A 113,086-nucleotide genomic window follows, 5' to 3' on the forward strand; every position below is an offset into this window, starting at 1 on the left:
CATAAAACTAGTCAGATTTGTCTTTGCTTGAACGTTGGATAATATTTGCATTATACAAAAAAGTACCATAATGGTAACAACAAGTATAAATTAAGAACGTAAAGCTACTGAACCAGCCGGATTTGTCTCTGTGCTTGCGTTGAAAAATGTTTGCAACAAGCAAAAGAGAATCATTATGTTGACAGCAAGTATGGATTAAGTACGAAAAACTTCTGAATCAGCCAGATTTGTCTTAGTACTCACTTTGGGCAATGTTTGTATCAAGCAAAGAACTATAACGATAACAGCAGGTATGGATAGAGTGCGAAAATCTTCTGAGCAAGCCAGAGTCTCGGTGCTCGATTTGGACAATGTTTGCATTATACAAAGGAGGACCGTCATGTTGATAGCAAAGATTCACCTCCATATTCGATAATTTTTCCAAAATCTCTACTTTTCATCTCTCTTAAAAATAAAAACCTGAGGTTTTCCTTTTGTAAAAACTCCTCAAACCATAATTGGCGATGTATTTTGAAATTTACGCATCATTTTTTTATATCCTGAATCGATACTGTGAATAATTTCTCATTTTGAGGGTTATGAGGTTGTTGTAAAGAAAATAATTTCTCATTTTGAGGGTTATGAGGCTGTTGTAAAGCAAATAATTTCTCATTTTGAGGGTTATGAGGTTGTTGTAAAGCAAATAATTTCTCATTTTGAGGGTTATGAGGTTGTTGTAAAGCAAATAATTTCTCATTTTGAGGGTTATGAGGTTGTTGTAAAGCAAATAATTTCTCATTTTGAGGGTTATGAGGTTGTTGTAAAGCAAATAATTTCGCATTAGCGAAGAAAAGCTCTTCTTGGTATTTACTAGTAATAATATTGTATTTACTATCTCTCCTCTGGTTTTTTATTTCAAGAGTTCTATGCTTGTTCCTTTTTCAAAGCTTTACTTATGAAGTATTAGTTCATGATTTAAATTGGTACACTCTAGTATTTTTGTTATATGGCTACTTTAGGATGCAAATAGGGTCCATGGTAGCTTAGTGATTACAGAATCGGATCCCTGTCCGGAGTTCAATCCTCCACTCCGCTTAGAATCACCGAGTACATATGATATACGTGCTCGTAAAATCTGAAGAAAAATTAGTACCGTGGTTGATCGCTGGATAGTATCATGGGTACAGGAATCTGGTGAAAATTTCTTTCCCCTTCATATCTATGCCTAAATTGAGTAAGTGGACTCACGAATGAATGACGGTAGCTGAGCTACTTTCATACTTTCACCCTTGTGGTGCTCTCTTGTCAAACGAAATCTGACCCTTCCTGACTTGATTCGCAAAAGGTTAATAACTTGCGAGCTTGGTTTGTCCAAGTGTCATTAGAAACGACAACAACGACATGATGCAAATAGTGTATGCGAACTTATTGGATCCTCTGTATAAAAGTGTATAAATAGTCATTTAGGTGGGTAAATAAATACTGAAATCTGCGTCGCAAACATGGAATGGATAATGTTTGAAATGTAAATGAAATGAAACAAATGGAAAAGAAATTTATTTATTTTTCAAATGATACACAAATCACTGTAAAGAACGTGAAAAAAATGAAGTAAAAATGTTCTCTTTTTCGCCACAAATACTGTCATTACAATACAAAGCTGGTGAACAATAAAGGTTAATAATCATTCAACAAAGCTACAATGATTCTAAAAGCTAAAATTATGTACAGTATTTTATAAATGATGAATTAAATTATCAATTAAGTCTGTTCAACGGAGATTCAATATTAGTAATGAAGTGTCATTTAATGTATTATTTGTATTTCATATAATGACACTCTATTATTAAGAAAAGGCAGTGATTAAATACAAGCTTAATTTTTAAAAATTTAACTATTGTTAACTCATATTTTGTAACCCCGTCATACAGGGGTTCGAGAATGCCCTACTAATTTGAATTCAATTGAATTAAATTTCAACTCAATTGAGTCAAAATTTAAATTAATTTCAACTCAAATAAATCACAATTTAATTTAATTTCAATTAAATTCAATTGTAGTTTGATTTACACTTCATATTAATACAAATGAACCAGAGTTCAGTTTTTAGAGAGTTAGTTTTAGAGTTCAACAATTCAATTCAATAGCAAAACAAATAAATGGCAAAACAATTTTTTACGCAACTAAAAGAAGAGAAGTTGCATAACTTGATTAAAAAAACTCTTATTCAACCTTATATTTCTGAGCATAATTATATCTAAATTGCAATTTCATTAAATTTTTAATAAATCGTAAATTTATTTTATATTACAGTTTTTTATGCATGATGATTTTCAAGTAGTATGATTAAGTAAATTATTTCAGTGAAAGCTTATAAAAAATACAACAACCAAACTATTTTTCAATATTTGATAGACGTATTCAAAGATCACATTATTTGTATATGAAATACATTGTCATTTTACAACCAATAAAAATAATAAGAGTCAAAATTTTTTTTATTTACTTTTAATGAACGAAGAAGCAAAAAAATAGAAGTACTATTTACAAGTTCAAAAAAAAACTTTAATAATGAAATTCAATAAATAAAATATTTTAAAACAGAATAATTCCATATTCTGTATTAATTCATGCCATGTCCTGAAAAATAATCACTTTGAAAATATACTCTTTCTTAATAGTAAAAAAATGGATACACACATTTTATTTTAATGTATATGATTGATAATGATTATTACAAAAGCTATTTTTTTATGGAAGTATTCTATGAAACACGTAAGGCGTCATTTATTTTATGAAAGAAACTAAAATTTTAACAATTAAATCCGCAGCGTTCGAGAATTGTACAAATTAGTACTTCGTTCACTTCACAAAAATAAATTCCATCATTTTTTATGATTTTTAAAGCAATAGCGTTCTAATCAAAACACAGAGGTTTTGAGGCACTCATTTCAACGGATTTTTATTTTCAATCAATTCAAAAGATGCTTCCATTTTCAAACTCAAAATAAGCACAAAATTGTTCTGAGTTGTTCCCAAACTCGCATTGTACTGTAATCTTTTAAACTTAATTTTGGTTTTCATGAAATTCATAGTTTTGTCTAAATTTGGCTTTCTTCACCCCCTTTGTGGTGGGTTTTGTCGCCTCCAACACTTCCTCTGCCACCAATTGAGAATTTCCTGGTATCAACCATTTCTAGTTCGTCTTTTGCAGCAAGTTCAGCATCCATTTGGTCAAGTTCTTTTTTGGAAAGATGATAAACTATACCAGCACCGAAGGCGTCACCTAGTACGTTTACTGATGTTCGGATACGGTCACTAAAAAGAGAAAAAAAAAGTTATGTAATTGTTGGAAAGTGATAGTCACTGTTATTAAAAATAGTGTTACTAGTAATTAATTAAAGTGGTGGAAATTGTAAACAGTTACTCATAATAAAAGTTACAAAAACAGCTGTTGTCTGATAAAATTTCTGTTGTGCTTTATACCATTCACCTTGTGCTTTATACCATTGCTGTAGTCTGACTTGCGCTTTAAATTTTCTTAAAGGAACAATTGTTGACAAAAAAGTGATAAATAAATCAAAAATCACTCTAAATGTCAAGGTCTAACAATTATCAAGTCAAGAAATACAAGCGTTGTAAAAAATAATCATACGTAAAAAGGAAATGTCATTAACTGTTAACATTTTAATGAAATTATCCATTAATGTCATTAACTGTTAACATTTAATGAATTATACCATTCACCTTGTGCTTTATACCATTGCTGTAGTCTGACTTGCGCTTTAAATTTTCTTAAAGGAACAATTGTTGACAAAAAAAGTGATAAATAAATCAAAAATCACTCTAAATGTCAAGGTCTAACAATTATCAAGTCAAGAAATACAAGCGTTGTAAAAAATAATCATACGTAAAAAGGAAATGTCATTAACTGTTAACATTTTAATGAAATTCATTGAAAATCGGTATCATGTATTGTAAGTTCAATGGCACCGCGTCTGCTAGCATGAAAAACTTTGTTTTGAAAAAGTGAAATTAACGCTGGGAAAATAAGTCTGGTCAAAACTACCAGAAAAAAATAAAATTTTCCTTGAGGCTAGCTCTATGGGAACACCAAACAGCTAAAAAAATTCTCATACGCTTTCGTAATGATTTTAATAAAATTAACGTTAAAATATAGTTTTATAATCTATGATAAGATGAGATGAAATTTGATAATTTCATCATGATACGTTAGAACATAAAAACCATTCGTTCCGCTAAATTTACTCCAAAGTTTTTTTTTTTTTTTTGTACTAAATGTGTGGTTATAAGAACAAATTTGTAAACAAAACTTTCTAGTTTACTGTTACCATATGAATATAAAATTACCAAATGAATGGCTTAAATACCATGTATTTTGGTTTTATTAACTAGAATTATATTTTTTTTAACCAGAAATTTTATACAGTGCGGAACGACAATGCCGTTGCCGGATCGTTCAAGCAATTGTTTTTTCACTTGTCCGACATCGTTTGTCCGAGAAGTAGAAATTCTTGTTCATTCAATGTTTTGAGCTTGAGTGAGCAGTTGCTTGTGTCCTGCTGTGATTTTTTTCTGAAAACTTTAAATATGCCGGATGATAATCGTCGTCTCAAACTTCTTACTTTATTTTAGAAGAAAAAGGTTGAGCTTTAGTGAGCAGTTGCTTGTGTTCTGCTGTGATTTTTTTCTGTAAACTTTAAATATGCCGGATGATAGTCGTCGTCTCAAACTTCTTACTTTATTTTAGAAGGATAGCAGTGTAGAAACGTTTTTGGGTGCACGAAATGGTACTTACGTATTAACGCCACTGGTAGCTACAGAATTGGCGGTTTTTAAGTGCCGCCAATCTACACCTAACATTTTTGCGACAAATCATGAAATAAAACACTTTATTTAAAATCAAAGTAGTCAAACGAATTTCGGTGGAAAATGGGCCAATATAGAGTTTAACATATATTCAAAACAGTCTCTTTTCTTTCACCTGATGCTGTCGCCATATGAACTCTGATAAATAAGATTCCAAATGATGTCTCGCTGTTCCCCTTATGTCTTTTATTTCTCCATTTAGCACTGCCCCTTATTCCCTCAACTGTTTGTGTATTATGAACTCCTGTATCAGGAGTAATAAAATGTATACAAATACCTACTTGCTAAGGTATTTGTATTTATGATAAACCTTAGCAAGTAGGAATCCTTCTATTCTCTTTGTTTGATAACCTTTCCAATTGTCAGAATAAATTGTGCTACCACTAAGCCCCACTTGCTGATCACACTGTCTTAAATTACATTTCCAAAACGTACGTTTACCAAAATAAAGTTACATGTCATGGGAATTGATACATCTTCGTTTTTTTTTTTTTTTTTTTTTTGGAAAAATATTTCGCTACTGAAAAAATGAAATTGCATCTTGTTCTGTTTTTGGCAAATCCCAAAGATGCATTTTCTTAGCACTAAAAAATGGCGTCAAAAATCAGCAAACAAGGCAACAAGGAATCCAAAAGATAACTGCGTGCGAAAACGGCGTTGCTGTGTGCGAACAAGAGGATTGCTCTTTATTGGCGCATTAGCACAACTGCAACAATGTAAGTACCCACGAAATAAATGAGGCAAGATATGTTGAAGAAGAATTTTATGTGCTTTTCCATAAGCTACAAAAAGTACCAAATAAATTTTTTAATTACGTCCGAATGAGAGAAACCAAGAACAAGAATGATGTTAATGAGGAATAATTTTTATATGGCTTTTGAGTCGGCGTCTGCTCGCTAATTTATGTCTGTAATCACTTAACATTACTTAAATTCTTTAAATGCTTTAAAGTATTAACGTTTTTTTAATCGAATTAAAATATTTGTTTCGTTTAGAATAATCTTCTCAGATGATTTTTTAAATGAGTTTAATCAAATTTATCTTATGAAGCCGCTCTATCATGTTTCAAAAAAATTTTTCAGTTGATTCAGGGAACAGACTTTTTATTATTCAACAAAGCAGAAACCGGTAGTTTGAATTCTGTTTGAAATACATAAGGGTCCTAATTTGCCTTCTTATCAAACCATTACTATTATAAAAAAATATTATCTCTTCATTAAAAAATATAATGAATTTATAAAAAGTTTCAATAAAACTTTTATCATTGTTCAAGTCTTTCAACCTCATAATAATGTAAAAAATGCTACATCATAAAATTAAAAATTTATAACCAGACATGAGAATAAATTATATAAAACTTGTATTTTCAAATTTTACATTTGACATGATCAAATAAACGATTTAAATTGGCCCTCATTGTAGTGCATTGCGGGAGATTATTAATCGGATCCGTTTTGCTGTTATCGTGTCAAGTAATGAAAAAGAGCCCTCATTGTAGTGCATTGCGGGAGATTATTAATCGGATCCGTTTTGCCGTTATCGTGCCGAGTAATGAAAAAGAGCCCTCATTGTAGTGCATTGCGGGAGATTATTAATCGGCTCCGTTTTGCTGTTATCGTGTCAAGTAATGAAAAAGAGCCCTCATTGTAGTGCATTGCGGGAGATTATTAATCGGATCCGTTTTGCCGTTCTCGTGTGGAGTAATGAAAAAGAGCCCTCATTGTAGTGCATTGCGGGAGATTATTAATCGGATCCGTTTTGCCGTTATCGTGCCGAGTAATGAAAAAGAGCCCTCATTGTAGTGCATTGCGGGAGATTATTAATCGGATCCGTTTTGCCGTTATCGTGCCGAGTAATGAAAAAGAGCCCTCATTGTAGTGCATTGCGGAAGATTATTAATCGGATTCGTTTTGCCGTTATCGTGCCGAATAATGAAAAAGAGCCCTCATTGTAGTGCATTGCGGGAGATTATTAATCGGATCCGTTTTGCGGTTATCGTGTCAAGTAATGTAAAAGAGCCCTCATTTGTAGTGCATTGCGGCAGATTATTAATCGGATCCGTTTTACCGTTATCGTGCCGAGTAGTGAAAAAGAGCCCTCATTGTAGTGCATTGCGGGAGATTATTAATCGGATCCGTTTTGCCGTTATCGTGCCGAGTAGTGAAAAAGAGCCCTCATTGTAGTGCATTGCGGGAGATTATTAATCGGATCCGTTTTGCGGTTATCGTGTCAAGTAATGAAAAAGAGCCCTCATTGTAGTGCATTGCGGGAGATTATTAATCGGATCCGTTTTGCGGTTATCGTGTCAAGTAATGAAAAAGAGCCCTCATTGTAGTGCATTGCGGGAGATTATTAATCGGATCCGTTTTGCCGTTATCGTGTCAAGTAATGAAAAAGAGCCCTTATTGTAGCGCATTACGGGAGATTATTAACTAGAATGAAGGCTGAACGATCGAAAATAAAAAGATGAAATAAGCCAACAGTTTTGTTTGGTGGTCAAGAAATAAGCCTCATATCAGGAAGATCCCGAATTCGAATCTCGCTTTGGGCATATGTGTAATTTACCTCTCTATTCTATCTGCTCTTCTTGTGTTTGTGGCGTGACATTGATCCACCTATATGGTATCCATGAAAGAGTGATTATTTGAAACGTTAGTACTTTACGCACCACGACGGGTTTTTCTTTGGAAGAAAAAAATAGAATGTCGAAAAATTTCTTAAATTTTAACGCAATTCGTTTCCTCGAAGAAGTGAGGATAGTTATTTAGTCACTTAGACAAAATTTGTCCTCGGAGCATAAACCAGGAAAAAATATTTTGGTCAAAAACGATGGATAAGGATGGATAAAACAATAAAAAACATGATAATCGAAACAGTAAAATGCCTACTTACAGGAGCCAATCGACGGCAACGATCATTGAGATATCTTGTGTGGGTAGTCCTACAGCTGTTAGTACGAGTAACATAGTGACCAAACCAGCACTAGGTACACTAGCTGCACCAATACTTGCAGCAGTTGCAGTTAAACTAAAAATAAAAATTTTTTTGATCAATTCAAATGGCAACTGCAGCATTCTTAAATTAACAGCCACAAATCAAAAATGTTTTTATATAAATAATGGAAAATGTTTTTTTTTTTAAATAATAATATTTCTTTAAGTGTCCAAGGATAGTCTTTTTTGTCATTTTTTAATTTTATATGATGACTTTACATGATGATGATAAAATAACTAGTTTCTGATAAAGAAATTTTCTCTTGATTATGTTAGCCACCATAAAAAGATAGAAAGATTTTTTGGTTCGATTTCAGAGGATGTAAAATGAAGCCTGAAATTTAAAATATATTGCAAAATGTAGCAGAGTTGCACATGATAGTGATAGAAGAATCTCACAGAACCAAGCACAAGACGCACATACTGACTACCAAGTATTTCATCTAACATGTAAAATGAATGGCGCTTTCATACGCTAAGGACCGACGGGAAGCCGAAATGGATTGTGTTATTTGAATAAAATTGTGAAAACGTTGAATAGAACAACGTGAAAACCACGATTTTGCATAATACTTGGTGAAAATCGACATGGTAAATTATTTCTATTAGTGAAAAGTTAATGCTTCCTGAGAAAAGTGAATGACCGACTTTATAGAAAAATTATACCCTAGATAGAGTATTTCTCTTTTTAAAAAAAAACCTGCATATTTTTATTCATTTTCAAATAATAATTAATTAGTAAAATGTCCTGCTGACACTGTCTGATATACAATTACTTGTAATTAATGTTATTTATTTATCAGTATTCAATAATTCCTTACAATAATTTCATGTAATATTTAAGTTTTAAGCCTCAATTTATTTTGTAACCTTGGGAAAGTAATCTTTCTCTGCATTTATGTTCTTCCTTTAAAAGAAGATTCCTCCTTTTGTTACTTCGCTGAAAGCAAGATGTATGTCCAGTCAGCAAACCCCTTTGTTGGATCGAGAAGGAGTGACCCCAATGTCCGTTTTCCCACGTTTCGGCTTGCATCAAATGCAAAGCGCCCCTTTTGATCTTATGATGGCGCCAAGAATGTTCCAGAACATTCCACAAAATTCTTTACCAGGTGTGTCACCACTTTTGACAACCCTGTTTCATGTTTGGCACGGAGCTTAACAATTAACTTCGCCAGTTGGCCAATATTTGCAGCTCTGTGATATGCCCCTCTGATCCTTCTCCGTCCAACCAATGCGATATTCGTAAAAGTTTAATTTTTTTGGCGAGAGTTTTCTCCCCTATCTTCATAACGAAGAAATAGTAAGTAGTTGTTTTTTTTTCATAAATAGTGTTTGTTTGGTTTTTCGGTTTAGGCCGATTTTTTTTTTGTGTTGGCATGTTTGCCAAGCATTCTTGATTTTTCACAATGTTAAGTAGTCAATAAATATGTTTTTCCGCATCCCTAACTATGAGTCTGGTGAGTAATTTTACAGTATAAGTTGTTTTCTCTTCCTTTTTTTTCAGCATGTTCCATTGTCGCTCTTACCTGAAATTTTGCACCCACTTCCAATTTTCGCCACTATCATCTTTTTCGGCCTTTACGTAATTAGTTTCTAAATTTTATTTAATCTTAAGTTGACTTAATGTTAGTCACCCACATTTTCCCCTTTTTGATTTAGCCACACCACATAATATCTATCTATATATATATATATATATGTTTGTATATATATATGTTTGTATATATATATATATATATATATATATATATATATATATATATATATATATATATATATATATATATATATATATATATATATAGATATATATATATATATATGTTTGTATATTTATATATATATATATATATATATATATATATATATATATATATATATATATATAATTATATATATATATATATATATATATATATATATATATATATATATATATATATATATATAATTATATATATATATATATATATATATATATATATATATATATATATATATATATATATATATATATATATATACAAACAACAGTTTTAAAAAAAAGGATGAAATTTTATTAAAAAAAACCGGAAAAAAGAGATATAATCTTTTCATCAGCCCACACAATTATATCCACAAAAAAGAGTGCTTTCTGATATTGTATCAATATAGCCAAATAAATTATATTAATACAATAAAAAAAGCAAAATATATAAATACAATAGTGTGAGGAGCACTCAAAAAATTTTTTACAAAAATTACAACAAATAAAATAGAACACAATATGTAAAAATAACACGTAAAAACAGAAAAAAAAATAAAAGAAAAGAAAAAACAGTATAAAACATAGAGCGAAGTAGCGAGTAGCGAAATCAGATGTATATATATATATATATATATATATATATAAAACAAATTTTTAAAAATTTACAGTGCAAAAGAAAATTAATATTTTAGAAAATGGAATATTAAGTGCTTTTTAGAAAACCCCAATTAAAAAAGAACCTTTAAGGGCACTTAAAAAACGAAATTTTAAACTGAGAAAGCAAAATTTTCTCACCTTACAGCAATAACTTCACCTGGTGAGAGGACAATACCGTTCATTTGGGCAATGAAAAGTGCTGCTACTGCCTCATAAAGAGCCGTCCCATCCATGTTGACAGTAGCTCCTACAGGTAAAACGAATCTCGTTACCCTGCAATCTATATGGTTATTCTCCTCCAGGCATTTAAAAGTAATAGGAAGGGTAGCTGCACTGTAACAGAATATACACAAAAGATTATTTCATCACACATTAAAAATCATTTGGGGAAAGTAATAAAGTATACAGTCAAGTAAAATATTTAACTCGCTAAATGAATAATGTGATTCAGAGTAAAAGAAGCACCTTTAAGGGCTTTTAAATAACGTAAAAATATAATAAGCACATTTAAGCACTTTTTGAAAACGCTACACACTCTGGGATCATAATAGAGAAACGACGCTAGCACCACGTGGGATAACATTTTCGGCCTTGGTTTCTTATGCAGTTATTCTCTTGATGATGTACTAAAACTCAACATTTGCGTACCTCCTTGTTATGCATAACCTTTTTGAACTAGTACATTTCAACAAAAAATGTCATTTAAAAAAATTCGGTAACTTAGGGAGTAAAAGTAATTTCAGATTTTAAGTCCCCACACTAGAATTCGGCAAGATCAAGTATTTGTATGAATGCAACAAAAAAAATTTTCCCCAGTGTTATCAATTTCAAGATATCAATATAAATTATCAAATATATTTTATAATCAATATAGCAAGTTTCTAAGAGATATTTCATGTAATATTTCTGTGAAGGTTATGGAAACCAGGGGTCTGTCCAGACATTTTGTGAAAGGTCCGGTTTTCGTGAAATTGAGAAAAAATTACTCACATTCTTTCAACCAGGGTCCGCTTTTATGAATTAGTGCAAATAGGGTCCGGTTATAGTAAAAAACTTTTCAAGGAGTTTTTAAATTGTAAATAGATACAAGATTATGCTCGGCACTGTAAAATTATAATAAAAAAATTAAATTTTCAAAAATAAACAGCAATTGCTGCTTCTAAATTAAGAGATGCAACATACAAATATTTGGTATTTAGTCTATACTGCTGAACGCAGAATATTCATTTCGGACGAATAATGGAAGAATCGCATGCCGAAGACAAAACTTAATTCGTTTACATCCATCTTTCTTGTTTTCTGCCCTGGGAATGGTTTATTCGATTAACAAAACAATAATGAAGATAAACAAATTTGTGAAGAGTCCAATTAAAAGAAAAATCATTTCGTGAAGGGTCCGTTTTTATGAAAAGATATTTTGTGAAGGGTCCGTTAACGGACCTAAATTTCTTCTAGACAGACCCCTGAGAATATAATATATAAATAATACCATTTTTAAAAACCTTACCCATGAACTTTATACAAAACAGTTCAAATGCATACGAATTTCTAAATTTCAGATATAAAGATCCTTTCTGAATTCGACGTACAGAGAATACCACCATCTTTTCTCAATTTAATAAAATAATAAAATATTGTAAGTATTTCTGTGGTCGTATTTCTTTTACATTCTAATATACACATCTCATAAAATTTGTAAAGATAAGATTTTTAAAAAAATGTACAGAATGAGATCAAACTTTACCTGGAAGCAGTGCCAAGAGCAGTGACCCATGCCTGAAGCATACCCCGAAAGAAAGTAAGGGGATTTTTGCGAGTGATGAAAAAATATAGGCCAGGCAGCGTTATGATACCATGTATGAGAAGCCCTATGATGACAGTCAACATATAGAGACCCAGCTGCTGAGCAGTCAGAGCAAGATCAGCAATGGACATGATTTTTCCTACAATCAGAGACATGATACCGAATGGAGAGTACCTAAAATAATAAACTTTATGATGCATTTCCTTTCAAATTAAAGGTATAGAGATATGAAAAATTTCCTTATAAACTTAAATTATTTCTATTAGAGAAATGTTTCCTAAGAAAAGTGAATGGCCGATTTTATAGAAAAAGTATACTCTAGATCAGAGGTCGCCAAAGTGGTCTATATAGAACCCCAGGGGTCTATTTCACAAAAGCGGGGGTCGATCTGAGCCAGGGGGTCGATCCGAATCGGAAGGGTCGATTGGGTGTCGAAGAAAAAACCGTTCATAATACGCAAATCACACATACCTAATTGAGTATGTAAAATTTGTGAATTTTTTTATAATTGACTTAATATCAGTTTCTTTCTAGAACATAAATTAATAAACGTATATTTATTTATTCGGGTGAAACAAGTATTTACGTATCAGCGCGCAGTGGCACGAACTCTGCACTTCTGGTTTATAAGTCATATGCATATGTGTGCTTGTCCAAATGTCACGTGTGACGAGCATTGATGTTACAAACGCAAATATCATACGCAGTATCAGCTATCTTTGCAAACTATGAACAGTGTTGAATAGTTGCAGTGTCATTATTAAGACTTTCATAGTTTTGGCTAATTAGTTATTGTTTTGATAAAACCATTCGTTTAGTTTGATAGCAATTTTAATTATCAATACATGTAAAAAAAGAAGGTAAGCATTAATAATATGACTTAGTACAGACAGCTACAAAACTATAGCAACTTTAAAACTTTACGAAATAGCTCAGCCATTTATGCTAGCATTTCCAAGTTCCTATATGTTTGAAGCCGGTTTCAGTAACATAAATTCAATCTTAACTAAGCACAGAAATAAATTAAATGTGGAGTTTCAAGGGGATTTAAGATTAAAATTGACCAATTTTGAACCCAATATAGCGAACCTTGCAAAAAAACACCAGGCACACCCATCTCATTGAATTAGAAGCAATAAATCAGTAGTTACATTACTTATTATTTCTACTTATTTATAATTACTTATTATTTAATAAATATTAAGGTATATAAATTTCAACATTAATATATTTTTCATAAAACTATTGATACACAATGTACTATTACTTCAATAAATGTTTAAAATCATAAAATAAATGTACAAACATAGTATCTAATGGAGTTTAATTTTAATTAACAGAAAATTACTCTTATGGGGGTCGATGGAGATTTCGAAAAATTATAAAGGGGTCGATGATCAAAAAAGTTTGACAACCCCTGCTCCAGATAGAGTATTTCTTTTCCTTTTTGTTTAAATATGGATCTTTTCATTCATTTTAAAATAATTATTCATAAATAAAATGTCCTGCTGACATTGTCCGATATACAATGTCCAGTTAACTTATGCATGGATGAGTATATGAACAATCACACTGGAATCCGGTCCCTAATATCCCGGGATCGATGTTAGTTTTTCTCCTTCTTACACAATATATATATATATATATATATATATATATATATATATATATATATATATATATATATATATATATATATATATATATATATATATATATATATATATATATATATATATATATATACATATACGTATATACATATACATATATACATATACATATATATACATATATACATATACATATATATACATATATACAGATGATTATCAAAATAATGGAAACACTTGTGAATAAAAGGGACATTTAGGAATTCTCTTCATAAGCATTAAAATATAATCTTAGCGACCAGTTTCTTTTTAATATAAAAAGTACATATATTAGGTGGTATGAGAGAGCTTTAGCAGAGTTGTCTACGTTTTGATTTTTTGTCTGAAGCGTAAAATGTCAGACCTCACAGATTTTCAGAGAGGCCAAATTGTAGGAGCCCGACTAGTTGGAGCAACAGTGACCAAAACATCCCAGCTTCTAAACGTTTCTAGAGGTACGGTGTCTAAAGTCATGACAGCATACACGCAGCGCGGAAAGACAAGCTCAACAAAGCAAAATAGTGGACGGAAGGAGAAGCTGAGGGAAAGAGACCGACGGGTATTGAAGCGGATTGTAATGTCTAAAAAGAAAACAACTGCAGCCAAAGTGACCGCAGCGCTCAATCAGCATCTGGATTCTCCAGTGTCAACAATTACAGTTAGAAGATACCTTCATAAAGAGAAGATTTACGGCAGAACAGCAATTCCCAAGCCACTTTTCACAGATGCTAATGCCAAACGTCGTGTAGAGTGGTGCCACAACCACAAAACCTGGTCGATTAATAAGTGGAAGACTATTATATGGTCAGACGAATCATCTTTCGCACTTTTCCCCCACAACAGGACGGGTACACGTCTGGAGAACACCTGCACAAGCGTATGATCCTGGTTGCCTCCGTCCAACTGTCAAGCATGGAGGTGGATCGGTCTTGGTATGGGCAGCCGTGTCATGGTTTTCTGCTGGTCCAATCGCAATCCTGAAAGGAAGGATCACTGGGGAGAAATATAGAGAAGTTTTAGCTGACCAGGTCCATCCTATGATGCAAATTTTGTTTCCTGCAGGAGATGGAGTTTTCCAGGATGATCATGCCCCTATTCATGCAGCCAGAGTTGTCCAATCATGGTTTGACGAACATGAAGATGAAGTGGAACATCTACCTTGGCCTGCACAGTTCCCAGACCTCAATATAATCGAACCGTTGTGGTCTATTTTAGAGCTTTCAATCCGGAAGCGATATCCTCCACAGGCATCTCTCACAGAACTTTCACAATATCTCCATGAAAAATGGCACAATATTCCTCTAAACACTATTCAGAATTTGTATGATTCGATTCCTAGGCGAATCCAAGCTGTTTTACGCGCCAAAAGCGGTCCTACGCCATATTAATAAAGGATTCCTTCAAAATCTAGGGTGTTTCCATTATTTTGATAACCACCTGTATATATACATATATATATATACATCGTGGCCACTTCGCGAAATGGCCACCCAAAGTAGAATATTCACTGATTGATTCAATTATTTCGCACTTTGGCCGAGAGGTATGGCCAATTCGCGAAGTGGCCGGTCGGGCTTTGGCTGTAACATATATATATATATATATATATATATATATATATATATATATATATATATATATATATATATATATATATATATATATATATATATATATATATATATATATATATATATATATATAAACAAATAAAAAACACATTTTTTAAAATTTACTTTGCTAATCAGAATTAATATTTTACAAAAGGAATACCCTAAAACGCTTAATAATTTATAAAAATGTTATATTACTAAGAAAAAAATTACATTTCTGAATATGAAAAACAATAACACTAGAAAAAAATATCAAATTTTAATAAAAATATCGGAAAAATATAATAAAATTAAAAATTAATAATGATTTAGATGCTGTTACGTAAATAGTTTGAATGGCATGTAGAAACTATGAAATAATTTTTGAAAAACCAGAAATATTTTTGATAAATGAGATTTCACCAACTGTGTGGACGTTTGTAAAATAAATTAATTCCATAAGTAAATTGAAAAGTCTGTAAATACACAGTAAAGCCTATAAATGCATCATAATTAAATCTTTAAGGAAAAATAATCAGGATAAAAAGCAGTGTGCATTTACCACATGATAAGGTAGACGATGCGCATGACGATGTCGTTCAGAACTACGAAGAAATGAACCATGATTCGACCATCGGGTCCCATGTTACCAGCATAGATACCAAAAGCAATACAGAACACAATCAGGCCTGTAAAAGTTTCAATCGATATTTTTAATATGTTATTCGAACACTCATCGCTATATAAAAGTAATTAACATAATTAATTTGGTTAGTGAAAGCGTGGCATTCTACAAAGCGACATTCTAAAATAATATTAATTACCAAGAACATTTGTTCCATCTTTGTAAGTCAATGATCTCTTGGTAATGTATGTTGTCTCATTGAGAATACTACCAATGGAAACGGAATCATTTAGATCCGCTACTTTCACAAATTTCGGTTTTACCTTCGAATAACTCGTCTCCACTTGTTGGAAACAGGCTTGGAGTAAATTTTCGGGAAACATGTTTCTGAAATATGAAGAAAAGAAATATCAGACATAAATCTGTTAAGTTAGTCGTCTTACATTCTCAGCATCGTTAAGGAGTTAGACTCAAGTCGCTTATATTTTTCAATGTTTAACGTCATACATAAATCTATTATATTAAGTCATTTATATTTTTAAGCTTTTAAACGGTCTAGAAAATAGATTTTCAGCCTTTTTAACGCTACCGGCCCCTTAAGAAGCAAAAAAAAAAAAAAAAAAATTCAACGCCCCCCTTTACGAAAACCCAGTTATTTAGAGCATGGGGATGGAGTGGGCATGCTGAATTTATAAGAGGCTACATTTTTCAGCAATTTGGTCAAATTTGTTTGGTTTTTTAAAAAAAATAATTTATACGTTAACTCGATACTTTTCTCTTGGCAGGTAATCGCAGTCTATTTGTCATAATCAAAATAAATACGGAAATTAAAATAATACAACAAAGAAACCTATGCTTAAAAAGAGTAATTTGCTCTTTATTAGATAATTAAAAAACTCATAAAATATTTTTTTTTGCACTAAAAAGTAGTATCAACGAAACAATCAAGTAATAATATCAGTGGGATGATTGTGCTTGATGGTTGAGCCAGTATCTTAATGTTCGGTTCAATATTTTTAGTGAGCTGAAGACGCAAGCCCCCTCATTGCACGATTTCGAAACGATTTCTCTTTTTTCGTGATTAGGTCCATAACAGCATTGAAGCCATGTTCGACAAGGTAGAAGAAAGAGAAGGTAATCAAACATTTTATGACGATAGTCCACCGTCCAGGGTAGAGGCGACTGATGTTACCTTGAAGCCAAAATCCTGTGAAACGATCACAATTTCAAAGTTTCATTAGTCGAAAGTTCGACCAATTACTCCTGAATCTAAACCTCTGCTGTTTCAATATTCACAAAAAGGTTCATAAACCATTGAGGGACTTCCAGAGGTAAGACATCTTTAAAATGGTCAGAAAAGTCCATGTCCATAGAGTCAAGGTGTTGACAATATTCTAGTTTATCATTAGAGGGAATTTTGCCATTCTTTTTAAGATACCATAAGACTGGAAATTGGCTGAACTCATTCCTACCAAAATTCTGCTTCCACAAAAAGAGTTTTTTTAAGAAAGTTAGAAATAGCTGATTTTGTAGGGATCAAATTGAGCTCGTTGCCTTGAAGTTGTAAATTAACGCCATTAAATTTTGCAAATAAGTCCGACAACGTACATTTTAAATTCTAGCAATCTGTTTCTCTTCGAGGAACTCAAATACAGAGACGAAAAGATTCCAAAACCTGTTGATACAGGCGCCTTTAAAAAGCCAGCAAATCTTGGTGCGGAGTAGCAAGCTATATTATTCAGCGTTTTTCCAATACAGCTACCTGAATAATCAATCGTTGAGAGCATTACTGCGAATTTTATTCACAGCAGATGTGACATATTGCAATGACTGATGCAAACGGTAACTGATATTTTCCCCAACTAAATGCTGTCTGTGAATCACGCAGTGAACAGCTAAAATATCTGGTACCTCCTTCTTCAAAAGGGTGATAAACCCGCGATGTCGACCCACTTTTGCGGGATCTCCATCAGCGGCAACAAACATAATATTCACAAGAGGAATGTTATTCTCTTTAAAATAATCTTTGACAGTATTAAAAATAGATTCACCTTTGGTAAAGACAATCAAGAGTAAACCATCTCCTCAATAATGTTTCCTTCCTTCACAAACCCATCATACGCCAACAGTAAAGCCTACATTACTTGGCAAGGTTGATTCATCAACATGAAGGGATAATTCGTAGGATATCAAAATTTGCAGAAGGAAACTCCAAAGTCATCAGTCATCTCATCAAATCGTCTCAAAAACTGTATCGTTGCTTAATGGAATATTTTTGATTAAATTGGATGCGGCTGAACTTCTAAAACTTCCTTGACAGCCGGCAATATCAACTCTTTGCCGATGGTATGAGTTTTCCCAGATTTAGCAATTTATTTTGATAATATAAGAGGCATCGTCGCAATTTGGTGATGAGGTTCCTAGAAAGTTTGAGACCGTAGGCGCCTTCAGAAACTTGTCTTTGATGTTCGTGAAAAATGATAAATCTTTATTTTTTTTGTCCGGATGAATTCTTTGCAAATACTCCTGATAACGGGAAGGTTCCATTGTCTCATTAGACTTTGTTGCAAAATATACGCATGGATAGTTAAGAGTTCGACAGCGATTAAAAAAATTCAAACTTCAAGTACGTGACACTGTATTGACGACGATTCTTTTTGTTAACTGACATTGTGGGTGGCAGCAAAATACAAACGATGAAAGAAAATCAGCTATTTCTTCAAATTAATAAATAATTTACGATAGAGAACTAATTCTCCCACCTTCCTGGCCAAATAAACAATGAAATCGAATCGAAACTGGGGTAAATATTATAATATTTTCGTTTAGTATTTTTCTTGCTTCCTTATAAGGAAGCAAACGAAAACCATCATAAACCGGGTTCGAATCCCAGTCGATGCGAATTCCGCATTGACTGGGATGTTCTCGTGGTCTTCCTCTCCATGTAACGCAAATGCTGGTTAGCTCCATCAAAAAGTCCTCCACGAAGGCAAATTTTCCCAATACTCGATCTAGGAGTTCCCTTGTCTTCTGGATTGAGTTCAAAATTGCAAGGCTGCGGAGTTGAACAGTAGTAGCCGTAAACCCATAAAATTGGGTCGGCTGTTCAACGACGGTTATAAAACATTCATAATAAAAGCACATGCCTTTCAATTACCGCCAAATGCCTTGAAAAGTCAGAGGCAAAAACTACTGATTCATGTGCTGTGCTGGTTCAGATCGGAGAATCGGTGCAGCATAAGTTCGTTTTTTGCTGTATAAATGGTGCCCTTATTGCCCAAAACAAGTTCACCACCCCTGAGCTTAATCTCACCACCCCCGTTGAGAAAAAATGGTCTAGAATATCGTAAGTTAGTATAACGGACTCAAGTGGCATATATTTGTCAATGAGAATTATTTATAACCAAAAATACATAAATCAAAACTGGCTAGAGGAATCAAATTCGAAAAATGTGTTTTCTTATGTCCGTTTCATGCGAAGTCGCCACACATTTTTAAATATTTATAATGAAAAATGTTATTAATTGGTTTGAATGTTATTAATATAAAGCAAAAATTTAACTATTAAAAAAATGCTTGGTGTATTATTCAACAAATATGTTTGTTTTTCTTTAAATATGAAGAAAAGTGGCACGTAACTTAGCGCCAAGTGGGGCTATGTGTACCAAGTTATGAGCCAAGTTGCACCTAACCTCAGGTGGCACATAAACTTAATTAATTGTAAAAAATATATATTTATCAAATATCTATCTAACTTTGAAATATCTTAGTAACAAATAGTGAATACGGTGTTCATATTTACAAAACACACGTATAAAGTATAATTTGTTCCATTCCCTGTATATTAGATTGTACGCCCTAATAATCTCACATAAGACGTAGAATCTGCAACAACCTAATTTAATATCGTCAATTAAATTATTGAAGATGACGTTATCTCGTCAACAACGGATATGTACCGTATGAGATCGAGGAATGCGTCCAGGGTGGAGACTTTTTTCTCTTCAGTTCCAGTGCCAACATTCTCCTTGATGGAAGGATCTCCTGGATGGATGATTAACACCAAAACAATGCCCACGACAGCAGCCATGATGGTCGTAGAGAAGTAGTAAACTAATGCCCTCGCACCCATTTTACCACTAGCTTTGGGATCCAGTTGGGCTAGACCTGAAAACAGCCAAAAAATTCATTAAATACTATTTATAAGATGGTAAATTCTATTTATAAGATGGCAAATTCTATAATATTTTAACTTAAAAACGGCCCCTTCACAAAATGATTTTTCTTTTTATCGGGCCTTTCACAAATTTGTTTATCTTTATTACTGTTTTGTTAATCGAATAAACCCTTCTCAGGGCAGAAAATAAGAAAGATGGATGTACACGAATTAAGTTTTGTCTTCGGCAGACGATTCTTCCACTATTCGTCGGAAATGAATATTCGGCGTTCAGCAGTATAGGCTAAATAGCAAATATTTTAATGTTGCATCTCTAAGTTAGAAGCAGCAATTGCTGTTTATTTTTGAAAATTTAATTTTTTTTATTATAATTTTTTAAAGTGCCGAGCATAATCTTGTATCTATATACAATTTAAAAACTCCTTGAAAAAGTTTTTTGCAATAACCGGACCCTATTTGCACAAATTCATAAAAGCGGACCCTGGTTGAAAAAATGTGAGTAATTTTTTCACAATTTCACGAAAACCGGACCTTTCACAAAATGTCTGGACAGACCCCTGCTATTAATCCTCATTTATAATTTATCAAACTTTGCTTAACAACAAGTGATTATGAGTTGAAACAAATGATAATCGCTCTTGTTTATAAATAATGAAATTGTAATTATAAGCAAGCTAATATAATCTATAGCAAATGATTGGCGATCTCATCTTTTTTTTTAAAAATATTTAAATGATTGTTTAAATTGTATTTAAAAGCAATTCAATGTAACCCAGTGCAATTAAGAATCATCCTGATTTATTTAGCTTCGTTTATCATTTATCATATTGTAGGAAAGAGTATGGTACTTCGGACAAGTGTCAATATTTTCGTCACCTAGAGAAGGAATTTTGCAGTGAGTAAATGCAGTTGATTCTTGTACAATCTGCTCAATTGTTGACCACTTGAGTTTATGCAGACATGTGGTTTTTAGTTGCTGGGTAATTTTTTCAATCAATATGATTTCAATTTACATTTGAGAACAATGAAAACAAAATTATGGTAAGAAGTTCATTCTCTTTCAGATTTTACTTTCATTCGAAAATAATGAAAACAAAATTATAAAAAGGTCATTCTCTTTCAGGTAATTCTCTTACATTTGAGAACAATGAAAACAAAATTAGGGTATTAAGTTCATTCTCTTTCAGATTTTACTTGCATTCGAAAATAATGAAAACAAATTAAGGTAAAAAGTTCTTTCTTTTTCAGGTAATTCTCTTACGTTTGAGAAAAATGAAAACAATGTTAAGGTAAGAAGAACACAAAAATCAAAAATCAACTGATTATCGTCAACGTTTATGATTAAGCATACGGTATTATAAGCGTATGAATAATATCAACCGCAAATGATTATTATCTTCTTTTATAATTAATTATTTTTCATAAGCGAGTGAAAATGACTAGATTCTTCGATAATGATAAATTTCAGGAGCAAAAATTTTTGTGATTGCTATGTTAGATGTCAGAAGAGCAATATTAAAAATAAAGTTGTAAGGATATAAATGAGTCATTTCTTAGAGGTTATGTGATGTCAGCTCCGAATAAATCCATTATTTCATTTATTTAATTACTTGAAGCAATCTTTTAATTGATAGACACGGAAAGGAAAAATAATGTGCCTGACTAATTTATCATTTATCAAAAAAAAAAAAAAAAAAAAAAAAAAACGAGTTGGGATGTTTTATTTTTTCTAATTTGATAAGGAGAATAACCCTTCAAAGAAAATCTACTAGCAAATGCGTCAAGAAATCCTATTAATCAATTAATTTTCAACTTGTTGGTAAGTTAACGTTGTTAAATATAATCATGATGCAGACATAACTCATTCTGTGAATTTAGCGCGAATGTTTAATATTGATAAAACCCAGAGATAAGTAAGCAAACGTTTATTATATTTAAACCTTAAAAATGGAACATTGACCTAGCAGCTTGAGGTAATTATAAATTCCCCCTACTCCATTTGAAATTTCGCAAGCAATAATAAAAACAATAAAGTAAGTTATGGGGGAATTTTTTTTTTCGTGTTGCATGAGCTTTTTTTTAACGGAATTCATTTTCACGTTGCTGATTTCAAATCTGCAATAGGCTCCTCTCAACCAGATTTAGCTTTTTCATGAAATAATGAAATGCTTATACTAGAGTAAACCAACCAGTGAAGAAACACTACCCAGTGAAGGAACATTTCAGATATATTGACTAAAAATAAGAATTTTAAAGTTTTTCTTTAGATTGATTGGTAACAATAGCTTACTGCCAAACAATAGGAATTCAACTAGCAATGTTTTGAATTACCGGGTCGAATAGACTACTCTGGAAAAATTTTTAAATTTGTTATTATCTCTGCAACACCTTGTTTCTTTGACAAAATTATAAGGTGAGTGTTTGTATTGATATGTTTGAAGTGGAATTAATTGCATGTAATAGTTTTATTTTTCTCACTGTGAAAAAGAGAATTCAAAATATGGTTATGGAAGTTACGTTTTATTTTTTTAAGCATCATAGCGTAATAAAGTACTGAGATAAGGGGGTGTTTATTCACTGGATCACCAAACGATGAAAAACCAGTGAAGGAACAAGTGTTCCTATACTGATTTTTTTTCTAAGTCAATGACAATAAAAGATAAACTTTAAGTTTCTTGTACCTTTAGTGATGTTCAGCATCAAAAGTATGTTAAAAATACGGAAAACAACTTCTAACCATTGAGAGAATAGGCATGTTCCTTTACAAGGCATAGATTTCCCAGTGAATGAACAGTATGTGTTAATATGTTGACACTTTAATTTTCAATTCATGATTACAAAAAAAAAGTTAACATTTTCCAAGCATTTATATGTTATAATTTCAAGAATAGGCTTGTTTTTAAATATTTGTATGGCTTATAAATTCATAACGAGCATTAAAAAATAACCAAAATTAAGTGTTCATTTACTGGGTGTTCATTCACTGGTAAGAACTGTTCCTTCACTTGGTCTTCTTACTACTTGTTATTTGAACCTCCAAAACTTTAAAAAAATATTATGTAAGTTCTCTACTATTTTTTTACATTTAGTAACAAATATGTTGACGCTGTCATTTAACTAAAATTACGAATTTTGAAATTAATATGATTTTTTAAGAAGCAAGAGAAGCGTAAGTGTTCCTTCACTGGTTAGTTTACCCTACCTTTTTTGTCGAAATGTATAAGTTTAAAAACATCATATATAACAGGGTATCACATAAATGTTGCGAGAAACTTCTAAAGGAGTTAAGGCACATCATAAAAATTGAAATTGCATAGAAAACAACGCCTGGAAATGTCATCAGACACCACTAGGGGCGCTTTCCTATTACTAAACTATTTAGTCGTGCGCCCCTGAACGAATTATAATAGAGAAACGATACGCTAGCCACGTAGAAGGACATTTTCGGCCATGGTTTCCTGTGCAGTTTTACTCTTGATGATGTACCAAAACTCAACTCTAGAGGTTTATAGCAACATTTGCGTGACGCCTTGTTATGTATAACGTTTTTAAACTAGTACATTTCGACAAAAAATTGACTAAAAATGTAATTTAAAAAAATTCGGTAGCTTCGGGAGCAAAAGTAATTTCAAATCCTCACACAAGAATTAGGCAAGATCAAGTATTTGTATGAATGCAACAAAAAAAAAGTTCCCCAGTGTTATCAATTTCAAGATATCAATATAAATTATCAAATACATTTTATAATCAATATAGCAAGTTTCTAAGAGATATTTTATGTAATATTTCTATGAAGGTTATGGAAACTATTGCATAAACTATGTTCTTTATGCAACGTATGCTATATAAAATACCATTATGCTCTTTATGTAAATGGCAAATATTAAAAAAAATATTTTAAAATATTTTTGAAACGATATCATTAATTTAGACAATGCACTTTGAAGGGATCCTCCACTTTAATTGTTTCTAAAATCATTTTTTCTTCCTTTTTTTAAGGTTTTTTAAAAAACAATGTAAAATAATGTGTCATAAAGAATAGTCGAATTTCTAATTTTCAAAGCAGTTATAACATCTTAAGATCCAACATGACATATAGCATTTTTTATAAAACTTTCAACTTAATAAGCGTTTTTCCTTAAAACTACTCTTTCTCATATTTTCTTATCAATAAAGTCAAAAATGCTAATCCTATTTTTATTTTGCTTTTATGAGATGGTATGCAGTCACAATCTTTGCAGTATGAGGTAAGATTTTCGAATGTGTTTGGTTAATAATTTGTTACGTTTTAAAAAATAAATTTTGATGTAAAAATTAATTTATACCGAAATTTATAAAAAAATATAAATATCTAGTTTTAAAGAAAAATTCGTTTTTTTTCCATAAGACAAGGAGTGACTACTTGAAATCTCATAAAATCACGCTGAAAATCGCATAAAGTGGATATGAAACTAAGTTGAGATTCTTATTTTAGGAAAATTAAGGCTTGAAGGCCCATAAGAATAGTTGGAACTATTATTTTCTGTATACTATTTCACACAATATAAGTTTGCAGTAAATACGATACAGAAAAATGAGATCTTTAAAAGAATCTATACTTTCAGAAATAAAACTCTCACTTTTGACATGTTGTTTTTCTTTTGGAAAAATAAATAAATTACGGAATACCTCATTTTTTTTTTTTTACTTTTGACGAAATTCATTCCTCGAAGAAGTGACGATATTTATTTCGTCATTTTGACAGAATGTTCGCTCGAAGCATATAACAGAAAACTGTTTCATCAAAAAGGAAGAAAGTTTCGTGAAATTTGAATATTCCTTTTTTTACAGTGCATAATTTTGTAAACTAATTGAAAGTAACTGAAAAAGCAAAATAAAATATTTTAATAATATATAAATTTCTCAAAGAAGAGGTGAGTAAATAAATAAGTATTGTAATTAAAATTGGATATCAAATTAAGAATTTCTTCACAAGTATGTTTTTGTGGGTTGAAACTCTATAACTTACAGCAAACATGATTTAGTTAAATATGTCTGTTTTTTCTCTTCAAAAACTTTTTAATAAATAAAAATTAAATGAGACGCATGATCAAAATCAACGAAAACACCACGATACAATACGAGTATAGTTATTACACCGTAGCACATTTTTAACTAGAACTGCAATTAGTCATTCACATTGAAATGTTACCTGATATCATAGATGAGATGATAAGCGGCAGAATTAGCATCTTCAACATCCTCATGAGTATTTCACCGGGGAATGAAACTAACGCTATAGCATCATCGCTATAGTTACCCATTCGCGCTAAGAAACCTAATAGAATACCCAAGAGTACCCCTACGATGGTTAACATCAGAAGAAGATTTATCTTCATCCATTTCATCGTCTGAAAAAATAACAAATACAAAAATATTTAAATGGTATTTCATCGGTTTTTTAAATACGAATACATTACTGTAAGAAAAGAAAAAGTTAATCTTGCCGCATATAGATATTTAATTAAAAATTATATACATATTTGATATAATACTCTCACAAACCTTTTAAATTAAAAAAACATGAGAAAGAAAAATTTCTTTTAACTGAAAAACAATCTGGAGCTTTTATTACCGTACCATCAATGAAAAGTGGCATGCATCGGTGCAAGTGAGTAACTAAAAATGAGCAAATCAAAAAGTAAATGAATTTGGAGAAACAACGAAGTGTCAAAAAGTTAATCAAATTTGAGAAATATCGAAATGTCAAAAAGTAAATAAAATTTCAAAAATTACGGAGAGTCAAAAAATAAATAAAATTTGAGATATAACGGAGTGTCAAAAAGTAAATAAAATTTGAAAAACAATGGAGCGTCAAAAAGTAAATGAAATTTGAAAAATAACGGAGTGTCAAAAATAAATGAAATTTGAGAAATAACGAAGAGTCAAAATGTAAATGAATTTTGAAAAATAACGAAGCGTCAAAAAGTAAATGAAATTTGAAAAGTAACGGAGTGTCAAAAAGTAAATAAAATTTGAGAAATAACGGAGTGTCAAAAAGTAAATAAAATTTGAGAAATAACGGAGTGTTAAAAAGTAAATGAAATTTGAAAAATAACGGAGTGTCAAAAAGTAAATAAAATTTGAGAAATAACGGAGTGTCAAAAAGTAAATGAATTTTGAAAAATAACGAAGTGTCAAAAAGCAAATTATATTCGGAAAATAAAAGAAGAATAAAAATATTAACTAAATTTAAGAAATAAATATAACGTCAAAAGTAAGTGAAATTTGAGGAATAAATAAAATGTCAAAAGATAACGAAATTTGAGTAAAGTGTAATTTAAAAAATATAAACGAAAGAATAAATTACTTGTATGCATGTATGAACTTATTAATTTGACCGTATAACTCAAAAGTCAGAAGGTTCGGTCTTTTTTTTTTTTTTTTTCTTTCTTATTTATTAATTAACTACTCTAAATTATTCATTCTTTTAAGGTAAGAAAATACATAAAATATACCTTTAAAGTAAGAAATTAATATATAAATAATATATAATAAGGTAAGAAAATATAAGGTAAGAAATATTTAGAATAGTAAATTTCTATTTTGGAGCTTTTTACTTTTGATTTAGGTTGGTTTTAAAGTAAAACGTAGGAAGACGGCTCACACTGCAAAAAATTTCAAATCAGATTGCAGATCCATTTTTACACTAAATTTCTACGGTGCATAAAATCTGATTTATTGTAATTTTTATTGAGATAGTTAGTGATATATTGAGATAATTAAGAATAGATTTTACGAATGCTGAACTCCAGTAATTCTTAGCTTAATCTGATCCGTAATTTTTTACAGTGAAGTTTCAATAATTTAGCTCTAATACTTATTCCTTTCAATAATTGTTTTAAAACGTTTCAAATATAATAAACCCTTTAATAAGTCATAAGTATTGATAAGTAAATTTAAGAGCAAAAAACAAACTCAATAAGAAAAAAACTTATACATACCTTCTTTTATGCTAATAAAAAGACAGGGAATAAATATATTTATCAATTTGACAAGATTTCTCCTTTATAATTAATTTTAGTAATAATCTATTTTAGTTTTAGCATTTTTTCATGGTTAAATTTTTCAACGCTGCACTTTCAGCATTTCCTTAACGAAAAGAGCTTGCAAAATATCGACACAGCATTTTTAGGAACTAAAAATATATAATTTGGAGAAAAAAAGCAGTACAGCAATTAAAGAAGTTAGGGGGTGCGATTGTTCTTGCTTCCCAGTGGCGCCATCTATGGCCAAGAACTCATGATGCAATATGCTTTCGCCATTTACTGCACTTACAATATTTTAACAACGAATGACTGTAAAACAACTTATAAAAGATTCTTCTGTTTCTAAAAGCATGTTGAGATGCTTTTTCAACACATTTAGTATATATTGAATCAGTAATAAGGTAATATTAAATGCTAAAAAAAATTATAGAACATAAATTGTATAACTCACTGCTCTCCAACATCCTGCTGGTTCTTCTCCTAGTATTGTAGCAGCAGTGCTAATCATTGGTACTTTGGCATTGGCATCGGTTTTGGCGTCTGCTGGCATTTTGATGGCACTTTGTAACTACTCCCCTACCTATGAAGAGAAAAATGTTTTAATAAAAGCAATAAAAGTAAATTTTTTAATGCTAGAATGATGGCGCGAACAAAATCTATAAATCGTGATGATGCATTTACACTAATTTAGCAGAAAATAATGAAAATAGACTAGCAAAAAAGTTTGATGTTTTTTAAAGATATGAAAACGGACCTCTCTTTATCTTTACTGTTATTATAAATCAGAGTTGGCAGCTTAACAAAATGGAAGAAATTAAATATGAATGATACTATTTTCTAGCAAAAAATATTATCTGAATGTTTTAAATTCAAATAAACTAAATTCAATACCATTAAACTAAATGTTTTTCGCATCTACTTTTTTTTAAAAATTAAATTAACAATTTTCGTATAATTAATTTTTGATCTTAGAATCTATTTATCATGTTATTTAGGAGCCAGTTTAAGCATTTATACTCAACAGCATTTGACTGTATAGCATAGTTTTTATAATTGTGAATTGAATGTGTGTTTAACAGTAGTGTATATGTTGAGTAGGTGATTTTTAATTAAAAAGTATTAATTAATAAAATTTGAGTCAGTTTAATTTTTAACAAATTCATTGAATTTTCTTTTCTTTCCAATTATCCACTTATTTAAAAATGATACCTTAAATATCAATAATATTTACTATTATTTAAAATAAAATTGCAATTAGAAAGTTTTTATTTTTTTTTTATTTATTTATTTAATTTTTTTTTTTTGGAAAAGAGTACCTTTATATTTCTTCCACGTAGGTTGGAAGAAACACACTTAAATCGGCGTTCTTTTCTCATGTTTTTTTTTTCCGCCGTTTTTTCCATTGTGAAAAAACTCGCCATTCATGTTATACACCGAAGAGCCATTACATTATGACCACCCTCCATCTATAACAATGGGCTCGCCCAGGTCTTCATGGTTTCTCTCCCAGGAACAATGTTTTAATGGGGCACATTAGGACCCATAATCCTCATAGAAAAATCCCTGACGTCTGTAAGCTACTTGAACATAGTGCAGGCCAGGTTCACCCATTTATGACAACAGTTTTTCCTGCGGGGGATGGTGTTTACTAACAGGATAATGCACCATGTCATAAGGGTCGAATTATCGAAGAACATTCCAGCGGATGCTAGCAGTTTTGAGGGCTAAAGGTGGTCCTACGTGTTATTAGCAGGGTGGTCATAATGTAATGGCTCTTCGGTGTATATACAAAAATTTAAATAAACTTAAATTTGTTCCCATTGAAATTCCATGGAGTATAAAATTAATTTTACAACTTGTTTCGAAAACATTTAATTTAGCTCAAATTTTAATTTAGTTACATTAATTTTAACTTAAATACTCGTGCTATGTTTTAAATGTATTTTATGCCAATATTTTTCATTATTCATCATTGGCTTTTCTGGTTATGGCAAAAATTTTTGCAATTTATTAGTGCTTTTTCTTTGCATTGATATGTTGTTTCTAAAGTTTTTATAATTTGTTTAATAAACATGAACAGCTTGAAATTATCTAATAGTTTTTCATTTCCATAAAACTACTGCCTTTATACTAACACTTTGCGCCTTTTTTATATTTAGCTCAATCTTCCCTAACAGTTAAAATTAAGCCCAACAAACTCACCACCGATATAAAAATAGCATGTTATTTCCTGAACAGCTTTCTTTCATTGACAACAGAGACTTCTGGTTTTTAAAATTATAGTTCTCATTATATTTCAAAATTATAGTTCTCATTGCATTTCAAAATTATAGTTCGCATTACATTTCAAAATCATAGTTCTCATTATATTTCAAAATTATAGTTCTCATTACATTTCAAAATTATAGTTCTCATTACATTTCAAAATTATAGTTCTCATTACATTTCTAAATTATAGTTCTCATTACATTTCAAAATTATAGTTCTCATTACATTTCAAAATTATAGTTCTCATTACCTTTCAAAATTATAGTTCTCATTACATTTCAAAATTATAGTTTTCATTACATTTCAAAATTATAGTTCTCATTACATTTCAAAATTATAGTTCTCATTTCATTTCAAAATTATAGTTCTCTTTGCATTTCAAAATTATAGTTCTCATTGCATTTCAAAATTATAGTTCTCATTTAGTAAAGAAATATAAAACTGAATAGCAAATTTAACTGAATAAATCCTTCTTATGTCATGCTCTAATGCGTCATGATAAAATAACTAAATTTAGTTAATTTTATCAAAATCATTATACTAAAGCGCATCGGTAAAAATTACCGAGCTTTTTGGTGTTCCCCTAGAGCCAGAAACATTTTAAATGTTACCATATTCCGGTAGTTTTGACCATTCTTTCTTTCTCAAAGTAGAATTATAATTCTTGGATATTTATAGTCATTAACTTTTAATGAACATACGTATAAAAGTATAACTTTTCAATCAAACTAATCGTTATACAACTACCTGATTTCAGACGTTCCCTGAATTCAGCACACTCAGATGTTTACATTTACGCACTTTCAGTGAACATATGTGAAAATGTAAGATTTTCCATTATTACTAATAAACAGATTTTAGACTTTCCTCAAATTCAGTACGCTCAGATATTTATACTTACACGCATCTAGTGAACGTATGAGTAAATGCACAATTTTTCCTTAAAACCAATTGCTAAAAAATGATTTTAGACGTTCCATGAAATCAGCACGCTTTGATGTTTACACTTACTCACTTTGGGTAAACATATGAGTAAATGCACAATTTTCTATTAAAAATATAATTACCAATAAACATATTTTAGACGGTCCTTGAATTCAACAGTCTCAGATATTTAGACTTACTCACTTTCAGTGAAAATATGAGTAAATGCATAATTTTTCATTAAAACCAATTGCTATTAAACTGATTTTAGACGCTCCATGAATTCAGCACACTTCGATGCTTACACGTACTCACTTTCAGTCAGCTTATGAATAAATGCATAATTTTTCATTAAAACTAATTACCAATAAACTGACTTTAGACGTTCCATGAGCTCACCATATCAGACATTTGTGCATTCTTATAGAACATATGCATAAATGTATGACTTTACAATCAAACTAATTTTAACTGAACTGGATGATTTTAGATATTCCATGAATTCCGATGTTTACGCTAATGCATTCTGATAACTCTTTATTAAAGTTCTATCGTGAAAGGTTATCAGAATCCGGAAATCTGGTTCTTTATTTAGCACTGAAGAAAACAAGCCGGAAATACAACATTTCTCTTCAGTTAGAAAAAGAAAGATACTTTCTCCAAAAAGAAAAGCGATCCAAGGTCATCAATGTCAATGCCAGCTTGATTTACTGAGTATTATTAGCGAATAGATTTAATAAATAAATTCGCGCCTGCAGCCATTTAAATACGAAGTGGAAATTTTCACACAAGATCTAAATTAAGTGACAAATTCTCGATGTGAATTCCGTCTAATTAGAGAGAGGAGTGATCAGCATAATTCATTCTTCATTTACAAAGGCAATAATCACACAGAGAACAAATTTTCTGTTACAATACAATTTGTTTATGCAACTACCTAAACAATTTGTTTATGCAACTACCTAAACAATTTGTTGATGCAACTACCTAAACAATTTGTTTATGCAACTACCTAAACAATTCGTTGATGCAACTAGCTAAACAATTTGTTTATGCAACTACCTAAACAATTTGTTTATACAACTACCTAAACAATTTGTTTATGCAACTACCTAAACAATTTGTTTATGCAACTACTTAAACAATTCGTTGATGCAACTACCTAACAATTTGTTTCTGCAACTACCTAAACAATTTGTTTATGCGACTACCTAAACAATTTGTTTATGCATCTACCTAAACCTACTGAATTCGGGTGAGAGGATTTCAAATCTAAAATTAGTTTTTCTCCTAATGCTACAGATTTTTATTTATTTTTTGAAAATGACAATATTAGTCTATTTCTTCTCAAAATGTAGAAGGTAAACGCTGTATATAACATGGGGCTGCATAAATACTGCGACAAGCTTCTAGGAGTGTTAGAGCATGTTATTAGCATTAAAATTAATCCATAGTAACCCATAACGTTGTAAGCGTTCCCTTTTCTGTCCTGTTCAGATCTAGAAGCACACGAAGAAACAGTTAATGATAGGGAAAAGCCTAGCGGTGTATGACGCCATTTCCGGGCATGATTACCTATGCAATTTTAATTCTGTTGATGTGCTTTAACTTCAATAAAAATTCGTTGCAGTGCAGTTATAAGTAAAACATAAAATTTGTAAGAGTTATGCTTCCCTCTGTTAGATATATGACGTTATTAGGTTGTACCGTTCGACAAAAACAGACTAAAAGTATCATTAAAAAATTATTAAAAATAAGTAAATAAATAAAAAAAACATAGCTTGGATTGAGAAACCGATTTCAGATTTGAAGTACAGATAAATTTTTTTTTAAAAATATACAAATAACCTTGCGCAAGGTATTTCTTTTTAGTGTATTTAAAAAAAAATTCTTAAAAAATCATGTTTATTTAATTTTAGAAAAATTGGAAGAATTGTCCAAGTTTTTTCCATTTGTTAATTATTGGCCAAAAAACAATCACTTTTACAGAGATTTTTAAAAACAAGAAACTTCATTAATGAATATTTTATTTCCTCTGAATATTTTTTCTGTGGAAAAGTCGTTAAAATCATTCGAAATAAGGCCCTTAATAAAAGAGCATTTTCTAGAAATAAAGAGAAATTCATTGAATTTGCATACCCACAGAATTATCTAAAAACAATTCTATTGTAACTATTCAACCTTTACCTCTCTTCTTTTGTAGTCTGAACAATAAGCCAAAAGAACTTTTTTTTACAAAAAAATTACTTGTTTTTTCCCCTTTTATTCACACTTTCTTGATTAATTAATTTTAAAAAAAGGGGGGTACTCTGTTAAAAAGAGAATATAAAAAATTAAATTACACACACATATATGTATATATAAATATAAGACTGAGCGAAGTAAGAAATCCTTTTATTTAAATTTTGTTCGAAACTAGAGAAGTTTAGAACATCTTCATTGATTGAAGTGTCTAGAAAGAAAAAAAAAAGAACAAATGAAAAACGTGATCATTATGCACCCATCTAGCACACGAGGCAGATTTCGATACGATCTCAAATTTCACGAATTCTCAAGGATGCGAATGGATATTATCGCCAATTCTAGAAAATGATTATAAATAAACAGCCTACATACTTGATAAAAAAATAGCCAAAATTTAATAAATTAGGTGATAATTCAAATGGTAATTAAGTTTAATTAAAGATAAAGTTACATTTAACAACTGGCAGAATAAATTCAATAATATTTATTTTTAATTTATGAGTTGGGATCAGGGTCGAATTACTTTTAGTATTTAGCATTTAAAAACTAATTATTTACCTTTTAAAAGTTTTATATTCTCCAATTGTCTTTCAAACTAAACACTTAAATATTTTGCTTTGATTTATATATTTCTCAGAAAGGAATTCAATAGTTATTTTTATACAGTAGTTTATAACCTTTCAATTTCCTCCGACAAAAAACAGATTTTGATGTTTTCAGTCAAACCTTTTCATTAGTTTTATTCTAGACTTAGGCAGTTTTTTCTCTCTTTTTGTTTGCTTTTTCGTCGCAAAAATATAAATTGGTAACCCCCCAATGTGTGTGCTTCTTAGACTTCAGTTTTGAGAAGGTTTCTAAGTGTGCCAAGGGCAGAGATTATGAGACAATCCAATAAAAATTTTAATTAACGTTTGTCTTTTGCACTTAATTAAACGTTCAATGTTGTATTAACGTATAACCAAATAATGTAAAATTAAATAATTCTTTTTATGACAATTTAACAACGTATCATAATGTAGCGTACGTTTAAGCGAGGTAATTCAAATAATAAAGAGTGTTTAGTAACACGTTATGGCTTCCCTTTACATTAACGTTGTTTTCGCAAAACAGCGCATGCGCGAAAATATCCCTACAAATTACAGCATCACTAAGAGGTAGAAACTGTAGTTATCGTTAAAGTTAGTATTAGACATACTCTATGCAAATTTCAATAGCTTTTATTATCAACTATTATTTCCCACCGGCAGCAACAAGTGGATGGAAAGAAAAAGAAGAAGAAAAAATCATGCGTCACTTGCGGGGGTGTGTAGGAAAAATAATATGCTCGATGAGTGAGGGGGTTGGGATGGAGAGAGATTAAAATCAAGGACATCTGAAAAGATGAGTGGTCTCATCCGAAAGGATGTATTATGATGGAAACGAACTATTTACTCATTTCATACTTGATAGAAAAAATTACATTCTTGAGATTTTCATAAAAGCGAAACCGAATCAGCGTTATTCATTCTTGCTGGGGCAATGAATCAGCTTTTTCTCGTTCAAGAAACTGGTTTGTTTATTAGGAAGAAGACTTGGGAAAGGTAATTTTCATTGACTACTGATCGGTTGGCATGATGAGAAAGTAGAGGAATGGTAAACGAATATATTCGTTCAAGATAGAAGATGGTTTTTGAGGGTTCCGTTGAGACCAATAAAAGGATCACTAGTTCCATCATGTTAACTAACGGAAAATTATACGAAGGTTTTTTTCTTTATTGAGTAACGATTAATATTTTTCAAATATTTTAGGTCAGTGGTTCCCAAATGGTGTTCCGTGGAACACTATGGTTCCTTGAAAGGGTGTTACTATAGAGTTTCCTAAAACAGGGTCCGTTTATTAAGTAAGGATTATAATAATTTTTTAATATTTTATGTCAGCGGTTCCCCAATGGTATTTCTTGGAACCCTAGAGTTCCTTGAGAGGTTATTTTTAAGGGGTCCCTTGATTGAGTAAGTATTAATAATTTTTATACTATTTTAAGCCAGGGGTTCCCAAATGACGTTCCGCGGAACCCTAGATTTCCTAGAAAAGGGTCATAGGGGTTCCGACTGTAAGGACAGTTTCTCAAACTAACCATTTTTTAAAAATTTAATTGCATTTGTGATCAACCAGTAATCCATAATTTAGTTAATATTTCAGTTATTTGTATGAAATTACTTAAGTTAGATGCCAATAAAGAAATAAATAGCAAATTGTAAAATAAAAAATATATAATCTACCAAGAATACCTATCCTATTTATAAAATAAATTCCATTAGCCTTCCTCATGAACTAAAAAGTGAACTAACAGAATAGTAAATATATTTTTATAATAATTGTTTCAACATTAATAAACAATTCTTCGAAAAGGACGATTTAGCTATTTTTAGTCATTTTAAGCGCTTTAATTCAGATGCCGCTTCAGACGTACGAAATCAAATATCCAAGATAAAACTGAATTTTAAATCTTTAATTGATTAAACAACGATCAAAATTATTCCTTATATTATAATTTTATATTAATATATTAGCTTTATATAATAACCCTATATTAATATTTTTAAAATAATTAGATATCTTTTTTCATGTAGATTTGCTAAGATAAATAAGAAATACGGATATTAAACAAAACCTTTATACAACCTGTACCAACATCGCATGCTGAATCTTAACATTGGTCAGTATAAATGAGAAACAAAGGTATTTTTCACTTCCTCAAAAACATCTACGAAAAAGATTTCTCGTAAAAAATAAGTGTAAATATTAAATGTTCTGACTACACTGTTAGAAATGTCTCAGAAAAAATAGTTAAAAAACAATTTATTTATTGGTTATTTTTACAATGTTCACACATAACAGTCAAATAACCATAAATAAGATGGTAATCAAACTGTTAACTGTGCGAAAAACCGTTTATTAACTGCTTTCACTTAATATGGTTAAACAACCAGAATTATTTTCACCAACTAAGACCACCTTACGATTCCATTTAGTTTCTTGCAACTGCGTGTATATTATAGCCGAGAGGGCTAATCTGTCAGTTTCATGATCGACAGATCAGGGGTTCGAGCCCCAGGGTTGACACCATAATAGTTCATCCATTCCCTACACTGCAGGAAGAGTTTCCAGTGTTCTGCACTCTCTAATTTGTGTTCTTCACTATTCAATGTTTTCCACTTTTCAATTACCTAACTGAAAGCTATGTCAAATTAAATTTTGGGGTTTTTGAAACCATGCTAGTTTGTAAATAGTTCATAAAAACCGTATAGTTTTGTATTCATCGTGTTAAAACCATACTATTTGAAACCATGCTAGTTTGTAAATAGTTCATAAAAACTGTGTAGTTTTGTATTCATCGTGTTAAAACCATACTATTTGAAACCATGCTAGTTTGTAAATAGTTCATAAAAACTGTGTAGTTTTGTGTTCATCGTGTTAAAACCATACTAATTGAAACCATGCTAGTTTGTAAATAGTTCATAAAAACCGTATAGTTTTGTATTCATCGTGTTAAAACCATACTAATTGAAACCATGCTAGTTTGTAAATAGTTCATAAAAACCGTATAGTTTTGTATTCATCGTGTTAAAACCATACTAATTAAAACCATGCTAGTTTGTAAATAGTTCATAAAAACCATATAGTTTTATATTCATCGTGTTAAAACCATACTAATTGAAACCATGCTAGTTTGTAAATAGTTCATAAAAACTGTGTAGTTTTGTATTCATCGTGTTAAAACCATACTAATTGTAAACGGTTTCAAAACCGTAAAGGTAAAAGAATTCTATGTCGTTAAGTTTACGATTAATCGGATGCACAGATGCTGCCGGATATTTTACTATCATTTTCAAATGAAAATTCTAACAATGTACTTTTCCGATAACAATCAATCCTAAGTAACTCATATACATACATAAAATATAAATGCATTGCAGCGCGAAAAAATAATAGGAATTGTTTCGTAGATGACGCATTTTTTTTAACTACAAAATCAAACGCCCTAGCTTGTTAACACGTTTTTCTTTATACATATTTAAATAATTGGCCATTTATAGTTCCTCCCACTACACGCTTTTCAACAGACAAAAACCTACAAAACAAGAAATTGACTTCCGCTTTTGAGGGGAAAATATGCAACATTGCACATGAAATTGAACGAAGCGTTTAAATTTTATACATCGCAGCATCCGCATCACTTAGCTTGAAAGATATGCATCATAAAAGATCTGGTTATAAAATGTGAAGAAAAACAGACGTAGAAAAACAATGGAATATGATAAATATAGAGTAAATATAAAGTAATATAATATTAAAAAGGAAATAATTTATAATTGGAATTTTTTATTCTCCACGCTACAGTATTGGAAATTTTGGAGCTCGCTGAACAAAAATGTCTTATAAATTTACAGCATTATATGGTACCATATTGAAACTTATTATCTTACAAATCAAACCATATTAAATTCAGTTACACAATTCAAGATTTCAACAAGAATGGAAGCAGTTTAGTTTACATCGGATTATTCCTTATTATTGAAGCAAATCTGCGTGATATTACTGTTCAAGGTGGTATGCAATCTGCATGACATAAGGGTTTAAAGTTAAAGCAAATCTGCATGACATTATGATTTAAGGTTGAAACAACTTTGCAGGATATTATGGTTTAAGGTTGAAGCAAATCCGCATAAAATTATGGTTTAAGGTTGAAGCAAATCTGCAAAATATCATGGTTTAAGTTACCTGCATTATTTTACTTCAATCTTGATCCGATTTTTTATAGAAAATAATCTGAGTTATTTTCAACTCCTAATTCTCGAAAAAAAACCAGTCAAACATGAAATCATAATCTGGGTAACAAACTGAAAATTTTATTCAAATTTGCTTCAATCTAAAACGGTGTGAAAGCAATGCTTCAGCATAACTTGAACCACATTTATATTTTTGAGATGCGTTGAACCATATTATCAGGCTTTATAAATCTGATTATGCTCTGAGGAAAACAATATAGTCAAAACTACCAGCAATCATGTATTTTTACGTGATAATTTACCGTGTTGACTGGCTGTTTGGGAACACCAAAAATCACGGTAATTTTTTCCAAAGCGCTTTGGTAGTAATTTTGGTAAAATTTACATTAAAATATGGTTTTATAATATATGATAAAATTTGATAAATGTGATAAATTTGCAAATTTTATCATGATATCTTAGAACATGGCATAAATATCATTTAATCGATAAAATTCGCTTTTCTGTTTTGCATTTTTTTCTAAATGTGTGGTAATAAAAACTATAATATTGAAATATCTACCATCTGAAATATTATTTAATAAATGCTTCATATATGCTTTTCAATGTTTCATATATTCTAGTTTTTTTAACCAGAATAAGGGTTTCTTCCCCCAGAAATATCATTACCATGCAGAACGGTAATTTTATCAGAATTTTTTTTTTTTATCTTTTTCTATTTTTTTCCTTTAAAATATTTCAATTTTCAAATTATTTAACGACAATGTGTGGTGAATAAATCAATAAAATGAAAAATAACTTCTTTTTAAGATCATGTACTTTTCATTTGCACATTATTTTTAGCTTTATTGCTTCAACAATATTCTAAGCAATGCCAACAAAATTGTAGTTTCTACGTTCCACCAAATAAACCTAAGACAAACGCATATGTCTCATGTAAAGATTGAAAAAAAAAACAAAGAAAAAAAAAGAAGAATTTACGTTCACGTATAACTGTTTTTTCGAGTCAACTCAAGCTATTCATCTAGTAGTCGCGAACGCAACATCATCACTGCATAAAAATAGGAAACATCGTTTTTCAACGCTTGTTGTTTTAAAAAGCAGGAAATCCACATAATGCGGGCACTAATCCAGAAAGGGGCCTTCTGGGGTTCTTTCACATACCCCATCCCTAGTTGGTAAAAAAAAAATTCACTGAAGGGAGAAGAAAACTTTCGGATCGATGAGCTGTCTGATATTCTACATTAAAAGTCCTGGACTCTTATATTTGTCAACCATGAGTCAGGCTGATAGTATGAATCATCACGACAGTTGACAAGTGAGACTAGGCTGGATATAATCGAATTAAACTGATATTTAAAAGAACTATACTTTTAAAAATTTATTGTTTTGTTAATTGCTACTATAATTTGTATTCATTTGGTGTAGCTGTTTCTGAAAATCTGAAAATTTATTTAAAATTGGTATTTATGAGAAAACGAAGCGATTTTAATTGGATAAGTATAGCCTATAAATATCCATTAGTTTAACACATTTAAAACCGTAGGAAATATTAATATCGCACATGGTATAAAATTAATTATATTTCGCTCAAAATTTGCGTCCGAAATTAAAATAACTGAAAAATTCTAAAAGTTTAAAATAATAGTTTTTCTAGCTTTGTTAATTTTGCTTAAGACAATATTATACGGAGAAAAAAATTCTGAGAAAATTATCATTCCATATGGTAAGATATTTCTTGTAGAAAACAAACATAATTCTGATGTTAGAAACAAAAATATACTGTATTTAAACCATTGATTTGGTAACTTTACCGTTCACTTTTTAACGGTTTACCGAAAATTCTGGTTTTCAAAATTACAGTTTTTATTACCTTAGATTCAGTAAAAATATAAAACGGAAAAATAAATTTAACCGAATAAATGGTTTTTATGCCATGCTCTAAGGTACAGTAAAATTACCAAATTTTACCCCATTTCATAAATTTTATCACAAATTTTAAAACCTTATTTTATAGTTAATTTTACCAAAATCATTACCAAAGCGAGTCTATAAAAATTACCAAGCTTTTTACTGATTCCATAGAGCCAGAAACACTGCATATTTTACCATATTCTGGTAGTTTTGACCATACTTTTTTCTCAGTGTATGGTTTAACTTTGTGATATTTCGAATCAATATAGCAACCAACACATTATGGTTCAACAATCAACGTATTATGGTAAAACACAAACACGTCATTATGGTAAAACATGTTATTCCAGAAAACTGAATTATAAATGTATTATTATTTAAGGCAAATATCGCAAATTCCTGTAAATAATGATTTATTTAGGTGTTGTGAACCAAACTTAAATCTCTCACTCTTAATGCTGTTAAAAATACATTTAATGGACTACTTGACGTAAAGAAAAAGCAACATCTAATTCTTTTTGTCTGTACTGGACATTAAGAAAGTTTTTTCTACGTTAGATTAAAAATTATTTAAAGCAAATAAAGACTTTTCAATGAATCGTACGTATTCCGTGAACTGTATCGTATGAATTCCATACAATGAATCCCATATACTCCATGAACTGCATGGCATGTATTCCATTCAATGAATAGTATGAACTGCGTCATATATATTACATTAAATGAATCGTATGTATACTATGAATTGTATCGTATCTATTTCATTCAATGAATCGTATCTATTCCATTCAATGAGTTGTGTGTGTTCCATTCAATGAATTGTATGTGTTCAATGAACTGTATTGTATGCATTCCATTCAATGAATTAATGGACATTATATTGTACGTGATCCTTATATGGAATGCGATTGTAGTTTTATTATTGTCGAAAACCTAGTATTCTAAAAAAAAAAATAAACAAAGCAATTTTTTGTGTGAATGACGCAAATCACTGTAAATAGCAACTGAGAAGGGTGCCACGAGTCTAACTTAAGTCTCTCAAATTTTTTTGTTGTTAAAATGGGATCTAAAGGACTATTTGCAGTAAACAAAAGTACGATCTAATTCTTTCTCACTTAAAAGAACTTCACAGAAATGCCGACTGATGAATTACCTGGAGGCATTCCAACAACTGTCTTAACAATACAAGAAGAAATACAAACATTTTAAGCACCAAATACATCAGAGATCACGGAAAATTGGTGGTGACGAGTCATATAGGGTGTATAGCCCTTGTTACTTGAATAATTTAATAAATCCTCAGGTTAAAAAAAAGATTTATGCTTTCAATACACTATTAGAACTATCACTTGTTAAATTGTTAGATTCCCGTGATAAAATGTTAGTAGATAGCTATTTGCGGAAATCATTAAAGAAGCAGAACGAACGGAGAAGATTAAAGAAGAAAGATGATGGTACACAATGCGACACAATCAGTTTGAAAAAAAATATAGAAAACAAATTTTATATAGAAAACAAAACAAATATAGAAAACAAGAAAAATTTTGCCTAACCTTTTTTTTTTTTTTTTTTTTTCTTTTGAAATATTGCTTAAGAAAATGCTGATCCTTCTTTCTCAGGAGAAGTGAACGACTTCGTTTTATATTTGGTTCGAAAATAGACAAAACAAATGTCTACTAATTTTGCTAGACAATGCCGCGAAGATTTCAATTCAACCACAAAGTTTCTAGTTAGCAAATTCGTGAAAATTTTATTAATTTTAATGTTTTATTCCTTTCCATTCCCTTTTGTTACATGGAGTCGTTAAATTACGAGTAAAAATGTTAACATCTTCATTGCTGGAATCTGTCTATCATAACTAATCACTTTGACACTTTGTGACAAATAGGTAGGAAAAGTAATTCCAATTTCCCAATGAATTATTGAGTAACATTGATGAACTAAACGGATAACATGAAAATTAGAATATAAAAATTTCTCAGTCATGTCTTTCCAATGCCAATATATATATATATATATTACACGAATCGGAATTATATTATGAACTTACCAATTATCACTATTAGCATTATGGATCAAAGTTGCCAAGGCACTCAAATTGCTTGAACATTGCTTAAATTTTGTCAACATCATAACCAGCATTCTTTACAGAAATCATTGATAAGTTGATGAGTTGCTTTTTATTGCGGTCAAATCTCTTTATTTTAGAGAATGACCAACGCCGATCATGGACGAAATAATTCCAATTGACGGTATTTCGGTTATCCAATAAAGATTCAATAAAGTTAGCCATTCAATTTAATACAAGGAATTCGATTCAGAATGAGCACAAATAGTGTTTCTCTTCGTAATCAATGCCCAGTTTTCTAGCCATATTGTTATTCTGGTTTTCTTTGTTGTTATTCGGTTTTTCTTGTTTTTTCATAAAAACAAAAGATATTTCCAGTAACATGATTAAAAGCTGTTAAGACAGCTAATGTTTTAAAATTATATTAATGATAAAATTCTATTTACGTTTTAAAATTATATTATTGAATGATTCATTGTCCTTGATGTAATATTTTTTATCTCGTTAAATGAAAACAAGAGAAAGATTATAAAATGCCATCAAAAGTATTGTACGACACAATTTAAGTCTCAATCCAATGACGAAATCAAAAATTACTTTGTTCGTAACACACTTTTCACAATTCTAAGAATAAAGAAATTTGCATAATACCTCATAAATATTTTTCAGACTTTCACCTTACTGTTTAGCAATCGTAATGAACTTTTATGTAATAACCTTGAACTGAAAACGGCTATTGTTTTATGGTCAATGTACTTGACCACGTTTCATAAGTCTGTAAAATTTATAGCAGCTCAGAAAACGACTGCAAAATAAATTATAAACTTCTTGTCCATCTCGAAGCTCGTGGGCCACTTGGAGTCTATGAAGGATTTATTGTGATCAAATTTTTTTTTAAATGCTTCCATCAGAACTCTCTCTTTTTTTAAACAATTTTTACCTAAATAAAGTCTGAATTCATTAAAATCTTGTTGCAAATAATCTAAAAGTAATGAATTTGTTACAAAATGTCGTCTGGCTCGCTTGTAATTTAAAAATGCATGGAAATGCTTTACGCTGTCTTTTTTTAAGAAGTTACAGCTCACTTTGTATTGCATTACATTTTAGACATCCCTTTATAAAACATTCTGACATCATATTCAAAATCTGTGTACTTCAAAAAGGTCCGTATCAACTTTAGACGCATCAATCGTATCGATTCGTAGAATCCATTTTTATGGTAAAATATGAAACTGCAATTTTAAACAAATTGCGATTTTTATTATTTTAACTATTATCGAACTATTTGGTTTTTATGTTGGATATAGAAATAGCAAACTCACTCCATTTTCTATATTCATATTATTCACAGAACATCAATGACCAAACAACATCACTTTTTGTTGAAGTAATCATATTTCTACTCTGAAGAAGAAAATTCAATGGAATTAAAGGAAAGTAAAACCAAAAATAAAGTGCTTTTTTCTTTTCTCAAACAAATGTCAAATCCACGTAAACAGAAGGTTATTTTTTAACACCTATTCTAAATATTTAAGAAACTTTGAGGACTCAAGCTATTGTTTATGAAAATTCCAACCGCAAATAATTCCAGTTATGAAAAAAATCGAAAACAAATTCGAACAAAAATATTTCATTGCTAAACTGAAGTCTAATCGCTAATTTAAAACAAATAAATCAATTCATTAGAAAATTATAATAAAATATATCAATTTATGAATGCACCATTTTTAATAGTTTAAATGGGAATATGCAACTTAATAAATATAGATAACTCACTTAGATCAAAAAAAAATATTTTCTTAAGAACTGAAACAATTCATTTTTTGAAAGAAAATAAATCTTTAGTTTAAGAACAGGAAATTTTTTTGAAAGTAATTAACCATTTGGACAGGTTTAACGGAAAATATATATAAGTACCATTTAACCATACCATTTAACGGAAAATATATATAAGTATGACTTTAAAGAGTACACAATTAGTTTTCCTTAAGGATAGAACTTTTCATAAAAAAAAAGATTAGAAATTTTCAAAATAAAAATTAACACTTTAAAACAAGTAGTTCAGTAAAATATAAACAAATAATTTCGATTATATTTATATACACACAGAAAAATAAATTTAACAGTTAAATCATTTGGGTGCAAATTTGATTATATGGTGCAAATTTGATGCAACCTTTATAATGCGTTAAATTGAACGACGTTTCTAGTCTAGATAAACCATTGTTTCGACTAATTAAGTTCAAAAGATAGGTTTATTTGCACAACAATACGGATTAATTTTGAATTGAATTGTAACAAATTTTCATGATATTGTGTTTCAACACAATCGAAAGGTGAGTAATGATTATGGTAAATATAAACTCATAAAACTGAAAAGAGTATAAATGAATTATTAAATTATCATGTTAATAAATATTATTAAATTTTTTAACATGAAAATTTATAAAATATTAATAATTTATAACATTTTACAAAATAAAAAGAACTATATTTTTCACAATTAAAATTTAAAATTATGTTAAAAAAACCATTATGTTAAAAAAAATTTAAAACATCCACTCATTATTTAAAAAAAAAGGTGTAATATTATATTTCATAGTTAACAAGCAATCCCAATAAAAAAGTCAGAGGAACGAAAATAAATAAGGTAAGAAAAAATTAAAAGCAAAGAGAGAAATTAAAAACAAATGTGATATTTCTGTAAACCAAAAATATAATTTAAGTATAATTTTTAATTATTATTTTTCAGTAGCAAGTTTAATCATATGCCACATGAAAAAGAAGGAGTAATGTAAACAAATAACTTGAGGAAAAATTAAAAACAAAGTGAGAAATTAAAACCAATGTAATGTTGCTGAGAACAAAAAATAAAATTTAAATCTAATTTTTATTATTATTTTTCAGTAACAAGTTTAATCATATATGCCACATAAAAAAGAAAGTGTATTGTAAAGAAATAACGTGAGAAAAAATTGCAGAGAACATTACTAGGGAACATAAAGACAAGTGAGTAAATAAAATTGAGTGCTTTTTAAGATAGCACTCTTTCTTAAGTGTGTTTAAATCATGAAAGTAATAAAAATAAATATACTTCCGAACATTCAACCTAAAACAGTTTTCAAGGTCAATGGATTAAAAAATATAGAACTTAAATGAAAACTGAAACAAAAGATAACAGAAGAACCTTTAACATAAATTTCATGAAAGATAGTATGCATTGTAGTATGAATGGGAAATTATTAAAGAATTCATATCTAATATTTTTAATTTAGAGTCGTTGCTCAGAAAGCATTTTGCTAAATATTTACTTAATATTGCGTGAAAATCATTATGAAATTTAAATACGTCTTATCTTATTTTATTTACCCTTAAAAAAAGAGGTTTTAAAGTAAAAATATTTTTGTGTATGTTTGCGGCAATCACAACCTTTAAAGCATTGTTTATAGTACGGCAGAAAATGTTATCACACTGTAGTTCACATTTATGTTATTTAAATGAACGAGTACACATACGATGATAAGAGTAATAATAATTAAGAAAAATTAAATAAAAAAACAAGAAAATCCATTAAATTTTTATTGTAGAAAAGTTTCACAAATACACAGTGGGGAAAATAAAAAGAAAGATTAGCGCATTTATTAACATACGTCACTTCTGGACATTTTTGTTATGACCCATGTTCAAATATATACTTTTTTTTTAACTTCAATTCTATCTCTTTATTCATAAAAGATGCACTTAAAAACTACAGAAAACTTCATCACACCTCGATGTTTACTTTTACGAATTAAATATTTTCATTTTTTACAAAATTTTTGGAACAGAAAATAAAAAAATATATTTTTATTATTATCTATTTATGCATTCTATGTCTTAACGAAAAACTTAAGTAATAGAACATAGTTGTGTAAAAAAGGTCAAAACTTTTTATTCTTGTGGTTTAAAACTTTGCCACAAGCTATTTTTCTACCATTTCAGACTAAGTGCATTTCAATGCTATAAACTAAACGATATTGCCACATTTTTAACAATTTTTAATGGATCGTTACGAAATGTTTACAACGGAAAGCAGGACATCAGTGTAACGTATCATTATGGATCGTTACGTTATGTTACAATCGTCCGTTAATGGTACTTAGGTTCTAAAACTACTTATAAATTTAGTCCTGGGGAAATTGGAAAACAAGCCAAAAGAGAAGTTTGCAGGAGATCGAAATCTGTGTAAATAGAAAACATTGATTTACATTTGATTATATGATAAAAATTCCATATTCTTCTAATTTCAAGAAGTAATTTCAAATTTAGCGTTAAACTTTATGGTAAAACCAGTAAGAGCGTTCTAAACAGATTTCACATTAAACATAAGTTAAACTTACAGGATAGATTTGGCTGCAAATATAGTTTTTAAGCTAATGGTTAAGTTAATCATTTGCTTAAAAACTTATCTACTCGGAATCGTTTGCTGTCCAGAATAGAGTACTCACAAAGAAATGAAGTGATTATGTCTTACCATATGAATTTAATCAGATTTGTTGGATACCTGCAAACGACGTCACGCCTGTATGTCGAACCTGATTGGCTTCTAAATAGAAAAATGCCATGATTTACCTACTATGACGTTATTTGCAGGCAACCAATTACATCGCAAATTCGGAATCGTTTTTAGTTTTTAAACTTTAGTTATCGAATTAAACAAAAAAAATTTGTCACAAACTCTTCAGTTAAGTGCAAATTAACATTGCTAAAAGTATCGTCTTATATTGAAACACTCTATCATACAAATTTGAGGTAACCTTGGAATGGTAAGGTGTTAATATGAACCGTATTATTGTTTAAATTACAGATTATAACATTTTTAATGCTATCATAAAAACCAATTCAGTGTTAAACTATGATATTAATATCTCGAACCACAATACAATTTTTGCACTGCAAATTTTCTGCAACCCCAATAATGTTATAAATTTGATCATTATATTCTGTAATCGATTTTCAGATGGTTTCACTTGCACAACATTATAGTTCAACTCGCATCATATTAAATTAGTACTATAACGTAGTCTAATGAGCTCAAAAGTTTCTAAAAGTACACACTTATCTATACGACACTGTCATTTAACCTTAACTAAAGCATAATTCCACTGCAGAAAGTTGGCATCATAATATGCATGAAAGCAGTAATATTATGGCACAACACTTGAACCAATTTTTCTGAGAATTTATATCATATTTATTAGTGTGTACGTTAAGCAAACATGGCCCACAAAATATTTTTTCGGTTAATAAAATAAGATACCTATAAGTTTATTTCAGAAATTTAATATTAAAATTAATTATAAAAATTAATATTAATTTTTATAGTTAATTTTAATTAAATATAATTAGTATTACAATTAATTCAGAAATTTAATGTTATATTAAAATATTTTATAAGATTTCGTAGCAAAAGACATATCTATATTTTAGGTACCAAAAAAAAAACGGTTCTGGAACATTTTGAAGCTTTTTAAGTGTTGGAAATGTTTCGAAATGTTCGTTAAAATGTTTGAACATTGAAATTGAACAAAGCTTTGAAATGTTTCAAAACGTATCAAAGAGCTATAATTGTTCCTTTTTTTATAAACATTTTCAATGTATGGATAGTTGATTTTTATTTGTTTTTACTCATATATGAAAGATATTTGCTTCACTGACAGGAAAGTATGGTCAAAACTACCAGGATATGGTAACATTTACCGTGCTTCTGGCTGTATGGGAACAGCAAAAAGTTCGGCAATTTGTATCAATGGTTTTGGTAACAAATACATTAAAATTAGCTTTAATAACATGTGCCAAAATTTGGAAATTTTAATATGATGCCTTTCTTAAAGCATGGTATAAAAACCATTTTTCGGTTAAATTTAAGTTTCAATTTTGGTTGTTTTATTAAGTGTGCAGTAATAAGAACGATAATTTTAGTTAATCACAGAATTTCCGATAAACTGTTACGATATAAATGGAAAAATTACCAAATGAAGGGTTTATATGCTATATATTTTTTTTAAAACCAGAAATATGGTTTTTTTTCTCCAGAAATGTCATTATCATACAGTATGGTAATTTTATTTGAATTTTTTTTCCGTGTACAAATGATATCAAAGATTTGCAGCTATGCTGAACTCTAAAACTATGGAACTGTTAAAGTGTACCCAACAGAATAAAATAAATCATTTGTCATTTTTTCTAAAAAGTTTTTTTTTTTAAATTAAAACGTAAAATAATGTTTATCTATACTATCTTCTGGAAGTTACAAAATATATAAAGCATTAAACTATTAACGTACTCTAAATTCATTTAGGTTAAATGTGAAATTCTTTTACAGTTTCCTTTTGATATGCCTCATTTAAAAACTCCTGATTTTGAGAATACATTTAATTAAAGCTGATTGCCATAAAAGTTTAGCGTACATGTAAATGCACAAATTTTAATCAAAAACATAACAGAGATGTTAAAAATTCCGTAAAAACGTTCATTATAATGGATTACTGAATTCATTCGTAGGTATAGTCATGAACACATACAGCCATTCGATCATGCTAAGTGCAACAGCTGTTTTGTTTGAATCTAATTTATTGATTCAGCTGTTGCTTTTGTTTCATTGAAATCACAGTTCTTGTATGTGTTTATTCAGATGTTTTTGAATAATAAATCATCAGTCATAATAAATCATTTTAATACGCAAAACATCAAGATTGGATTAAGCTACGGATTTTCTCTCAGAACACTACATGATGAAAAAAGGTTTTGTTATTAATAATTTTGTTTAAAGATAATAAAAAATTTGAGAGTTAATATGTTGAAGTTTTAAGTTGTTAATTATTGTAAATGTTTTGCTGCAACTGCAATTAATAGCAAATAACTTAATTTTTTATTATATGTATAAGTTATTTAACTTTTTATTTATCTATAAATATGTTTTAAAAGAACTGGTAATGTTTTAATTTTATGTAAAAATTATAAACGAAACATTACCTGTGAATTAAAAAATACAACAATGAATTAGAAAAAATTGTCGGAAACACTCTTATAAATGCCCTTGCCATCTTAGGTGGCTGGAACATGTATTTCGATATAGCGATGACAATCCTTTAAAAAAATAACCTTTTAAATTGGCCACTTACCGGCTGTAGTGCCTATGAAGAAGAACAACAACACTCTTATAAAACACTCTATAGGAAATTTAAAATCTATAAAGCTTAAAAAATCGGATTTAAATATTGAAATGACAGGTTTTCAAAATTGAGTTATTTTTTAAACTTGATAAAAAAATTGAGTCATTTTGCAAAAAATCATTTTAAAAATAAAAATAAAATGGATCAATGTCGGTGATTAACATTGACTCGTGTATATGACTTGCACATTTTTTTTAATAGTCAGCATCAAAATTGTAGAAAAGTTTAGCCTTGAAAGATCGTATAAATCATTGTTAAACTAAAAATACATTATCAGGCAATTTAACAGAATGATTTTTTTTAATACCATGCTGAAACGTATTACGATTAACACATCATAGCTCAAATAAAGTTCACAGACTTACTCTGCATTTGACAAGCAGTTAACAAAGCTTCATTAATTAACTTGAAAAGACTGGTAACAGACTGGAAAACATAAAGACTACATTCGACAATCCAAAATTCCTTAAAAGTAATTTTTTATCTCAAGATTTATTTTAAAATGATTATTCTTCCATTCTGAATCATGGAAAGCAATCTTAAAAAGTAGCAGTATAATCTACTGAGTATTGTGTTGAATAATTATCTTTAGAACCAGACCAGACACTTGTAATAAATACACGAAACATACTATCGTTGAGTTTAAAAAAGAAATCGAAAATTTATATAGCTTCGTTGAAAATTTAAAGAAAATGAGGCGTTAAACAAATTCTTATAACATTAATTATGATAACTGTTGTGTGTATTTTTGGAACAGACATCTAAGCCAACAGAATATTAAATTCCATAGTAAAAAGTATTCTTTTGACGGATATTAAAAAGGCCACGAATATGTAATCCACTCAAATGACTAATCACTAAATGTTTTATTAGTTTCAATAAAATTTTTAGTTCAGAAAAATAAATCTTGGATAATATTTTTTTAATTTTTTATGAGTATTTCTAAGTTGTATTTTTTGCCAAATTCGAAAAGGTAAAACAATTTTATGTAAAAATAAACCTCAAGATAAATATTTATAATAGATCTAATTATTTAATCTTCTTTTAAACCGAAGAAAGGGACGAAAGCAGTAATTATTTTTATAGTCCTCAATAAAAATGAAACGAAAGCTGCAAAAACTAATTTTTTTTAACATCTGCAATTTCTAGTAAGTACTTGGCACATGTCTGGCAAAAGTTTGTTTTTAATTTTCTTTTTTAAATTCAGAAGGTGTAGTCTAATCCTCACAATCTTTTTCATTTAAATCCGAAAAGCGCATGTCGAAAAAATAATTCTGGCAAAGCTTTGATAGTTTCTGTTTAGCAAAAAAAAAAAAAAAAAAGTCCGTATGTTCTCAACAGAAAAAAAAAGAAAACTGATTCGTCAGTGTAAATATCCCACGAGTCCTTTTACAGAACAAAATTTAGATGACTCAACATTTGTGTTTATTTTACGCCCATGCACTATTATCCAATTATGTCAGGAGAATTTTAAAATAAAGAGTTCCTGGCATCCTAAAATTATCCCTCATCAACCATTTAAAGATTTAAAATTGCGCAAACTTTTTCGCTGTGAATGAAGTTCCGTTTGAAGAGTTCTAGTTGAAGAAATGAAACATGTTCATTTATTATAGAAATAAATAGATCATATTAAAAAATACAGATTATTGTTTAGATATCGTCAGGGGTCAACAAATCAACTGCATCTATAAAGGTCATCAAGGTGCCTAAATAGTGTATCTGGCACCCAAGAATTTAATAAAGTTGAAATAACATCTAAAACATGTTACGCTACTGTCCATTCCATAATATGCAGAGTCCTAAAATTTCTACATTTTTGTAGGACCATAAGTGAGAAAAAAAAATTAAACAGTAATATAAAATTACCGACCTGTATGATAATTTCATTTCTGGTTTTAAAAAAAAACAGACTAATTTTAGATAAGGAAACCAAAATATATTGTATTTAAACCATTCATTTGATAATTTTTGCGTTCATGCAGTAATGATTTACCGGAAATTCTAGTTTTCAAAACTATAGCACTTAGTACCAAACATTTAGTAAAAAAATGTAAAGCTGAAAAGTAAATTTAAACGAATAAATGAGTTTTTATGTCATGTTTTAAGGTATCGTGATAAAGTTATCAAACATGCTATAAAACCATATTTTGCTGTTTACTTTACCAAAATCATTACCAAAGAGAGCTTCGGTTAAAATTACCGAGCTTTTGGTGCTACCATAAATCTAGAGATCAATTTTTTATATTCTGGTAATTGTGACCATACCTAATATGTAGTTTACAGTAAAATACAATTGAGTATAAATAATATGTTCAATCTAAGTAATATAACCAAAAATTGCGATATCTTTATTTATATAATAACAAATCTGGTTTATTTAATATGTGTAGTTTTCAAAGAAGTAATGGGATTATATATAGTGTAAAAAGTTCAAACAATATTATTCAACCAAATTGCAGGATCCATTAAAATTAAACCAAGGCGTGAAATTTTCATTCGCTAGCTAACCATTGGCGACCGAATATCTGACTGGCCATTAATTTTTGTACAACTGAGGTGTCATAGCCCTCCGAGTTATGCGTTGAACAACCCAAAATACAGTGCGAATGAACAATTTATTTCAAGTTAACACCAACTCTGAACACTTTATTTCAAGTTAACACCAAATCTGAACACTTTATTTCAAGTTAACACCAACTCTGAACACTTTATTTCAAGTTAACACCAAATCTGAACACTTTATTTCAAGTTAACACCAAATCTGAACACTTTATTTCAAGTTAACACCAAATCGAGCTTTCATATACACTTTAAGTGGTGTAGTTAATTCCAAATACTAATAAAAAGGAACACCGAATACCGAGATTACGTTCCTGAAAATGTTTCTGGGATTATTTTGAATTATTTTAACCTTCGAAAACTAAGTTTTTGGCAAATATTTGAAATCATAAGTTGCCAAGTTTACGTTGGATTTTTAATCGTGCATGAAAAGGTTGAAGTTAGTCGCGAGTTAAGAAACATAAACAAATCGCATTCTATACAAGGTCGATATGTTATATTCCAAAATGTGTACTAAGCGTAATTTTATCTGAACCTGTACAGAACTGCAACTTACGTTAAATCAGTTTATAGTACTTAATTCCTTACCGTTTCTGTTAAAAATGAGATTCCATCGACTGAGGATGAAAATTGGAATGGCAGGTCTTCGGATTATCCTCAGGGACGCTTTCCAGACTGTCGGCAATAGCCCATTGTTCAGTTCTAGTGCGACGTAAATAAAGTACCTATCTACCGTTTCTGTTCTCTCGATTAAACCGAATTCATATTTATTATAATATTCTCTCGGCAACGTGTCACAGTGTGGTATACAATGTACAGTCACGGAATAATCAATGCGATATTTGTTAATAGCTCGGTGACTACTGAAGTTTTTGGAAAATAATTTCCATCCCCATATCCGAAGTGCCTCCGATTTCGACAAGATATGGCTCTTGCAGGACGGAGCTCGACCCCACTGTACCAAGAGAGTGTTTGATGTCCTGGAGGAGCGTTTTGGAGACTACATTCTGTGGCACCCAAAGGCTAATAGAATGGGACTCGCTTGGCTGCCATATTCTCCGGATCTGAACATATGTGACTCCTTTTGGTGGGGCTAGATTCAGGAGGTCATCGACGTTCCGATACTTCAGTGGGTCGTGCAGAATTTTACTATTCATCAGCACCACATCATAGCGAATGATGGCTGGCATATCAAACACGCCATAACCTAAATACGAATATTTGTAGTGTTGTTCACATGTTGAATAGAATTTGTGCACTCAATTTCTAAACAATTTAATTTTTATCTAATATAGTTCAATAATTGTTATTCTATATATCCCTGGTGCCTTACTACACCATATTTGGTGTATGGAAATTGCCATAATTTCTGGTGGTAATCTACACATCAGTTTTTTTCCACAGTTTCAGAAAAACAGGACCTTTTACAAAAATAGACATAACCCTTGCTATAATATAAACGAAAAAGACAGTAATTGAAATTTTTTCAGATTTACTTGGGCGAACCTTTTTCATTCAGAAAAGTGATTAGACTCCATGACTAAGACATAATGAGATGCAGAAAACCGTTTGTTTGAATCATGCAATAAAGCTTTTTTTTCTCCTTCCTTTCGAAATTTCAAAAGTCTTTACTAGTTAATAAATAAAAACACAGACAAAGATAATGTTGCATTGTGTTAAGTTTTTGACGTTTTCCCCTTACCTTGAAAATTACATCACCATAAAATGATTTTTAAATGCTTTTAGGGTTGTTGGTTTTTCTGGTTCAATTGTTCCATTTTCATTATTTTTTTGCAAACATTATTGGATTATTTAAATGTAAACATAAACTCTACTTTTTAATTAATTTTTTTTTAATTTAACAAACAGTATCATTTAATTATTTCGTATGACACATTCATGTGTTTAAAATGAGAAATATTCCATTGAGTTAAAAACATTAAAGCATTCTCCACTTTCCAGTTAATTAGTATAATTTTTAAATTAGTTCCAGTTTTAATAACTTATTAAGAACATAAATACTAGTTCTTTTTTATAAAAATGCATTTAACAGTTTATTATATTTTTATAAAGTTATTCAATTTACTACCATGCATTTCAGTATAAAATTTTAAATCAAAAATATTAGATCTTTAAAAATACCTAATTTTGAAATATTTAACTTTTTAACTACACACTTTATAAAGGCTTAATTGAGTGATCAAAACAATATTATAATAACATAGAAACATTCTAATATCGAATAAAAGTTTTAGTTTTAAATCAATAATCGTAATCGTTTAGTTTTAAATCAATAATCGTCTGCAAGAAACATTTTCAAGCGATGAGAAATCGATCACTCATAATACATTTATTTGGTTCCTAAGTTATTTGGCTTGGCCAAGTTCATAAAAATTCCTGAGGTTTTTAGGTCACATATAAAATGAAGATTTAATTTCCTAGCATATGAATTAAATTATAGAAAGATTATCAACAAACTCAAACAACTTTTAGAAGCAACGAAAACTGTAAGTTTACAATTTACTCAATGTATAGTTTACCAAGCACGTAATATGAGATTCATTGCTTTAAAGCAATTATTATTAAATATTTAATACCAATATTGTATTTATAATCCAAAAAGAATATGTGTAACAAAAAATTAAGAAAAAGTAGCACAAATTAAGAAAATTAAAATTTTTCAAATAAGAAATAATTTTTCACGCAATTTAATGTATCCGTAACTTAACAAATATTCTAAAAGAAAACCACAGTTTCATTTAAATAATAAATAAGTTTCAAACTTTAAAATAAATAATTTATAAAAAACGTTACATGGGCTTAAAAATATAATATTTGAAGTAATTAAAACTCAACAGAAAAAAACCTTGACAATATATGCAAAGTCCTGACAATATATGAAGAGTTGAAAGTTAAAACTAGGGATATTTATCAAGTGACCCGTGGCTCAAAAGACCAGCCGATTAGATTTTAATGTCCCTCTTAATTATTTCATGCAGTTTAAAACAATTTTTCAATAAAAACTGTCTGCATTGGGTTCAAAATTGCAAGGTTACGGAGTAAATCATAAGTAAAGCCAAAAGTTAGGTCAGCTGTTCAACGACGGTTATAAAAAAAAAGAAAAAAATCTATTTTAGACGATAATTAGAGGTGCAAAATTCGTAAGTAAAATTTGTAAAAAGGTAGGCAAATTAGTCCGCTTAGCGTTTTCCTAAGATGATGAAGCTTAACAAAAACACTGCAAAACTTTAAATTAAGTATGAAATAGTTTTTATCCATTTTGTAATGAAATTGTGTTTGCAATGTAATCTAATGCACTGTAAAAAATTCCGGATCAAATTGCATTCAGTACTCAGGGTGCAGGTATTCTTTACCATAAAATCCAGTTTTACCGGAACATGTTACGGAACAAAAACTCTGATCTAACCTAATTTTAACAGTAACAATTCTATTAATATCACTTAATCACTCTAATAAATAAATATTGCAATAAAAATTACGGTATAATGTTTTACGGTAAAAATGCATTTTGCGGATGATGCATACTAAGTGCTGGTACTTCATACCGTCATTTAATCCGAAATTTTTTATAGGGTATAATACTGTAGATCTGTTTAGTATAGCCATATTTAATCTCTTTTAGATTATAGCAGAAATGGTTCAAATAAATTTATTTTATTGTAAATTAATTTCAAATTTTAACAAAATATCAGTATGATGGAAATTATACATCTTAACTGTCGCTAAAACTGTTATTTCTCTCTAGCTAATACCTTCCTGGATGATATATTATCAAGCAAATGGGTGGCTCATAAGATTCGTTAAACTTATCGATGAACTTCTAGACAAAAAGATTGAAAACTACACTGTTAAGAACTTTCATTCTAAAATTACGGTAAAATAACCGGCAACTGCCTGTAAATCCGATTAGCCGTAAAGTTTACGGTGAAGAGCATTTTTTACCTTTACGGTTTTGAAAGAGTTTACAACTAGTATGGTTAAAAAACCACGAATACAAAATTATACGATTTTTTAACCATTTACTACTATAACTAGCATGGTTTCAAAACCGTGAAACAGAAATTTAACTGGTGATTGGAGATAATTTAGCAGCTCTTCCGAAACATTTCTAACAGTGAAAATATTTGAACGGTAGATAAAATTGTCAAACATTTTAATGAGTTTTGAGAGTTTTGAGCCAGTTAAATAATAAAAATATAGTTTTTCTCGAGTAATTTTTTTTTATTTCAATTTTTATTGATATTTTATTTGCATTTATTATTTTTTGTGGGGTAATAGCAAACATTTTAAGCCTTGCAAGTAGAAGAATTAGCGAGCGTAAATAGATGACACAATGGAGCTAAATAAAACAGTAAAGTAAAATTAGGTTATTATAGTCTGTCACCGACTGGTTCAAAACATATCAAGTTCATTATCATTTCAAAACTAAATTCATCCATAATAACACATATTTGTGAAAATTAATCCAAATACATTTGATTCAGACTGTCACGATGTTCTTTTTTTAAAGTTCTTTTTTTAATCTCAAAACCTTAAAACAGTTGTTGCAAAAACAAACAAAAAATAAACAAGGATGAAAAAAATAGATGCAAGTCTGCTTAGAATAGAATGATATGTATACAAAAACGTAAGAAATTAAGATATCGCATCGAATTATCCTAACGTTTCTCAAGATTTGAACACCTGTGCTCACTAAAGTTTTTTTCTTTCTTTTAGTCAATTACGGGGGATTTTAATGCCCCATCGCCAATTATATCACCTTAATTTACATTTTGGACAGCATCCAATCATCTCATTTTTACTCGAACCCAAGGTAGGTTAGACCTTGGGAAGTTTTTCTTCCTTTTTTTAATGGTGTTGTATGAAACTACGCAAGCATAACATCACGTAGTTTCAAGTCATGTATTTTGTACGTTTTTTTTTCTTCCGAAGTTAAAAATCTTGAAATTTATGTTCCGTATTATCTTTTATTATTGCTTTAGTTGGCAACGGCAACAAGTAAAACGTGCTTACTAAGTTACAGTTTCCAATCAACTTCTTACTGTAACCGTGATGCCAAGTAAGAAATTTTATCACCTGAGAAAAAAATAATGCTAAATATTTATGAGTATTCGCCTACAAGGATATAATTTACAAGTAGTTCAAGGTTCCTAAATTTTCAGTACGTAATAAGTTTACCAATTTTTTTTATTCAAACATTTATAATCCTATTTTGGCTATCTCTTAACAAACAAATACAGCTTTGACTCAAATTACAGAATAATACACCAAGACTAATAATTGTTTTCATTATCAGAGCCAATTAATGCTTGATTTTTTTTACTATAATTATTGATAATTATTATTTACTGATTGATATTATTATATACTGATTGATACTATTATTGATAATTATTAATTATTGATAATTATTTTAACCATCTGAACTGATAATTACGTTATTATTTCCTTTTCTTATTTTGATACAATGATAAATTTATTAAAAATTTAACAATTAAAACTTTTTAATATAAAATAAATTAATTTATTAAATGTCCCTAATAGTGATGGCACTGAGAAATATAGATTCTGGAAACTACAAAAAACATCAACTGAACGAACTGAAAACCACAGGTATTGGGAAGCATAGATACTGGGTACTTGGAAACTAAATAGATATCGGGTATTGAGAAACATTGACACTGGGAGAGTATCTCAAAGACTTCACAAAATTCTCTAGCTTATTAATAAATAACAACCTTAGAACCAATCCATATCTAAGCAATAATTGAAAAATTATTGTAGAAGTACACTGTTAAAATTTTTATCCAAAAATTATGGTAAAATAACTGGCAGCTCTCTGTCTATCAGATTAACCGTAAAGTTTACGGTAAAGAACATTTTTATCCTTTATGGTTTAGAAACCATTTACAAAAAATATGGTTATAAAACCATGAATACAAATCTATACAGTTTTTTTAACCATTTACATTTAGCATTTTTCAAAAACGTAAGGCAATGGCTCTTCGTAAGGTAATGGGCATTGGAGAGTGCTGGACACTGGAAATTTTTCATGAGTTGAAGGGAATGAAGGAAATATTGTGGTGTCAACACTCGGACTCGAACTCCAGTTCTACCGGTCAGGAGATTGACAGATAAGCCTGCTTGGCTATGATATGTATGCAGTTTTAAGAACTAAGTAGTTTCATTAGATGGTTCTAGTTGGTGAATTCTGGCTGTTTAACCGTATTAGGTGAAAGCAGTTAACAAACAGTTTTTCTCAAACTTAACAGTTTGATTTTCACTTTATTTATGGTTATTTGACTGTTTTGATTAAATGTGGTAAAATAACCATTCAATAAATTGTTATTTAACCATTTTTTCCGAGAAATTTCTAACGGTGCATTTGTAGTTATTTAGCACTTCAACTTACTCTTCAGTTGTATAGACGTAATGCAAAAGTCAAAAAAGAGTTTTCTTCTATTTTCTTTAGAAAATTATAATCGAATGAATTTATAGGAAGATTTGAAAATATTATAACTTTGAGTCACCATTGCCCGGTTTATTACTAAATTAATTACTGTCATTGGTTGCAATTTGGTGAATTGAATTGAGAGCATTGACATAAAAATATTTTAGAGCGTTCTTGTTTAGAATCTTACAATAGTTTTGATATTTTACTTTCAAATAACAAAAAAACATTGTCCCAAATGTGTTATTTTTTGTGTTGCAAGAGAATTCAAAAGTATTTCGTGAGTAATTTGTTCACCAAGGTTGAAAAGATAATTTCGAGATACCAACCAACTTTTACACTTATAAACCAGTTGAAAGTTACTCTCTGAAAAATCGGTTCAACGTTGAATCATAAATCATAATACAGTGCAAAATTTCTGAAAACTTAGCAACACTGAGTCATAGTCTCAAGAATTTGATTTTAAGAAGTACGATATTATGGTTCAAACTAGCTCCATATTAGGATTGCAGCAAATATGAACGATATTATGATTCGACTTAGAGTCACATTAAGGTCATAGCAAGTATGAACAATATTATGGTTCAGTATTAAGCACAATATTGTTCAGTGCCACATACAGGTTGCAGTAAAAATATGAACGATATCATGGCTCAAGTTAAAACCACTTAAGGTTTGCAGCAATCGTGAACGATATTATGATTTAACCTAGTGACCATCGGCGTCATTGGCAGGGGGGTTGGTGCGTATATGTCCCCTTCAATAATTCGAAATGAAATAAAAGTCCCATTCAATAATTCAGAGAAATAAAAAAGATTTTCGTGAATTATTACCAGTTTAAATTCCTTAAATTTAAAAACATGAAAGAGATAAAAAAAAAATACACTATTAATCTTTCTTGACCAGTATTAAGCATATTTTAGCAACAATAAAAAATTCTTTGGCATAAAATTTAGAATTAAATGACCGTGGGTATTTAATTTCAACCCTCTCAAAAATTGGACTCATAAGTCGGGATCGGGTTGAAGCCACATTAAGGTTGCAGCAAATATGAACTATATTACAGTTCAACTTAGAGACACATTAAGGTTGGAATGTATATGAACGGTATTATGATTCAACTTAGAACCACATTAAAGTTGCAGCAAGTATGAACAATATTAGGAGTTAAATATTAAGCATAATATTGTTCAGTACCACATTCACGTTGCAACAAATATGAACGATATCATAGTTCAACTTAGATTCACAATTGGGTTGGAACAAATATGAAATGTATTATGAATTAACTTAGATTCGCAATTAGGTTACAGCAAATATAGACGATATTACGGTTTAATGTAGTGCTATTGCTGCAAATACAAACGGAATTATGATTTGATTACACTCCAACACTTTTTGCAGGGTACCATAGTTAAGAACATTTGAGTAAAAACTATTATTCTTTAGCTTGTTCTTTTTTTTAAATTATTTTCAGCACAAAAAAAGACTAGATTTCCTTGCTCAATGCTCTTCTTATACCATTTAAAAAAAGAAAGTTTATGATTTTTTTCGTACTTTATTATGCAAGATGAGCTTAATCTTCACTTGAAAATTCGGATTTTTAATCTATCTGATATACAAAAATTATAATAAATTAATTTATGAGATTAGATTAGTGTCTGGTTACATATAAATTATCTGTTCGGATAAAAATAGATATTAAATTATAAATAGATCTTATATTATCGAAAATGAAACAAAGGTTGTTTTTTACTGAGTGACGAGAACGGAAGCTGCAAGTCTTTATTCGTATTAGTATAATTAACTGTGTGAAACGTATTAATAAAATACAAGATTTTTCTAGATGCTTGCATTTTGAGTCAATTGAGAATTATTATTTCACATTTTCAAGAAGAAAAAAAAATACTCACCAGCAAAAAAAAAGTATCCCAAACTAGTTTTTTTTCGTTCAAATACCCCTTTTGTTTAATCCATTTAAATTTTCTCAAAAAATGGGTGTTAACACTCACAAAAAACGTTTGTTATGATCACAGTTATAAAAGCGCGCGTATTCTTTTATCACGTGTTCTTTGTTCAACAGCCGGTCTTCGTTTGAAAGCAGAAACGCGGAAAAACTGGAAACAGCACGTGCTTCAGTTTGGGATGCGGGAGTTGGAGCATGCGCAATAAGAGACAATCTCTTTGGCAGCTGAATTAGAAAATGCATTTAAATAAGAAAGAAAAGCAATCTGAAAAAAAAAAAACGCTAAAGCACTTCCTTTTGATTCCGTTGAAAAGGTGCGGTTTATTTTGAAACGGACTATGAAAATAGCATGCTTAGGATAATGTAAACAATTCTGATGATAAAAATGTGTTTTTTTATCCTCATGAAATCTAGAAGATAATCATCGTAAATGGAAAAGTCAAGTTAAAACGAATTTTTTAATGTTTCCAACGCTTCGCTGTTCTTTTAATTGTTTTATTATATTGAATGTAAATAAAGCCTCTAATGGTACCATCTATTAAAGTTTTATATCTAATTAATTTAAATAATGATGCATATAAATTTGGGGGGAAATTAACTAGAAATTCATGAAAAACTTTTCATAACTAAAATTTTACATAATTGAAATTAAATAATATTCTGAAAACTCCTCGCTCTAAATTCTTAATCTATTCAGTAGCTATTTCATCTATATATAACACGATTATTTGCAGTTAAAGTGTAAAACTATCACTAATTCTGCATTTTGACTTATTCGTCTGTCAAAATTAACTATCACTCACGTTTACTAGTATGGAAAATTAACTAGCAAAGCATGTTGCAAATTCATGAAAAACTTATCATATAAACCATACCTTAAAATCTACAGATGTTTACACAATGGAAACTAAATAATATTCCAAAGGTTCCTTACTCTAATTATTGGATTAAGTAGCTAGTTTTTCTATACATTGAATGATTATATGCTCTTGAAGTGTAAAATTAACTATAAACACTGCTTAACTTATTTTTCGATCGAAATTAGCTAACACTCATGTTAATTAGCATGGTAAATTAACTAGCAACTCGTGTTGCAAATTCATGAAAAAACTTATCATATAAACCATACCTTAAAATCTACAAATGTTTACATAATGGAAATTCTGAAAATTCCTCACTCTAAATACTTATTCGATTAAGTAGCTAGTTTTTCTATACATTGACTAATTATATGCACTTAAAGTGTAAAACCAATTAAGTAGCTAGTTTTTCTATATATTGAATGATTATAAGCAATTGAAGTGTAAAACCAATTATAAACACTGCTTAACCTATTTTTCTACCGAAACTAGCTAACACTCATATTAACTAGCATGGAAAATTAACTAGCAACTCGTGTTGCAAATTAATGAAAAACTTTTTATAAAAACCATACCTTAAAATTTTCATAATTAAAATTAAATAATATTTTCAAAGTTCCCTGCTCTTAATATTTATTTTATTAAATAGCTTGTTGTTCTGTACATTGAATGATTGCATGCAGTTTACGTGTAACACCAAGTATTAATTGTGATTTTAAACTTATTTTACCAGAGAAAAACTAATTTTTTATAAAGAATCTAAGAATGAGACGAAATTAAAGTATAAAGGAAAAAGATATTAGTTATTTCATTTTTCAAAAAAAAAACTGTTGTTACAACTTTGCAGTTATTGCTCATAATCCAGTAACTCTTAAATCATAAAATTACAAATTATTTTAGAAGCTACTTATTTAGTATTTATTTAGAAGAAGTTAATATTTAGTATTTCAAATAAATACTCTTCTTTAAATTTTGCTTAGTAATTCATAAAATTTATACTTAATTAAAAAATTTAATAATTTATAAATTAAACTCTTTAAGACATAAATTAATGATGAATAAATGTAGATAACTGAATTTGAGGAATGTAATTATTGTAGTTATCTGACTGAATTTTATAATTAAAAAATAATATAACTTTATCACTAGATGTGAAACAATAATTTCTATTTCTTAAACACATTAAAAAAGTTTTACCGAAGAGCGGAAATAGAAATAATAAAAATAATAAAACAAAAATGGTTCTGTGCTTTCATAAGTTTTTCACATATCCTTTTTTTCCGAAAACAAATCATGCTTTGTAAAAATATAACTAAAACTGTATGAAATGTAAGTACATTAATGTTAGATTAGTGGAAAGTAACATTCTTGTTATTAATTTAATTTTACTCCTGATTACCTCTTCTATTGGTAAAATGTTACGTACAAAACCTAAACACATCGGAGTAAAAATTAAAAAAAGCGCAATAAACATATGAATTTTAAATGCTGTAAAGATGACTTTTGTTGAAAAAAAATAATGAATAAATTTGTTATTTAAATTACTATAAAATTAATTTCTTAATGAGATAAAAGATAACGAGTTGAATTTGACACGAAATTAATATTTATAAAAAAATTTAATTTATTATAACAATATTGAAAACAACCAACAATCTTCAACTATTATCAGATAAATATTTTTTTTAAATTAAAGAAAAAGATTTCAAATTTTTGTTAAGCTATCATTAGTTTCATATCACTCTTCAGCTATCATTATTTTCATAATGCTGTTAAATAATCATTATTTTCATAATGCTGTTAGATAATCATTATTTTGAAAACGTTGTTAAATCATCATTATTTTTCAATTTCTGTTAAATTAACATTACTTTTACATTATAATTAACTAATACATTACTTTTACATTAACATTACTTTTACATTCTAATTAACTAATAGTTTCCTTAAATTTTTTTGTTAAAATTATCGATATTTTTATAATATTTTAAAAGTATCAAAATTTCTCTTTATTGTCAACTGTCATTATTTTCAAATTGTTGTTAAACTCTTATTATTTTAGAATTATTGTTAACAATTTTTATTTTTAAATTATTTCAACTAATATTAAACTCAAATTGTTGATATTTTATTATTGTTACAACAATTTTGTTTAACTACAATTTTACTATCAATTTTGTTAAGCTATATTTAATTTTTACATCATTGTTAAAATGCATAGCAGAGAGTATAACTGCATTATATACTTATTTTAACTACTTATTTTAATATTATTTTTAAAATATTATTAAACTATCATTATTGTCGCATAATTGTTGAACGTATTACTAATTCATTCAACGAAATTAGATCACACACATCATTTGTTATAACTAAATCTGCTGGTGAATAACATAAGGTATGAAATCTCTAAATCTAAAAAAGTGTACATTTGCGAAAAATGTATGGTAAAAACCTACTATTTTTTTTTATTTAAATAATGTTTCAATAAAAAAATATTTAAATAAGTTTCATAGAGAAGAATATATGTTATGATGCATTAGTAGATATTGAAATGCAATAACGGTAGAAAAATATAATTTTACATTACATTTTTTGAAGAAAAAAAAAGATTACACCTTTGATGATTTTAGAAAAATATTAAAAGGAAATATTTGAAATTAAATACTTTTCTGTGGCTAATGCTAGTACATAAAGTATTATCAGTAATAATAAAAATTTTTTCACTAAAATGATTTTTTTTCGTTTTAATTGGAACTTGTTAAATAAGTGGTTTATGAAGCACATTTGTCAACCAGTTAGTTAACGTGTATTGCAAGGAATTTGAATAAAAAAGCGTTTTTCAATTTGTCCATTTTTGCTTTCTCTACTTTTATAATTGAAAGTTTCTAACACGGTCTCAGAGCCGTGGTGGATCAGGGCATAGGGCTCGAATCCCAGAGATGGCTGGTGGGTACAAATTCTGCACCAGGCTAGCACCGACCACAAAGTAAAATATCCTCAGTGGTAGACAGATCATGGGTTAGAGTGTCCGCATTATGTCATATTATCCGTGGGAGGTGTACATGGCTATGGGATGTAATATGGGTTAGTTTCAGTTGTAAAATAAAATATCCATTGAAAATTCTAAAACCTTTTTCTGAAACTTCTAATACCATTCCTCTTTATATTTTTCTTCAAAGCTATAAAAATTTTGCTCCTCAAATCATAACACTATTGCTCTAACAATTATAATATTACTTGTTGTATTAAAGAAAAAATTTCTAAAGATTACAATTATCTCCAAATAACACTGTTTTTTTTTTTCAATTTACAGTTGAATTTCTTTTTTCAAGTTATCACACGAATTCTCTTAAAAATAAAATGCTAATTAAAAATCATAACAATATTTTTCTTCAAATTTTAAGCTGTCTCTCTTCAAACTCTAACGACTTATTCAGTGAATTCTAAGATTATAATATTCTCTCTAATTTCATAATAACTCTCCAAATGTAAAATTTTTTCTTAGAAACTTCTAACATAAAAATTAGTCACAAGTTCATTTAAATTAATTAGCATAAAATTCTTAAGCTATTAAATAATTTTACCTAGAACGAAAAGACGTCACGTGGAATTAGTTTGAATGGATAAATAATTTTAATTTCCAATTTACTTAAATTAGTTTTATATTAAATTAGATAATGCTAAAAATAAAATTAACAATTGTAAGCTTTTCAGAATTTATAACTACTTTAAATAAAATCTCTCTGCTGAAATAAATGTTTTTTTAAAAAAAGTAGCGAAAATAAAGATTAAAATCTATATTTTTGTAAGAATCTCGCTTGGCTCATGAATTTAAAAAAATATTTTGAATGTTACAATAATTTTGCTCTAAATCTGGTTTCAGGTATTTTTGAATTTTTGCCAAATTGTCTTGATCATAGTCCAATTGTGTAACACAGCTTTTTTGAGAATTTTGCTGATACAGCCCTTCTTTCAATATTATGCCTTGTCTCTATGTCACAGCCTTGAACAGAAATGGCTCTAAAACCTGAAAGATTATTTTTTGAGGGTAATTAAAGAAAATTAGATAAATTAGTGAAGAATTAGGACAGAACTTCGTTCAAAAGTACTCATAGCTACTGGGTATAAATGGAATTAGAGCTTTTCGTCACTTCCATTGGAATTAGGGTGCCCACAAGAGGTACCAGGAGGGTATGTCTCTATAACTGTTCTGGTGGGTTGGAGATATTTTTTTTAAATGCATTATGCAATTTTGTAGTTTAAAAACTGTAAATTATAATTATGGAATATTTTTTAATATTTGGGGGGAGGGGCTAGTTTTTAAAATCTTTTTTCGTGTGAGACATTTTTTAGCCAAATTAATAGCATCATCAATGCACAACCTTGATCCGTGGTGGCTCAGAAAATACAGCTTTTGCCTTCCGATGAGGTGACCCTCGTTCGAATCCCAGCGATGGCTTGTCGATACAAATTCCGCACCAGGATCACACCGACCATAGGACTGACATAAAACATTCTCGGAGGTAGACGGATCATGGGTTAGAGTCCCCTTGCCGTCAGGCTAACCACGGGAGGTTTTCGTGGTTTTCCTCTTCATATAAATCAAATGCGGGTTTGTTCCATCAAAAAAGTCCTCAACGAAAGTCTCCCAATAATTGATTCATGTTCCTTTGAATTCTGGATTGGGTTCAAAATTACATGGCTATGGAGTTGAACATTAGCAGTCGTATATCTAAAAAATTGAATCGACTGTTCAACGACGGTTATAAAATAAAATAAAATACACAACCTTGGAATAATATGAAATAAGGAATTAAAAAAAACACATTCACAACTATTGCGTGGGCATCGTTGGAGAGTTAACAGTTGGTATATGTAGAATAAATAGTAGAATAAATATATAGAATAAATATGTAGAATAAATATAAATCTATAAAAGGCCGTCTCAATATTTCCAAGAAATAAAAATTTTTTTAGTGAACTATCATAGATTTAATTTCTTTAAGGATGAAAACAAGAAATAGATTAAAATTATTAATCTTTTTGTAATTTTAATCACATTAAAGAATTTTTTAGCTCCTGCGATTCTAATGAACTATAGGTTTAATTTAAAAAGAGCGAGAATTGTTCTAGTGGTGGGTTAGATTTCAAAATCTGTTTTGGTGGGGGATACTTTCTGTAGTTTTTTTTTTTTAAAGAAACAGAGGGATAATTCCTTTTAATCAAGTTCATTACATCTTCAACTCATAATATGCATATTAAGAAAAGGATATTTATAACCTTTGAACCCCTGCTAAAAGAATTACAAACATCAATTTTAATTTTTTGGGGGAGATATCATTTAAAACCTATTTTTGTTAAGGTTATTATTTTAAACACTTTTCTTACATCTTTATTATATAAGAAAAATACGTTCTCTTATAAATCTAAATTTTTTTAAATCATTATTTCTTGTGATTGCAACTTTAACAATCTCCTTTCAAATAAATAGAAATTGGTGTATTTTGCCTTTAATTATGGTTCAACTTCAATTCTGGAGGAAAAATTAAATTTCTCTTAATCAATGTACAAAGAATTGGAAAGTAATGCCAACATTGATGATGTTAAAGATCTTAATAGGGCAAAAGAAAAAAGATTTTCCTGGATGTAATTAAAACGAAGAATTAGAAGTAAAACAGAGACAGCTAGATTTTGAAAGTTTTATGTAACCACCCCCTTCACTAACTAAACCGACTCGCTTGTCTCCCGTTTTTTTTTTTTTTTTTTTTTAATTTTTTTTTATTAGACGGGGGGGGGATTTTATAAACTGAAAACAACAATAACTGTTACAAACAGTTCTGTGACTAAGCAAAGTTAACGTTATAAAAAACAATGGCCGTCATACTTGTGAATTAGTATTCTCATAAAAAAAGCTTTTGGAAAACAAGCCAAGATTATAAATCACTGGAATAAAGCAATGAATATCACCGGGAAAAAAATTTAAGGAGAATAGAGATCACAGGAAGAAAGCATCACGACTCAAAATAGAGATGAATTATTAAAATTTGATGAATTAATTAAATATTTTTTCAATTATTTACTATACAAGGATTAGTTCGCGGTTAATAATAATAGATTAGTTAATAAGTTCGCGGGAAGGAATTTCTACATTTCTTACTTCTTAATACTCTTATTGTCTACTCTTAAATGAGCTTTAAAAATTTTATAATTCCAAAAATGATTCTCATTTTATTGTGTATTGTATTCTCATAGAAAAATAATGCTTTTCAAGCAAATGAATTAAAAAAAACAAGCAAACTGCATAGTATAATAAACTACTTTATTCTTTTTAAATACTTTAACGTATTATAATACTAACACCCTCAGTGAGTATTGTTAATTGATGCATAATACATGATATTATACTATCACAGGAAAAAAAGGCATAAAATTTAAAAAATTTCTTTCTAAACACTTCAAATTAATTGCATATCAATTATTTTTTTAAAAAAAATGTCTAGTTTCATTTGATTAAATGTATAATTACATTAAGTTTGGACTCAATGCTATAAATCGAATTGGTCATAAAATTAATTGCATTTTTAAAAATAATCACCACTTTTTGTGTCAAATTTGCAAAAAATTATTTTTCCATATTTTTTTTTTTATTTTTTTTTTAATATTTTTTTTTCATAATGTTTTTGTCCTCTGAAAATATTGTTTCACAATATATTTCTAACATTGAATGTAATTAAATTGAGATAGATCAGCTACAGCTAAAAATTGTTGTCATTAAAATAAAAAAAATTCAAAAATATGTATTTCTGCTATTTACGGAAATTGGGAGAAATTTTTAGAATATATGGGTGATGTCCCCATTGGCCTTGTGAAGGGGGATGATTTTTTATTACAATGAACAAACGTTCATTTGCTGATTAAAATGAACAAACATTCATTCAAAACAATTGCTTAGATAGCTGGGGAAAATTAGGGCATACCCATTTAATTAAAAAAAATTAAAAAAAATAAAAGCTCAATCTATATATATTAAATTCTTTTTTATGTATGAAAAAGAAAATTTTTTTAATTCTAATTTCTTAATTTGTTTTCTAACATACATAGAAAATTTAAATTTTATTGATCTAACATTTCAACATTATTTTCAAAAATTTTTATCCTTCATTAATATTTTGCTTAAGCCAGTAAAAAAAATATATTTATTTAATACCATTAGTAATAGATTTAAAGTTTTAATATCTTTAATATGTCGATTGGAATAAACAGTTTTTCAGTAAAATGGTCATTACACTTGAATACCAATTTCCAGTAAGAAAAATAGCTAAAAGAAAATTAAAACTCGTGAGAACTTTTCTGAGCCACCCACAGTCGTCTACATAAAAAAGAAATGCAATTCCATTAGTCGAAAGTCATAAGTTTTTTTACGACTCTCGCTATCATCAGAATTTACGATTCTTATCAATAATTTTAAGAAGTTGCCATTCCGCAATTCCTATTTTATGTCTATGGAGTGGTGGCAAAAGATCGCCATCTTAAGTTTTCTGCGTACATAAAAATCGTTTGATAAATGTCGATGAAGGTCGGAACCTTTTAAGGAAAATTTTATATTCACGCCGGCTTTGTTTGAATAAGTAACGCTTTGGCGCGAAGACAACTGAGTAAATGATAAATTGAATTGGAATTGGTTTCTTTGCGAATGGATTAGCATTAGATAGTTGAATAAAAGCGAGCTGTAATCCTGAAAGAATATTGTCTTGTTCAACAACTGTAAACAGACATCTCATTCTATTGTTGAAATTATATGAAACGTGATGTAAAAATATTCTGAATTATTCCGAATTTATTAAAATTAATTTAAATGCCGTTTTGTCAAAAATAGATATGAATTGTTGCGGTATTTTGAAAGTTTTATAAACATAAAATAACTATAAGTAAAAAAAACGAAGAATTTTTTTAAACTTGGAGGGAATAAAATACACTTCCACTTATATAAAATACTTAACACTTATATAGAATGCAATTTAGTATTATTATTTATTGATGTAAAAAAGGTAGCTGGGTATATGTTCAGAATTTATCATACACAAGTTTTAAAAAAAATCGATTCTGTTCTGGAATCATAATATTGGTAGTTTGGTTTGAAAGATATAAGTTTAAGTTGAAATCTTCTTCTGTTTGCAGTGAATTTGTTCGATAATAGGGTTAAACATTACCTCAAAGGGAAAAATTTTCCTAAGGTTCACATCATCCAACCATAAACAACCACTTAACCTATTTTCCAGGGCTCTTAATTTGCAAGACCATATATCGCGCTATTTTAGGTGCCGGTCAGGCGTCGGGAACTGTCTCTTACCACCTCTGCCACAGTATGAAACTCACTTTTCATTTTAAATAAATGTTTGAAGTTAATAAAATAAATTACTAAACATGATGATAACATAGATACGTGGGTTACTAATAACTGTATCAAATCCTGAAGTGTTATATGTTTTCTTCCTATTACTTCAATAATAACAGATTAATTTGCAGATGTTGAAAACCATCTAAATTTTTTTTAAAAATCTATGATTCTGATACACTTTTTTCTTGAAGTTCAAGTGAAACAATATACGCGAGTCTAACTAAAAAAAGGAATATTTAATTTTTTTTATGGCTATTTAAATATTGTCCCAAATCCGTAATAATTGAGGCCATTTAGGCAAACATAATACATTAATCCGTAGTAGTAAGACAATTATATTTACTTTCAATTATATTTTATTATGAATGAATGTTGGACTGAAAATAAAAGTATTCACCAAATTGAATATTTTCTAATCAAAAGTAGTGTTTAGATATATCCTTAATTGTCTAAAAGATATACTTAATAAGTTATTAAATTAAAGAAACTTTTTGTGCAGATTTCTTCGATAATTTAACGTTAACGATAACCTTTTTCCCCAACAAGGATAAAAAATAATTAAAAAAGGAGACACTTTTATTTTAATACTTTAATTTTAAAACCTTAAGACATAATTTATTGGTTTTTACGTATTCTGAAAATGTTAAACAATGATTGGGGCTGTTAAATATTCAGTAAGAAAATTGCTGTAATTTTTCAAAAACAATGAATTAATTTAAAGTATAAATTTTTAAGAGATAGAATGGAGATCCTTTGCTCCAAAAAATAAAACTTATAAACCTTAAATTCATTAAAATAGTTTGTCTTGATCGTAAGCATGTTCTTGTGTTACAAATTCCTAGAATAAGTAAATTCTTTGAACCTATGAAAAATAATATCTTTAGTTGCTTTCTAATCAATTGTGGCATTCATAAAAATGAGCCAACAAAATAGCACTTTCTCCATCAAATAAAGTCAGTTTGTTTCCTCGAGAGTAATTATCTGCATGACATATGTAACATAGATTACTATCATTCTTGTCACTGGAATTAAATAACTTCTCTAATGGAAGTTCTTTCTATTAGAGCCGCCACAAAAGTTTAATTTTACATTAAAACACCCGCACAGCATCATGTGAGACGTCATTTCCTGTCCGGCAGACGATTAGTACAATTCACTTAGTTTCTTTTTTATCATGAATGTCGTCTGCCTTTTTAAAATGTAGATGTAGAGCACTATGAGACAGTTCTTATTGCACAATGCAGTAACTTATCGCTCATGCTTAAAACTGCTGTGTTTTCATTTCCTTTCTTGCTGACCTTAATTAAAAAATGAGCTTTAAAAATGAGAGTTTGTAGTGTGATCTTTGCGGTATTTAGGAGTTTCTATTTTTTTTAAGAAATCTGATTTAAATTAGGAACATAGCGTTTTTCAGTTTTCTAATTGTTTTTTAAAGTGAAATTTCACCTTTCAAGAAATTTCTGATCCCCAAATATTTTCTAATTTTTCCTTTTTTTTTTGTTAAACTATAAATTTAATAACAATAAAAAAATTCCAAACGTACATTGGAAAATAAGAGAAAAAGCTTACAGAAATACAGAACTTCAAAAAAGGACATTTTTAAAATATTTTTTTCATTAACTGTTTGGACAATAATATTAAAATTTTGCAATTTCTTTTTATAGTTGAATATGCTGTATAAGTTTTATACCTTACGGATCAAAAGTTTTCGATCATTTTGAAATTTCAATTGATAATCAATTTTAAAAAAAAACAATGAATATTCATAATACCTTGTTTTTTTATAGTTATTATAGAGTTAAAAGTTACATATATATACATGTATATACCATTGGTTAAACTGAGTTTTCGTTCATTTTGTATTTTGCCATGCAAGGTTACATTTTTTAAATGATGTAAAAATTTTTATATTTTGCATTTCAATTTTGTTTACTATTATTGAATAGAATAACGAATATTTATCAAGCATTATTTTTTTGCATGGAATTATCTTTGGATAAATAAATTTAATAACTGCATACAAAACTGTTTCGATTCGATTAAAAAGTTTTTTCTGATATCTTACGCAAAAAGTCAAATAAACAGTAAAGGATCTGAACTTTGGACTGCATTCCTGACCCAACTATTGGGACAATATTTTCTAAATTACTGCTACCCCCTAATATTTTGGGATTCAGAAATCGTCATCCATCGAAAAAAAAGGTATGTTTATTCAGAGAATGTACGTATTTGCGTCTGATTTCCTAACTTAAAATATCGTCTGCACAAATTAATTAACATTTTATATGTCACCCCAGTAAAAAATTAAGAATAAGTCCTAGTACGTAAAAATTCGATAGTTAGATGAAAAATTCTGTAAAATAATTTATTTCTTCCCGCTTTTTTTACTAGTTTTAGTGGAATTGGTTCAAAATTATCAGTTTTGTATATAAATCATACAGAAACATTGATAGAGAAAAATGAAACTTTCCAAAACGGGAAAAATTACGAATACACTTCTGTAATGGTAGAATACTGAAAAAAAATTGCTACGAACAAACTATGAATCTTGCAACGTTATTTTTTTACCAGATCATTACTTAATATTAGATTATCATAACTTATATTAGATCATTACTTAAATGATTTCATAGCTTAAAATACAGTGTGTACTAATTAATTAACATATTGAACATATTCCTTCGAACCATAAAATTGAGCCTTAGTACGTGAAAATCTGACCATTCGATTAAAAGTTATTTAAGTGCTCTCTTTTTTATTTTGTCCACTATATATAAGTAATTAAAAAAATACTTCACTATAAAAAATTCCGGTAAAAAATATTGGTACCCTAAGTGTCAAATTATCCATAAAATTAATTCTACCGAAAAGTTTTATACCGTAATTTTTACAGTTATATTTGCTAAATTTCTGTGATTCAGGTAAAATAATTTTAGTAATATAGTATATTTGCGATCCAGATAAAGTACTTTTTAGAGTAAATTTTATAGTAAAAATATTTACTGCAAAAACAAATGACCGGGTCAAATTACGGGATAAAGTATCAGTACTTTGGGTGTAACATCCGTAATATTTATTTTCATCGTAAAATACTGTACCGTAATTTTTACAGTAATATTTATTAGAATCAGTGATTCTGCGGTAATTGATATTGTAAAAATAAGATAAATCAGCACTTTTTGGTTCGTAACATTTTCCGGTCAAAATGGATTTTGCGGTAAAAAGCACTGGTAACCTGAGTGTCGGTACTTTCAACCATAATTTGATCCGGAAAGTGCAGATATAATTTTACTGCAGAATCTACCACGAGTTCGATAAAAAAAAATCTTGGGAGCAAGTTTAGCTCAAATAGAGTGTTCCCTGGTATTTCTAACATTTCCGGTATTCATAATTTTACGTTTCATCTTTTACAAATATCGGAAAATTCAGAGGATTGATATACCTCCCGATATCTCGCCCACCTATACATGTATTTATCGTTTGAAGTGGTCTGTGAAACAGGATGGCTCCTGCCTTCTCATAACTAATGTCCTGCAGGAAGATCAAGAGGAGTCTAATTTCCTCTGCACATTCTACATCCTGTTCCACTTTGCATTCCCTTTTTTTGATCAATCCGAAAAGAGTTCTGAAGACGACACAAAGTTTACTAAGATGATGGTGTATTTTTGAAAATAGCTAAAATATATTCTAGAATGATTGTATGATTCAATTAAAGATTGTTCGTCATAATTATTCTTGCGAATCATTAAATAGAATTATCGAATGAGTTTTGAAATAAAATTTTTTAACGAAGCAAGTTTTTTTTAATCATGGACGTAGTTTTTCTAAGATCTAAACATTTTCAATTTTTTCCAAATAAGAGACATTACGGCAACTAAAGACATTAATGGGATATTTTTACTAAAGGCAATAATGGGATATTTTTGAAAATGGTTATAAGACTTAAGAATTTCTTAAGGTTTTTTTCTCATGGAAGCAGTTCTATGATTTAAAAATTTTCAATATCTTCAAGCTAAGGGACATTTTTAAGGTGATAATGGGCTATTTCTGAAAATAGCTAAAATGCATTCTAGAAAGATTATAGAATGCAATTAAAAATTGTTAATCATAGTTTTTCTTGCTAATTATCAAATAGAATTATCGAATAAATTTTTCTAAGGAAGCAAGTTTTTTCTCATGGATGTAGTTTTTCTATGATTTAAAAATTTTCAGAAATTTCAAGATAAGCGACATGTTTTTAATTTTTTTTAAAATGTGAAAATTGATTTGACATTTCTCACGTTGTTGTACAGTAAAGAAATATACAAAAAATTATCACATCTCTACCCTGGGTCACTTTAACTTTAAATTGAATAAAAATTGATGTTTCTAATTTTAGATATCATTTAAATTATTATGCTCCAATATTTAATTTTTAAAATTTATTTTGAATAAAGATAACCAATTTGACTTCGGTACTTTTTGACATTAATTAAATAAAATTAATTAGAACTTTATAAATTTTATTATTTTTTGTTTTAAAAAAAAAGTTTAAATAAATTCTTGACGACAAAATTTGTTTTTAAAAACTAGAAAGAATGTATGTGCTTTAAATTTCATGGAGTCATCGTTAGTAGATTTTGATATACATAGCTGCAAGTTAGAAAAAATTCGAAAAATGGTCATCAAAAATTATCACTTTAAGTTAAATGAGAAAATAAAAAATAGGAAACCAAGTCTTATCTTCCTATCTAGTTTAGACAAAATACAAAAGTTTATCTCATTAGGAAAAAAATTAATGCAATACCTGCAAGTGACGTACAGTGGGTATCTCAATCCTGATTAGTTGTTAAAACGTGGCATTTGTTTACGTTGGCAACTGTTCTTTCCATTCCATTTCGAGCATGCTAAGACGTCAAATATTAATTATCTTAAGTGACACAATATATATTCTTACAAGAAGATTCATTGCGGAAAATTTCTGTTCCTAATTATATATTTCTTACTTAGCACAAAAGCAGGCAAGAAGCCATGTAAAACATTAACAAACTAATTATGTATCGAAGTTGCCAGGTACACAAAACAAAAATATATCTCGGTTACAATAAAATGCATAAAAAAATAATAAATTTAAGTTATGTTAGAGACGCAGGCTAGAATGAATTATATTTCAACAAGTTTGATGTGTGATACCATGCTGTATTTAATTAACTTCACGTTAATTGACATTTTAACTTATGTGAAGAAATTTAGTTCGACCTCAACACGATATTTTGCTTATGAAAGTTCAGCTGGAGTCAGGTCACGTGTGTGGGTATTCATAATCTTCTTCTTGAAGTGCAAGTACCCAATTGTACAATTTTTTAATAAAAAATCTTTTGAATTTTAGTGATATTAAAGCTAATTACCTTTTTACTTTACCATACAAAATGTATGCAAAATATTTTCTGGAAAAATGCTAAAAAATATTTAAAAAACCTAAAACATTTGTGCTTTAATTTATATTAAGAATTCACGGTTTTTAGGATTTTAAAAAATTGCTGCAAATTTGCAATTAAAATCTATGAAACTTTTTAATTGCCTAAAACGAATTGAAGTAACATATCTTAAGTGCAGATAATTTTAGTTTCCTGCATTTGTCTTATAGTTTTAATAATTTCATTTAAAGTTATATTTCAAAGTTAAGTTTCTTCATATAAAGTTACCCGTATTGAACTTTAAATGATAAATCATCATGTTAAGTTCAATACGAGAGAAAAACTAAACAAAAAGTCTTAAAAACATAATATTAGGATAAAAGCACAACTCTGTGACCATTAAAAGAAGTATTAAAAGTATCATTTTCGTACTTAATTAAAAATTTTAAAACTGTATGTTTAAGTGTTTCGTGGTTCCCCCTTTCTCTAATAATACTTTTTTTAATAAACTATTATGTTCCCTTTGCGCGCTATATAGCTGTCACACAGTTCTTTACCGATGGCTTTGTACTTTTTATTCTCCTTAATCATTCTTGCTTAATAATCCCAATTTTATGCTTTAATATCTTTTACAGCTTATTTTAATTGCATTATAGACTTCGTCTTTTGCTCTCTATCGCTTGTCATCACTAACAAAAAGTAAGATGTTTTTGAGGTTGTCTTGAGGTTGACAAATGTAAAAAAAAATCACCTGAAGTAGAAAATGAGGTGATGAATTCTGTCATAAATAACCTCAGTAATAAACCTCAATTTCAACCTCATAAACCTCATAAAGTGATCCTCGTTTATAACTCAGCAATACATTTAGTTGAGAATGGGTGAAATTATTCACACCTCAAATATACATATTTGCTTGAAGTGTAGAAAAAATAGCATATACAACACATTAAAAATAACCTCTCTAAGCTGGTTAGTCTAAAATAGATTTCCCACAATCTCAAGTGTGATTTGAACAGCTTCATACGCCTTGATTATACACTTTGAGATGTTGATCTTTTAGGGGATTTTTTGAAGTCAACTTCAAATAAACCTTAAATCAACCATTACACCTCAAGTAAATCTCAAAAACACCTTAATTTTTTGTATGGGCATACTCTAAACTGCTTGCCCGTTTTCTTTTCACATGACGAACCCACTCTAGGACGGATTATCATTAGAACACCAATAAATAAACATATCAGAGATTAATTTATCTTCCTTCAAAAAAACAAAAAAAAAAGGTTCTGCTGTTGTTACAAAAAATTTTCAATTTTCGTTGAGTGCTTTCTCACTTTTATAGCTCTAAACTTAGTGAATGAAATTATATGTTTGCACACTTTTTTCAAAGAAATGTTTAAGGAACTGAACAGCTGAAGTTACTGATACGGTCATTAGTTCATGAGTTGACTGTTTTCTTCAGCTGCATAATTCAGTTTAGCGAAAACTATTAGAAGGAGAATTAAAAAAATTTTGTAGTCACGTACTATTTCATCTGATAAAGAGCTGGACTTAGCAAAAATTTCGAATTAGTTTTCGAATAGTTAAAGAGTTTATGTTGACCATTTTTGCATATTCCGTTTTTCATCCTCATAACTCAAAAACTGTTGGTAGAATGATGATGTTGAATGAATAATTTGAAATTTTGAACACTTTCGAATGAAATGTTTAAGAAACATTCTGATATTCAAATAATTTTCCAGTACAATTTTTTTTTATGCACTAGCTGATTAAGTTTAGCAAAAATCATTATTATTAACAGGGATATTATTTTTTTTTTCACTGCTACCTAATATTTTGTCTAAAAAAAGCATGAAGTCACACTTTGTTCAAATTAGTTTAGGAGAAACTGAAAAATTTATGTTGATGGTTTTCCAGATTTTTTATATAAGAGTAAATCATAGTAAATTCAAGTACATTGTTGATAGCAGCTATATGCTAGATAAGAAGATCGTATCAATCTAATTCTAACAATTGATAAGTCATAGCAAGAAAGATGCTTTTGCCTTAATTTCTAGAAATATTTGAACTGCTGCATTTTGTGATAAGCCTAATGATGATTTTAACCTAGCCGTTGTTGTTGCGAATCCACTTGCCAAATACCAGCAACCCTGCTTGGTGAAACCAAGTGAATTTTTAAAGCAGAGGGTAGGTTTATTGTTTTTCAGTGGCGCCATCTATGGTCCAAGAATAAATTTTCTGCCGCATACACGTGTCACATATCGTGTTTTAAAGAGCGGACCAATTCACACATCCTAAGATTGTAATTCTGACCTGAACCAGAGAATGATCAATCTCAAATTCAGTACTCCCAGAGGTATTTATTTGTTATGAGAACTTGGAGGACTTTGTGACCCGACAAATTTAAGAGGCACCATCAGCCATTTACTGCACGAGAAGTCTTTCTTCTAAAATAATTAATGTCTAAGAGTTATTAAAGTATAAAAGTTATAATTTAGTTATAATTAGGTTAGTAAAAAGTAAAAGTTATAATTAGGACGTAAAAAGTATAAAAATAAAGTAAATGCGGAAAGACTGAGTGGAGATAATAAGGGAAAGAATTCCTTGACAATGGGAAAACACTATCGACTCTCAATTTATAACAGAAGATAAAGATTTTATTATTATTAAAATAAACAGAAATGCTACACAGGCGTCTTTTTTTTTCAATTACTCAGCAAAAGCTTTGATAAAGTTATCATAATAGTAATTAAAAACGTAACTTCTCAATTGTTATTAGTAATAATAAAAACGAACCAGAAGCAGAAACTTCTAGTGTATAAAAATGCAGCAAAATTTTGAAATATAATTAGCCTAAAAATAATTTAAAATTACAAAAAATATTAAAAGTTTTTTTTTGTCTTAAAAGTTCGAGTCTGAAGAAATACCAATAGCTTTTCTGAAGAAATACCAATAGCTTTTAATTTTACAACCAATAGCTTTTTTCTTTATTTTACTTAATTTACGAACCAACAAAATAAACTATAAAAGTACTCCAAAACTAATTCGTAATTTAAACAAAATGAGACATGTTCATTCTCAGACATAATAGTTCGTATTTGCTAAAACAAAAAAAGTAAAAAAAAAAAATTTAACTTTTTTGCTAATAGTTTTCTCTAAATTTAATAACTCAACATAAAAATTAACTTCAACATTGACCTAAAATAACTCAAAAACTATGGACCGCATCAATAACAATTTTAAGACATGATGTTCCTTAATGGTTTTTTAGACGATTGTTAACATTCATATCATTTAACCTAGTAATTTTTAAGTGATTAATATTAATAATTATTATTTGCCCAGAATGTAGTGCTTGGTAGGACGTTGGGCCCATGTCCAAAAGGTCGTGAGTTCAATCCCTCGCTGGTCGAAAACTCCCTAATAGTGCAAAATTGTGATTGATGTGAGCCAAATCTGGCGGGTTCTCGAAGTCCTCCAAGTTCCCATAACAAATCAATACCTCCGGGGGTACTAGATTGGAGATAGATCGTGCTCTGATTCAACTTAAAAAGACGATCAGTGGATGGGTAGATAGTGTGTGAATGTGCTTTTTCTGTAAAACGGGCTGTGATGTATGTGTGTGTCAGAAGTCGAATTCTTGGTCATAGATCTCGCATCTGGAGAACAAGAAGAAGCGCATTCCTCTGCCTTAAAATAGGGTTGTTAGTATTGACATGTAGCATAAGACTACAACAACCTAATAATGTTTGAGTTATGAGAATCATAAGCGCGGTGAAAACTTTCTACGATGGTGGTAGCTTTAATAAGGTAACTTTTAATAAGGATTGCCTTGTTGAAAAGTGAACGCATATGATAGCGTCGGTAGTGATAACAAAGCTACCATTAGATGTAATGAAGAGAGGTCGTGTGTACAGCAGATAAAACCGAATATTCAGTTCACCCGCAATTCGTGCTGAATAGATTCAATTCAGAGCAACGCGCAGCAATTCATTTTTTATAATGGTAAATGAGTTATACGAAGTTTCATTGTTGTGTTTCTTAACAGAGCAAACAAACACTTTAATATGAGAAGAGTAAACGAGCACTGCCATATGATCTTGTCCAACTAAAAACAGTACGATTTCGCTCTGATCTGTTTCCGACTCATTTTTCTCAGCTTTACTTTACATTCACTTTAAATGCATTCACTTGAACTTTTTAACTAATTAAACCTGGCAGCTTCTTGCTTTCGCTGTTGCCATGAATGATAGCGCTGCTTATCATTACTTTATTTCTGACACTATCATAACTGTCCACTTTTTATTTAAACAACTCATACACCACTTAAAATCAAACGTTTTTGAAATGAGGACATAAGTAATAAATTAAAAAAATTTGGAATTTAATAAGGGAGGGGATAAGATTATACAGATCCAAAAATTTTGACAAAAATTTACAGTTGCTGTTCTTATTTATTGTGAAATACATGGTGGGTTGTGAATATTTTGTTACGATTTCGTAAATATGTGTATAATTTTGAAAATATTCTTTTGTCATTTGGTTAAATATCCCAGCCGGAACTTAAATAGATAGCTTTATTACAATATTTTTAAGAAAATCTCATAATTCTAACGTAATTCTGCGAGAAAATAATGATCAATGCAGGAAAACTCGTTTTGGCGACATTTTTGCCTACTTAGCAATAATTTTAGAGACATTTTCACAGACTTAGCGATACTTTTGGCGACTAGATGATCATTTTGGCAATAAAATGATAGTTTCGGAAAATTTTAGCTTCAAAGCGATGGAAATAATATTAACGGAATTATACGATAATTGGCTAAAATCGTCTAAAATCGTGTCAGTTACGGGCTTCGCCGCTAAGCCTATATAAATTGGAGTGTACCTGCTGTAATTGAGTGATGGAAATGGCTGTATTTTCTGGAAGATTCAACCAATAAATTTTTGGTGAATGAATTGGAAAATGTTCATTATGTTCATCATATATATTGATTTCTAAGCAACCAAAAAACATTCATATATATTGATTTATTAGGTAATATATTAAAACTTTCTGTTTCTTTCTTTTTGAGTTTGTCGGGAAGTTTTGAAAAGCATTTAAATTAGTTGGTTGAAGATATGTATTTTAAAACAGAATGTTTATTTTACAGAATGTTGTATTTGTGAAAGATCGGGAGAGCTGGAGCAAGGTCACCGGGTTTTTGAGCTTTAGCCATAAGAACTCAAGTTCATGGTTGTGTGTATAATCTATCCTGTATTGCTATTAGCAGTCGAGTGTGTGCAGGAACCTTTATATGTGTAAATGAGACTGAGAAGCAACAGTGTGAGGATGCAGTTACAAATAGCAAGTCAACTGTTCAATATGTATCATACATCGAAGTAGTCGGGATCATATCATGCCCGGGTCACCAATGTGTTGAAAGACCATTAGACAATGCCAACCTTCATGTATCAAAAGCTACCTCAGGGTTGACTCAAGTTAGCATGTCTTATATACTAGTGAATTGATGTTTAATAATTGTAGTGGGCCAATGTCAGAAAACTGACGGCCCTTAGAAGCCTTATTGAGCCAAGATTCGTGAATATTGGTCCAATTAGGGCCCAAGCTATTTTGCTGACAGAGACTTTTGAACAGGATTATTCTGTTCTGACAAACCGAGCTAAAGTCTTTCAAAAGGATGGTTAAATCTCAATTTCTGACATTTTAACACCACATAACTTATTCATAAAACTTTAATTAAACGTATGCCTCTTTGTGATCCATCATGAAAATTGGGATTTATTCTAAAAATCAGAAGACATTGGCATCCGAAAGAAATTATTTTTCAAGAAAGGTGACAGAATATCAGTAGTAAAGTTTAATTTTAATGACTCGTTTACACTGACACTCTAAGGAATACGGTGAGTTAACCGCTAATTTATCAGGAAAGCTTACTTCAACGAGAGAAAAAAAGTCCAGTACCCGTAATCGTAACAAACATCAGCAAAATTAATAGAATCGACCGTTTATTTATAAGGGTAGCCACCTTCCTTGCCCATAGCCCATAATTGCAATGAATATCAGCAAAACTAATAGAGTTGACCTTTGAACTAAACGTCTTGCTAATTCAAACTATTTCAAAGTAAGGGAACACTCCCTGTTCAATGGTGGTGACAGCATCAACCTACGGATACAGACGTTTCGGGTTCGATCCCAGTTAGCCCCTAAAAATATTTCTCTCTCATCACTCTCACTCCTTCACAGATAACAGCACTACACTACTTCCCCTCGTTCCGCAGTTAGCCTTGATTCGACAGACATATCTCCTGAATCTTAAAAAAACTGAAGATAAAATTTTAGATTACGAGCATCACATTAATTTATGGTTATGGTCATGTTAATTTGAGCTCTCTAGCTACTCCGGTAGTAATAGTATACTTAAATTGATTAAGTCTAATTAAAGTTTTGATTGCATAACTAAATTTTATATGGTGATAAAATTACAGCAAAAGACGTATTGTAGAGTCAAGATTCCATTAAAACTTGTATTTTTATCCAGAAATGTGATTTAGTTAGAGTTTTAACATTCTAGTTCTAATTTATATTTTATATCCGTAATTGAACAGCCGACCCAATTTTGGTTTTACGAGTACTAATGTTTAATTCCGTAGCCTTGTAATTTTGAACCCAATCCAGAAGACAAGGAAACTTCTGGATCAGTACCCCCAGAGGTATTGATTTGTCATGGGAACATGGAGGACTATGCGACTCGACATATTTCACTTGCATCAGTCACCATTACTACATGAGGAGTCTTTGGCAGGCTGGGATCAAGCCCACGACCTCTTGGACATGAGCCCAAACATTCTAGTTTGTCAAAAAGTAGTGAAAATGACATATGATAATATAGCAATAAATTCCGCTCATGTGCACTAGAGAGGATTGAAACTTGTATTTCCATAAAGCGCAGAGCTATGGATGAGATTTGAAAACTAGTTAGTTATTTGGAAAATGGTCCGAATTTTTACTGGTGGTAAATTCTGTTGTAAGTATCAGAAAGTGATTAAAACTATAGTATATTCATCAGGCCTCCTGCTGAGGTAAAGACTTTTAGCTAGTCGAAAAATTATTAGAATTTTGATTGACGATAAATTTTGTTTTACAATAAAATGACGATAAAATCTGTTTCCAACGCTTAGGACACTATTGAAACTTAGATTATCGTAAAACATGGTACTCCATTGGAAATTTTATCACTCTAGCTAGTCGGATATTGGTCGAAATTTTTCAATGATGATATTTTTTATTGACTATAATTTCTTATGGACGATAATTTTTTTTATCAGGAATATGCCGATACATTTTGTTTGTAGCGGGCTATTATAAACTAAAATTTCAATTGTCATAACACAGAAGAACAATTACAATTTCTAATTGGAATGTAGTCATAATTTTGTTTGGTTATAATTTTTAACTGGCGATAATATTACGATAAATTCCGCTCTTAAAGACATCAGACAAAAAGCTCCAGTTTTAAATTTATGCGCTCTTCTAACCAACAAAATAAAAGAAACAAACAAGAATCAACAAAATCAAAATTGAATATAATAAACTCCGCTTGTAGTGATCACAAAAATATTTTAGGAAGTGAAAAAAAACGTATTAAGTAAGCATATGAAGCAATTGCTGCATTTATTAAGCACTTATTGACTTTTAAAACTCATTCAACTATTAATTTACCCAAATAACGACACTTTTTGGTAATTACATAAAATATGTTTATAAAACATTTTAAAATACAGGTTTTTTATTATTTTCTACTTACACAAAAACATGTATTTCTTATCTGTAAAGCGTAGAAACTAGTAATTCTATCATTATCTATCTATGTAAAGGGCTGATGAACTACACGGTTAGAATTTTCATTTTAAAATAATAATCACATAAAATAACAGTAAAGATAGGTTAAAATAACCATGAAATTTTTTTACTTTTACGGTTTTGAAACCGTTTACAACTAGCATGGTAAAAAAAGTCATGAATATAAAACTAATACGGGATTTTAACCATTTATAACTAGAATGGTTTCAAAACAGTAAAAATACAGTTTTTGCTGGATATTGGAGATAATTTAGCAGCTTTATGGTGCTGTCATATTTGCGAGAATGAGAGTACCATATTCTAATAATACAGTGTCACAAATTGGGAAGTGTAGGACATTGGGAACTCTTCATGTTTTGAAGGATGTATTGCTCTGGCAACACTGGAACTCGAACTCCCGGTCTTCCCGTCATAAGATTGACACATTAGCCTTTTCGGCTACAATATGCATCCATCTGCAAGGAACTAAGTGGCTTCAATTGGTGGGCGTAGTTGGAGCGATAAAATTCTGGTTGATTAACCGTATTAGGTGAATACAGTTAATAAACGGTTATTCTCCCAGTTAATAGTTTGAATACTATGTTCTTTATGGTTATTTGACTGTTTTGTTTGAATATGGTAAAATAGCAATTAATTAAATTGTTATTTAAACATTTTTTCTGAGAAATTTCTAACAGTCTAGAGAGTGATCCGCTAAAGTTCCGAAAGCTGTTTCGGTTCTCAAAATACCTAAGTAATCTACAAATTATCTAGATCAGGGGTTTCCAACTTACATGAGGCCCGGGCGCCGCAGTTAAGTACACCAGTCAAATGGCAGGGGCGCAATTTTTTCCGAATTTTATATAGGACTCTTTTATGTTTGAAGAAACATTAAATATTACTGTCAGATACGCACATGCTAAGTTATATTCAAAAAAATAGAAAGAAAAAAAAAGAGCAACATGAACGATTATTTTTGTATTTGATTAAATACTTTGTTGGATACAAAACCTGAGAAAAAAAACTTTTTTTTGCACCGTTGGTATATTAAATTTTACAGAAACGAAGAAATTAGATTTTTTTTTTTAACGAAAGAAAACTGTTTTAAACTCATATAAATTCTTTATGAAAATTGGCCTCCAAAAAATGGCCGGGGCAGCCAGTTGACAACCACTGATCTAGATAATCTGCTCATTTCTTACTAGGCGCTCGATAAAATAAGATCCTTGCTGCAACAGCAGCAAAATTCCCGTGCTCGTATATTATCATAATGTTATTTATTTATTTCAGGATACCTAAACAATCAAGTTAACAAATTAGATAATTTATAGAATCAATCATCAATCAATTAAAAAATTATGATGAAAAGAATCAAAACATTATTTGAGCTTAGGTCAAACTTTTGAATTTTAAAGATACGAAAGCCACTAATGTGCAAATTGCCTATGTAAAATGCGAGACAATTTTGATTTCATTACGAGTTTTTGTTGATTAGCTAGGTAAGGTGAACGGTTACATATTCACTTATTCATTAATTTATTCTCTCACTCAGTGAATCATACTTTAACACATTTTATCAACTTGATAGCATATAATTTCCATGTGTTTTAGCAATTCATTCGTTTTTATCAGTTATTCCACTTCATCCATTTTAATTGAGAAGTTCTAAAAATTATCAGCAAAATTATATTGTGTTTAGATTTATTATTTGTAGTTTTTTCTTAACATAAAATGGTAATGCACAGCTCGCAGAAAAAAAGGATCATGAATAACTTTTGATCGTATCTTCACGTTCTAAGACTCAATCTTAATGGCTCAAGGGGTGACCTAAAATATTAATTACTGCAGACGAAATTTTAACCCTTCGACTACGAATTTTAAAAAATGATTATTTGGTCCCGTTTATTATTCAAAAGGACAAAATAGTTCACAAATAAGGCAAATTTAGTATTTGGGATTTTTCTGACTAGCTGTTATCAGTTTAGAGGCTGGGACATATATGTCCCGGCCGTACTTAATGGTGGGATACATATGTCCCACCTGTAGTGATCGACTTACTACAAGCAAATCTATCATTCCGGAAAAATTTATTATACGGACTTTTTTTTACATAGTATGGATACAGGGTGCAGCAATTTTTGCCTAACCCGACATTACACATTGGGCAGCTCATATTTGTTCCTTTTTCTATGTTCATTTGAGAAAATATGAATAAAATATGAATGGACATAACAATCCCAATGAAGAATACGAGTGGGATATATCTGTCTCAATGACGAATACTAGTGGGATATATCTGTCCCAGCTCAAAATCACAATGCTATTTCATGCAAGAAACTCTTTAGCGCCATCTAGGGGATATTTGACACATGAAACACGTATACTTGGTTCGACTCTACGACTGGGACATATTACAATGAGTTTCTAAGTGCTTTTCACCCCATTAGTAATTTTTAAACATTTGTTGGGACAAATGAGTCCCGTTGGTAGTCAAAGGATTAAATTACAAAATAAGACACAAAAACGTACTTTCCCAGAATAAGCATCACTCAGTGAAAGTTTATTATTTTTTATTATTTTATTTAATAATAGTATTTTTGATTTGTTAAGCATACAATTTTTGCCGTTATTAAGAATCTAATTTAACATGTGAAAATACAAAATTTAAGCGAAATCGGTCGCATGTATAAGCGAGAATTTTTCCAGAAAAAGTCTGGTTAGAAATTCGAATCCGTCGAAAAAATGTTTATTTTTTGCAAAGGAAGTATGTTTTTGTGTTTGTTTTCGCAACTTAAATAGTCTGCATTTATTAATTAGCATATTTGAGGTCATCTCTTCGGAAGATACAGACTGAGTCTAGAATATGAAGTCAAAGGTTATTCAGGGAAGTTCCTTTTTTTTATTTTGCTCACTGTGCATTAATTAAATGAAGAAGAAAAATGAAAATGTATGTGCGTGAGTAAAATACGAATATTAAAAATGTGATTATTATTTGATTGGCATGTAATAAATTACAAAATTTATATACGTTGGATAAACGTTAAGAAATATACCTTTTTTCAAGTTTACTCTGAGGAAACAAGTGTGATTAAATCTAACAGAGCATGGTAAAATTTATCGTGTTTCTGGCTCTATACGAACACTAAACGCTCGGTTTATTTTACCGAAGGGTTTTAGTAATTATTTTAGCAAAATTAACTATAAAATATATCTTCATAATACTCTATAAATTTTGGTTAATCTGATAAAATTTGGAAATTTAATCATGATACCTTAGAACATGGCATTAAAACCATTTATTCAGTTAAATTTACAATACAGTTTTGTATTACTCTTAAATGTGGGGTAATAAGAACTATAATTTTGATACCAGAATTTCCGTTAAACCGTTACCATATGACCATTTAAATGGTCATATGGTAACGTTTATTTTGGTTTTATTATCAGAATTTGTTTTGTTTTTTTGCCAGCAATGACTTTATCAAATAGTATGGTTAAATGTCAGAATTTTTTTCTCCTTCAACTATTAACCGTGATTCTATAAATCTATTTAAAAAAGTAACATTTTTGAACAACTCGGTAATTTTTCACAATTAAATGTATACGATAAACTTTCTTCTATTTTTTTCTTTGTAACATAAAACAGCACAAGTGCAAATATAAAAATTTAGTCGGTTGACTTTGCTTTTCAGTTTTGTATTTTTTTACTATATGTGTAGTAATAAGAGCTATAATTCTGAAGAACAGAATTTCCTGTAAAACATTACCATGTAAACGAAAATTACCAAATGAATAGACTAAAATACCATATATTTTGGTTTTGTTTACCAAAATAATGTTTAATATTTACCTTATTTATTTTAACCAAAAATGTCACTACTTTATAGCACTATTAAGAAAAAGCATACAAGAATGTTGCATAGAGTAACAATTATTGTAAAAATGTTAATATTAGTTTGTTACAAGTAATAGCAATAATTTATCATGATTAAAAGTAGTAATATAATAACACAAATTCTACCATGTGACTACGTGATTATTATTTCGAATAACAGAAGAGTTCAATCTGTTCCAGCAGCAAATTGTCATTATTATATCAAAACAGAAAAGTAGAAAATAGTTTTTTGGAATACATTTTCAACACCATAATTGTTACACTAATTTATATTTTTTAGGAATAGTTTCTAGAACCAGTTTCAAGTTTGTACAGTTTCTTTTAAGAGTGATAAAAATAGAGAAGTTACATTGTGAATTTGCTGGAAAAAATGCATATTCTTGTTAGAGAACAAATGAACTTTTATGCGAAGAAATGAAAGTAATCTTACTAGATAAAAACATGTTGAGTGAACATGTTGAGCGAATTAGAATAAAAATTCATTCTTGTTAGAAAAACAAATGTACTTGTACGAAAGGAAATAAAAGTATATCATCGTGATAAAGAAAAATATGTTTAGAGATTGAGTCATTTTGTCAGTATAACAAGCAATCGCAATTTCATATTAAATATAGAAAAATTTTAAACCTCAAATGTATAGCAGTGATATGATTTCAAATTTATGTACATTTTAATAGTACAGAGCCACACGTTCTGTTGTCCCTATTGAAGAATTCGTATTTAAAGTTGGTTACAAACGTCAAGACTGGGAAATTTATCAGGTGGACGCTGGTCACTAGAGATAAATTTACTGGTGGCCACTTTTTTCTTTCCATTGGTTAATTTTTGCGTTAAAAGTACTTAATAATAAATTTGCTTTTAAATTGTTATAAAAATATTTTTTCAGTTTAAAATTTTTTTATTAATTCAAGATTATTATAAAAAATTTTATTACATTATACATGTTATTATTAAAACATATCATGTCTTAAGAAGAAATGATATTTAAAAAAGGGAAAAAGAATATATAATAAGTTCAATTTTAGACTTGTTTTTTCCAATTATCAATTTTAAACTTCGTATAGGAATGAAATATAATAACTAACTATTAAGTTTCTTGATTAAACATGAAATATTAAGATCAGAATTTCTTCAACGGCTGTTCTCAGCTTTTCCTCTGTGCAGTAATATTCATTCCTCAGTTATTTTTTTATTATCGTTTGCATTCGACTTGCCTTTTTCAATTTCTATTTTTCCAGAAAATCATTCAAAAATTGCAACATTCTTTTTTTAAAAATTTTGTTGTTAAACCTTTTTTTAGAAATATTACTTTTAGGGTTTTATTTACTATTTTTGTCATTCCCCTTTCAGCTTCATTGTCATTTCGTACGAGTGAGCCAAAGACGAAATACTGCACCGGCCTTTTGTATTCCCATTTCATCTTTCCGTAAAGAAACAAAATCAAATATTCCCCTACTTTCTGATGAGTTTCATTTCGTCAATAATGAATTCTACTTCACAGCCTCAATAAAAAACAAATCACGCCACATCTGAACAAACTGTCAAAAAAGGGGCAGAAAAAAAAGGAAGTTAAGAACATCAAATTTGCAGACGATATTGAAGAAATAAAATCCTTCCATTTAAATAGATAGAAAAAAGTATGGGTAGAATTTAATTGTGTTTAAATTTGACTTTTTTGAAAATTTCTTACAGGAAATTCATTACCATACATCTTGCCAAACATTTAATTACAAAATAAACATAAATTAATTTTTAAAAAAATAAACGTTTTTCTCGGAGCAGTGTGCAATTTCAGAAACTAAGGAGTGTTTAGGATGGGGTGTCAAATGACTAAAACAGGTGGTGGCGAATAAGTGGCGAATTTTTGGGAGCCAATTTATTTTATTTAGTCGCCACGTGGCAAGTGGATATCACTTACCTTAGTTAGAAGCATAATTGTTTTCATTCTAAATGTTGAAATGATTCAACCATTGAAAAAAAAATTTATTCACCGCTAAAGGTAAAGAGAAACAGTTGCTTAACAATTACGTTGCGACTTAAAACAAAAACACGGGCTTAAAATGAAGACCACATTAAAACTAATTTCTACATTCCATCGAAATAAAAAAAAATTTATTTAAAACCAGGTTAAAAATAAAAAAATCAATACAATTTTAATAAACACAGCCATAAACAAAAGTTAAATTGCACATATCTATGTATGCAATCATCAGAAAATAAATGCAGAATGTTTGTTTTATTTCAAATTAATATACTTATTCCCATTTCTAATGATTATTGAATGAACACATTGAGCACGCGCAATTAAATTCGATTAAATTAACTGTAAAAGGCATAGAACTATCTAGAATTTGTTTACGTAACTTTTTCCAGGTAGTTTTTCATTAAAGACAGTATGATAACCAGTATTTCTAACTGACCATAACAAGTTTTTGAAAATGGAAATTTCCTCTCGACATACTGCTTAGGCTTTTCATTAATCTCAATCCATCGTGTTTACGCAGCTTTACTTTCTTTCTTATTTTGAGAAAAGATTTAAAATTGAATAATGCAAATAATTGATAAGTAATATCGAGAAAATATAATATTGAATATCAAGAAAAGATATGACTTAAATCATGTAAAATATTTCAACTCTGACCTAATGACAGCTCTAAATTTTAATACATTTAGAGCGCGAAAAGTTCTCGGACGGTTAGGAAGTGTGGTGCGGAGGCCGGGTGAGTACTCCCACACTCTGCCCTCTCATCTAAATTATGGCTGTGTGTCTATATTATCAACTGATAATCATTGAGGAATAATTTCAGACTGTTGTTGATAGGCCATTAGTACAGGCCTAGTGCGACATCAATGTCAAAACCATTTATTTAAAAAAAAAACTATATTTTTTATCAATATAATTATGCATTATCCTGAGTGATAAATAAATAATTTTGCCATCATACGGTTTCCTGGTGAGAAACATAAATCCTAGCATAAAGGTATTATAAGGTACACTCTTAAAATTAGTATTAAATATGATTATCCAGCCTTCGCGATTACAATACAGTGAAAACAAGTTCGAAATTTAAAAAAAAAATTTCCACAAAACTTGATCCTCCTGGGAAAAAAACTTCTAATATAGTGGAAATAATAGTTTATATCACGAATAATGATGTCACTAAATAGGGATAACGAGAGGAAAATGCTACAACTGATGCATCGAATATTTCATATTAAAAATGTTTCTTCATCTATGTCATATGTCAAGTGTTGCCGCAATCATAATAAAAATAGCCTTTAAATTTTATTTTTAGAGGATCATATTTTTATTAAAAAAATATTTCTTGCTACCAGAAAATTTAAATATTTTGTTACTTAATCAATAACCATGAGAACTGGATATACTTTTTTTTTTTACTCTATTCTTGAATGCGTACCTTTACAGACATTTTTATTCCATTCTCGCCAACGGGTCATATGCTGACAATTTTTTTAATGATCATTCAATATATTAAGCATTGTTGGGAAAAACATTCGGGTAAAATTACCGTACTGTATGCTAAAAACATTTCTAGTTAAAAAATCGTAATTCGGGTTAATAAACCTAAAATATATCGTATTTAAATCTTTCATTTGGAAATTATTCCGTTCTTACTGTAATGGTTTATCGGAAGTTCTAGATTTAAAATTTTTAGTTATAATTGCCGCACATTTGGTGAAAAAATACATAACTCAGGAGTAAACACTACCGAATAAATGGTTTTCATCCTATGTTCTAAGACATCATACGATTTCCAAATTTTAACACACTTAACAAATTTTATCCCACGTTATAAAAAGCATATTTTATAGTTAATTTTACTAAAACACTTCGGTAAAAATAACTAATTTTTTTATGTTCCCATAGAGCCAGAAACATGGCAAATTTTACCAAATTCCTGCAGTTTTAACTATGCTTTTTTCTCAGTGTATCATAATTGCAAAGCACACTGTAAAAAATTCCGGATCAAATTACGGTATGAAGTACCAGCACTTTGCGTGCACCATCCATAAAATCCATTAACTGTAAAATTAATTTTTCCGTAAAATGTAACACAATAATTTTTAAAGTAATAATTATTTAATTATAGTGATTCCGTCATTTTTCGATAATTAATGCTGTAAAAATTATTGTATGTTGGAGGATTGTGGGTAAAAGGATATTCTTCTCGGGGAAAATTATCACTTAGAAATTACCATGCCGGTTTTTAATTACACAACTTTATTGTAACAAAACACATAGAGAACTAAACTACAAATAATATACATAAAACAAAAATTAACAGTTACTAATCACGTGACTTTATGCTGCCATCTATATTTTATTTTGAGAAATACTTTAAGCAAAAACATATGTAATAATTTTTTTTTTTCCGTAAAAATGTTCCGGTATAAATGAACTTAACGGTAAGAAGTAAGTACATGCACCCTTAGCACCGGTATCTTTTTCCGTAATTTGATCCAGAATTTTTTACAGTTGGCATATTTTTCACTTTTTAATAGAAGTCTTTGTATTCGGTTTAATTTTGATATATTTTTAAACAATGTAGATTTTCTTTTTTAAAATTTTACAAAAAAGAATTAAAGCTAGCTGAACTTTTTGTCCTGTTTTGTGAATTATAATAACTTTTTTTCCTAAATACTATCAAAACATTAAAACTATTGTCTTGCGTTTGACGAATGAATATAAAATGATTTACAATAAATGTCAACTGAAATTAAAATCAATTTTTAAGGGATGGTAAAATTGAAAACTTATCATTGTTACTTTTTTCAATACCAGTACATTTATTCGTAAATGAATAAACATAAATTGAGTACAAACTTAACATCACTGCAATGAATAAATTACATTTCCTTAACATAGATTGCGATGAAAAAGAAACATTTTCGATGACATAAGTTGTAGTTACTAAATTTAATCATTCGTCAATTGAGCATAATAAATTAATCAAAATAAAACAGGATTAAGTTACAAAACGGGAAGCTTTCATTATAATGACATCACCACCGAAAAAAGAGAGTATTTGATAAAAGGCTTTCTCTCTCTAATTTTCATGGAAATTATCGTCTCCCTTTTCATGATTTTCAAAAGAAACATGTTATTTAGTTAGCTTAACAATATGTACTTTTAAAAACAATTTCTATCCAAAGATTTTCCCTAAAGTGTATAAGAACAAAGATAATTATTGAGAATTCCGTAACTCAAATATTTTGTATAATTTTCTTTGAAACTTTCGTTCAATACCTAACTATGAAAACTCACACTTAAAACATCATAGAAATTTCTCGGTAATTGTAGTGGATTGAAATGCAGTTTATTTAATTGTTATTTAACCATTTTCAACGTTCAAACGTTTATTGATTGTTTCTACCTAATATGGTTTAACAACCATATTAGTTCTATCCGCACCAACTAGCCCACCTTATAAAGCTATTTAGTTCCATGCTGTTAGGTATAAACTATAGCTGAGAGGGTTAATCGCTCAATCTCATAGTCGGCTGAATAGGCTTTCGATTCCCAGCGTTGACGCCATAATATTTATTCACTTCTTGAAGAGTTTTCAGGATCCTACACTCTTCATTAACTCTCGTCTGTTGGAATACGAAATATTTCTTCAATTCATGAACAGTTTTCAGGGTCCTGCACTTTTCATTGGCCCTCGTCTATTAGAATGCGAAATATTTCTTCAATTCATGAAGAGTTTTCAAGATCTTGCACTCTTCATTGACCCTCGTCTATTGGAATACGAAATATTTCTTCAATTCATGAAGAGTTTTCAGGGTCCTGCACTCTTCATTGTCCCTCGTCTATTGGAATACGAAATATTTCTTCAATTCATGAAGAGTTTTCAGGGTCCTGCACTCTTCATTGACCCTCGTCTATTGGAATACGAAATACTTCTTCAATTCATGAAGAATTTTCAGGGTCCTTCACTCTTCATTGACCCTCGTCTATTGGAATACGAAATATTTCTTCAATTCATGAAGAGTTTTCAGGGTCCTGCACTCTTCATTGTCCCTCGTCTATTGGAATACGAAATATTTCTTCAATTCATGAAGAGTTTTCAGGGTCCTGCACTCTTCATTGACCCTCGTCTATTGGAATACGAAATACTTCTTCAATTCATGAAGAGTTTTCAGAGTCTTGCACTCTTCATTAACCCTCGTCTGTTGGAATACGAAATTTTCCTTCGCGCATAAATGACGCAAATATCCATAGAGCTCCACTGTCCGTTTAGGTTTTAATTTTATGGTTTAGAAACTATGCAAGTTGTAAAAGGTTACAAAACTATTTAATTTCGTATTTACGGTTTGCTAACTGTGTACCAGTTGTAAACTGTTTTAAAACCATTTAGTTTCTTACTCACGGTTTCTTAACCGTACCAGTAATAAACGGTTTCAAAACTATAAGAGTAAAAAATGTTTCTAACTATAAACTTTGTGGTTCATTGGATGGGCAAACTGCTGCCGATTGTTTTACCACAGTTTCAGAATAAAAATTCCAACAGTGTAGTAAGAAAAATACAAATGGACATAAAAATTGTACAAAAAAACATAACATAAAAATGAACCATGTAAATGACTTTGTAAATGAGCTATATAGACATGAACCATAAAACCTGAAAACATAAAAATAAACCATAGAACCTGTTAAGATGAACCTTAGTATCGTGGAATAAAACTTGGAAAGGTTTAATTTATACAATAATACGGATAATTTAAGATGGTAACAAATTTAAAAAATATTCAAATCTAACGCATGGTGGTAGAGTGCAAATAAAGAAGGTAATATGCCTTTGGAGTATAGCTTGTATTTTTTTTCTTCTTATGTAAATGCACTAAAAATTTAAAAATATTTTAGTATGATTTTATATATTATAGTTTTACTTTTTTTATCAGGTTTCAAGCATGCTCAATCATGTTCCTCGGGTTTTAATTTTTTTCTTCAAAAAACAACGTTCCGTTACAATAAATGTGTTAGATTCTGAAAAAAACAGCATTAAGATACATTAAGAGTATGTCAGTATTGGGTTTATGATTCATTTGGTTATTTTCATCGGATGCAAGCCACTTGAAAACTTCATTAAAAATAAAATTTAATTACATGAATATCAAAATACAATCAACTAGTAAGTTTAGATGAACAGAACTTAAGAGAAGTGTTATGAAATGTGTAATGACCAATGAATCAAGGTCATTTTGGTCCAATTTTTCTTACTTTAACTTTATTTTAATAAAGTATATGAAAGAATTCGTTCACAGAAATGGAAATCGTTCGCAGAAGTAACTAAAAGGCATACGAACCATGTGTTTTTCAAATACTTAAAATATTTATTTCTGCATAAGCATTAAAATTTTTTAAAATACAAGTCTCCCAAATGTTAAATTTTTTTTAAAATAAAAAGCAACTATTTTAGGGTTTAGACTTGTATATTTTGTTTTTTCTTTTGTATCTCATTTTGATTTGTTTATATTTTAAGATTCAAAAGAATCCGTGGCCTTAAGCATTTTGAAACAGTTTTTTTTCCTTTGATGCATAATTTTAAAAATAAATAATTAAAGGTTAATTTAGTATATGCAATCCTAACTATAATTATTTAAGTTTAGATAAAAAAAAACTCAAGTTAAAAAAGTTTTTGTGAAGGAAATTAAAAATAACTAGTCATAAATAAAAATAGTTTCTATGTCAAAAATTAAAAATATCAATTTTTTTAAGTTTTTTAAATGCATATTTTCGTGAATGTTTCATTAAATATTTAGGAACATGAAGCACATTTTCAGCGGCATTGATTGGGTGAAGTTGACAATTATAGTTTAAAAGAAAGCGTTATAACGTTTCTGAGTTTAAAACCCACAACACCCCTTTGTGGTGTTAGACAAAATTACTCTCTGTAAGATGAATTTATCATTTACTTTTAGTACTTTTCATAAAAGGTTTAAAAATTCTTAGTACTGGTTTGGTTGTTTGCTTAATATTAATTATGTATCATATGTCAATATGTTTATAAAAGAATGTCGAATGTTAAAATGTTTCTGTGCTATAATATTAAGTTGTAAATTGTGATTAAATTATGATTTTATTTGAATATTTTTACTTCTCCTTATTTTTTGCCCTTAAGTTTTCGTATATTTATGTTGATAATACATATTTATGTACTTAATAGGAATCATCGATAGGCGAATAATAATGACCCTCTATTTTCATGCCTAAGCAACACATATTGCAAAAATTTCTAAGATTATAATGTTTTATATTATATTATATTATATTATATTATATTATATTATATTATATTATATTATATTATATTATATTATATTATATTATATTATATTATATTATATTATATTATATTATATTATATTATATCATATTATATTACATTATATTATATTATATTATATTATTGAAATTATTTGAGCTCTTCACTTCTTATAAATAAATATTCAATTTATAGAAGTTAAAAAAATGCATTATTTAAATATATAAAAAAATTTTTACCACTACTATGATAAAATGCCCTTCTGCACTTAATATTTGTAAAAGAATCCTATACTTCAGGAATTTTTTTCTAAGTCTCCATTTCGTTCTTATTTTAATAAAATTATTAAGAAAATTACCTATAAGAAATGCCCGAAAAAAAGTAACTCTTTAAACTTAAAATTAGTTTTTCTTTAGGAAAGATTAAATTTATGCCAAATGTTTATTTTGAACAGGAAAATAAAGAGGAAAAGGAAATAAATCCATTTATTATGCATTGTTATTTCTAGTGGAGTTAATTTTGTTTCAAAAATCTAAAAATGCTTCGAATAGTTTTCCATCGCTTTGTAAGAGAAGGCCAGTGAAAAACTGTACGATAATTGCAACATAAAATAATAAAACACTTATAACTTTGCGTATACTGAGGCAGTAAAGCATGTGACCGCACCTAAATAATCACTATATATTAAACTATTTATCTCTATTAACGTGCTATTCAAGACATAATTAAGATGTGTTTGTTTTACTCAGAGCCCTAAATATTCAGAGTATAGGTTCTTTATAATTATGTCTCATCTTCTTCATAATTGTGTATAATTTAAAAGGGAAGATAGTTTAAGACCACCCTTGAGAAAAAAGAAAATCATGAAGAAATATTGCAATTAAAATTTAAAGGTGGAAATAGTGTAGGCAAAATGAAACAATTAAAAAAATTGTCATTATAACATTTGGAGAGTTGTATCAAACTTATTAAAATTTTGTTGTCTGATATAATCTTAAAATTTACGGAGATAAAACAGAAATGTATTATGAGAACACTGTAGAAAAATTCAGGATAAAATTAAGATAAAAAGTATCAGCACTCAAGGTGCTGTTACTTTTTAATGTAAAATCTATTTTATCGGAACAAAAAATCTGATATACAGTATTTTTTACTATAATAATTACCGAAAAATCATTAAAACACTCTAATGAAATAAATTTTACTGTGAAAATTACAATGTAATATTTTACAGTAAAAGTGGATTTTACGGATGAGATGCACACAGAGTGCATGTACCGTAATTCGATTTGGAACTTTTTCACAGTGTAGGCTCTTTTTGTTACAAGTGAATTCATGTAAAATAACTTCTAAAAATTTGAAATTTTTTGAGAAAGTGTGTAAAAACTGAAATCTAAAGATAAAATTTGACATAAAATTGTAATTTTCTGTCTTTAGATGTGTCTTCGTCTTTTTATACCATAAAATTATAATTTTTTTATACCATAAAATTATAAGATTACATATTTTAAAACAAAATATTGTACTTTTGAAAAAAGCGGTGATAAGTCTTAAAAACTAAAATTTTTTAAGAGAACACTTAAGAACTTAAAAAGATATAAAAACAAAATCAACTTTAGAGGGATGTCATGGCTTTGTTCCAAACGTAACTAAAGAAAAGTTGAGAAAAAAAAACATGACAAATAAAGTAAAAATCGTTAAGATTAATTATTTTAAGAAAACACATAAAAACTGTAACAGATGCAAAAAAAACTAAGCGTTAAGGTGATCCAAAGCATAGCAAATAACGTAAAATACACAAGTCAAAGAAAAAATATTTTGTCAATACCGAATATAAGTTATAGGAAAAGAACACGGAATGTAATTTGCCAACCAGTTTTTACGAACATTTTTCTTTTTTTAAGAAGAAGAAGAAAGAAGCTTTGAAAGAATACATAAAATTTATTCTATTTCGAAGTAATTATTAAGGCATAAATTATCCTAAACTATGATTTTTAGATTCATTTAGCAATTTAATTCATTAAGCAGACGAAAGCAATCATTACAAAAACAACTTTAATAAATTAAATTTCATTATTTTCTGATGTCTTTGAAAATCATGCAAAAACAACATTATAACAGTATATTGCAAGAAAATTATTCTGTAATTTCAAGAATGGTTTATCGTGATCAATTAAAGATCATGAATTGATCATTTAAACATTCCATTTCCGTAACAGCACAATGAGAATAATTCAGAATTCAAGGAAACAACGCATCTGTTTCCCGTTCTGATTTTTTTTCTATTTTATTAATCATAAACTAATGCTTTTTTTCTCTTTAAAATATTAATAGATATTAACCATGTAAAATAAAATTAAATTATAGGTACCAATTCTGTTTCATTTTGAATCAATTTCTAATTCGCGAATAAAATTCCAAATTTAACAAATTTAATATAAAAATTACATTTTTAATGTAAAAAATTAAAAATAATTATTAACAATTAAAAAAGAAAGATTAAAAACCTCGATTGGGTACAATGAACACCAAATGCAAATTTATGGAAATTCAAAACATTTTGTTAAAAAATTTGCCACAATAAGTATTGGATTTATTTTGGAAGTGTGTTTTCGATAAAAGTTTTAGATACTTAAAAAAAATTACTTTTTTTATAAGCAAACACTTGTGGCTGTAAAATCTAATTTTGAAAATATGTATGAAAAAACATACATCAAGCTATCGTTTCATTTGCAATGTTTCTTTTGTTTAGAAAATATTTCTATATTTTTTTATGAAAACTTATGTGCTAATGTGTTAGTTTAATAATAATGTTTACCATAAACTTGGATGATTACTAGAGTTTTCCGTTTCTTTATTCTCCCAATTTTAAAAGTTTAATGTATAAGTGTAGATAAAAAAAAGAAAATTTGGAGAACATTTGATAAGACTCAGAGTTTTCCATTTCTTCATTCTCCCAATTTTAAAAGTTTAATGTAAAAGTGTAGATAAAAAAAAAGAACATTTAGAGAACATTTGATAAGACTCAGAGCTTTCCGTTTCTTCATTCTCCCAATTTTAAAAGTTTAATGTAAAAGTATAGATAAAAAAATGAAAATTTGTAGAACATTTGATAAGACTCAGAGTTTTCCATTTCTTCATTCTCCCAATTTTAAAAGTTTAATGTAAAAGTGTAGATAAAAAAAAAGAACATTTAGAGAACATTTGATAAGACTCAGAGTTTTCCGTTTCTTTACTCTCCCAATTTTAAAAGTTTAATGTAAAAGTATAGATAAAAAAATGAAAATTTGTAGAACATTTGATAAGACTCAGAGTTTTCCATTTCTTCATTCTCCCAATTTTAAAAGTTTAATGTAAAAGTGTAGATAAAAAAAAAGAACATTTAGAGAACATTTGATAAGACTCAGAGTTTTCCGTTTCTTTACTCTCCCAATTTTAAAATTCTAATGTAAAAGTGTAGAAAAAAAAAGAAAATTTGGAGAACATTTGATAAGACTCAGAGTTTTCCGTTTCTTTATTCTCCCAATTTTAAAATTTTAACATAAAAGTGTATATAAAAAAAAGAAAATTTGGAGACCATTTGATAAGACTCACTCCTTAAATTAAAATTTATTCTCATGCGTAATTTTTTGACCCTTCACTGATGGAATTTTCCTTCCGAAATTATGGTAAAATAACCGGCAGTTGTCTGAATAACCGTAAAGTTTACGGTAAAGAAAGTTTTTAGCTTTCCGTTTTTCACATTGTTTACAACTAGTTTTGGTTATAAAATCACGAATGAAAAATTATACCGTTTTTTTAACCATTTATAACCAGAATAATACTTCAAAACGGCAAAAAAGAATTTCAACTGGACATAGGAGCTAGGCCGTTCGTTGGGTAACAGTCATTGGAGAATGCAGGGCACTGAAAACTCTTCATGTGTTAAGGTAAGTGGAGGAAATATTGTGGTGCCAACGCTGTGACTTGAATCCTGTTCTATCGGTCAAGAGACAGATTAGCCCTCACAGCTGTAACATGTACGCTGTTGCTTGGAACTAAGTGGCATTTATAGGTGGGCTTAGTTGGTGCTACAAAATTCAGTTTGTTTAACCGTATTAGGTGAAAACAGTTAAAAAACGGTTTTCCTCGTAGTTAACGGTCTGATTACCATCTTTTTAACGCCTATTTGACTGTTTTGTTTGAGTATGGTGAAATAACGTTTAAATAATTTCTTATTTAACCACTTTTATCAGAAATTTTTAACAATATAATGTTGCTGTGTAAACGCTTAAGTTTTGCTTCAATTTTTTGTTAAGAAAAAAAGGGAAATCCTAAGTTTTTAATTTTTTATAATACATTTCTATAATCAAGTATTTGCTTAGTATTCTTGTATTGTTTATCCAAGTTTTGCTTCATTGAAATAAGCAGTTTCCGGTTTTTTCATTGCTAGTCAGAGCTCATCATGTATATTAAGAGATTCGAAACTTTTTCATAGAAAACGCTTTTCTAAACATACTCTGCTCTTAAAAATACAATATGTGATTATTACTGTATAATTCTAACTTAGCTTGTTCTACTGATTTCCGAATTTAATTCAGTAAAAATATTTTAAATTGTTGTAGCAAATAATTGCTAAGGATAATATCAAGGCGTTTTAATTACCCTTTAATGATGTTTGATCTTTTTACAGTTAACAGAATTTTAAAATTTAGTTTGTAGATCCTATGCTGCAATGAAATTAAAATTAATCAAAATTTTGACTATAAAAATTTATTTAAAAAATATATTGATAAAAAACATTTATTTGGTTCACTAATTTTTAAAGCCTTTTTTAGCACTAAAAGAAGAAATGCAGTTCGCCTTAAAAGTAGCAACAGTTGATTTTTCTATAAAACACAAAACTTGTTCCCAAAAATATAAGGAATCTGATTAGTAAAATTAGGGGTAATACTATGGTTCTGTCTCACCAAAGAAATCACTCAAAATTTATAATATGATGTTACAATATGTGAAAAAGAGGGTGATGCTGTTTTTGGTATTTTGTTAATACTGCATTGTTCCTATAATTATTTACAAAAGCAAAACAAATTTTTAGGTTGCCTAAATATGGAAATTTCATGGATAATTCATAGATATTTCAATTTGCTAAATTATTTTTATTTTAGTTATAGTTCAGTTATACTTATTTTCTTATTTGTCACTGAATAAAAAAAAGTTTCAAAGGTTTCACATTGAGATTATATGATCAAATATAATCAAAATCTACCAGAACATGGTAAAACTTATCGCATTTCTGGCTCTATGGGAGCACTAAGAAGTACGGTAATTTTTACCGAAGTGCTGATGAAATGATTTTGGTAAAATTATCAATAAAATATCGTTTTATGATGAGCATTAGAAGTTGATAAATGGGTTAAAATTTAGTAATTGTATCATAATACCATAGAGCATGGTATAAAAACCATTCATTCAGGTAAATTTACAGTTCAGTTGTGTATTTTTATTAAATGTTGCGGGTTATAAGAACTATAATTTTGAAAACCAGAATTTCCAATAAACCACTGTCATATGAACAGAAATCGTTCCCATATGAATAGAAATCGTTTCCATATGACCATTTAAATATTGTATATTTTGATTTTATTATCAGAATTAGGTTTTTTTCTTTAACCAGAAATGACTTTGCTAAATAGAATAGTTAATTTTACCAGAATTTTTTTCTCCGTCTACCCTTAACAGTGATCCTATAAATATATTTAAAAAAGTAACATTTTTGGACGTCTCGTTAATGTTTTACAATTAAATGTATACGATAAAACTTTCTTGTTTGGTTTTCTTTGTTGCATAAAACAAAGTGCAATCATAAGAAAAACAAATTCAAAGATTTTGTGTGTATTATGAAGTGTATTAAACATGACTGGCCAAATCTAACAAATTACACTTGAAAAACATTTGAATTTCCCATTATATTCATCCAGTTGTTTAGTTTAAAGTCGTTTATTTCGTTTAGAACAATGCAACAAATTTTATAATCCAAAATGGCCGAAAGCACTAATTCAGTATTATCCAATATTATTGTTACATAACTTTAAAAAAATATTACATACCTTTATCAAAATGAAAATCAGATCCTTTTTAGATGATAAAAGAGAAATAAATACGATGAGGTGATTTGGAGCAACTTAGATCCAAACAGGCAAAGACCAATGGGCACGTAAAATATGCATTCAATCCTGTTTTAAAGATTAACACTACGACAAGACGGAAGTCCGGCAGGAAAAACTATAAACAATGTATATTTCGCTTCAGTCCCTCCAAATTCCGGGTCCTGTAAACAGGGATAGTAACCGGACGATTGCACGATAGTGAATGGAGCTTATGGCATAGGGCACGAATTGAAGATCACGTGACATCCTCTCCGCTTAACAAATACCATTTTAATTGAGGTCCCTGTAGTAATTTTTTTTTTCTGTGTTCCAAGTTCTTTTGTTATTCGTTCACTTGTGACGTTTCCTATATTACAACTAACAGTGAATGCGATTAGTGTGAGTTCCCGATGATATCCTTGGCCTTGGTGGTGCGTTTTCGTCCTTGCGATGCATTAATTGCTACATAAGACCGTGGCTTTGTAAACATGGTGATAAATTTTCAAAATATCGCGCTTTGTTGCAATTATTTTTAAATTGGAAAGAAAATGGATTAAGTCAATTAAGCTACTGTAACTTAGAATATTCTGAAGGGAATCTAGAATTTTATGTTTACTGATTCATATTGTAAGCAAAATGTCCAGCTTAATCTCAAAACACATTAGTTAACTGAGTAGTTAGGTGAGGTTTTAAAGTTCTGTTTAAAATATTGTAGAGAGATAAACGCAAAACGGTTTTTTTTAAAGACTTGGCTAAATAAAATAATATTTCATAATATAGGCAACCAGGAACTTCCAATACAACTCAAACTTTATTTCATAACATATTCTAAAACCTAAAAATTTTCGATAATATGTTCTAAAACCTATAAATGAAGCAATTTCAAAATGGCACTTAACATGATTTTCCACTGAGTCATTCAGCCAATTTCCAGTATATTTCATAGCTTGTTCCAACATAGATTTTAACTAGAAATTTTAATGTTTCCAAAATGATAATTTAGATGTTCTTCCGCTAAGATATTTAAATATTTCCAGCTCTTTCGATAATATGTTCTAAAACCTATAAATTAAGCAATTTCAAAATGTCACTTAACATGATTTTTCACTGAGTCATTCAACCAATTTTCAGTGCATTTCATAACATGTTTTAAAGCCTAAAAATTTCAATGTTTCCGAAATTATAATTTAGATGTTCTTCCACTAAGATATTTAAATAATTCCTGCTCTTCTGATAATATGTTCTAAAACCTATAAATGAAGCAATTTCAAAATGTCACTTAACATGATTTTCCACTGAGTTATTCAACCTATTTCCAGCATATTGCATAGCTTGTTCCAACATAGATTTTAACTAGAAATTTTAATGTTTCCAAAATGATAATTTAGATGTTCTTCCGCTAAGATATTTAAATATTTCCAGCTCTTTCGATAATATGTTCTAAAACCTATAAATTAAGCAATTTCAAAATGTCACTTAACATGATTTTTCACTGAGTCATTCAACCAATTTTCAGTGCATTTCATAACATGTTTTAAAGCCTAAAAATTTCAATGTTTCCGAAATTATAATTTAGATGTTCTTCCACTAAGATATTTAAATAATTCCTGCTCTTCTGATAATATGTTCTAAAACCTATAAATGAAGCAATTTCAAAATGTCACTTAACATGATTTTCCACTGAGTTATTCAACCTATTTCCAGCATATTGCATAACATGCTCTGAAATCCAGAAATTTTAGTATTTCGAAAATTAAGCTTGACATTTTTTCCCTCTAAGTTACTTAAATATTTATACTTCACATAGCATGTTCTACACAGTCGAAAATTCAGGATTAAATTACGGTGCAAAATACTGGCACTTTGGGTGCATCATAAAATCCATTTCATCGTAAAGTATTATACCGTTTTTTTTACTCTAATATATATTTTAAATAAATAGTGAGAGTGATTCAGGGATTTTATGGTAGTTATTACAGTAAAAATCGAGGTAAATCAGATTTTTTTTCTCATAAAATATTTCAGTTAAAATGTATTTTACAGTAAATAGAAACCGGTGACCTGAGTGCTGGTACTTTTTACTGTAATTTGATCTTGAATTTTGTGCATTGCAAAACCTAGAAATTTAAGTGTTTTCGCAATGACATGTAGCATGTTTTTTTAAGTCATTCAACATAATTGCATATATATATATATATATATATATATATATATATATATATATATATATATATATATATATATATATATATATATATATATATATATATATATATATATATATATATATATATATATATATATATATATATATATATATATATATATATAATTTTAAAAAAATATCTGCTATTATTTAAAAGTTATTTTAAATTTTTCAATCAAAACAAATAAAGTTAATTTTTTCTTATAATAAAAAATGGGAAAAAATGCTTACAATTATAAATAATATATACATTCTTTTTTAATAAAAGTAAATACGCTGTATTTAATATTTTATTAAAACATGTCGTGGTGGTTAATTAGAAAAATAACGAAACTAAATTTGAATAAATAAATAAACAAATAAAAATTAAGAAAAACGTAATGTCAATTAAGGCAACCGGTTAAACTTATACTACTTTTGTTGGATAAATTTTGGACACTAATTGAGTTTCTTTAGAAATTTTCCTGCCATAAATTTTTTTATTTCAATGAAATTACTTCCATATTTTAAATACTGTGAGTATGCGTAAGTTAGAAATATTAAATAAATCTTCACTTATTTTTAAAATAATTCAATAACAAATTTATTCGTGTCTTAACTTCAATTACTTAACTCATAATTTTAAGTACAACTTTTATGGCTTACTTTATTGATTATAATATGGTAAATTTTTTCTTATATCGGTGTTATCCGGTGTTCAATAAATAGAAATCTGTTCGATTATAAAAATAAATATTATAGTGAGTTCCTGTTGATGAGTTGATAATGAACTTTCCGAAACAAAAATTTAAAAAAATATGTTTTATAACTTTTTTTACATAATAAAGGGAGCAGTATATATACAATTTATTTTAGCCTTTTTATACTCCATCACACATTATTGTTAGCCAAATATTAAATTCTTACTGATGAAATTGTAGTTTCACTTTGTGTGGCATTAATTTTATTTTATGACCGTCGTTGAACAGTCGACCCAATTTTTGGGTTCACAACGACTAATGTTCAACTCCGTAGTCTTGTAATTTTGAACCCAATCCAGAAGACAAGGGAACTCCTGGATTAACTATTGAGAAAAATCTGCCTTCATGAAGGATTTTTTGAAGGAACTAACCGGCATTTGCGTAAATGGAGAGGAAAACCATGAGAAACTCCCACGGTTAGTCCGACGGCAGGGGAACTCTAACCCATGATCCGTCTACCATTGAGGATATTTTACGTCAGCAATGTGGTCGGTGCAAGCCGGTGGGGAATTCGTATTAATCAGCCACGGCTGGAATTCGAACATGGGTCACTTAATTGGAAAATGAAAACTCTATCCCCTGAGCCAACACGTGTCTGTGTCATTAACTAAGTAAATACATTAATTAAGTAATCTTTAAAGTAAATTCACTTAAACTGACAAGCGTCTTAAATTGAAAAGTGGTCTAAGTAATCACCGATAATAGCGGTATTTAATTTTTTTATTTTATTTTATTATCTTCTTTTTCCTTGTTTTTGTAGTTTTGTTGATAAGAGGTTGAAACTGTGATAGGCGATAAATTTTGCCAGTATCTTTTGAGAAATAATTCTGACTTGCATTGGTCTCAGATGCAGAACTGCAGTTGAAATTTAAGCACTCTACTCTAGTTAGTCATAAGATGGTCGTTTATTTCAAGTGGTAATAATTTCTATTTGGTGATAAAAATGTCAACATAATTTTTCTAGCTATCAAAGAAGCATTGTAACTTGATCGATCAACCAAAGCAAAGCTACCTATCAAATTTAAGTACTCTTACTAGCTGGAAAGTGATCCTTTTTAACGATAAATTCCATTTGGCGATAATATAGCGACATATTTTATTTGTAACGGGTAGGAAATGTTTGGAGCTTGTATTTTAACCAGACAGAGAGAACCAATGGAGATATGAAAACTCTGGTTAGTTAGAAAATGGTGAAGAAATTAGGATTGCATGCTTCCAGCCTCGCTGTTGTTGTTGTAGTTCATTTACGTCGCACTAGAGCTGCACAATGGGCTATTGGCGACGGCTTCCAGCCTCGCAGTCACCTAAGTGAGTTAATAAAAATAGTGTAGGATAATTCCCCCGTTTCGTCTCTCACAAACACACGAAGTTAATTTTTATGTATTTCAAAGAAACAGTTTGTAAATATGTATCTATACCGAAAATTCATTTTTACTAAATTTGAATACATAACATTACTCGAATTCTTAGTGGAACTATTTTACTCATCATTATAACAAAATCTATATAAAATATAAGTTTTATTTATTTCTTTGCCGTGGAATCTCATAGAAAAGTAGGAATAATTGTTTTATCTCAAATTAAAGAAGTAAATTAGTGATTATTTTCTAACTAAATAAATGATTTTAAAATCAGTTAAGAACTTTCGTGTGAAAAATTGTTACCATAAAGATACAATGATTCCGTTATAAAAATATTTTTTTAAAGAAAAATTCAGTAATTTTGAAATTTTGTGAATGTTTCTGAGCAAGCAAATTAAAATTCAAAGCTAAAACAAATCAGCATAGTATTAATTCATAACGTCACCAAATCTGAAGTAATTTAGAAATATAAATTTTGGGTTTTCTATAATTTATGATCGCTTATTATAATTATCACCTAACCTCCATGAAAGAAAAAAAACTTATTTTCAATTTCCCTTAGAAGAAACTGTGCCAAAACAGTCTTAAGAAAAACCGCCAAGCATTCTTTCCCATGGCCTCAGAGACAGGGTCGATTGCTTAGAATAAAGTGATAGTCGTTGCCATTTCCGGAGATCTAAAGTTCGCGCCTGACTAATTAATGAGGGACTCGGACAGAATTTCCTCTCGGCTCTTGTTTAATGGCCCCTCATTATGTGACGTCCTGAGCTGGACGTCCTTGGGACACTTTCTGACGTCAGCCCTTCCTCGGTCGCACGCGGAAGCTGCCTCTCTTGGGCAGTTGAGTCCCTTCTCCTAATCATGGCGATAAATTAAAACTGCCAACGCAATCTTATCTTGAACCTTTTATAACTGCTGATCTAATAAGTAACTTTACACTATCATCTAATTAGAAAAATTAAGATGGGATATGACGTGGCGGAAGTTTTTGTAGGAGGGAAACTATGTTCCAGTGTTTGAATACTAATTTATCTATTGATCAGGTCAAAAAATTTTAGAATATTTTGTTTTTGTTCTTATTATGTCTTGGGACATAGTTATGTATAGTATGTCTTCTATGTTGACGATTGGAAAGATAACCTAAGATCTATAAATAGGCGTACATTCAAGATTGTTTGGTTTCCACTATTGAGCGAATTTCAAATTCTTGCTTCATATTGTAGCTTTTCTAAAGCATTTGTAAGGAAGAAAATAACGAGATCTTTAAAGATTTGAATCTGTGTCCGACTCTTTGTCCTATAAAAAACACCAGAATAACAACTATATCGAAGTTAACAATATATATATTTTTTTTTTAAATTTTGATTTTTCTAAAATTTCAGTTTTAGTTCTAAAATCTCAAACTGAATTTAATCATAATAGTACGTTAGATTTTGACGAGTCAGAACTCAATATTGACAAGAACTTCCACGTTTCTAATAATTATAAGAAAAATGCTTGCAACGTTCGTGAAGGAGCTTTATTAGTTAAATTTAGTTGAATGCGGTAAGAGAAATTAGAGGCTTTGCTTGAATAGTTGTTCAATACATTGTTTGTTTATTTCGCTGTACAGAACTTTAAAGTCTAATGAAGGTGTTGCTTTATACGTTGGTTTGTGGCGCCCTCTGTTTGACAACTAATAAAATACGCTGGAAGCGAATAAAAAATATTTAAAATTAAGATACGAATGATGTTCACTAATAAAGCATTAAATTATTCATAAGTTTAAAATAATTGAAGCTCGTCAGTTTATGAAATGCATGTTGCAATGAACGCAAAATGAAACTTATAAAGCTAAAATCGCCTAAACGATGAGGAACAAACTTCGAGGCAACTTATAACATTATAGTAAGATAAAAAAAAATTCTTTTTCATTAATCAAAAGTCAATTTACTCAAAAGCTTTAGCAGCTCTCCGCAACAAGAGTCTACTTGTTTTTTTTTCTTTGTTTTTTTTTTGTTTTTTTAATAACTTCAGTTAGTTTTTTTTTTTTTTGCAACAACTTCTACTTAGTTTTCACTAACTTCAACTTAGACGCAGAAATTTCTTTTTATTTTATTTATTCCTTTATTTTATTTATTCCTTTATTTTATTTATTGATTTATTTTATTTATCTATTTTATTTATTTATTTATTTTTACATTTAATGATATTTCTATAACGGTATTTCTTTTAAAAAAAAACAAGATTTGAGAAGCCATGAGTGATATCGTTATTGATTACTTAAATAAATATTTCTAAATAATTGTTACCAAGGTTAGTTTTATTTAATAATGACATCGGGGCCAAAAGGATGAGCTCTTCACTAATAAGGTGAGTCAGAGTAAGACATTCATATTGGGAAGGTAGGCGATTTCCAATTGCCCGATTTCTAAATGCTAAACCGTGGCAACAGAGTGACTGAAAAGTGAAAATAAGTCACACTTGCACGTGATATCATAAAAAAGTCGTAAGAAATAGCAACAAATTCATATAGGCAACACGAAATTTTAAAAAAAGGAAGATCCTTTTATTTTATGAAATTCGAATGGCATTTGATAATAGACGACAATGTAATTCGATCTTCAAAATGCCATATGGTTTGGAAAATTTTATCTGATTCAGATGGAGAACTGTAATTTCACATGCTATTCGACAATTGCATGTTTGTTGATTTCTTTTTATGGTAGGTACAATAACGCAATATATATTCCAGGGGTGGCCAACCTGAGGCTCTTTGAACGATCATTTGTAGCTCTAGATAAATGTACTCGAGTTCCCTTTGCATTTTTGTGCTTTTATATTTTAATATTTTTCTGAACCCATTTGAAATTAACAGAATTCAAGGTGAGTTTTCCATTTCCAATATAATTATGGCCCAAAAAGCACCTGAAGAGTTAGAATTAATAGAGAGGCAAGACGATAAAGCTCTACAATTAAAATATAAGTCGAGGTCGATTACTGAATTTTAGAAATTTGTACCAGAATCGATAAGTATCCTGAATTAAAAAAGGCTGCTTGTCTAATTATTTCTATATTCGGAACAACATACTTATGTGAATCATTTTATTCCACTTTAAAATTCGTGAAATCCAAACACCGATCAGTATTAACTAACCAGTATCTCAAAGAATTACTGAGAAGTGCTGACACCAATTATTCACCAAATTTTAAAGAATTGTCAAGAGAAGTAAAATAAATGTGTTTAATTTTTTATATTTAAATTCAATACACATATTTTGTACTTTTATTTGTATGGTTTCAATAAATATAATTTCAGTAAAAAAAAAATTATAACTTTTTTGCATACCTTTTAAATACATATTTAATTGCGGCTAACGAAAAATTTCAAACTTTGAAAAATGGCTCGACCATCGAAGAGTTTGGCCCTTCCTGATATATTCGTTTGGGGGAAGATAAACATATGCAGTCCGTGTAAGATGAGCAGTCTCTACCAAAGAAGCGAAGCATATTTCAATGAAAATAATACCATATTTCATAAAATTTCTGTGTTAGGCCTAAAATGAATTCCATTATCATTTCGATAATTCGTATTTTTCTATTCAAACATTATAAAGTGATATCAAATCGAAATATTTTTAACTATATTGAATAATATTTTTGAGAAAAAAAAACATTAAAACAAAATTTAAAAACAAAATGCATTTATTTTAGCTACATCAATACACGTACTTCTAATTTCTCAGCTTTTATGCAAAAATATTGCAATAATGCACAAAAAACCTTGCGTATTGCATTTTTTATGGCAAATTATACAAAACTGACTTAAAAATGTTTTAAAAAATTATTAGCTGTTTATCCGACAGGTTCATATCTTACATTTTTTCCATTTGTGCAAGAGAACTTGACTGTGCATCAATAGATATTTTATAAATACATTCTGGATTGTTTCTTTTCTTGTTGATGCTTAAACCACGAGCTTTATTTCTAACATGTCTAAACTTACCATTCAATACCATCCAGTAAGTTGTTATCTTAGATGCATAGATGAAGGGGTTAATAGCTGAGTTCGAATACAATATAACCAAAACCCAGTATGGCGTTGGACAGATGACTGTTTTCGAAAACTTCTGTATTAAGAGAGACACTAATAAAGGTATCTTGCACGACATGGTTGCAATGTATAAATATAGTATGGTTGAAAATGTCTTTTGCTTAAAACGTGCATCAAAGGACTGGCGTCCAACCGCAAACTGGCGATTTTGCTCTACCCTTTGCAACTCAGGTCTCACTCGATATTTGCTCTTTCTTATTGCTGAGATAATTTGAACATATGCTAAAAGAAGAAGTCCAAATGGTAACACAAACACCAGACTTGAAAACATAGACAAGTATATGACATCGCTTCTTTCAGCATTAAGACCTTGTTTGCAAGGTGCATTCATGAACAGGAATTTCCCGAATCCAAATATAGGTGGACACGATATTAACATAGAAAACAATAAGCAGCACGAGACCAAAGACGTAGCTTTGCAGTCATAAAGATAATGTCTTTTGTGCACTAAAATGAGGTAGCGATCAATACTTATTATGACAAGCAGCACAACATTCTGCACGACCAGCAGTGTTAAAACGTAGGCATGTATGAAGCAAAATACGCATCCAAATATCCACTTTCTTAAGATCACAGTTACAATATCGAATGGTACACAAGCGATGGAGATTATAGCATCTGATGCGGCCATGGTTGAAAGCAGCAAATTGATGATAGAGTGCATTTCAGTGTGGCGAAAAACTAAGAGACTCATCACTGTATTCCCTGCTCCACCAATCAAAAAAATAAACAAAAGTGTGATTCCAATAGCTGCTCTTGAAGTGTCAGATATTTGATACAATAATTCACCAGTTTCATTGCTTGAAATATTCATATGGAACTATAGCTACCTTTTCAATAACAACTACTTGAAATGGACATTCCTTGTCAATTACATTTTTCTGAAATTGCCTAAAAGAATTAGATACAATTATTTAAAACGAGAAGATTTAAAGCTAAAAATAATTGTATGAATAAGCATAAGTATAGAGGGAAAAAATGTGAGGTAATCAAAGAATTTAGTTCAAAACAATTTCCAGTTTTCTTTATATCAATGGCACATTTCTTTTGTTGAGAGCATTAAACAAACTACAAAAAAGTTATACAGATTGAATCACTACAATATGTCACTTTCCTCGAAGTGATCCAGTCAAATTTCGATATAGGCTACAGAGGCAAAATAGTAATTTTCGCGTCAGCAAACTTAAGAATTTTATTTTATAACCGTCCTAGAAAAGTCGACCCAATTTCTGGCTTACGACTACTAATATTCAACTCCGTAACCTTGTAATTTTGAACCTTATCCAGAAGATAAGGGAACTCTTGGATTAGGCATTGGGAGAAATTTGCTTACGGGGAGGAGTTTTGGATGGAACTAACCCTCCTTTGCTTTACATGGGGAGGAAAATCACGGAAACCTTTCACGGTTTGTCTGATGGCAAGGGGACTTTAACCCATGATACGTCTATCACTGAGGATATTTTACATCAGCACAGTGGCTGGTGCGAGCTGAGTGCAAAATTCGTATTGACCAGCCACCGCTGGGATTTGAACCCGGTTCAACTCATTGGAAAGCGAACGCTCTAGCACCTGCGCCACCACGCGCAAACTTATCAATTGAAGTCTCAACAATTTTTTTTGTGACTTTTTCTTGATATGTGGTAGAGTAGTAAGTAAAGAGGGCAAATGGTAGATTTAACCGTTGATTTATTTGTGAGTCTAGTGGAAATTGTTTGGTATTAAAACTGTTATTGTATAGTATGAAGTCCTCGTGATATAGATAGGAATATTGATATTTAAATGAAGGAAATGTAAGATATGAAGTCCTAGTAATATAGATTGGAATATTGATATTTAAATGAAGGAATTGTAAGATATGAAGTCCTATTAATACAGATAGAAATATTGATATTTAAATGAAGAAAATGTAAGATATGATGCCTTAGTAATATAGATTGAAATATTGATATTAATATGAAGGAAATGTAAGATATGAAGTCCAGTCCTCGTAATATAGATAGGAATATTCCCAGAAGCAGAAAGTGCATAAAACTGTGACGTACGTCGCAGAACAAACTAAATCCTGCAGAGCAATTTGTATTTTGAATAGAATTCTCTTTAGTTTTGACCACTTGCTGTTTCCTTGGAATGATGTTGCTTTAGAAGAGGAACATTTGACACCCTGCACAAATTTCAGCACATTTATCAGTAATCTCCCTCTCCCATATCTTTGCCATTCTGAGGAGGAAATTAATGAATTAACTTTTGGCTATAACATTTTTATAAAATGGGTGTATCAGTGTTTAGCAGACAGCAGGAGAAATCGAACACCTATTTTATCAAGAAACCTTCTAAATCAAGCCGTAAAAGAATTAAATTCCGAGGTTTCCGATTTCATAAAGTTTATGACTTTTATATTTTCCATTCCCATTTCAGAAGCAATTTGTGAATCGTGGGGATCCATGATTGACAGAATTGTTTCTGAAAGACCAAATGCTTTCGATGGAGATGAAGAAGTTGTTGGAACAACAACCAGCGACTGTTTGTGTTTGCAAATGGTGCACCATTTGGGCTCTTGTCCCTTCGAAAAAATTTTTAAGTGAGTCCTTATTTTAATGTTCGGACCTTCTGACACTCTTGTAAAGAAGGGACTAGACCATCCAGTCCCCTCCTCCTCAGAGCTTACATACCTTGAACTTTTTGCAAGGCAAAAGGCCCAGAACAAACAAAAGTGGCTGCTTCCACCTATTCACTACTGGTATAAAGCAAAACAACCAGGACTCTCTCTATCTCTTCCTGGTAACAGGCAAACCAACACCTGCTTATCCCGACTGGCCAGTGGACACCTGAAAAGTCTCACATTTTCTGCAAATCAAAAGATCTTTCCTCTTTGCCCTAAATGCCAACAAAACCAGGCATCACCTGAGCACATCTTGAACTGTTTAGGGCTGGACTGGAACGACATTCATTCCTCTCCCATTCTGGTTTCGGATTTTCCTAATATCAACGAATTCATTGATCTGGTCTGACCCCGTCAGACCAGATGGGAATTAGCAACAACAACAAAAACATGTTCGGACCTTCATATCATAGGCATTTTATTAATAATTCATCATCATCATAGTCGTCATTAACAAAATTTGTACTTCAAAAGTGATTGAAAAAGTAACAAATCAAGAATGTTTGCCTCGGTTTGAAAAATACTGTTGCGTATTTGTGTATGATCCTGTATTTTAATAACTGAAAATATTATATTTTAACGTAAAGTTGACTTTTTTGACTTTTTTTCGCAGTGAAATGCTTGCAGAACATTCGTATAAATTAATAAGTCCCGTTGCGGAACATTTGAAAATATTCTGCTTATGGGGGAATATTGATATTTAAATGAAGGAAATGTAAGATATGAAGTTCTCGTAATATAGATTAGAATATTGATATTTAAATGAAGGAAACGTACGATATGAAAGGCATGGAAAGAAGGATGATAAGGTTAATTTTCAAATTATCAGGGAGTAATTTCCTAACACAATTTTGGTGAGAAACATTATAATAATCTTCCATGTAGGGAATAAGATGCTTCTGTGCATTGTGCTGTTATTTAAGAAAAATTGCACACTCTTGCAAAGTATCTATCTGACAAAAATACTAAGCATCAGTTTAGAGCCTAATTGCCATCTTTGGGTAAACGTGGCTTATCACTATATTTTCACAAATTCTTCGTGTTTAATTTATTGTGCTTTACCTGCAAAATTTTATAGGATGATGTTTGACTGTTTTAGTTGTTTAACCTGATTGTTTTCAGTTTAAGAAAATTTTCTCAGGAAATGTAAACGCAATGTGTGCAAAGTTAAGATATTGTAAACATTCTTCTTAGTACATATATTAGAATTCGAAAATGTATACAGCAGTTTGTCAAATCATTTATGTAAATGTATAAAGAGATTTTAAAAACTATAAGTATTAAACGAAGAGAGTGAAAATAATTTTGAATAGACATATGTTTTTAATAAGAGATAATAACTAATAGCTTCAGAGAGTATTAAGAACTTATTAAAAACAGCTTCTTACAATTTATAACTACCAGAAACTAAAACAGCTTATCTAATTACGTTTAAATATCTCAAAGTAAGTGTATAATTTATTAATAACTATATCATATGTAGCATAATTAGTTGTTTTCTTATTTGTTTAATAAATATTTTTGCTTCGACAATACTTTAAACTTTTTGTTTCACTGACGTGTTATTGCGCCCGAAATGCTACTTAATTTGATTGAACATAGCACCAGATATTTGAATGCCCCTAGTAATATAATATAAATATGCCCCTAGTAAAGGTGGTAATCATAAACTATTT

The 113,086-nt window shown here is 29.3% G+C and overlaps 2 protein-coding genes across 3 annotated transcripts; both read right to left on the minus strand.

Moving 5' to 3' along the window:
* Positions 1-1,523: 1,523 nt before the first annotated feature.
* On the minus strand, positions 1,524-100,741 carry LOC107449343 (excitatory amino acid transporter). 2 transcript variants are annotated; one of them, XM_087169110.1, is made up of 10 exons: positions 100,313-100,741; positions 27,596-27,724; positions 25,308-25,506; positions 19,899-20,106; positions 16,139-16,326; positions 15,877-16,003; positions 12,011-12,244; positions 10,405-10,599; positions 7,762-7,896; positions 1,524-3,297 (listed from the first exon to the last, which is right to left on the minus strand). In XM_087169110.1, the coding sequence occupies exons 2-10, from the start codon at positions 27,692-27,694 to the stop codon at positions 3,081-3,083; spliced, it is 1,602 nt and encodes a 533-aa protein (XP_087025236.1). In that variant the 5' UTR covers positions 27,695-27,724; positions 100,313-100,741; the 3' UTR covers positions 1,524-3,080. The 2 variants fall into 2 exon arrangements, with proteins under 2 accessions (XP_087025236.1, XP_087025237.1); XM_087169111.1 differs by lacking the exon at positions 100,313-100,741 and adding an exon at positions 59,491-59,761.
* A 7,771-nt stretch (positions 100,742-108,512) lies between these two features.
* Positions 108,513-109,565, minus strand: LOC147806292 (putative G protein-coupled receptor 45). Its single transcript, XM_087149618.1, has one exon. It carries the CDS (start codon positions 109,563-109,565, stop codon positions 108,513-108,515), a length of 1,053 nt encoding a protein of 350 aa, XP_087005744.1.
* Between the last annotated feature and the right edge of the window lie 3,521 nt (positions 109,566-113,086).

This window comes from Parasteatoda tepidariorum, chromosome 8 (genome assembly GCF_982258835.1).
Source record: "Parasteatoda tepidariorum strain Cologne lab strain chromosome 8, Ptep-v5.0, whole genome shotgun sequence".
Lineage (NCBI taxonomy): Eukaryota > Metazoa > Arthropoda > Arachnida > Araneae > Theridiidae > Parasteatoda > Parasteatoda tepidariorum.

What these genes read in the sequence shown, in the direction of transcription:
- LOC107449343 (XM_087169110.1), bottom strand. Translation starts at nt 27,694, where the DNA reads ATGCCAGCAGACGCCAAAACCGATGCCAATGCCAAAGTACCAATGATT. An exon ending in GCATTCCTCGATCTCATACG is followed by an intron (nt 16,327 to 19,898) that starts GTACATATCCGT and finishes TTCATATTTCAG; the next exon opens with AAACATGTTTCCCGAAAATT. An exon ending in GTTGCCGTCGATTGGCTCCT is followed by an intron (nt 3,298 to 7,761) that starts GTAAGTAGGCAT and finishes TTCTCTTTTTAG; the next exon opens with TGACCGTATCCGAACATCAG.
- LOC147806292 (XM_087149618.1), bottom strand. Translation starts at nt 109,565, where the DNA reads ATGAATATTTCAAGCAATGAAACTGGTGAATTATTGTATCAAATATCT.